The sequence below is a fragment of the Oncorhynchus mykiss genome, chromosome 10 (assembly GCF_013265735.2).
Source record: "Oncorhynchus mykiss isolate Arlee chromosome 10, USDA_OmykA_1.1, whole genome shotgun sequence".
Lineage (NCBI taxonomy): Eukaryota > Metazoa > Chordata > Actinopteri > Salmoniformes > Salmonidae > Oncorhynchus > Oncorhynchus mykiss.
In genome coordinates this window covers 51,452,944-51,592,129 of record NC_048574.1, presented here as the reverse complement: position 1 = coordinate 51,592,129, position 139,186 = coordinate 51,452,944, and the positions used below count along the sequence as shown (strand labels likewise).

Sequence of the window (139,186 nt, the reverse complement as noted above, 5' to 3'; positions counted from 1 at the left end):
AAACACATAGGCCAATAGATAAGTTGTCTATGTTATTGAAGTTTTGGTGATGGTTGAACAACAGCTTGTTTTACTAGCTGTTGATGCTGCAGTTTAGCTCACTAGCTACATACATAAACAACATAAACAACAACACTGAATGGCTCAGAGTGGGAGTGAGAGGTTACGTGATTGACCTCCGGCACGCGCCACATGTATCAATAAATCACTATCAGAAAATGTTTTGTGTGGTAATTATTTATTTACTTACTGTTTTATTCACATGTTTTCAAGTCCTGGTGACAAATCATGCATTCTGATTCTTGCATAGATTGTAATGGAAACATGTGTGTAAAATACTTTTTGACCGTTGTACTGATTATGATGAGCTAAGCTCATTCCAACTATGTATGGAGCCATGTTTGTTGACATACAATACATTCTGGGTTTCACGGAAACAACCAAAGATATAACAAAATGAGGTGAGGGTTCACTCATTTGTGAATGATGGGATGTGAACGATGGTGGACGACACACCCCTTTCAATATGTATACTATTAACAGACCAAACAAATCTTGTCTCCTCTTATCTTTGGTTGATGTGAAAAAACAAACATGGCAGGCAAGCACAAACTACCCATAGTTGGATTACTTTAGTTTTCTGGAAAGTTTTACTCAATTATTTAGATCAATGGTGAGCTCTCCCGTGATGTATTTAATTATAAATAGTAATTGCTATTAGCTAATTTATATTGTAGTTTCTGTCAGCCGAGAGTTATAAAAATATGACCGCTTGTGTTATGTCACTCTTTCCTCACTTAGTGCTAGGACAAATGTAGCCTACATTTTCAGATTTTGATGATTGTGTTACGCTGTAGCTACTTCTGTGAATGTCTGAACATTGCATCCAAAAATAAACTGGTCACATTCTGGAAATAACTTTGTAAGGACTGTGTTTGTGCAAAATATTTCTGTGAAAAAACAGTGTGGCCAGCTCAAATGCTGAATGTTGCTTTAATCGAAACTGGATGTTCTAAATTAGCATTATAATCACACCGGTTTGAGCATAAGCTGAAGGTTCCACTGTAGAATGATCACTCCCATTTTTTGGTACATGTGAAAAGGTTAACCTTGTTCTGTACACTTCACAAACAAAGGGCATGTGGTTTGGTCAGAAGAATGCCCCTTTTCCCACTGGTGTGATTACTCCTCTGAGGGTTTAGAGCTTGAGGTAGTCACCTCATACAAGTGTTTGGGAGTATGGCTAGACAGTACACTGTCCTTCTTCTCTCAGCACATATCAAAGCTGCAGGCTAAGGTTAAATCTAGACTTGGTTTCCTCTATCGTAATCACTCCTCTTTCACCCCAGCTGCCAAATTTACCCTGATTCAGATGACAATTTTACCCATGCTAGATTACGGAGACGTAATTTATAGATAAGGGTGCTCTCGAACGGTTAGATGTTATTTACCATTTGGCCATCAGATTTGTCACCAATGCTCCTTATAGGACACATCACTGCACTCTACACGCCTCTGTAAACTGGTCATCTCTGCATATTTGTCGCAAGACCCACTGGTTGATGCTTATTTATAAATCCCTCTTAGGCCTCACTCCCCCCTATCTGAGATAGCTACTGCAGCCCTCATCCTCCGCATACAACAACCGTTCTGCCAGTCACATTCTGTTAAAGGTCCCCAAAGTACACACATCCCTGGCTCCCTTGTCTTTTCAGTTCGCTGCAGCTAGTGACTGGAACGAGCTGCAACAAACACTCAAACTGGACTGTTTTATCTCCATCTCTTCATTCAAAGACTCAATCATAGATACTCTTACTGACAGTTGTGGGTGCTTCGCGTGATATCTTGTTTTCTCTACCTTCTTGCCCTTTGTGCGGTTGTCCTTGCCGAATAATGTTTGTATCCTGTTTTGTGCTGCTGCCATGTTGTGTTGCTGCCATGCTATGTTGTCTTAGGTCCGTCTTTATGTAGTATTGTGGTGTCTCTTGTCGTGATGTGTGTTTTGTCCTATATTTTAATTGTATTTTAGATTTTTTTCCCCAGCACCCCGTCCCAGCAGGAGGCCTTTTGGTAGGCCGTCATTCTAAATAAGAATTTATTCTTAACCGACTTGCCTAGTTAAATAAAGTTGAAATAAAATTAAATCCAAATAAGAAGATAAATAAGAAAGATATTGACTAAGAAAACGATGAATTCCTAAGAACATTTTAAGGAATTAAATTTAATTCCCATTTTTTTTTTTCCTTTAAGAAGCTTAAGTTTTTTCCGTAAATAGTGTTTTGTGAATCCCGGGCCTAGTGTTCCAGGTGTAACAGGGTTATCATGTTCCTGTTAAATTGACTTTTTCCAAAATTATGTTTTTCATGTTATGAGAGACATCTACTGGTGTTATGTGATACTGCAGTTATGTGGTTACATCCTAGTCTTTGCAAACTCCAGCTAAAATCAATTGAAATCAAATGTATTTACATCAGCTGATATCTCAAAGTGCTGTACAGAAACCCAGCCTAAAACCCCAAACAGCAAGCAATGCAGGTGTAGAAGCAAGGTGGCTAGGAAAAACTCCTAAAAGGCTTTCCATGGTTAACATCTGAAGTGGCCGTACAACCTTTACTGTGATGCAGCGTCCGGAAACATCAGGGCTTTCATACTTTTTGTGCTGGACCTCCAACCCCCCACCTACCATTAACCAATCATGTCAATGCGGAGCTATACGGAGCCCTCTGCATTGTTACGAAATTTGAGAGGCCCACGGCTATGTGGTACGGAGCTTGATTTGGCCTCCGCAATTGCGTCACACATACGAAGCCTCCAACTACATTTTCAGATCTAGTAGAAATTGGCTTTTAGTTTAATTTACCATAGAACCCCACAGTGTATGCATCATAATACCCATAAAACCTAGCAGTCAAACACATAAATGATTCCAATAATTTTTTCACCATTCCCATAGGAGATTTTGGAACCACTTCAAACAAGTTCTGTGTTTCATGTAGGCTTTCCTTGGCGTGACGTTTTGATAATCGTGTAAATCACTCTCGGACAAGATGACCTGTATAAGTATATTCGGCTTTATTTAATCACCTATTCAAAAATGCTAATAAGCATCAAAGTTGACATCATGCAAGAATACAAATCCCTTCAAGATCCTGCATGTTGTCTCTAGCAGACACTAGCTACTAGCTAACTTGATCCAAAACAAAAGATATTGAACATTTTAATTTGTTGCATATTTGATTTATCTAATATTTGGCTTATTTATGCAGTTGGTATTGCACAGAATGCTATTCTAGTAGCAGTCAGATATTTATAATATGCAATGAATACTAGGCTAGGTTTTTGCAAAGAAGCTAGCTTGCAAGTCACAGTAGTTACCTACCTAGATGATAATAGCAACATACCCTTATTTTACCAGATCCCCTTATCCTTCAGCCAGTGGTCTATAACTATATGAACAAGATGAAGTATATTTCAATTGATGGTGTTTTAATGCACTGCTGCATTAAAAGCAATTCACAACTAACTTGTTGACGTTCTGTTGCAGATTCAAAGATTACATCATTGCCGAATGTATCCATAATCATTAATGAATAAGCATATTTATTTGACAAAAATGCACCTAGTCACTCATCAATCAAGTCAAAATCAAACAATTAAATTGTTTTAAATGTATCAAAATAGTAGACAATACGGACATCTGTCTTTCATACATGACATATTTAAACATCTGACTTCAAGTATATATTAAGTTATCTATTCATTAATAACACAAACCTGGGACATCGAAGAGCACCATATGAACTGTTATTACTATCCCGAGAGTGCATCGATTCTTCTGCTTTTCCATTTCAGGAATTAAAAGAGTACAAATAACAAACTTGAAAATAGCAACTGGATGTGTAAATTGGGTTTAATATAAAATACTAGGTTAACTCCAGCAGAATGAAGCACACTTAACAGAATCAAAACAATAAAGCCATGCCTAAGTGCTGCTATATCAACACCATCCTTGTCAATTTAACAGGTCCATGTTGTTGATGTCAATTGTTGGCAACACATTTATTACTGCATTCAGCCTGAACAGCAGAATAATGCTGTCATCCTGCTTACACAGGTGAAAAAAAGGTTGCAAAAACAGTACACAACACTTTTTAACTAGATGTTATCATATTAGGGGAAGAACAAGTGAAGACAGCAGCATAGGGAAAATGGGTAAATGTAGGGTGGGTTTATAGATAAATGCATGATTATCTCATAATTATTTTTAAAATAATGCTATATATATTTTTATTTTTCAGATTTTAAGATGGCGTTCCAAAGTGTCTGAAGTTGAGGGAACATGGGACATAAAAGACATCGTGCTGACCCCAATAGTTGATACAATGTTTCAAGTTCATTGTAGACATGCCATGCGTAGCCAATGTGATTTATAGGATATGCATTTTTTTTATCAGGATATGTTCTACCTGCAGGCTGCAATGTTATTTGTTGGATTTGTAGGCAATGTTTTTATATACAGTAGTTGGCAATGGCAATAGAAGTTACTTTATAGGTTTGTATAATTTTAATTTAGATTTGGATACATTTTTTATAAACCACATAACAATGATTTTGAGAGAGACGTTTGTCACGATCGTCGTAAAGAGGTGACCAAAGCGCAGCGTGGTGTGAATACATAAATTAATGAAGACGAAGAACATTTAACAAACTATACAAAACAACAAACCGAACGTGAAGCTATAATAATACTAGTGCAGACATAGACAATAACCCACGAAATACCCAAAGAAGATGGCTGCCTAAATATGGTTCCCAATCAGAGACAACGATACACACCTGCCTCTAATTGAGAACCAACCATAGACATAAACACCTAGATAGTAAACAATTCCAAAAACGTACAAAACCCCTAGACAGTTCAAAAAACACATACATCACCCATCACCCCTGACCTAACCAAAACAATAAAGAAAACAAAGAATACTCAGGGCAGGACGTGACAACGACGCACATCAAAATATAAATACAAAATGCAATCAGAAAGAAAAACACAGTAATAAGGTACTCAATCAGCTTTCTGAATTGCCCTAGAGGCACCAAATCAATAAGTGTGCGGACATTTTGGAGATTGTTCCACAAGTAAGGTGCAACAAAACTAAAAGCTGATTTACCTAACTTGGTAGAGACCAAAGGAATTTCTGGAGTTAGCCATCCCTGAGACCGGGTGTGGTAACTCGTATCTATAAAGTTTGGTAATGATAGGTGCAGTGAAACTTTTTGTAAAATGACTTTATAAATGAAAACACAGCAATGTTTCAACCTATGTGACATCAAAGGGGGCCAACCAACTTTTTGGCAGAGAATGCAGTGATACAAACATTTTACAAAAATTGTCTCCCGTAATAAAGCGAAGTGCACTATGATAGACTGCATCTAACGGCTTTAATGAAGTGGCAGCTGCGTTAAAATAGATGTCACCATAGTCAAGGACCGATAGGAACATTGACTGAATAATCTGCTTTCTGCCATTTAGCGATAGTCCGGACCTGTTTCTTAGCTTCTTAAATAACTTATCGATATGCCATTTAAAAAAGACAGCTTTTCATATATCCAGCTGCCCAGATATTTGTAAACAGAAACACGATCAATATGGACACCATCCAAAGTACATATGCTTAAATCAGTGTAAATCGGAGGGTACTTGAAGTAGGCTACCAACTCCACACCCACAGACACAAACAAACACTATCAAGAATACCAAGCTTCATCTACAGTTGAAGTCGGAAGTTTACATACACCTTATGCCAAATACATTTAAACTCAGTTTTTCACAATTCCTGACATTTAATTGTCTTAAACATTCTCTGTCTTAGGTCAGTTAGGATCACCACTTTATTTTAAGAATGTGAAATGTCAGAATAATAGTAGAGAATGATTTACTTAGGCTTTTATTTCTTTCATGGGATTTCCAGTGGGTCAGAAGTATGCATACACTCAATTAGTATTTGATAGCATTGCCTTAACTTGTTTAGGATAGGGGGCAGTATTTTCACTTTGGATGAATTGCGTGCTCATAGTGAACTGCATCCTACTCTGTCCTAGATTGCTAATAAATGCATATTATTATTATTATTATTACTATTGGATAGAAAAAACTCTGAAGTTTCTAAAACAGTTTGAATTATGTCTGAGTATAACAGAACTCATAGGGCAGGCAATCTTCCAAACAAGAAGTGAAATTCTGAAAGTTGGGACAACTTTGACGTCATTGCCCCCTCCTTTCCCAACAAGATATGGATCTGGAAGCACTTCCTACGTCTTCCACTAGATGTCCTCATTCAGTAGAGTGGAATGGAGCAATTTCTGTGAACTTTGACCGAATGGGAGGGGAAATAGTCAGTGTCCTGACAGAATGCCATTTTCCTGTGGCATTTCTCTGTGGGTGATACCGCAATTCCATTTGGCTCCAGCTAAAAACGTATGATCCGGTTGGAACGTTATTGGATATATATGATAATAACTTCCTGAAGATTGCTTCTCTACTTAGTTTGACCAGTTTATTCGACCTGGAATATATATTTTGGAAGGTTTCGTGCAAGTTATCTTGGACCAGCATTCAGTTTTTGGGCACGTGAGCTGAAAGGGATAGCAAATGCAGCTACTTGGACACTAGTATTGGACATTATGGAACAAAACAACGATTTATTGTGGAACTAGGACTCCTTGAACTACATTCTGATGAAAGATCATCAAAGGTAAGGGAATATTTATGTTGTAATTTCGTATTTCTGTTGACTCCAACATGGCGGAGAAATACTTTTACGTCTGAGCGCCGTCTCAGATAATTGCAATGCTAGGCTTTTTCCGTAACGTTTTTTAAAAATCTGACAAAGCGGTTGCATTAAGAACCAGTGTATCTTTAATTATATGTAGAACATGTATCTTTAGTCAAAGTTTATGATAAGTATTTCTGTTATCTGGCGTAGCTTTCTATAATTCCTACGGATATTTTGGAGGAATTTCTGAACATGGCGTCAATGTAAACCGAGATTTGTGGATATAAAAATGCATATTATCGAACAAAACATAAATGTACTGTGTAACATGTCATGACTGTCATCTGATGAAGATTTTCAAAAGGTTAGTGATTCATTTTGTCTCTAATCCTGCTTTTGTGATTATCTTTGGCTGGAAAAAATGGCTGCGTTTTTCCTTTGATTTGGTGGTGGTCTAACATAAATATATGTTGTGTTTTCACTGTAAAACATTTTAAAAATCTGACATGATGGGTAGATGAACAAGATGATTTATCTTTCATTTGAGGTATTGGACTTGTTAATGTGTGAAAGTTAAATATTTCTAAAGAATATTTTTGAATTCCCTGCGCCACCTTTTCAGCTGAATGGGGGGGTGGAGTTCCCCTCGGGGAATGCCTTGCCATACAATTTAAACTTGGGTCAAAGGTTTCGGGTAGCCTTCCACAAGCTTCCCATAATAAGTTAGGTGAATTTTGGCCCATTCCTCCTGACAAAGCTGGTATTACTGATTCAGACTTGTAGGCCTCCTTGCTCGCACACGCTTTTTCAGTTCTGCCCAAACATTTTCTATAGGATTGAGATCAGGGCTTTGTGATGGCCACTCCAATACCTTGACTTTGTTTTCCTTAAGCCATTTTGCCACAACTTTGGAAGTATGCTTGGGGTCATTGTCCATTTGGAAGACCCATTTGGGACCAAGCTTTAACTACCTGACTGATGTCTTGTGGCTATATTGAAGCAATGTCTCATCATTTTCCTTTCTCATGAAGCCATCTATTTTGTGAAGTGCACCAGTCCCTCCTGCAGCAAAGCACCCCCACAACATGATGCTGCCACTCTTGTGCTTCATAGTTGGGATGGTGTTCTTCAGCTTGCAAGCATCCCCCTTTTTCCTCCAAACATAACAATGGTCATTATGGCCAAACAGTTCTATTTTTGTTTCATCAGACCAGAGGACATTTCTCCGACCTTTGACCCCATGTGCAATTGCAAACCGTAGTCTGGCTTTTTTATGGCGGTTTTGGAGCAGTGGCTTCTTCCTTGCTGAGCGGCCTTTCAGGTTATGTCCATATAGGACTCGTTTTACTGTGGATATAGATACTTTTGTACCTGTTTCTTCCAGCATTTTCACAAGGCCCTTTGCTGTTGTTCTGGGATTGAGTTGCACTTTTTGCACCAAAGTATGTTCATCTCTAGGAGACAGAACGCGTTTCCTTCCTGAGTGGTATGATGGCTAAGTGGTCCCATGGTGTTTATACTTGCATACTATTGTTTGTACAGATAAACGTGACACCTTCAGGCGTTTGGAAATTGCTCCCAAGGATGAACCAGACTTGTGGAGGTATACAATTATTTTTCTGAGGTCTTGGCTGATTTGATTTTCCCATGATTTCAAGCAAAGAGGCATTGAGTTTGAAGGTAGGCCTTGAAATACATCCACAGGTATACCTCCAATTGACTCATTATGTCAATTAGCCTATCAGAAGCTTCTAAAGCCATGCATAATTTTCTGGAATTTTCCAAGCTGTTTATAAAGGCACAGTCAACTTAGTGTATGTATACTTCTGACCCACTGGAATTGTGATACAGTGAGTTCTAAGTGAAATAATCTGTCTGTAAACAATTGTTGGAACATTTACTTGTGTCGTGCACAAAGTAGATGTCCTAACCGACTTGCCAAAACTATAGTTTGTTAACCTCTAGCGTCGAGCAATCCCGTATCCGGGAGCGTAATCATAGCCTCAAGCTCATTACCATAACGCAACGCTTCCTATTCATGAAAATAAATGAAATAAATATATTCAAACACAAGCTTAGCCTTTTGTTAACAACACTGTCATCTCAGATTTTCAAAATATGCTTTTCAACCAAAGCTCCACAAGCATTTGTGTAAGAGTATTGATAGCCTAGCATAGCATTAAGCCTAGCATTCAGCAGTAAACATTTTCACAAAAAACAAGAAAAGCATTCAAAGAAAATCATTCACCTTTGAAGAACTTCGGATGTTTTCAATGACGAGACTCTTAGTTAAATGGCAAATGTTCATTTTTTCCAAAAAATATTATTTGTGTAGACGAAATAGCTCCGTTTTGTTCATCACGTTTGGCTAAGAAAAAGACCGGAAAATGCAGTCACTTACAACGCCAAACTTTTTTCCAAATTAGCTCCATAATATCGACAAACATGGCAAACGTTGTTTAGATTCAATCCTCAAGGTGTTTTTCACATATCTATTCGATAATCTGTCAGTGGTGGCAGTTGGCTTCTCATCAGAAGCAAACGGAAAAATACTGCAGCTGGAGATTACGCAATAATTGCAACGGAGGACACCAAGCGACCACCTGGTAGATGTAGTCTCTTATGGTCAATCTTCCAATGATATGCCTACAAATACGACACAATGCTGTAGACACCTTGGGGAAAACGTGGAAAACGTAAGCTGACTCCTAGCTCCTTCACAGTCATATAAGGAGTCATTGGCATGAGGCGGTTTCAAAAAATGCGGCACTTCCTGATTGGATTTTTATCTGGGTTTCGCCTGTAACATCAGTTCTGTGGCACTCACAGACAATATCTTTACAGTTTTGGAAACGTCAGTGTTTTCTTTCCAAAGCTGTCAATTATATGCATAGTCGAGCATCCTTTCGTGACAAAATATCTTGTTTAAAACGGGAACGTTTTTCATCCAAAAATTAAAAGAGCGCCCCCTATATCCAACTAACAAGAAATCTGTGGAGTGGTTGAAAAACAAGTTTTAATGACTCCAACCTAACTGTATGTAAACTTCCGACTTCAACTGTATGTTAGCTAGCTAGTTAACTAACAATCTAGACTATTCTGTTTGTTTAGAAAAGCCAACTAAGCTAAAGTCGTTGTGAATTTAGTCATGTAGTCATCTAGACAGGCTAATGTTGTTAGCTAACCATGAGCTAGTTAGCTAGATAACAGGTATTGCATATATGTTTAAAACATGCAGGAAAGGAGGAGCATGAGCAGCTGAGCAGTTAAGCAGTATTGCGGAGTGACACTCCAAAATACAAACATTTTTGATAAATATGTTCTATTGCAATAGGCTGCAATAGGCCTTGCGGTGAAGCGAAGAAAACATTCCAGAAATTTTGCTATAAACAACTTTGAGCTTAACCAAACTGGTGACTGTGGATCCATCAGATGACAGGCTGTGGGATCTGGAATCAGTCATTGACCAACACCACTATTCCAACTGCGACATGGATTGCAGGGATTCCTTACCTCAGACTGGCCGTAAGAACCAAGTCTCTGCCAAACAGCCTGCCAGAAGATTTAGGAACTCCTCCACTGAGACCATTGATTTAGGCAATAAGGCTTGAGGGGTTATGGTATAGGGCTGTTCTTATGCATGATACGCATGAGATAGGCCATATACCACAAACCCCCAGGGTGCCTTATTGCTATTATAAACTGGTTACCAATGTAACAATTTCTTTGTCATACCCATGGTATATGGTCTGATATACCACTGCTTTCAGCTAATCAGCATTCAGGTCTCGAACCCAGTTTATAATTAAATCCCTTTTGCGTGTGTGCATAAGTATAGATACATTCACAGGATAGTTTGAGCGATGAAAGTTGGACAGAGGATCTCAAACTCTGAGCAAGAAACAATTGGACAAACTTAAAGAAACGATTGTTAGCTACTGTCTGGCAATTGTGCCGTTATTATGTGCCAGATGTTAAGACTACAAACAGTTATTAAAGGCCCATTTGTGAGACTGACATATCATTTCAATAGGCATAAGCTACATATTAAAATCTGTTTTTATGATTGTAATTCAACTTTGCCATGTTTTGCTTAGATAGATGCAGGTAGCCTATAGCCCCTGATACGCCTACATTTAAGTGATAATGCCCGAGAAGCCGGTGTTTGGAGAATATATTAGCACAGGTGTTAATACTACAATACAATGGGTTACCAACATATTCAAATAATTATTGACATATTTTAATTAAAAACATTATTTGTATTAATATATTGATACTATTTCATCCTTCCATAAGATATAGTCCCGTCAAAAATCTAGGGTTGCACCCAATCCGGCTGGTCGCTTATTCTATTGGTTTGGTTGCCAGAGATGCGACCCAGTCGTTCAGTCTTTTGTTTTTGTACCTATGGACGTGACCCAGTCATTCGTTCTAAATGTTCCATCGCCATACTGGCTGGCAACGTTCTTATTCCTTGCTTACTAGCTAGCCAACTACGGCTAACTTACAGTTAAGTCAAACAGTACAGACAGAATATCAACAGTAGCTGCATTTGTTTAAAATGTTTTCTGGCTACATTTATTTGGATACATTCATAACAATGATCTAATGAGGCGTGATTTCGCCTGGCATAGAAAATGTGCACTCTCGTTAGCTCCTCTGAACAACAGTGCCCTAACCAACAACACAGCTAACACCATAATTTAAAACTGAAGCTGGAAAGACTGCAAACCAGCTACACTTCATTTCGTTTTACCTTTTTTCAATTGACATTTCTTTGCATATATCCATAAAAATGATGCCAGCTGATTCATGATCTCAACTGGCTGAGAAACGCTGCCTGCCCCTCTCTCTCATCCTAACTCCTGACCTCGACACATTCATTACTATGGGACATTTGGAGATTGAATTTGAATATTGAAACAACATTGCAAATGTAGGAGAGACAGACAGCAAGGATTATGCAAATCTACGTTGTTGAAAACTACACTTTTGTCTAAAAGAAATGACAATGTCTAGATGCTTTTTATATTGGAGATCAAGTTCATGACTTCCCTACCTGGGCTAATGATACAGTGGAACAGTCAGGGGGAACAGAGTAAATAGGCATTTTAACGTTGTAGATTTACCAAGTGATAATTAAGATTTAGCAGGTGGTAACTTGTGGAATAGACACCGGCTGGAATGCGCTTTTAACCAATCAGGAGTGCGTAATGCTGGGGAGCCTGGCGCCTTCAAATGCCCGCAGGGGTGCCCCCTGTAAAATCCCAACGAACTGGTAGAGCTGTAGGATCCTGACGATCCGGCTGAGGCGTGAAAACCTGTCGATCCTGCTGGGCGTGGGAGCCCGATGATCCGGCTGAGGCGTAGCAGCTTGACGAGCCGGCTGGGTGTAAAAACCTGACAATATGGCTGAGGCCTGAAGTAGGATGGGCGTCTCCCGAGCCAACTGGGGCAAGGAAACCTCTCGAGCTGGCTAGGGCATGGAAACCCGACGATCCAGCTAAGGCACCCCCGGTTCCATCGGTGGCAGCCCCCTGACCCGACGTCACCACCAACCGAACCGCCAGCACTCCCCGATGCTTAATTTGATGGCTGCTGCATTATGTAAGGGCCGATGGAGAAGAGAAGCAGGTACGGGGAGTCAACATTTAATCAGAAAGGCAGGTGTTTGTAATGATGGTGGCAGGAGTGTGTAATGCTGGAGAGCCTGGCACTTTCGAGTGCCAGGGGGGAAGAGCGGGAGCAGGTGTGACAAATACAGTGCCTTGCGAAAGTATTCGGCCCCCTTGAACTTTGCGACCTTTTGCCACATTTCAGGCTTCAAACATAAAGATATAAAACTGTATTTTTTTGTGAAGAATCAACAACAAGTGGGACACAATCATGAAGTGGAACAACATTTATTGGATATTTCAAACTTTTTTAACAAATCAAAAACTGAAAAATTGGGCGTGCAAAATTATTCAGCCCCCTTAAGTTAATACTTTGTAGCGCCACCTTTTGCTGCGATTACAGCTGTAAGTCGCTTGGGGTATGTCTCTATCAGTTTTGCACATCGAGAGACTGACATTTTTTCCCATTCCTCCTTGCAAAACAGCTCGAGCTCAGTGAGGTTGGATGGAGAGCATTTGTGAACAGCAGTTTTCAGTTCTTTCCACAGATTCTCGATTGGATTCAGGTCTGGACTTTGACTTGGCCATTCTAACACCTGGATATGTTTATTTTTAAACCATTCCATTGTAGATTTTGCTTTATGTTTTGGATCATTGTCATGTTGGAAGACAAATCTCCGTCCCAGTCTCAGGTCTTTGGCAGACTCCATCAGGTTTTCTTCCAGAATGGTCCTGTATTTGGCTCCATCCATCTTCCCATCAATTTTAACCATCTTCCCTGTCCCTGCTGAAGAAAAGCAGGCCCAAACCATGATGCTGCCACCACCATGTTTCGACAGTGGGGATGGTGTGTTCAGCTGTGTTGCTTTTACGCCAAACATAACGTTTTGCATTGTTGCCAAAAAGTTCAATTTTGGTTTCATCTGACCAGAGCACCTTCTTCCACATGTTTGGTGTGTCTCCCAGGTGGCTTGTGGCAAACTTTAAACAACACTTTTTATGGATATCTTTAAGAAATGGCTTTCTTCTTGCCACTCTTCCATAAAGGCCAGATTTGTGCAATATATGACTTTGTTGTCCTATGGACAGTCTCCCACCTCAGCTGTAGATCTCTGCAGTTCATCCAAAGTGATCATGGGCCTCTTGGCTGCATCTCTGATCAGTCTTCTCCTTGTATGAGCTGAAAGTTTAGAGGGACGGCCAGGTCTTGGTAGATTTGCAGTGGTCTGATACTCCTTCCATTTCAATATTATCGCTTGCACAGTGCTCCTTGGGATGTTTAAAGCTTGGGAAATCTTTTTGTATCCAAATCCGGCTTTAAACTTCTTCACAACAGTATCTCGGACCTGCCTGGTGTGTTCCTTGTTCTTCATGATGCTCTCTGCGCTTTTAACGGACCTCTGAGACTATCACAGTGCAGGTGCATTTATACGGAGACTTGATTACACACAGGTGGATTGTATTTATCATCAGTCATTTAGGTCAACATTGGATCATTCAGAGATCCTCACTGAACTTCTGGAGAGAGTTTGCTGCACTGAAAGTAAAGGGGCTGAATAATTTTGCACGCCCAATTTCTCAGTTTTTGATTTGTTAAAAAAGTTTGAAATATCCAATAAATGTCGTTCCACTTCATGATTGTGTCCCACTTGTTGTTGATTCTTCACAAAAAAATACAGTTTTATCTTTATGTTTGAAGCCTGAAATGTGGCAAAAGGTCGCAAAGTTCAAGGGGGCCGAATACTTTCGCAAGGCACTGTACACCCCTCTGGCCCTCCCCACCACTCACTCACTCAACAACAGCCTGCTTCACTGTCTGATAGTCAGCAGGAGCAGGTCACAGTGAAATATACATATATTTTAAGAGAAATGCCATGGTGGCCGCGGTGCAACTTAGAAGTAGCCCAAAAACTTACAACCAATACATTTTCACCCGCAACAGCGTTTTCAAAGTTGCCCAATACAGGAAAACCGTGAACATGGCAACCTTGCTTGCTATTTGTCAATGAGTTTGCATGGAGAAATATGCCTTGAGGGATGACATCAAAGTTTGCAACAAGATGTGTAGTTCTGTATGATAGTCACATTAGAGACTAATTAGCATTTTGTTTTTGGAGGGTAATTACAGGCATATAATGAATGATAAGTGACTTTGTCTGAGAGAGATTTGCATGGTTATCAAAACGTCACGCCAGGGTATGCCTACACAAAACACAGACCTTACAATTTATGAAGTAGTTTTATCGTCCTGACGGAAAAGTGAATGGGTTGGTTTTTATGGCTATTATGACTCAACCTGTGGTACTCAATAGGATTCGATTTCCTACTTAACTTTATTTAATGGCGACAAGGCGAGAACAAAATGAGGGAAATACTTTTCTTATGAAACACCCTTTCCACCACCATGCTAGAGTGGCCAAATTCGAATCCTGGGTATTGTGTATCAAGTTCATCCGATCAGGTTGAAACTATCAGACTATAAAAACTTGTTATGGCTGCCAGTGAAAATAGAGGGCGCCAAATTCAAACCACCGAAACCTCATAATTACAATTCCTAAAACATACGTGTCTCATACCATTTTAAAGATATCCTCGTTGTTAATCCCACCAAAGTGTCCGATTTCAAATAGGCTTTTCAGCGAAAGCACTACAAGATTGTTAGGTCTCCACCAAACCACAATAAGCACAGCCATTTTCCAACGAAATATAGCATTCACAAAAAGCAGAAATAAAGATAATTCAAAGTTAGTGATTAATTTTATCTTCATGAGATGACACTCATAGGACTTCATGTTACACAATACATGCATGTTTTGTTTGATAACTCAGATTTTTTTATTTAAATATGTACTTACATTGGCGTATTAGATTGACTAGTTCCAAAAACATCAAGTGATTTTGCATAGCCACATCGTTTCAACAGAAATACTCATCATAAATGTAGATGATACACGTGAAATATACACATTAAATTATAGATATACAGTGGAGCAAAAAAGTATTTAGTCAGCCACCAATTGTGCAAGTTCTCCCACTTAAAAAGATGAGGCCTGTAATTTTCATCATAGGTACACTTCAACTATGACAGACAAATTTAGAATTTTTTTCTCTCCAGAAAATAACATTGTAGGATTTTTAATGAATTTATTTGCAAATTATGGTGGAAAATAAGTATTTGGTCAATAACAAAAGTTTATCTCAATACTTTGTTATATACCCTTTGTTGGCAATGACAGAGGTCAAACGTTTTCTGTAAGTCTTCACAAGGTTTTCACACACTGTTGCTGGTATTTTGGCCCATTCCTCCATGCAGATCTCCTCTGGAGCAGTGATGTTTTGGGGCTGTTGCTGGGCAACATGGACTTTCAACTCCCTCCAAAGATTTTCTATGGGGTTGAGATCTGGAGACTGGCTAGGCCACTCCAGGACCTTGAAATGCTTCTTACGAAGCCACTCCTTCGTTGCCCGGGCGGTGTGTTTGGAATCCTTGTCATGCTGAAAGACCCAGCCAGCCAGTCATCTTCAATGCCCTTGCTGGTGGAAGGTTTTCACTCAAAATCTCATGATACATGGCCCCATTCATTCCTTCCTTTACACAGATCAGTCGTCTTGGTCCCTTTTCAGAAAAACAGCCCCAAAGCATGATGTGTCCACCCCCATGCTTCACAGTAGGTATGGTGTTCTTTGGATGCAACTCAGCATTCTTTGTCCTCCAAACACGACGAGTTGAGTTTTTACCAAAAATGTATATTTTGGTTTCATCTGACCATATGACATTCTCCCAATCTTCTTATGGATCATCCCAATGCTCTCTAGCAAACTTCAGATGGGCCTGGACATGTACTGGCTTAAGCAGGGGGACGCGTCTGGCACTGCAGGATTTGAGTCCCTGGCGGCGTAGTGTGTTATTGATGGTAGGCTTTGTTACTTTGGTCCCAGCTCTCTGCAGGTCATTCACTAGGTCCCCCCGTGTGGTTCTGGGATTTTTGCTCACCGTTCTTGTGATCATTTTGACCCCACAGGGTGAGATCTTGCGTGGAGCCCCAGATCGAGGGAGATTATCAGTGGTCTTGTATGTCTTCCATTTCCTAATAATTGCTCCCACAGTTGATTTCTTCAAACCAAGCTGCTTACCTATTGCAGATTCAGTCTTCCCAGCCTGGTGCAGGTGTACAATTTTGCTTCTGGTGTCCTTTGGCAGCTCTTTGGTCTTGGCCATAGTGAAGTTTGGAGTGTGACTGTTTGAGGTTGTGGACAGGTGTCTTTTATACTGATAACAAGTGGAGGACAGAAGAGCCTCTTAAAGAAGAGTTACAGGTCTGTGAGAGCCAGAAATCTTGCTTGTTTGTAGGTGACCAAATACTTATTTTCCACCATAATTTGCAAATAAATTCATTTTTTCTAATTTTGTCTGTCATAGTTGAACTGTACCTATGATGAAAATTACAAGCCTCATCTTTTTAAGATGGAGAACTTGCACAATTGGTTGCTGATTTTTTTGCCCCACTGTACCTCTCCTTAATGCAACCGCTGTGTCAGATTTCAAAAAAAGTTTACGGAAAAAGCAACCCATGCAATAATCTGAGACGGAGCTTAGAACATTAGCCAAATTGCCGCCATGTTGGAGTCAACAGAAACCAGAAAATACATGATAAATGTTTTCTTACCTTTGAACTTCATCAGAATGCAGTCCTGGGAGCCCATTTCCAAAATACATGCTTGATTTGTTCGAAAATGTCCGTTATTTATGTCCAATTAGCTACTTTGGTTAGAGCGTTTGGTAAACAATTCCAAAGTCACAAAGCGCGTCCACTATAACGTGACAAAATGTCCAAAAGTTCCGTAACAGTCAGTAGAAACATGTCAAACGATGTACTGAATCAATCTTTACAATGTTATTTACATATATCTTGAATACCGTTTCAACCGGAGAATTAGAATTACTTCAGATGACTGGTGGAACGCAGATCCTTCCCTGTGAACGCGCATAGTGAATGCATGGTCAACTCGTGGCAGTGGTGACTATTTCCTGTCTCATTCGACCCCCCTTCACATTAGTCATCAGACAAAGTTCTATTGACTGTTGACATCTAGTGGAAGGTGTAGGAAGTGTAAACTCATCCATATCTCGCTGTAATTTCAATGAGAGCCTGTTTGATAATCTGCCACCCCCAGGAAGAAAAAAAAACAGAAAGTGGAATTTCTCAGGTTTTTGCCTGCTATATGAGTACTGTTATACTCACAGACATAATTCAAACAGTTTTAGAAACTTCAGAGTTTTCTATCGAATACTAATATATGCAAATATTAGCAACTATGACTGAGGAGCAGGCCGTTGAATATGGGCACCTCTGTGCACCTTTCATCCAAGCTACTCAATACTGCCCCTGCAGCCATCAGAAGTTAAGAGAAACGCCTACTGCTTTAGCAGCATCGCATTAATGGAAACCAAGCCTGTTCTTAGGGAAGATGTGGTTGTAGCTAGATATGTTTGAGTCACACTGGGGAAAATGTTTAGCATTTTAGCTAACCATAACCTTTTTTCTAACCTTAATTAACATGGCAGGTTAGGAGAATTAGGTTCTTAACCTGCTGCGTATATTCTCCTAGGCATCCAAAAAAAGTCACTTTTACTAAAACTAATTCAAACTAATAACGGTAATATATCTCAAGTCAGGTAAATATAAATCAAAAAGGTACGTACCTAACATTTCATAATTTACATTCATATTTATATATTACACAAACGTACATGGAGCTATATATGTTCTGTCTTTTATACAAATATGTCCAAATCGGCTCTAACACTGGCAGACATGCCCTGAGAACAGACAGCTGCAACCTGACTGGCTGAACGCGATACACAATATCCGGGATTAGCATTTAGCCACTTGAGCATGGTGGTGGAAAATAGTGTTTCATAAGGAAAGTATGCATACTTCCCTGTTTATTTCCACCTTTTTGTCATTAAATAAAGTTAAGGAGGAAATCGTAGCCTCTGCAGCCTGAATGGAGAATGTTTTAGGTTTTTTTCACCTATTGTCCTCTTTAAAATAACCAATCTCAATTCTTTCAAGTGAACTTAAAAAAAATTCAAAAGCAAAAAAACTCAGTTCTCTTTGTATTCACATTGCCATTGCCTTTGAATGAGTACTCTTTTGCCAGTTCAATTCACTTATTTTGTGGAACGAGTCCCCTTTGCATTCACATTGCTATGTTATGCTGTATAAAGGAACCATGATCTTTTTCCAACATTCACTCAATGTACTGTAGATTTTTACAAAGTGCAGGACAAGCCATTCCATCAGAATGTGTTATCGGACAGCTAGATATACCTACTTACATTTTGGAAGCTAATATATTGCATTTAATTAAAATGAGACAATAATTGTAATCAGAAGATACCATTAACATCCACAATCAATAAACAGCTTATGAACCTCTCCTAGCCTATAGATCACATATTGCAAACAAACAAACTAAACTAAAAACTCCCCCATTTCTGTGCATCCTTGACAATCTCTAATCAATATCCAAAATCAGCACATATGTTTTCTGGCGAACCTGCACATCATCATTTTGCTTCTTTTGAGGGGTCTGAGTTCCTTTTGGAGTGTTCACACCACACAAAACATTAAGCAAACTGCACATAGTTCACAAAAGTTGGCTGAAAGGGACCAAGTGTGAAAACACCCTTAGGTATGAACCGGTCTATGAAGGAAATGAATGTATTGCCTCCTGTGAGGGTGTTGGTGAATGGAGAAAGGTAGAGTCAGGCGCAGGACACAGAGGAGTATAGTCTCCTCAAAAATGAAGGCACAATATTCCAACATGGAAAAAACAAAAAGAACAAGAACACGAACCCACATGACAAACAATAATGCACAATGTGGAGAAGGAAGCCAGAGGGTTAAATAAGGAACATAATTAATGTAATAGAACAAAACCAAACGAAAATTAAACATGGATCGGTAGCGACTAGAAAGCCGGTGACGTCGACCGCCGAATGCCACCCCAACAATGAGAGGGACCAACTTCAGCGGAAGTCGTGACAGTACCCCCCCCCCCCCCCCCCCCCCCCCTGTGACGCGCGGCTCCAGCAGTATATGCCGGGGGCCCCCCGATGTCCAGAGGGGGCGGAGGAACCTCCCGCCCCTCAGACTGCTGGAGCAGACCAGCCACCACCGGCCTGAGAGACACATGGAACAGGGGGTTAATACGGTAATCAGGGGGAAAGTGTAATCTATAACAAACCTTGTTCAATCTCCTCAGGACTTTCAATGGCCCCACAAACCGCGGACCCAGCTTCCGGCAGGCCAGGCGAAGGGGCAGATTTCGGGTTGAGAGCCAGACCTGGTATGCACCGGGGCCTCACTGTGGTGGCGGTCGGCACTCGCCTTCTGCCGCCTGATGGCCCGTTGTAGACGCACATGAGCGGCCTCCGAGTGCCGAAACCATTCATCCACCGCAGGAGCCTCGATCTGGCTCTGATGCTACGGTGCCAGGACCGGCTGATAACCTAACACACACTGGAAAGGGGATAGGTTAGTGGAAGAGTGGCGATGGGAGTTTTGGGCCATATTCGACCAGGGGATGAAAACCGACCACTCCCCCGGCCGGTCCTGGCAATTGGACCGCAGAAATCTACCCACATCCTGGTTGACTCTCTCAACCTGCCCGTTACTCTCGGGGTGAAAACCTGATGTGAGGCTGACCGAGGCCCCCAGGCATTCTATAAATGCCCTCCATACTTTAGACGTGAATTGGGGACCTCACGATCAGAAACTAAATCCTCAGGCACCCCGTAGTGCCGGAATACGTGGGTGAACAAGGCCTCCGCAGTCTGCAGAGCCGTATGGAGACCGGGCAAAGGAAGAAGATGGCAGGACTTAGAAAACCGATCCACAACGACCAGAACCGTGGTATTACCCCGTGACGGGGGAAGATCCGTCACGAAGTCCACCGATAGGTGTGACCACGGTTGTTGTGGAACGGGAAGAGGCTGTAATTTCCCTTTGGGCAGGTGTCTAGGTGCCTTGCACTGTGCGCACACTGAGCAGGAGGAAACATAAACCCTCACGTCCTTAGCTAAAGTGGAACGCCAGTACTTCCCAACAAGACAGCGCACTGTCCAACCGATGCCAGGATGACCTGAGGGTGACGTATGGGCCCAACCGATCAAACGATCGCGGACATCAAACGGAAAGTACAGATGCCCAACTGGACACTGTGGGGGAGTGGGATCCGTACGTGACGCCCGCTCGATGTCCACGTCCACCTCCCATGCCACCAGGCAAGAAGCTGGAATTATGGGAGTGCGATCCGCAGACCTCTCCTCCTTGTCGAACATCCGGGACAGTGCATCTGCCTTAACGTTCTGGGAACCTGGTCTGTAGGATAGAGTGAAAACAAAGCGGGTAAAAAACATGGTCCACCTCGCCTGGCGAGGATTCAGTTCTGCCCGAATGTACTCCAGATTGCGGTGGTCAGTCCAAATGAGAAAATGGTGTCTAGCCCCTTCAAGCCAATATATCCACGCCTTCAGAGCCCTGACAACAGCCAACAGCTCCCGGTCCCCCACATCATAGTTTTGCGGGCTGAGACTCTTCGAAAAGAAAGCGCAGGGTAGGAGCTTTAGTGGTGTACCTGAGCGCCGAGATAGCAGCTATCCCAGCCTCGAACGCATCCACCTCAACTATGAACGCTGAGGGATCAGGATAAGCCAGCACGGGAGCCGAGGTAAACAGAGCCTTCAGTTGACTAAATGCCCTGTCCGCCTCAGCTGACAACTGCAGCCGCACTGGTCCCCCCTTCAGCAAGGAGGTAATGGGAGCCGCTACCTGACCGAAACCCCGGATAAACCTCCGGTAGTAGTTGGAAAACTCTAAGAACCACTGCACCTCCTTTACCGTGGTTGGAGTCATGCGGTCATTCTCCATCTCTACCCCTGACAGGGAAAAGCGGTACCCTAGGAAAGAGATGGACTGTTGGAAGAACAGACATTTCTCAGCCTTGACATACAGATCATGCTCCAACACTCGACCAAGCACCTTGCGCACCATAGACACATGTTCGGCTCGTGTAGCGGAGTAGATTAGAATGTCATCTATATACACCACTACACCCTGTCTGTGCAGGTCACTGAAAATCTCATCTACAAAGGATTGCAAGACTGATGGAGCATTCATTAACCCGTACGGCATGACAAGATATTCATAGTGCCCGGATGTGGTGCTAAATGCCGCCCCCCCCCCCCCCTACCCATGCAATGACTCTGTCATACTGGCTATGAGAGGTAGTGGGTAACTGTGTTTTACTGTGATTTAATTCAAACCTCGATAGTCTATACACGGGCGCAAACCTCCATCCTTCTACTTCACAAAAAAAGAAACTCGAGGAGCCAGGTGAAATGGAAGGCTGAATGTATCCCTGTCCCAGAGATTCGGTGACATACAGTGCCTTGCGAAAGTATTCGGCCCCCTTAAACTTTGCGACCTTTTGCCACATTTCAGGCTTCAAACATAAAGATATAAAACTGTATTTTTTTGTGAAGAATCAACAACAAGTGGGACACAATCATGAAGTGGAATGATATTTCAAACTTTTTTAACAAATCAAAAACTGAAAAATTGGGCGTGCAAAATTATTCGTCAGTTGAATGATGTTTCCTCTGACACATTGGTGCAGCTGGCTTCCGGGTTAAGTAGGTGGATGTTAAGGACTGCAGTTTGGCGGGTCATGTTTCAGAGGACGCATGACTCGACCGTCGCCTCTCCCGAGCCTATTGGGGAGTTGCAGCGATGAGACAAGATCGTAATTGGATATCACAAATTTGGGGAGAGAAGAGGGTAAAATACAACTACAACAAAAAATTGATCTGCTTGATCAACATATAATATATATTACCTTTTTTTACTTAAAGATAGACTCATCAATATTCACCTCAAAAGACCAGCTTTACTGAATACTGGACTCGTCATTACCTCATGCGCAGACAACAGTATCCTTGATGGTGCTGATGAGTGCATTCTCTTCACACTGTCGACAATATCTTTGGCTGCACTGCTGCTCACGCTCATCATCCTGCTCACATCTTTCTGTTTGCGTTTGATATGTTTGCGTGTGGTTTTTTTCCATGCTTTTTGAAGCACTGATATTTGTTGAGATTTGTTCTGAGTATCGGTGATGGTGCTGACGAGTGCATCCTCTTGCCTCACATTCTCTGGCACACTGGTGCTCATGATCAAGTCACATTGCTGAGTCTTGTTTGAAAAATGATTTATGATTGCCTGTGATCGTGGTGCCGCTGAGTCTCTACTTTCTCTGAGGTAGGCCTAGCTAATATCTCCCTGTCAGCTGTGTTGGAACCAGCAGCAGCAGCTGCAAACAAGGCTGTGTCCCTGCACTTGACAGGTGAGTGTTGTGAGCCCACTGCTGCTATTCATCTCACTTGCTACCTACATGCACCCTGGGCCAGTGCTGGACTACTTTATGGCAGCTGCCCTCACCCTCCATGGACACTGGTAAGGTGGCTCTACTATGGCCTCAAAGGGGATGGGACATTGGGCTGAATATCAGGGTTGGGATCAATTACATTTCAATTCAGTCAATTCAAGGTAGTCTTGAATCTGAAAACTGAAATTCCATTCTAAGGAAAATTGAAAGTAGAAATGGAATTTCAGTTGACTTCCTAAATTGAAATGTCACCAGTTGACCCCATCCCAGAAGAATATTGTGTAACGTTCATGCAGTGGGCTTTATTGACCCATATAGACCAGCTCTGTGCATCACAGGGGTTTTGCTGACATACTATGTCCAAGGTGACCTGAAGATAAAACTGGTCAAGTCTGGCCTATTCACCACGTCCATGGGGACCGTTGCCTTTTCAGCTACCATGATGTGGGGATCCGCAAGGCCGTTGCTATGCTGTGGGGGATATAGACCATACTGAAGGTACAGACACTGAACAGGGACCATATCATTCAGTGTACATTTTGCCCCATATGCCTGGACAATTTCATCTTTGATATCAGGAACTTAACAAAGTCAGCCTTGTTTGAAAAGGTTATGTTAGTAAGAACTACAAGGTTAATAACCTAAGCCCTTTTGTCACAAACGTATAATGTGGGTTTATATTATACTATTTTATAGTGATCCTTTTTGTTTATAACTTGGACAAGATTTGCATGGTTAAATCTGTTGTATCACATATTATTGTTGTTTTTGTCCACACTTGGAAATGGGACATTTTACCCAATGTTTTGACTATGATGCCTCAAAACTATCCCATGTATAAAAAAAAATACATTGACCAAAGATATATACGCAACATGTTGTTCACATGTTTCATGAGCTGAAATAAAAAATCCCAGATATTTTCCATATACACAAGGCATATTTCTCTCAAATTTTGTGTTCAGATTTGTTTACATCCCTGTTAGTAAGCATTTCTCCCTTGCCAAGATAATTAATCCACCTGACAGGTGTGGCATATCAAGAAGCTGATTAAACAGATCATTATAAAGGTGCACCTTGTGCTGGGGATTAAAAAAGGCCTCTTGACATACAACACAATGCCACAGATGTCTCAAGTTTTGAGGGACTGTAATTTGCATGATGACTGCAAGAATGTTCACCAAAGCTGTTGCCAGAGAATTAAATATTAATTTCTCTTGCCTCCAACATAATTTTAGAGAATTTGGCAGTATGTCCAACCAGCCTCACAACTGCAGACCACGTGTAACCACGCCAGCCCAGGACCACCACATCCAGCTTCTTTACCTGCGGGATCGTCTGAGGGGGGGTGGTGGGTGGGTGCTGAGGAGTATTTCTGTGTTGTAATAAAGCCCTTTTGTGGGGAAAAACCTATTCTGATTGACTGGGCCTGGCTGCCAAGTGCCCTCCAAGGCCAACTCATGGCTGCAACCCTGCCCAGTCATGTGAAATCCATAGATTAGGGCCTAATGAATTTATTTAAATTGACTGATTTCCTTATCTGAACTTTAACTGACAACAATTTCCTAGATTTTACTATGTTGTGTTTATTTTTTTGTTCAGTATAGTTGAAACTACATGAATCATGTTTGCAAAAAATGTGTCCTCTTTTTCATAGCCTTATCCATATACCAAGTGACAGATCAAAATGTACTGGGTGGGGAGGGGCTTGTCTGGGGAACTATGTATGCTTTGTAAGCATTACATGGCAAAGTGGCCAGAAGGTTGTGGATTAGCAGAGGGTAGGGGTCTCCATTATAATAAAAACACTGCTTAATTCTATCATCTTATTTGCAGTCCGAGAAAAAAATAGCCTTTTATAAATACATTTCATGCAATTTCACGTAATTGCAGATGACTGGAGACAAGCAAAATCTTTTTAATACCACCACAGAGCATGACAACAAATGAGTGCATGCTGCAGCACCAGAGACGTTTTGATTTATATACAGGCTATTGTTAAAGAAAGAGGATAATCTAAGTCTGGAACAGTGCTAAGGTTGTCTGTCACCTGTAAAAATTGAGCACAATAGAACCAAGTTACAACATCCAAGATGGCATAGCAGTCTGTTTGTCTTGTCCCATCCCATGTATATATCTTTTCCTTCGTATATATTTTGTATATTTTTTATCTCAATTTCCATCTACGGACTGAACATACTCTCCTGCAACCCGCCTCACCTAATATGGTACGGATCTGCTATTTTTACACTTTAGAACCGGACCCCCATCAGCAGCTAGCCAGCTAACTAGCTACTAGCTAGTAGTCAGTTAGCCACGGCAATCAATCAATCAAATGTATTTATAAAGCCCCTCTTACATAAGCTGATGTCACAAAGTGCTGTACAGAAACCCAGCCTAAAGCTCCAAACAGCAAGCAATGCAGGTGTAGAAGCACGGTGGCTTGGAAAAACTCCCTAGAAAGACCAGAACCTAGGAAGAAACCTAGAGAGGAACCAGGCTATGAGGGGTGTCCAGTCCTCTTCTTGCTGTACCGGGTAGAGATTGTAACAGAACATGGCCAAGATGTTCAAATGTTCAGCAGGGTCAAATAATAATGATCACAGTGGTTGTCGAGGGTGCAACTGGTCAGCTCCTCAGGAGTAAATGGCAATTGGCTTTTCATGGGCAATCATTCAGAGTATCTCTACCACTCCTGCTGTCTCTAGAGAGTTGAAAACAGCAGGTCTGGGAAAGGTAGCACATCCGGTGAACAGGTCAGGGTTCCATAGCCGCAGGCAGAACAGTTTAAACTGGAGCAGCACGGCCAGGTGAACTGGGCACAGCAAGGAGTCATCAGGCCAGGTAGTCCTGAGGCATGGTCCTTGGGCTCAGGTCCTCCGAGAGAGAGAAAGAAAGAGAGAATTAGAGAGAGCATACTTACATTCACACAGGACACCAGATAAGACAGGAGAAATACTCCAGATATAACAGACTGACCCTAGCCCCCCGACACATAAACTACTGCAACATAAGTACTGGAGGCTGAGACAGGAGGGGTCGGGAGACACTGTGGCCCCGTCCGACGATACCCGCGGAAAGGGCCAAACAGGCACGATAAACCCCACCCATTTTGCCAAAGCACAGCCCCCACACCACGAGAGGGATATCTTCAACCACCAACTTACCATCCTGAGACAAGGCCGAGTATAGCCCACAAAGATCTCCGCCACGGCACAACCCAAGGGGGGCGCCAACCAGGACAGGAAGATCAAGTCAGTGACTCAACCCACTCAAGTGACGCACCCCTAGCACCGTTAACTCGGACGTCAGCCAGCCTCATTCTGGTCAATTCCTGCCAGTCCGCACAGCGCAATATCAACCAAGAGCATATCGGACTGCTTTTTCTCTACCACATCTCCGGATTCCAACCGCAAGCTCTGAACCTTTACACCGGATCATCGTAGCTAGCTAGCTGTTATCCGACTGGCTACTCCTGGCTAATGTCTCTGTCCCGAATCAAGCACCAGTTAGCCTGGAGCTAGCCTCGAGCTAGGCCCATCTCCCGGCTAGCTGAAGAGGTCCATCAGCCAATTCTTGGGCTACAATACCTAATTTGCCAATTGGCCTGGACCTTTTTACTGCCAACATGGAGTCCCATGCAGGCTTTCCCTGGCCTGCTAGCTGTCTGAATCACTGTGTCTCCAGCTCGCCTAGCTACTCACTGGACCAGATCACTCGGCTACAAATGCCTCTCCCTAATGTCAATATGCTTGTCTATTGCTGTTTTGGTTAGTGATTATTGTCTTATTTCACTGTAGAGCCTCCAGCCCTCTCAATATGCCTTAGTTAGCCCTTTTGTTCCACCCCCCACACATGCAATGACCTCACCTGGCTTAAATGGTGCCTCTAGAGACAAAACCTCACTCATCGTCACTCAATGCCTAGGTTTACCTCCACTGTATTCACATCCTACCATACCTTTGTCTGTACATTATGCCTTGAATCTATTCTTCCTCGCCCAGAAATCTGCTCCTTTTACTTTCAGTTCCGAATGCACTAGAGGACCAGTTCTTATAGCCTTTAGCAGTACCCTTATCCTACTCCTCTTCTGTTCTTCTGGTGATGTAGAGGTTAACCCAGGCCCTGCAGCCCCTAGCTCCACTCCCATTCCCCAGACGCTCTCATTTGTTGACCTCTGTAACCGCAAAAGCCTTGGTTTCATTAATGTTTTATTCACTGCTTTAGGACACTCCGCCAACCCTGATGTCCTAGCCGGGTCTGAATCATGGCTAAGTAAGGCCACCAAAAATCCTGAAATTTCCAGCCCTAACTATTTTTTTCCACCCCTAACATTTTCTGAACTACCAAAGAGGGCGGAGTTTCAATCTTCAATCTACTGCAGAGTCACCAACCAAGGAGGGCCTACAGCAGCACCTAGATCTTATGCACAGATTCTGTCAGACCTGGGCCCTGACAGTAAATCTCAGTAAGACCAAAATAATGGTGTTCCAAAAAAGGTCCAGTCACCAGGACCACAAATACAAATTCCATCTAGACACTGTTGCCCTAGAGCACACAAAAAACTATACATACCTTGGCCTAAACATCAGCGCCACAGGTAACTTCCACAAAGCTGTGAATGATCTGAGAGACAAGGCAAGAAGGGCATTCTATGCCATCAAAAGAAACATAAATTTCAACATACCAATTAGGATTTGGCTAAAAATACTTGAATCAGTCATAGAGCCCATTGCCCTTTATGGTTGTGAGGTCTGGGGTCCACTCACCAACCAAGACTTCACAAAATGGGACAAACACCAAATTGAGACTCTGCACGCAGAATTCTGCAAAAATATCCTCCGTGTACAACGTAGAACACCAAATAATGCATGCAGAGCAGAATTAGGCCGATACCCACTAATTATCAAAATCCAGAAAAGAGCCGTTAAATTCTACAACCACCTAAAAGGAAGCGATTCACAAACCTTCCATAACAAAGCCATCACCTACAGAGAGATGAACCTGGAGAAGAGTCCCCTAAGCAAGCTGGTCCTGGGGCTCTGTTCACAAACACAAACACACCCTACAGAGCCCCAGGACAACAGCACAATTAGACCCAACCAAATCATGAGAAAACAAAAAGATAATTACTTGACACATTGGAAAGAATTAACAAAAAAACAGAGCAAACTAGAATGCTATTTGGCCCTAAACAGAGAGTACACAGCGGCAGAATACCTGACCACTGTGACTGACCCAAAATTAAGGAAAGCTTTGACTATGTACAGACTCAGTGAGCATAGCCTTGCTATTGAGAAAGGCCGCCGTAGGCAGACATGGCTCTCAAGAGAAGACAGGCTATGTGCTCACTGCCCACAAAATGAGGTGGAAACTGAGCTGCACTTCCTAACCTCCTGCCCAATGTATGACCATATTAGAGAGACATATTTCCCTCAGATTACACAGATCCACAAAGAATTTGAAAACATTTCCAAATTTGAAAAACTCCCATATCTACTGGGTGAAATTCCACAGTGTGCCATCACAGCAGCAAGATTTGTGACCTGTTGCCACGAGAAAAGGGCAACCAGTGAAGAACACACACCATTGTAAATACAACCCATATTTATGCTTATTTATTTTATCTTGTGTCCTTTAACCATTTGTACATTGTTAAAACACTGTATGCTGTAACTGTAAGACACAGCCATGCTCATATATATATATATTACATTTGTAATGTCTTTACTGTTTTGAAACCTCTGTATGTGTAATGTTTACTGTTAATTTTTGTTGTTTTTCACTTTATATATTCACTTTGTATGTTGTCTACCTCACTTGCTTTGGCAATGACACATGTTTCCCATGCCAATAAAGCCCTTGAATTGAAATTGAATTGAATTGTTAGCCTGCAGAGTTCTGTCATACTATCCAGGTCTGTGCCCAAACAATTTGAGCTTCCTCTTTTAAAAATACACCTTTCCAGAAACAAGTCTCTCAACATTGCCACTTGTTATAGACCCCCATTCAGCCCCCAGCTGTAACCTGGACAGCACATGTGAATTTATTGCCCCCCATCTATCTTCAGAGCTTGTATTGTTAGGTGATCATTCCGTCAGTAGAGGATGCCTGGATATTCTTTAAAAGTGCTTTCCTCAAGGCTAGCTTTTTGAAACAGAAATTTGCATCCTGTAGCACTAATTCCAAAATGTTTTGGGACACTGTAAAGTCCATGGAGAATAAGAGCACCTCCCAGCTGCCCACTGCACTGAGGATGGGAAACATTGTCACCACCTATAAATCTTCGATAATCAATTTCTCTACAGCTGGCCATGTTTTCCACCTAGCTACCCCTACCCCGGCCAACTGCACCCCCTTCAGCAACTTGTCCAAGCCTCCCCCCGCCCGCTTTACCTTCACCTAAATCCAGGAAGCTGATGTTCTGAAAGAGCTGCAAAATCTGGATCCCTACAAATCAGCTGGGCTCAACAATCTGGACCCTCTCTTTCTATTATCCACCGAAATTGTTGCAACCCCTATTACTAGCCTATTCAACCTCTCTTTCGTATCATCTGAGATCCCCAAAGATTGGAAAGCTGCCACAGTCATCCCCCTATTCAAAGGGGGAGACACTCTAGACCAAAACTGTTATAGACCTATATCCGTCCTGCCCTGCCTTTCTAAAATCTTTGAAAGCCAAGTTAAAAAACAGATCACAGACCATTTCGAATCCCACTGTACCTTCTCCACTATGCAATCTGGTTTCCGAGCTGGCCATGGGTGCACCTCAGCCATGCTCAAATTTCTAAACGATATCATAACCTCCATCGATAAAATACAGTACTTTGCAGCAGTCTTCATCGACCTGGCCAAGGCTGTCGACTCTGTCAATCACCGCATTCTTATCGACAGACCCAATAGCCTTGGTTTCTCAAATGTCTTCCTCGCCTGGTACACCAACTACTTCTCAGAGTTTAGTGTGTCAAATCGGAGGTCCTGATGTCCGGACCTCTGGCAGTCTCTATGGGAGTGCCACAGGTTCAATTCTCAGGCCGACTCTTTTCTCTGTATATATCAATGATGTCGTACTTGCTGCTGGTGTTTCTCTGATCCACCTCTACGCAGATAACATTCTGTATCCATCTCCAACTGCTTTTAAATGCAAGTAAGACTAAATGCATGCTCTTCAACCGATTGCTGCCCACACCCTCCCGCCCGACTAGCATCACTACTCTGGACAGTTCTGACTTAAAATTTGTGGACAACTACAAATACCTAGGTGTCTGGTTAGATTGTGAACTCTCCTTCCAGACTCATATTAAGCATCTCCAATCCAAAATTAAATCTAGAATCGGCTTCCTATTTCACAACAAAGCCTCCTTCACTCATGCTGTCAAACATACCCCCGTAAAACTGACTATCCTACCGATCCTTGACTTCAGCGATGTAATTTACCAAATAGCCTCCAACACTCTACTTAGACTACATCCAGTTTGCTATCACAGTGCCATCCGTTTTGTCACCAAAGCCCCATATACTACCCACCAGCTCTCGTTGGCTGGCCCTTACCACATATTTGTTGCCAAACCCATTGGCTCCAGGTCATCTGTAAGTCTATGCTAGGTAAAGCCCCACCTTATCTCAGCTCACTGGTAACCATAGCAACACCCACCGGTAGCACGCGCTCCAGCAGGTATATATTACCCCCAAAGCAAACACTTGCTTTGGCTGCCTTTCCTTCCAGTTCTCTGCTACCAATGACTGGAACGAATTGCAAAAATCACTGAAGCTGGAGTCTTAAATCTCCCTCTCTAACTTTAAGCAGCTCACCATTCACTGTACCTGTACACAGCCAATCTGTAAATACTGCACCGAACTACCTCATCCCCATGTTGTTACTTATCATCTTGCTCTTTTGCACCCCAGTACCTCTACTTGTACATCACAATCTGCACATCTATCACTCCAGTGTTAATGCTAAATTGTAATTATTTTGCCTCCATGGCCTATTTATTGCCTTACCTCCCCACTCTTCTACATTTGCACACACTGTACATATAATTTTCTATTGTGTGATTGACTGTACGTTTGTTTGTGTAACTGTGTTGTTGATTTTGTTGCACTGCTTTGCTTTAACTTGGCCAGGTCGCAGTTGTAAATGAGAACTTGTTCTCAACTGGCCTACCTGGTTAAATAAAGGTGAAATAAAAATAAACCAAAAAAGTATCTAATCATCACTGAATTTGAGAAAAAGCCATTTGGTTTTTTTAACACAGCAACTGCATATAATCAGTTAGGCCTATATGCACTTGCAACTTTTGTTCATTTGGGAAAGTATAGTTTTCAAGTTTATTTTATTTAATGATATTGTTGTTAAAAATAGATTTGCGGTGACTGTGATTAGGGCATGGGAATATAAGAGCATCTGCTAGGGTAAATTAACAAACTAGGCATGCATAGCTTGCTGCATGTTCCTCAAACGAAAGACTAACACATTGTGTTTCTAAAACTGAATTCAAAGTCCATGTAGAATGACTGTATAGCCTAATAACGGATTTTTCTTTTCATTATTTAAATCTAAGTAAAAAAAATATTTATTTGTGCATTGGTTTTCAAAGAGTGGTAATAAATGTCCAAGGTTCTACTGTACTACACTGTTTAGCCATCATCTGAATAGCCACAAGGGGGAGTTGTATGCTAGTATATCAGAGATGATCTGAACGTGTAACAGGTTTACACTGTCTTTGCGTGTAGCCTTTAGCCCATACACAGTATATGTCCGGCCATAAATGTTTGACCCACTGACTGAACCGGGGAAAGTGAAGACAACCAGTGCACATTAACTGCCACCGGTCTATTCTCTATGTCCATATTGTTATTTTATTACACAAGTATTTGAACAGGCCAGCATCCTTATAATTGATTAAAAAAATACACAATATATTGGTTTAAATGTCCAGTGAATGTATAGATATAGAACTATTATGCATTTTTCATTATAGTGCCATTAGAGAATAGTTTAATACTAATAGTAGAGGTGTGTGTGTGTGTGTGTGGGATGAAAGCAATGAAACTAATTTGACCCTTGCCCCTGTTAGGTAAGCTGTACAAATAGCCCAAATTAGGTCATAATCACTTCCCACTACAAGATGACTTAGCCTAAAGGTTCAAGTTCAAGCCTAAAAGCACTGCACATACTAGGAAACAACATGCAAAAAGTATCTAAAAATGCTTAAAACTACAAGAATTGCCTGTGAGAAGCAGTCATTTCATTCAATTCAGGAAGTAAACAAAAAAAAGTACTACAGTGAAATAGGACCTATCGCAATGGTTCTCTGCCTCTATACATTGAAATGAACCCCTGACCCTGGTGTGAAGATCAGAAAAGGGACTGTTCTATAACTGTCCCTGTATTCTCATCCCTGAATGATGCTGGCTCTCTTTCCACTCTCTCTCCCCTCCCTGTCCCTTTGTTCCTCAGCAATGGGTTATATACCAGGATTATATAATGCACCGCCTCCATATTGACTGCCAGTAGAGTGTGTAGCTCACTAGCGAGCAGTGTAGTGCCCAACTAGCAAAAAAAGCTTTCTCTATAAAAGGACAGTAGACTTCTGTAGCTAACTGAATTCCACACACAGCATTCTTCACACAGCAGCAGCAGTGTTCTAAGTCAAGCCATGCCACCAGTAAAGCTTGAGGTATCAGGTAAGGTTATTCTCCTCTTTAAAGGTTAATCCTGCATCTTAATCTCTTTATCTATAACCTATAGCCGCATATTACTTTTGTATCCTAGGCTACAGCTGAATATGACTGTTTTTGCCCAGACTACAGCTGTTGGCATATTGGTTGTTTCATAGTCTATATATTACTACATATTATAGCTGCATGTGATTGCTGTTTCCTGGGCTACATATTACTGCATATTATAGCTGCATTTTACGGTTGTTTGCTAGGCTACGTTTTACAGCATATAGCTGCATATTACTGCTTATTATATGTGAATTTTACTGTTGTTTCCTATGCTATTTTACTGCATATTATAGCTGCACGTGACTGTTTCCCTCTGTGTGGGTGTGTATCCTGTCCTTACTAAAAACAGGTGGCAAATACAAATGTTAATCTGGAATAGCCTGTTTGACTGAAAGACAAGACATGTTGGTCATAGAGACTATAACAATGCTGGCTGTAAAGTATGTTTACTTTCTTGTTTGCAATGGAAGCACATTGTGCCTTCCAAAAGTATTTATTTTTCCACATTTTGTTGATTAAATTGGAATTGTGTGTCACTGGCCTACACACAATACTCCACAATGTCAAAGTGGAATTATGTTTTTCTATATTTTTTTGGACAAATTCATTAACAACAAAAAGCTGAAATGTCTTGAGTCAATAAGTATTCAACCACTTTGTTTTGACAAGCCTTAATAACTAGTAAAAAATTGTGATTAACAAGTCATAAGTTGCATGGACTCATTCTGTGTGCAATAATTGTTCTTAACATTATTTCTGAATGACTGCCTCACCACTGTACCCCACACATACAATTATCTGTATGTTCCCTCAGTCGAGCAGTGAATTTCAAACACAGATTCAACCACAAACACCAGGAAGGTGTTCCAATGCCTCGCAAAGAAGGGCACCTCGTGGTAGAAGTGTATGACAAAAAAAATATACCTTGAATATCCCTTTGAGCATGGTGAAGTTATTAAATACACTTTGGATGGTGTATCAAAACACCCAGTCACTACAAAGATACAGGGAACCTTCCTAACTCAGTTGCTGAAAAGGAAGGAAACCATATAGGGATTTCATCATGAGGCCAATGGTGACTTTAAAACAGTTAGAGTTCATTGGCTGTGATAGGAGAAAACTGAGAATGGATCAACAACATTGTAGTTACTCCACAATATTAATAACCTAATTGACAGAGTGAAAAGAAGGAAGCCTGATATATTCCAAAACATGCATCCTGTTTGCAACAAGGCACTAAAATAATACTGCATAAAATGTGGCAAATCAATTGTCCTAAATACAAAGTGTTTTGTTTGGGGCAAATTCAATAGAACACATTCCACTCTCCATATTTTCAAGCACAGTGGTTGCTGCATCATGTTATGGGTACGCTTGTAATCGTTTAGGACTGAGGAGTTTTTCTGGATGAAAAATATAAGGAATGGAACTAAGCACAAGCAAAATCCTAGAGGAAAAACTGGTTCAGTCTGCTTTCCACCAGCCACTGGGAGATGAATTCACCTTTCAGCAGGTCAATAACCTAAAGCACTTGTCCAAATATACACTGGAGTTGCTTACCATGAAGACAGTGAATATACCCGAGTGGCCGAGTTACTGTTTTGACCTCAATCTGCTTTAAAATGGCTGTCTAGCAATTATCAACAACCACCTTGAAAAATATAGTACAATGCTGGTTTGTAAATCTTTTCGAGACTTACCTAGAAAGACCCAGAATTGTAAACGCAGACAAATGTGATTCTAACATGTATTGACTCAGGGATGTGAATACTTATGTAAATTAGATATATCTGTATTTCGTTTTCAATAAATGTGCATGACATTTCTAAAAACCTGTTTTCACTTTGTGATTATGGGGTATATGTGTACATGTGATTATTCATTTTTTTTAAATCTATTTTGAATTCAGGCTGTGATGCAAAAAAAATATGGAATAAGTCAAGGGGTATGAATACCTTCTGAAGGATATGTTGTAAACACTGTCTTCCGGTATGCTTTAATGCAGAAACATCTGTTGATAGAATAGAATATAGGGACAGGTACGTTATAGGAATATTAGAATATCGGAATGGACAGTGGTATTCGAAAACTTGTGTGAGAATTCATTTTTGTGCAAAAATAGTGGTTCTGTGGGTGTCACCAAGTAGGCTGATACTTTATACCCTATTTCATAACTTAGGCGGTAAAGTCCAATATCCGAGTTGGCAGTGTGCTAAGGCAGTGAATAAAACAAACTTAGGGAGGAGGCTTCTAATGACCTCTTATGGATATGGGAGACGCTAGCGTCTCAACTGGCCAATTGCCAGGGAAATGCAGAGCGCCAGATTTAAAAAAATGCTATAAAATTCAAACTTTCATTAAATCACACATGTAAGATACTCAATTAAAGCTACACTCGTTGTAAATCCAGCCAACATGTCAGATTTTTAAAATGCTTTTCGGCGAAAGCATAAGAAGATATTATCTTATAGCCTGCACCCATCTGCACCAGCAGTAAACAAAGGAGCTAGCGTAGCAGGCGCTACACAAAACGCTGGAATAAAATATAAAATATGCATTACCTTTGACGAGCTTCTTTTGTTGGCACTCCAATATGTCCCATAAACATCACAATTGGTTATTTTGTCCGATTAATTCCGTCCATATATATCGAAAATGTCCATTTATAAAGCGCGTTTGATCCAGAAAAAAACAGCTTACAAAAACACAACGTCACTACAAAATATTTCAAAAGTTGCCTATAAACTTTGCCAAAATATTTTAAACTACTTTTGTAATACAACGTTAGGTATTTTTAAATGTTAATAATCGATCACATTGTAGACGGGGCAATCTGTATTCAATACATGAATGAAAAGAAACCAGCTCTGCTTTTCATGTCTTGCGCAACTCACAAAAGCGTCCCCAGTTCCGAGTTGGCCTACTTCTTCAATGCACAAAGGAATAACCTCAACCATATTCCAAAGACTGGCGACATCGTGTGGAAGCGGTAGGAACTGTAAATTGGTTACTATTAAATATCCAATGGTAAAGACAATATAGTGAACAGAGATGGGGGAAGAAAAAAAAACCTGAACAGTTAGTCCTCGGGGATTTGCCTGCTACATAAGTTCTGTTATACTCACAGACATGATTCAAACAGTTTTAGAAACCTCAGTGTTTTCTATCCAAATCTACTAATAATATGTATATCTTATATTCTTGGCATGAGTAGCAGGAAGTTGAAATTGGGCACGCTATTTATCCAAAAGTGAAAATTCTGCCCCCTAGCTTTAACTTAACTTGCAACTATCAAACCCGGATCCGGGAGCGTAATCATAGCCTCAAACTAATTAGCATAACGCAGCGGACATAAATCTTCCTACAAAATCCTCCATTCATGAAAATCACAAATTAAATATATCGAGACACAGCTTAGCCTTTTGTTAATCACACTGTCATCTCAGATTTTCAAAATATGCTTTACAGCCAACGCTAGACAAGCATTTGTGTAAGTTTATCATTGCATAATGCTATGCTAGGCTCTGCTGGCAGCAGGCAACATTTTCACAAAAATAAGAAAAGCAATCAAATTAAATCATTTACCTTTGAAGAACTTCGGATGTTTTCACTCAGGAGACTCCCAGTTAGATAGCAAATGTTCCTATCCTGTTCCTATATTGTTTTACCTTAATTCTGAGTAGAACTACACATTAATTGATTATAATTGTATTAATTCTAATCAATTCCATACAATTATATGTTTTCAGGGTGGAATATTTTAATCATTCAATTAACAGATAAATCCCATTAACATTTTGTCTCTAGAGACACCATTTAAACCAGGTGAGGTCACCACGTGTGAGAGGTGGAACAAAAGGGCAAGCCAAGGCATGTCGTGACGTTGTATTAGTTAATGTGACGACTGTTGCGCATTGAATGATTACAAGTTTCTAATTGCGTGATTAACTGAATCAAGCAATTATTAACGCATTAACCTGGGGGACCATGGGAAAACTAGTTTTTATTGAGTTTCTATTTCCCAAATTAACTCAAAGAATATCAGAATATCGATTTTACAACAGGCGCTAATTAACCTGCAATCTCGTTCTGAACGCCGTATAGTCCGTGAATCTGCACTGCCCCGGGTCTCACCAATGAGTTCGTACCACACCAATCTTAGTTGGATATTTATTTACTAAAAAAGCTAAAATTATGATAAAATATACACATAGACAAAACACATTATAGGCTATTGATTAGAACTTAGTATAACGAGCCAACACACTATGGCGCGTGTTACCCAAAATTGGGATTTCAAGGAGAGAGAGAAAAAAGAAGGTACACGAGACAGATATACATTTGGGTGAATTTGTCAGCTATGCTATTCTGACCCTAGCCTTGCCCCAAACTGCCGCTCTTATGGGTCAGAATATAATGATGTAATTACGTTTGGGGCACCTCTCTGATCGTCCTCCCGATGTCAGTGTCTTTTTGGCTTAGGAGTCTGTTCCCTCACCCTTGCTCTGGAAGGGGTCTTCTGAGGACAGACAACTCTGTAGCTCAGAGCTCACAGCGTTGGAATGAAACAGTGTAGTTACCACGATTCGATGGGAGATGGAGGCTAGGTGGTTCGACTTGAATTCACCCGCTTAGACACAGCTACTCATCCGTAGCTTGGGTAGAAACTTGGGTCACGTAGTTTTCCTGTAAATTCTTTACTCACAGGTTTTATACCCTTGGGTCAGAAGTGGGCGTAACTGCCTTTAGGGCAATTCTCTGGGTGTACCAAGTTATGAGGGCAAGGTCTAGATTTGACTCAAATCCAATTTTAGACAACTAACTTCACATTTTATCTTTCCCAAAACATTCTCTTTGATTTGGATATTTTCCATACAACGTACAATGTATAAACATCAAACATATACTAGGAAAACTCTTCACGTTACAGTGTTTTCGTATTAACGTCATCTATTAACCTTTAATAACAAAACAAAAATGACATTTTCATATTCCATCTATCGTCATGACCACCATTTTGGCTGACGGAAACCATTGTTCCAAAGTCCCTTTATTTCATGTTTAATGTTCTGAGGCTGGTTCTCCATAGTAACAGGACAAAGGAATTTGTCTGTGGCCTGAGATTTACCAGGGGCGTGAGGGGTCATAAAACCCCCACATCTTCAGACCCCTAGATCTCTCCTCCTCTGTTGGGGTTGAGAGATAATATGTGGTCTCCTGTAACCTGACCTGATCAGGACAAGTCATGACAGGCATATTGAGCATGGCTGGAGGCTCTACAGTGAAATAAGACAATAATGACTAACCAAAACAGCAATGGACACGGCATATTGACATTAGGGAGAGGCCTAGCCTATAGAAAGCTGATGGGATCCTCTTAGTTTTAATAGAGTCAATCACTCTGTTTTCTCACACAATTGCAAAGCCTAGAGAAATGTTGTGTAACATGAGCTCATCGGCTCTCATTAAGAGTTTGATTCGATTTTTAATTACATTTGCATTGATGTCAGGGTGATTAGAGGAACAATAGAGTGCTGAGTACCAGACAGTTATCAATTATTGTAGTCTACTAATGACCATCAGCAGCATCAGAGCTTGGAGAAGCCTAATTTACCATGACTAAATGGTCATGTGTAATTTGACAGCCTTCATGACTCGTGACTGCCGGTTTCGTGGTAATGTAGTCACCGTAACAGCCTACCCCTTGATATTGTGCATCTGAAGCAGAGAATAGCTTTACTCGCACATTGTTTACATTGGTCAGCTATATGTTCAATTTAAAAACAATACCAATAGACAATGTTTGAAGCTACATTACTTGTGCTGACGTTAAATTGTTCAGTACATATCCAACCCTTGTAATTTAGGTGGTGAAATGTCTGGAAAGAGGAGATAATGGGATCCTTAACTTAAAACATACAACTGCTATTACCAAGACTATCACAACAATGACATTATCTATGCTAAATGTGTAAAAGAAAGACAATAGTTGGGCTATAAGAAATATTTTTTATTCAATGGGGCTAGGCAAAGCAGAGATGACAACATACTTTTCATTTCACCAATACAACAAAATAGCCTATTATTAAAGTACAGTATGTTTACAATATCAACAATAGTATTTTACAAGTTCGAAATTACATTGTATATATTCATACAGTTTAAGGGGGCACTTTTGTCTTGACACCAAGGTGAATGTAATCTCTACTTAAATGGCACAACAGAACCATTCAGATTGTCCAAAGTACAGCAGATGACAACCATCTCATATAACTGAGGGATGTCTCCTTTCGTATCTGGAACAGGACCGAGTAGAAGTAGAAGCTGATGCAGCATTGCTCATCTTCACAGTGGGAATCCAGTTGACATGGGTGTCTTGATATGAGAAGCACACCTGATGTTAGAATATCACTTCTTCCGGTTACCTATACCAACAGGGCTTTGAAGTCCTTGGTTGTTTTTAATTAATTCAGGTGTTTCATTGTCATATACATATTAAATATATTGTTGGGCAGGAACAACCAATAGTCAACACATCAACTTGTCCTGTCTCATTGATGCCTTTGTCCTATAATGTCATGTCCTTACATTTCCCCCCCTCTTATGAATTTGCGTCCCCCCTTTTCATGGTTATGGCTAGAAGGGATCCAGCTTTTGTAAAATGAACATAATATTTGACATTTCATAGCAGATTGGGAAAATGTAAACAGCAGGATAGGAGAATTAAGTTAAGGGTTAGTTAGGTTAGCTGAAATGCAAAAAAATAACTGTTTACATTAATTTGACAAGCTGGATCCCTTTTAGTCAGGACCCCTTTTCGGCCTAGAGCACATGGTTGCTTTCAAGACAAGGTCACTTTTATTTATCTGTTGTCAGTGTCAGAAGAGTAGGCCTGGACCAACAAAGATTCTGCTAATGTCATATAAAGTGTAGTAGAATTGCATGAAAGGTTAATCAAAGGCCACATTCTTCCCCAAAACTTGAAACTCAGGTGACACATGTTAATAGCTAGACTACAAGCTATCGAGCCAGCTAGCTCATTTTGGGTAATTTAGGGTAGGTGTTAACTCCTGGTTAGCATAACAGTTAAATTAAACTTGAAATCGATCAGACTTGACTTACCAGTGATGAAATAAACGTAGTAAACCCTGTATTGACAGCTGTCTTTGTTCAGGTCTTGACGGGCAAAAAGGTTTCTTAGCTTTTCTGACAGTTCTTGAGTCTTCTCATTGGTGTCACCAATAGTGTTTCATGACATCTGTAAATGTATATTTTTTTCCTGTTTTCTTTCCTGCCTTGTTAGAGCAGCCAAATATGCCACAGAAAATGACCGTGTTGATGAATCAACTAGTTTTAGTCACTGTTATCATGCAGTTTGGGGTAGCCGCTCGGCTGTTGTCAGAATAATTAATGTGGTGGTCTTCCAACATGGCAATAAAACCTTTACAAATAAGAACCAGAAGTTCCAGCTAAAATCTGGATTGGAAACTGTGCTTCACGCGCAGCAATAGATCTCTTCGCGAATGCAGTCTGCTTGAGCAGGTCCATCAACATTCCATATGGCAGTTGGGACAGAGCGCATGGTAAGCTACAAAACAACAAAGCTGAAAAACAACTGTTTCTCAAAATGTATGCAAAATACTTTGAAAATATTTGACTGCTAAGTTGTAGTCCCTGTTCTCCTGCATTCTTGTTTTACTTTTGTAACTAAAGCAGCGGTTTGTTGGGGAGAAGGACGTCAAAGAAATATTTGCTATCTAGTTACTGTAGCTAGCTAATTTGAGCTAGCTAACTAGCTAGCTAATGTTAGCTCTCTGGCTAATCCTCCATGGTACATTCTAACTTTTACCTGTTGTAGGCGTTGGTTACAGCTAGCTAGCTGACATTTTGATTTCTGTTTAGTTAGTGATAGTAAATGTGTGTGTGTGTGAGAGAGAAATGATCACAATAACTTTAGAAAACATTGTCATGTAAACGTTGTTATCCAAGTAGTCTAATTTTTGATATCCTCTTTTTTAAATCAAAAGGCACTCGCACATCTGAGCTATCTTTTTTTGCAGGTGCATGGTAACAGTAGAATAAAGTGAGAAAAAATAAGAAACCCACACACCGATCTTGATAGCATCACTGTTCTTTAATAAGCTTTACATGTCGGCCACACAGCCTTCTTCAGAGATTTTGTGAGCTTTTTAAATTAGCACCATTGTGTGGACATAGTCCCACCACATTGAATCTATATGTTTTTTTTATGACAGTTTACAATTTAAGGTAACAGTAAGTAATTTAGTCTCTCATAGTTGAAGTGTACCTATGATGAAAATTATAGGCCTCTCTCATCTTTTTAAGTGGGAGAACTTGCACAATTGGTGGCTGACTAAATACTTTTTTGCCCCACTGTATGCCCCATAACCATCACAATTGGTCCTTTTGTTCGATTAATTCCGTCCATATATATCCAAAATGTCAATTTATTTGGCGCGTTTGATCCAGAAAAAAACAGCTCCCAAAATGCGCAACGTCAATACAAAATATTTCAAAAGTTGCCTATAAACGTTGCCAAAATATTTCAAACCACTTTTGTAATACAACTTTAGGTATTTTTAAACGTTAATAATCGATCAAATTGAAGAGGGGTCTATCTGTGTTCAATACAGGAAGACAACAAACCAAGCTACTTTTCAAGTCTTGCACATCTCTCAACAGTCTCCTAGATGGCTGTACTTCTTCATTGCACAAATGAATAACCTCAACCAAATTCCAAAGACTGGTGACATCCAGTGGAAGTGGTGGGAACTGAAAACAAGTTCCTAAAAAATATTGTTTGCTAAGGAGAAATCACTGAACAGACAGATACCTAATTTTGTTTAATTCTGAACAGTTAGTCCTCGGGTTTTGCCTGCTACATAAGTTCTGTTATACTCACAGACATGATTCAAAAAGTTTTAGAAGCTTCAGAGTGTTTTCTATCCAAATCTACTAATAATATGCATATCTTATATTCTTGGCATGAGAAGCAGGAAGTTGAAATTGGGCACGCTATTTATCCAAAACTGAAAATGCTGCCCCCTAGCTTTAAGAGGTTAACATGCATGAAACCAAGGCTTTTACGGTTACAGAAGTCAGCAAAAGAGAGCGCCTGGGGAATGGAAGTGGAGCTAGGCACTGCAGGGCCTGGATTAACCTCTACATCACCAGAGGAATAGAGAAGGAGTCGGATAAGGGTACGGCTAAAGTCTACAAGAACTGGTCATCTAGTGCTTTCGGAACAGAGAGTAAAAGGAGCAGGTTTCTTGTTGCGGAAGAATAGATTCAAGGTATAACATACAGACAAGGGCATGGTAGGATGTGAATACAACCTAGGTTAATCTCCACTTTGAATAACAATGAGAGAGGTTGTGTGTCACGAGAATTCACGAAACTCCCTTTTTCACAATTCCTGACATTTAATCCTAGTAAGAATTCCCTGTCTTAGGTCAGTTAGGATCCCCACTTTATTTTAAAAATGTGAAATGTAAGATTAATACTAGAGAAAATGTATTTATTTCAGCTTTTATTTATTTCATCAGATTCCCAGTGGGTCAGAAGTATGCATACACTCAATTAGTATTTTGTAGCATTGCCTTTAAGTTGTTTAACTTGGGTCAAGCATTTCGGGTAGCCTTCCACAAGCTTCCCACAATAAGTTGGGTGAATTTTGGTCAATTCCTCTTGACAGAGCTGGTGTAACTGAGTCAGATTGTCCAAAGTACAGCAGATGACAACCATCTCATATAACTGAGGGATGTCTCCTTTCGTATCTGGAACAGGACCGAGTAGAAGTAGAAGCTGATGCAGCATTGCTCATCTTCACAGTGGGAATCCAGTTGACATGGGTGTCTTGATATGAGAAGCACACCTGATGTTAGAATATCACTTCTTCCGGTTACCTATACCAACAGGGCTTTGAAGTCCTTGGTTGTTTTTAATTAATTCAGGTGTTTCATTGTCATATACATATTAAATATATTGTTGGGCAGGAACAACCAATAGTCAACACATCAACTTGTCCTGTCTCATTGATGCCTTTGTCCTATAATGTCATGTCCTTACATTTCCCCCCCTCTTATGAATTTGCGTCCCCCCTTTTCATGGTTATGGCTAGAAGGGATCCAGCTTTTGTAAAATGAACATAATATTTGACATTTCATAGCAGATTGGGAAAATGTAAACAGCAGGATAGGAGAATTAAGTTAAGGGTTAGTTAGGTTAGCTGAAATGCAAAAAAATAACTGTTTACATTAATTTGACAAGCTGGATCCCTTTTAGTCAGGACCCCTTTTCGGCCTAGAGCACATGGTTGCTTTCAAGACAAGGTCACTTTTATTTATCTGTTGTCAGTGTCAGAAGAGTAGGCCTGGACCAACAAAGATTCTGCTAATGTCATATAAAGTGTAGTAGAATTGCATGAAAGGTTAATCAAAGGCCACATTCTTCCCCAAAACTTGAAACTCAGGTGACACATGTTAATAGCTAGACTACAAGCTATCGAGCCAGCTAGCTCATTTTGGGTAATTTAGGGTAGGTGTTAACTCCTGGTTAGCATAACAGTTAAATTAAACTTGAAATCGATCAGACTTGACTTACCAGTGATGAAATAAACGTAGTAAACCCTGTATTGACAGCTGTCTTTGTTCAGGTCTTGACGGGCAAAAAGGTTTCTTAGCTTTTCTGACAGTTCTTGAGTCTTCTCATTGGTGTCACCAATAGTGTTTCATGACATCTGTAAATGTATATTTTTTTCCTGTTTTCTTTCCTGCCTTGTTAGAGCAGCCAAATATGCCACAGAAAATGACCGTGTTGATGAATCAACTAGTTTTAGTCACTGTTATCATGCAGTTTGGGGTAGCCGCTCGGCTGTTGTCAGAATAATTAATGTGGTGGTCTTCCAACATGGCAATAAAACCTTTACAAATAAGAACCAGAAGTTCCAGCTAAAATCTGGATTGGAAACTGTGCTTCACGCGCAGCAATAGATCTCTTCGCGAATGCAGTCTGCTTGAGCAGGTCCATCAACATTCCATATGGCAGTTGGGACAGAGCGCATGGTAAGCTACAAAACAACAAAGCTGAAAAACAACTGTTTCTCAAAATGTATGCAAAATACTTTGAAAATATTTGACTGCTAAGTTGTAGTCCCTGTTCTCCTGCATTCTTGTTTTACTTTTGTAACTAAAGCAGCGGTTTGTTGGGGAGAAGGACGTCAAAGAAATATTTGCTATCTAGTTACTGTAGCTAGCTAATTTGAGCTAGCTAACTAGCTAGCTAATGTTAGCTCTCTGGCTAATCCTCCATGGTACATTCTAACTTTTACCTGTTGTAGGCGTTGGTTACAGCTAGCTAGCTGACATTTTGATTTCTGTTTAGTTAGTGATAGTAAATGTGTGTGTGTGTGAGAGAGAAATGATCACAATAACTTTAGAAAACATTGTCATGTAAACGTTGTTATCCAAGTAGTCTAATTTTTGATATCCTCTTTTTTAAATCAAAAGGCACTCGCACATCTGAGCTATCTTTTTTTGCAGGTGCATGGTAACAGTAGAATAAAGTGAGAAAAAATAAGAAACCCACACACCGATCTTGATAGCATCACTGTTCTTTAATAAGCTTTACATGTCGGCCACACAGCCTTCTTCAGAGATTTTGTGAGCTTTTTAAATTAGCACCATTGTGTGGACATAGTCCCACCACATTGAATCTATATGTTTTTTTTATGACAGTTTACAATTTAAGGTAACAGTAAGTAATTTAGTCTCTCATAGTTGAAGTGTACCTATGATGAAAATTATAGGCCTCTCTCATCTTTTTAAGTGGGAGAACTTGCACAATTGGTGGCTGACTAAATACTTTTTTGCCCCACTGTATGCCCCATAACCATCACAATTGGTCCTTTTGTTCGATTAATTCCGTCCATATATATCCAAAATGTCAATTTATTTGGCGCGTTTGATCCAGAAAAAAACAGCTCCCAAAATGCGCAACGTCAATACAAAATATTTCAAAAGTTGCCTATAAACGTTGCCAAAATATTTCAAACCACTTTTGTAATACAACTTTAGGTATTTTTAAACGTTAATAATCGATCAAATTGAAGAGGGGTCTATCTGTGTTCAATACAGGAAGACAACAAACCAAGCTACTTTTCAAGTCTTGCACATCTCTCAACAGTCTCCTAGATGGCTGTACTTCTTCATTGCACAAATGAATAACCTCAACCAAATTCCAAAGACTGGTGACATCCAGTGGAAGTGGTGGGAACTGAAAACAAGTTCCTAAAAAATATTGTTTGCTAAGGAGAAATCACTGAACAGACAGATACCTAATTTTGTTTAATTCTGAACAGTTAGTCCTCGGGTTTTGCCTGCTACATAAGTTCTGTTATACTCACAGACATGATTCAAAAAGTTTTAGAAGCTTCAGAGTGTTTTCTATCCAAATCTACTAATAATATGCATATCTTATATTCTTGGCATGAGAAGCAGGAAGTTGAAATTGGGCACGCTATTTATCCAAAACTGAAAATGCTGCCCCCTAGCTTTAAGAGGTTAACATGCATGAAACCAAGGCTTTTACGGTTACAGAAGTCAGCAAAAGAGAGCGCCTGGGGAATGGAAGTGGAGCTAGGCACTGCAGGGCCTGGATTAACCTCTACATCACCAGAGGAATAGAGAAGGAGTCGGATAAGGGTACGGCTAAAGTCTACAAGAACTGGTCATCTAGTGCTTTCGGAACAGAGAGTAAAAGGAGCAGGTTTCTTGTTGCGGAAGAATAGATTCAAGGTATAACATACAGACAAGGGCATGGTAGGATGTGAATACAACCTAGGTTAATCTCCACTTTGAATAACAATGAGAGAGGTTGTGTGTCACGAGAATTCACGAAACTCCCTTTTTCACAATTCCTGACATTTAATCCTAGTAAGAATTCCCTGTCTTAGGTCAGTTAGGATCCCCACTTTATTTTAAAAATGTGAAATGTAAGATTAATACTAGAGAAAATGTATTTATTTCAGCTTTTATTTATTTCATCAGATTCCCAGTGGGTCAGAAGTATGCATACACTCAATTAGTATTTTGTAGCATTGCCTTTAAGTTGTTTAACTTGGGTCAAGCATTTCGGGTAGCCTTCCACAAGCTTCCCACAATAAGTTGGGTGAATTTTGGTCAATTCCTCTTGACAGAGCTGGTGTAACTGAGTCAGGTTTAAAGTATAGGCCTCCTTGCCCGCACACACTTTTTCAGTTCTGCCCACACATTTTCTCTAGGATTGAGGTCAGGGCTTTGTCATGGTCACTCCAATATCATGACTTTGTTGTCCTTAAGCCATTTTTCCGCAACTTTGTAAGTATGCTTGGGATCAATGTCCATTTGTAAGACCCATTTACGACCAAGCTTTAACTTCCTGAATGATGTCTTGAGATGTTGCCTCAATATATCCACATAATTTTGCATCCTCATGATGCCATCTATTTTGTGACGTGCACCAGTCCCTCCTGCAGCAAAGCACCCCCACAACATGATGCTGCCACCCCCATGCTTCACGTATGGGATGGTGTTCTTGGGCTTGCAAACCTCCCTCTTTTTCCTCCAAACAAAACAATGGTCATTATGGCAAAACAATTATATTTTTGTTTCATCAGACCAGAGGGCAGTTCCTCAAAAAGTTGTCCCCATGTGCAGTTGCAACCGTAGTCTGGCTTTTTTTATGGCGGTTTTGGAGCAGTGGCTTCTTCCTTGCTGAGCGGCCTTTCAGGTTATGTTGATTTAGGACTTGTTTTACTGTGGATATAGATACTTTTGTACCTGTTTCCACTAGCATCTTCACAAGTTCATTTGCTGTTGTTTTGGGGTTGATTTGCACTTTTCGCATAAAAGTACGTTAATCTTTAGGAGACAGAACGATTTTCCTTCCTGAGCGGTATGATGGCTGTGTGGTCCCATGGTGTTTATACTTGCGTACTATTGTTTGTACAGATGAACGTCATACCTTCAGGTGTTTGGAAATTGCTCCCAAGGATGAACCAGACTTGTGAAGGTCTACAATTTTTTTCTCTGAAGTCTTGGCTGATTTCTTTTGATTTTCCCATGATGTCAAGCAAAGAGCCACTGAGTTAGAAGGTAGGCCTTGAAATACATCCACAGGTACACCTCCAGTATACTGAAATTATGTCAGTTAGCATATCAGAAGCTTCTAAAGCCATGACATCATTTTCTGGAATTTTCCAAGCTGTTTAAAGCCACAGTCAACTTAGTGTATGTAAACTTCTGAACCACTGGAATTGTGATTCAGTAAATTACAAGTGAAATAATCTGTCTGTAAACAATTGTTAAGAATTACTTGTCATGCACAAAGTTGATGTCCTAACTTGCCAAAACTATAGTTTGTTAACAAGAAATTTGTGTGGTTGAAAAACGAGTTTTATTGACTCCAACCTAAGTATATGTAAACTTCTGACTCAACAATATGGCAGATGTTGAAAACCCATAGCACTTAAGTTTTTTTAATAACAGGTTATGGTCAATAATATCAAAGGCTGTACTGAAATCTAACAGTACAGCTCCCACAATCTTCTTAGTATCAATTTCTTTCAACCAATCATCAGTCATTTGTGTCAGTGTAGTACATGTCGAGTGCCCTTCTCTCTAAGCTTGCTGAAAGTCTGTTGTTAATTTGTTTACAGAGAAGTAGCATTGTATTTGGTCAAACAACATTTTTTTTCCCAACAGTTTGCTAAGAGCTGGCAGCAAGCTTATAGGTCTACTGTTAGAACCAGTAAAGGCCCGCTTTACCACTCTTGGGTAGCAGAAGTACTTTGGCTTCCATCCAGCCCTGAGGACAAAGACTTTCCTCTAGGATCAGATTAAAAATATGACAGGAGTGGATATAAAGTCAGCCACCATCATCAGTAGCTTTCAATTTAAGTTGTCAATGCCAGGAAGTTGGTCATTATTCCACCTCTCCCACACTAACTTCACAAAATTCTTACTTGCACTGCTTTTCTTTCATTATTTGTTTTTTTTATGCATGAATATAATTGCTCACTGTTTGTCTAAGCTTGTCCACTTTGCCAGTGAAATAATCATTAAAATAACTGGCAACATCAAATGTGTTTGTGATGAATAATCCATCTGATTCGATGAAAGATGGAGTTGAATTTGTCTTTCAAACCATAATTTCATTTAATGTACTCCAAAGTTATATCATTGATCTTGGCTTCATAATAAAGTTTCTTCTTCTTTTTGTTGAGTTTAGTCACATCATTTCTCAATTTGCAGTAAGTAAGCCAGTCAGATGTACAGCATGACTTATTAGCCACTCCTTTTGCCCCATCTCTTACAACCATACAGTTTATCAATTCCTCATCAATCCATGGAGCCTTAACAGTTGTATCAGTCAGTTTCTTAACAGTTGCATGTTTATCAATAATTGGAAGAAACAATTTCATAAATTCATCAAGTGCAGTGTCTGGATGCTCCTCATTAATCACATCACACCAACAAATATTTTTAACATCATCCACTTAAGAGTCACAGCAAAATCTTTGGTATGATCTCTTGTACACTATTTAGGCCCAGCTGTTGGAACTTTGGCTTTCCTAGATATAGCCACTATATTGTGATCACTACAACCAATGGGTACGGATACAGCGTTAGAACATTCTACAGCATTAGTAAAGAGGTGATCGATACATGTGGATGATTTTGTTCCTGTATTGTTTGTAAACACCCCGGTAGGTTGATTTAATAACCTGAACCAGATTACAGGCACTGGTTACAGTAAGAAGCTTCCTCTTGAGTGAACAACTTGATGAAAACCAGTCAATATTCAGTTCCCCAAGAAAGTAGACCTCTGTTTACATCCCATACACTATCAAGCATTTCACACATATTATTTAGATACTGACTGTTAGCACTTGGTGGCCTATAGCAACACCCCAAAAGAAAAGGACAAGTTAACCTGCAACCACAACACTTCAATAACACTTGACATAATATCTTCTCTAAGCATTACAGGGATATGGCTCTGAAAATATACAGCAACTCCTCCCCCATAAGCATTTCTGTCTCGTCTATACATGTTATATCATTGTATTGCTACTGATGTATCATCAAATGAATTATATAATTATCAATCTAGTCTCAGAAATGGCTAATATATGAATGCTATCTCATGTTACCAAATGATTGATTTCATGACCCTTATTTCTGTCACGTTCTGACCTTAGTTATTTTGTTATGTCTTTCTTTTAGTATGGTCAGGGCGTGAGTTGGGTGGATTGTCTGTGTTCGTTTTTCTATGTTGTGTTTTGTGTTTGGCCTGGTATGGTTCTCAATCAGAAGCAGGTGTCGTTAGTTGTCTCTGATTGAGAATCATACTTAGGTAGCCTTTTCCCACTTGTGTTTTGTGGGTGATTGTTTCCTGTTTTGTTGTTTGTGTCACCATTCAGGACTGTTTCGGTTTTCATTTCCTTTGTTATTTTTGTATTTTGTCATGTTCAGTGATTATTAAAGTATCATGGACACTTACCATGCTGCGCATTGGTCCGATCCTTGCTACTCCTCAGACGAAGAGGAGGAAATCCGTTACAATTTCTAAGGCTACATATAGTAATATGGGCTATTTTCAGCCCTTTCCTGGGTAGCTTATCAGAGATAGACATGATATTGAAAGAGCAGACAAAGCAAGAGAAAACGGGGTTGAGGCTACGAACCCAAAAGGCTTGGCTCTCTCATCCCTTCCAGGCTTTTGGGTGGGATGGTGGACAATGAGCCTGTCATAGACAATGAGGATGTATGGAATGTCCTCACGCACAGATCAGTTCTTCCCTGTTCTGGCGCACAGCTTCAGGATAGTCCTTGTTGAGGAAGATTCCTCTCAAGTTCTTGGCTCTTTGCAGAACAGCTACCTTGTTTTGAACCTCAGGAACTTGACCACTATCGGCCTGGGCCTTTCACCTGGGCCGGTGGTGGGTTTTCCAGTCCTGTGGGCGCGCTCCATCTCAATCTTCCCGTGGTCCATCTTCAATTTCTCAGAGATCATTTCCCTCACTTTGTCCTCAGACTCTATCCAGATCTCATGTGGAGATTCTGAAATTCCGTCCACAGCCATGTTGTTTCGCCTTGATTGTCCCTCGAGATTGTCTAATTTATCTGTCATTGTTATCATGGATTCACACACAGAACTGATGTCCTCTCTCAATGACTTACAGATTACTGTCATCTTGCCGTTCTCCTGTTTCAACTCGTCGAGCTCACCCTTGGAGAACTGTAAACAGTTATTCAGGTCCTGGACCTCTCTGGCCAGGTATTCCATTATTTTATTAGTAGAATCCATGAGAATTTGGACAAAACACTTGAAACTATTTTCTTGTTGTTGTAGCAACTGCTTATAGGTTTATTTTTGTTTGTTTAAAAGATCCTTCACGTGTGATAGAAAGACACCACTGGCACTGTCCTCAACGGTACTCCCAGCGGCTTTGGTCTTTGTCATGGTAGCTAGCAAAGTATCTTAGGATGTTACTCCTCGCAGTTCCAGACAGGGCAGATCATGGGGAAAAATTAAAAACAACAAACAGCAGGGATCTAGACAGCCACAAACCTGGGACAATCCGCGGTCCCAGCCACATTGGCTAACCATATTGCAGGCAGCGTTCTAGAACACCTCGCTAGCTTGATGTCCAGCTAGCTAGCAGCTAGGCTAGCTGCGACGCCAAAAAGCTCCTCAGACCCGTCCTTGGTCGGCAGGATAACTGGAAAGATACATGCAGTCCCAGCAACTGATGCCAACTGTGTTACGTGATCCAACATAAGAAGCTAGGTAGCTACAAAAAACTTTACCATATTCTTTTAAACAACTAACTTTCCAAATAAAGAAACCCAAGCTCTTCCTTATTCTCCGTACAACAGGAAGTGACTAAATTAATTATAGCAGCAGTGTAGCTGTGAGAGGGATTCTTAAATTCAGCTGTCAAAGCTGGGTCCGATGATAAAACATGCCAGTGTTTCTTGACAGCATCTCCCACTTTTGTGAGTTCAAAGTATATGTGGCGGTGAACATTACAGAGTGTTCTTTAGCTCTAATGGGTCATTTTAGTAGAAGTTCAGCTCATGTTTTCCCAATGCCAAATGAAGAGCTTCATCCACACATTGTGGAAAGTAGCCTATTTTTAGAATCCTATTGCACATCTCTGCTGCTTTTTCTATATTGACCTCTGTGGAGTGTCATATATGGCGCAGTCTGAAAAACTGGCTTCTTGAAGTCCTCTTTTTAATGCTTCAAGGTGGAAGCTGTCCCCCTGTAATTTAGTATTTCTGTGTGTTTCCTTTCTATACAGTGTTGTAAACAGAGTTTCATTTGATTTCTCATTTCACATATCGAGGTAATGAACACTTTTAGAGTCACATTCAATAGTGAATTTGAGATTGGGGTCAATGTCATTGAGTAATGCCCTAAAGTCTGACAGCTCTTCTCCCGTTCCTCCCCATATGCACATTTTTTTGTCAATATATCGATACCACTTCAGGATTTTATTCAAAAATAGATTTTTGTTTTCATTGTTAACAAAACTATAATGTCTTAGCTCTTATTACTTATTTATATAATAAGAAAGATTCCGAATACAAGGAAGTGAACTGGAGCTTCACATTTACTAAAACGAGTTAGTACCAGAATAACATAGATCAACACTGCTCAATTCTTAAAGGGGGCATCAGTAATTGACAGAACATAACAAAAATGTTGTTCAAAAATACCCACATAAAGATTAACATAGCTCGGAGCGAATGTGGAGCCCATCGATGTTCCATTCATTTGGAGGTAGTATTCATCATCAAACCTGAAATAGTTATACGACAAAACATATTCAGCCAGCTCTAAAATCAAGTTTGTTGGTGTGTATTCGTTGGTATCTCTGTCTCTCAAATAGTGAGCTAGGGCTGTGATAAGAGAATTATGTTCTCCAGGTACATAACCCAATTTAATTATATTACTCTAAGTCTGAAACCCAGAGTTTGTAGGAAACTGGTTGAAATGAATCAGGCGGAGACCCAGCTACAATGGTCAAATGTTTATTCACGGGAACGTTCTAAAGTCAAGAATACAAAACAATTCATTTTATACTGACTTCTCACTCCCACACATTCACACAAACATACATACACACAAACATACGCACACACATGTCCTGCTACGCACACACTGTCTGTCTCACTACCCAGCCAACAGAGATGGTGACCTTGTCCTTGAGACGGAATGCTGGTATATAGACTCTTGACATCTAATGTGACCAAAATGCAGTCTTATGTTAATATCGTTATTAGTGAGATTTTGTTTATGAGGTATATAGAGTATTTTACATATGATGGAAATTCTTGCACATGAGATTTAATAAAATAGTCTACGAAGGTTGACAATGGCTCTAGCATTGAGCCTATTCCAGCAACCACTGGTCTACCCCATCACACCACTCTTATTAATCGTTACTCGAATAAAACAATGGGCCTTTATATACTCCCAGTAATTCTAAGCATGTCATTTCTGTGGGTGAATTCTGCAACAATTACTGTATTGTGATGTAGATTTGTTTTTGGCATTGCTTGATCTATTTTAAATGTAAAAATATCTTGTCTATGAAATTTAATTGGTGACTATGGAAACAAATAGAAATGAAATGAACAATGTTTTCAATATTCAACTTTAACCTCTGCAATACTTTTTACAGTACACTCTTTTGCGATCTACAACCTACAGTTGAAGTCGGAAGTTTACATACACTTAGGTTGGACTCAAAACTAGTTTTCCAACCACTCCAAAAATGTTAATGTTAATAACAAACTATAGTTTTGGCAAGTTGGTTAGGACATCTACTTTGTGCATGACACAAGTAATTTTTCCAACAAATGTTTACAGACAGATTATTACATTTATAATTCACTTTATCAAAATTCCAGTGGGTCAGAAGTTTACAAACACTAAGTTGACTGTGCCTTTAAATAATTGTAGACCTCCACAAGTCTGGTTCATCCTTAGGAGCAATTACCAAACACCTGAAGGGGCCACGTTCATCTGTACAAACAATAGTACGCAAGTATAAACACCTTGGGACCACGCAGCCATCATAACGCTCAGGAAAAAGACGTGTTCTGTCTTCTACAGTTGAACGTACTGGTGCGAAAAGTGCAAATCAATCCCATAAAAACAGCAAAGGAACTTGAAGATGCTGGAGGAAACAGGTACAAAAGTATCTATAAAGCGAGTCCTATATCGACATAACCTGAAAGGCCGCTCAGCAAGGAAGAAACCACTGCTCCAAAATGTAATAAAAAGCCAGACGACTGTTTGCAACTGCACATGGGGACAAAGATCGTACTATTTGGAGACATGTCCTCTGGTCTGATGAAACAAAAATAGAACTGTTTGGCCATAATGACCATTGTTATGTTTGGAGGAAAAAGGGGGGGGGGGGGGGCTTGCAAGCCGAAGAAGCAACTCCACAAGCAGTATCATGTTGTGGGGCTGCTTTGCTGCAGGAGGGACTGGTACACTTCACAAAATAGATTGTGTGGATATATCGAAGCAACATGTCAAGACGTCAGTCAGGAAGTTAAATCTTGGTCGCAAATTGGTCTTCCAAATGGACAATGACCCTAAGCATACTTTGTGGCAAAATGGCTTAAAGACAACAAAGTCAAGATATCGGAGTGGCCATCACAAAGCCCTGACCTCAATCCCATAGAAAATGTGAAAAAAACTGAAAACGCGTGTGAGAGCAAGGAGGCCTGCCAACCTGATTCAGTTACACCAGCTCTGTCAGGAGGAATGGGCCAAAATTCACCCAACTTATTGTGGGAAGCTTGTGGAAGGATACCCGAAACGTTTGACTCAAGTTAAACAAATTAAAGCTAATGCTACCAAATACTAATTGAGTATACAGTATGTAAACTTCTGATCCACTGGGAATGTGATGAAAGAACTAAAACCTGAAATAAATCATTCTTTACTATTTTTCTGACATTTCACATTCTTAAAATAAAGTGGGGATCCTAACTGACCTAAGACAGGGATTTTTTACTAGGATTCAATGTCTGGAATTGTGAAAAACTGAGATTAAATGTATTTTGGCTAAGGTGTATGTAAACTTCCTACTTGAACTGTATATACTGACGTGAGCCTACATCTATGTTCCCTCTAAGCTGTTCGGTGTGCGGGCACGCAGTAGTCAGAGACTGCCACACAGCTCCCTGGGACTGCCATGCTGTACACAGAAGAAATATCAGCAAACTAAGAAGCACGAGATTGAACTTCACTCAACATTCTAGAGCTTTCCCTTTTAGTTAACACTATTAACGTTTCCCTTTACTATGGCAATTGTGATTGAATCAACACATTTTTAGTCACTTTTAATGCAACATACTGAAACAAAACAGCTATGGAAGAGATTTTGCTGTAGGCAGTAGAATTCTATTGCGCATGAATCAGCCCATACTCTACAGACCAGTGCGGCATAACCAGTTAGAGCTGCAGTATTTAATTTGATATTTTAATTAACCTTTATTTAACCTTTCTGATCTCCCCATCCCGGATCCGGGATCGTGAATACAGACTCAAGCTCATTACCATAACGCAACGTTAACTATTCATGAAAATCGCAAATGAAATGAAATAAATATGCTAGCTCTCAAGCTTAGCCTTTTGTTAACAACACTGTCATCTCAGATTTTCAAAATATGCTTCTCAACCATTGCAAAACAAGCATTTGTGTAACAGTATTGATGGCTAACGTAGCATTTAGCATTAGCATTCAGCTGGCAACATTTACACAAAAAAACAGAAAAGCATTCAAATAAAATCATTTACCTTTGAAGAACTTCAGATGTTTTCAATGAGGAGACTCTCAGATAGCAAATGTTCAGTTTTTCCTGAAAGATTATTTGTTTAGGACAAATCGCTCCGTTTTCTGCGTCACGTTTAGCTATGAAAAAACCCCTGTATCCAGGATTGTGTAAATCTATCAGCAAGCTCATTAGCATAACACAACGTTAACTATTTATGAAAATCGCAAATGAAATGAAATAAATATGCCATCTCTCAAGCTTAGCCTTTTGTAAACAACACTGTCATCTCAGATTTTCAAAATATGCTTCTCAACCATAGGAAAACAATCATTTGTGTAAAAGTAGCTAGCTAGCGTTAGCATTTCGCGTTAGCATTTAGCGTTAGCATTAGCGTTAGCATCCAGCACGCAACATTAACAAAAACATAAAAGCCTTCAAATAAAATCATTTACCTTTGAAGAACTTCTGATGTTTTCAATGAGGATACTCTCAGTTAGATAGCAGATGCTCAGTTTTTCCAAAAAGATTCCTTGTGTATTAGAAATAGCTCCGTTTTATACATCACATTTGGCTACCAAAAAAAATCCCAAAATTCAGTCCTCAAAACGCGAACTTTTTTCCAAATTAACTCCATAATATCGACTGAAAACATGGCAAACGTTGTTTAGAATCAATCATCAAGGTGTTTTTCACATATCTCTTCATTGATACATCGTTCTTGGACACATGCTTTCTCCCCTGAATCAAATGGTAAAGTAGAAGCAGCTGGCAATTGCGCACCGAATTCGACGCAGGACACCAGGCGGACACTTGGAAAATGTAGTCTCTTATGGTCAATCTTCCAATGATATGCCTACAAATACGTCACAATGCTGCTAAGACCTTGGGCGAACGACAGAAAGTGTAGGCTCATTCGTTGCGCAATCACAGCCATATAAGGAGAGAATGGAAAACAGAGCTTCAGAAATTCTGCTAATTCCTGGGTGATGCATCATCTTGGTTTCGCCTGTAGAATGAGTTCTGGGGCACTTACAGACAAAATCTTTGCAGATTCTGAAACTTCAGAGTGTTTTCTTTCCAAAACTGTCAAGAATATGCATAGTCGAGCATCTTTTCGTGACAAAATATCGCGCTTAAAACGGGAACGTTTTTTATCCAAAAATGAAATAGCGCCCCTAGAGCTCTAACAGGTTACTAGGCAAGTCAGTAAAGAACAAATTCTTATTTACAATGATGTCCTACCCAGGCCAAACCCGAACGACGCTCATGGTCGGTTGTGATACAGCCTGGAATCAAATCAGGGTCTGTAGCGACACCTCTAGCACTGAGATGAAGTGCCTTCGATCGCTGCGCCACTCAGGAGCCCTATATGCAAATAGAACATTTCTATTTATGGATCTGTGCCATTTACTCTGAACAGGACTGTGTTTACAGCTGTGATCGTGAGTAGATGCACTTGTTTTGAGATCAAAGGTGGGGCAACAGTACCAGGCAGCAGGCAGGTTCAGGCAGAGGTCGATAATCCAGAGGGGGGGGCAAAGGTACAGGTCGGCATGGTCAGGGACAGGCAGAGTGGTCAGGTAGGCGGGCTCGAAGTTAGGACAGGCAAGGGTCGAAACCAGGAGGGCGAGAAAAGAGAGACTGGAAAAAGGATCTGAGACACAAAATGCTGGTTGACTTGAACAAACAAGACGAACTGGCAACAGACAAACGGAGAACACAGGTATAAACACACAATTGATAATGGGGAAGATAGCCGACACCTGGAGGGGGGTGGAGACAATCACAAAGACAGGTGAAATAGATCAGGATGTGACAACCTCCTTGTTTGAAGGACAAGTGGATGAACAGGTTAATGGTCAAGCCATGCATGTTTTTTCCCCCAAAGTCTAATGGAATGTAGGCCTACATTTAACTCCACACATTGGCTGCTACTGTAGGCTGAATAGCTATTTCCATGTTATTAAAATGTTATGCATATGCATTTTGTCCATCGTTTTCGATGGTATACCACTCTGTTAGGTCTACATTATGATCAAATAGCCATAGTAGCTTACTTGGCCACTGTTAAAACTAACTTATCTCTTCCTCTTCCTCTCTACTGCCACCACAGCCTACATAACAAACACAGGTACCGGAGGCGGGACAGACAGTTTCCCTGTGATCGTTAACTTTGTGACTGACAGGTGCCTGTCCTGTCAATAGATCACTAGGAGATGCATTTTGTTCATTCTAGCAGGGATGGGCAACACCAGTCCTCGGGGGCCTGAGTGGTGTCACACTTTTTTCTCATCCCTAGCAAACACAGCTGATTAAACTAATTGCATTCTAAACTGAAGATCATGATTAGTTGATTATTGGATTCTGGTGTGTTAGCTGGGGCTGACACCAACCGGGCCCCTAAGGACTGGAGTTGCCAATCCCAGTTCGAGTGGGAGAAGGCCCGGCTAACTTTTTTTCTGACTTAGCAGCCTTAGTAGCCTAATTAATTTGGAAAATTGGAAAAAAATAGGCTATCCGGCTGAAAATGAGTGTGTTAACTGCTGTATAGCAGACAGAAAGCGCTAGTGGAAAACACTCGTTAACACAAATATTAGCGTCTTAGTTCTTATTGTGGGACTCTAAAAACAAGTGTGAAGTTAGCAGCATTAAGCATTCAGCCTATTATAATCATTGAACATGCATATTGGACTGATCAGTCTAAACTAAATATTGTGCTCCCATGAAATGGGGTATCAGCCTACCCAGTGACACCAACAGAACACAACTATGTAGAGTTTACACATATTAGCATCTTAGGTCTTATTAGAGAACTTTAGCTGTGGGAAATCAGCTCACTATACAGCCTATTGCACATGGATATTTGACTGTACAGCCTAAGCTAGAGATTGTGCACCCATGAAATGGGGTGTCAGCCAACTCAGTAATGCCCATAGAACACAACTGTGAAGAGTTTTCTCTAATATTAGCTTCATAGCACTTATTGTGGGACTTTGAAACTGTTCTGAAATGAGTCACATTCAGCTCATAAGTCTGTCTACAGTCTACTCAGTGACATCCACATATTGCAATTCTGAAGAGTTTACACAAATATTAGCATTGTAGCTCATAATAGGGAACTTTAACTATGGGAAATCACCTCACTATAGACCTATTGCGTGTATTGACATTCATATTGCAATGTAGAACCTTACCTATGTATCTTGGGTCCATGAAATGGAGTATCAGCCTACTGTTCATGCAGGAACCAATGGGGTGCTTGGGGGGATTCAGGCAGGTACCAATGTGAGGCTCGAGGGAGGGGGGGGGGGGTATTCAAGAGGAACAAATAAGAGATCAATCTCAGTCATTTAAGTTTTTTGCAAGGCAAACATAAGGCCCCAAAAGGATTTGTGAAAGTATTTTGTGGTGGTGATTTTTCTGGTGGTAAGACTATGCATCTGCTTGGTGTATAAACAGTTCACTGTCAATGAGGCCTTGTGTGGAGAACTAAGATGTATTTACTGAGCTTAATCAGAGCAAAAATCTCTTGCCAAGTCTAAACAGTCTTCATAATTTAATTTTATAATCTAGCAATAAAGCACGAGGCAATGTGGTATATGGCCAATATACCACAGCTAAGGGCTGTTCTTATGCATGACGGTTTGGTTTGTGTGTCGTGGGACTCACAGCATCCTAGAGGTTCAAGAGACACACAAATAAAAGTATCTATCATTTTTTTGCAGATGCGACCATCACACCGTCTAGTGATGCCAAGCCAAAGGAGCTCAATAAGTGTAACCAGCTAGAGCTGAAGGGTCTGGAGTCTATCGCCCCTCTGGTGCGGTCCGTGGAGGAGACCCCAGAGCCCATCGCCACAGAGGTGTGTGGGACCATCCCAACCTGGATCCGAGGCAGCCTCCTCCGCAATGGCCCAGGGAAGTTTGAGTTCGGAAACCAACAGTGAGTCACACCTTTAGCCACATTTTTTGGAACAACTTGCAGCCTTTAGACCAGTAGAATAAAACAAAAAATAAGTATAAGTAGGCTACACATTGGCATAACAAGGATGGGTTTCAGAGACATACATCAACACATATCCTTTTTAGCAGTTCACCACCAAACTATTTTACATTTAACAAAAAAAATATGAGGACGTTAGGCTGTTTCCAGACCTGTTTGTGCTGTCTTGCCAACTCCTGTAGTGCTATGGACAACAACCATAGGAGTTGGCAAGACAATACAAACAGATCTAGAACCACGCTATACGGATGGATGCATGATAAATCCACTTCCACTTTATTCATGACTAATCTAATCTGTCTTCCCTGTCCTATTCTATCCACTAACCTTGAACCTATCCCTAACCTTTAACCCATAAGAGTCTAAGCCATGTCTAGGGGGGCGGCTACTAAGCTATATTGAATTGTTTTATGACGGTCGTACCAGGATCATTTAGCTATTTGATTTTGAATTTTAAGATCCCTTGAAGACCCCCTGTTATTAGCCTACATGAATAACACATTGAATAACACATTCACTACATGGAACAACAGATTGTTCCCCCTAAAAATCTAAAGGAAGATTGTTCTGAAGTGTCTGCACTATATCTGAGAGATGTTTTTTTATTTTTTATTTACCGAAACCCTTTTTTTTTCACTAAACAGACTCCATATATCCTTCCATAAATTTTGGGGATAGGTAATTGGGGACCTTCAGACAAGTCTTGAAGCCTGTGTGCATTCTAAAGCAAAACAACCGACATGTTCGTGAGCGTCTCACCATATATTCGTTTGTAGTCCAAACAGTTCGGACACTATAGACAGACGTTGGTAGATCAGCTGTACCGATTTCAGACTTGTCCCACATCAGACGAAGTGTAGATCAAAACAGAGAACACCATAATGTTCATAAGAGTCTCATCTTTCCATATAGGTGTCATATTAGTTTGTAGGCTAAACAATTCGGATGCTACAAACGATTTTGTGAGAACCCAGTTTGGTCTGACAAACACTGATCTAGAGATGTCACCTCTCTATTTTATTTAACTTTTATTTAACTAAGCAGACGTGGTGGATTGAGACGCATCCAATGCAAAAAAACAGATGTCTCTAGCTTAAATTGACAGACTTTCATGGGGATATTTTTATTATGCTAATTAGATTTACTCAGGGGCGCAGACATCAATCTTAGGGGGTTTTAACACTTTCCCTTGCCCTTACCTATCCCCACTGTCCTTTATTCTTCAGCTACAACCACTGGTTTGATGGGATGGCCATGCTGCACCAGTTTAAGATTGAGGATGGCAAGGTGACCTATAGGAGTCGCTTCCTGCAGAGTGATGCTTACAAGAAGAACAGCGAGAGGAACCGCATCATGGTGTCAGAGTTTGGCACAGTGGCCATGCCCGACCCCTGCAAGAACTTCTTCCTGCGTTTCCTCTCTCGCTTCGAGATGATAGGTGAGTCACAGTCACAGAGAGTGGAGAGGGGGTGGATATAAACCAGTCAGCTATACACATTTTATTTTGAGCAACACTTTACACTTGCAATTACACCTAGTAACTTTAATTAATACGGTAACAGCATTGTCATTATACATTTCATCATAGTTTTGCAGTTGCATAGTAGTTGACCGGTTGCTGATTTCCTCAAAAATTCTTGCTTTTAGACAGAGACATAACTTACTCAGTGTGTTGTTGTACCATTCAGTGTCTATGTCTTCACTCCTAAAGTAAATGTAGGCTATGCATGCATTGCAGCTTAGGGTTATGTCAGGGTCAATGTACAATAACAAGTACAGGATGCACATACTATGTCTAAAATGAGTTAACTCCACACCAGACTTCAGAAACTAGGCCATGTGGATCATGCAGATATTACGGATACTGTCTAGCCTTCCCTCTGAAGCAGATACTTTTATTTAGTCAAATAGACAGTTGGCAACTCATCCCTTACAGGATTAATGGACACATTGTTAAACAAACATTACAATGATTCTTACAATTATTAATCTAGTTTTCTGCGCAGTACGCACCGCATATTAAGAAATTAAAATATCAATAAATAATAGTAGATAAGGTTATCCAAGCAATAACAATTACCCCCAAGCAGCAAAAATAAATAAACACTGATGAATAATTACAAATAAATGAAACGGAAGAAGGCATTTAAACCCAGTTGGGCCTAAAGAGAGGTTTGAAGTGGGAAAGATAGGCCTACCTACATGAAAACAATCTATACATACGTGCTCTTTTATGTCTGGAGTTAAAAATGACATGACAGATAGAACACAGTGTATATCTACTGAACCTGATCAAATCAGGTTTCCTTTATATTAAGAATATAAATGTCTCTCCATTTTATTTGACCTGCACTTGTATGCCGATGATACTGTTGTATATGCCTTCGCCCCCATGGTTGACCAGGCTCTATCTGAACTACAGAAATTCTTCCTTCATTGTATTGAAGAATAACATTATTGACCAGGCCTCTTCGCGCTCTTCGAGGTCTAAAAGACCCGAAGGAAGCCCCCGAGGACGAACGCGAGGTCGACCGCGAGGACGACCGCGAGGACGAAAACGATGAAGCCTCCGAGGACGAATGCGAGGTCGACCGCGAGGACGACCGCGAGGACGAACGCGATGAAGCCTCCGAGGACGAACGCGAGGACCAATGCGATGAAGCCTCCGACGCGAGGATGAACGCGAGGAAGAGACTGCCTCGGCTCGAGCCCAAAGGGAAACGACACTGCTGCTGTCGAAAAACGGCAAAATCAAATGGTTGCGAATGCAAATGCGATCTGCCACGCCGGGCCGGATGAGACTCCGGGCCCCACGGCCTACGCCGTGTCGCGCGCCCGCGACATCGCGTCCACCTTCCACCTGTTTGTCACACCGGAGATAGAAAGGATAATTGTGGGCATGACGAATCTGCACGTGGCGAGAAAATCAGGCGACGACGGCTGGCGAGCCATGGTAGCCTCCGACCTGTGCGCCTACGTAGGGCTGCTGATCCTAGCGGGCGTCTACAGGTCCCGAGGCGAAGCCGCGGCCAGCCTGTGGGACGCGGAGAGCGGAAGGACCGTGTTCCGAGCCACCATGCCACTCAAGGTCTTTCACAGGTACTCGAGGCTGCTGCAATTCGAAGACCGCCGGTCGAGACCCGCGAGGTTCACCACGGACAAACTCACAGCCATACGAGAGGTCTGGGACCTGTGGCAGGAGCGGCTGCCGGCCCTCTACAACCCGGGGCCCGAGGTGACGGTGGACGTGTGTGTGTATGTGTGTGTGTGTGTGTGTGTGCGTGTGTGCGTGTGTGCGTGTGTGTGCGTGCGTGCGGAGAGAGCTAGTATATGTATAACGTAGCACTCATTGGCCCCAACGAGCCGATTATGACACCAATCTCTTCTCCCCTTGCCAAAGGCCGCTGTCCTTTCCGTCAGTACATCCCCAGCAAGCCGGCGAAATACGGCATCAAGTCGTGGGTGGTCTGCGACGCAATGTCCAGCTACAATTGGAAAATGCAAGGTGCAAGGCGTCCGGCGGATGCCCCGAGAAGAACCAGGGGATGTGCGTCGTCCTCAATCTGACAACGGGACTGAGCGGTCGCAACGTCACGTGTGACAATTTCTTTACCTCCTACGAACTGGGACAGCGGCTCCTCGAGAGGTACCTCACCGTGGTGGGCACCGTGAGAAAGAACAAGGCCGAGCTCCCGCCGGCGCTGCTCGAGTCAAAGGGCAGACAGGTCCTGTCCTCCAGGTTTGCCTTCACGCCCACTGCCACTCTAGTGTCCTACCTGGCAAAGAAAAACAAGAACATTCGCCAGCACAGCCCAGTGCGGAGCCTCCGGCTATGATCGGTGATCTGGTTCGTCAGGCGATGATCTGCGGCCCGGTTCCTCCAGTGAAGGTTCATGTACCAGGGCCACCAGGGGGGTGGGGGGGTACTCCAGACCTGAACCCAATAGAAAATCTTTGGAGGGAGCTGAAAGTCTGTATTGCCCAGCGACAGCCCCGAAACCTGAAGGATCTGGAGAAGGTCTGTATGGAGGAGTGGGCCAAAATCCCTGCTGCAGTGTGTGCAAACATGGTCAAGAACTACAGGAAACATATGATCTCTTTAATTGCAAACAAAGGTTTCTGTACCAAATATTAAGTTCTGCTTTTCTGATGTATCAAATACTTATGTTATGCAATAAAATGCTAATTAATTACTTAAAGATCATACAATGTGATTTTCTGGATTTGCAAAATCGGCAGTGTATCAAATACTTGCTCTCCCCACTGTATAAGTTTTCCTTTTTCGTTTGGATTTTGTGGGTAGTTTTTTTCTGTTTAGTGTCTGCACCTGACAGGACTGTTTCGGTTTTCCCTGTTTGAGTGTTTTGAGTAATACATTTATCGTAAACACTTACCACACTGCGCTTTGGTCCACTCATTCTGACATGAGCCGTGACAGATGTCTTCACTATCATTCTACAATGTAGATAATAGTAAAATTAAAGAAAAACCCTTGAATGAGTAGGTGTGTCCAAACTTTTGACGTGTACTGTATATATATAGAAACAGACAGACAGAGACAGACAGACAGACAGACAGACAGACAGACAGACAGACAGACAGACAGATAAATATATATACACATAAACTCAGCAAAAAAAGAAACGTTCCTTTTTCAGGACCCTGTCTTTAAAGGAGAATTAGTTTTTAAAAAAAAACTTCACATATCTTCATTGTAAATGGTTTAAACACTGTTTCCCATGCTTGTTCAATGAAGCATAAACAATTAATGAACATGCACCTGTGGAACGGTCTTTAAGACACTAACAGCTTACATACAGTAGGCAATTAAGGTCACAGTTATGAAAAATACTGACTCTGAAAAACGGCAAAAGAAAGATGACCAGGGTCCCTGCTCACCACGTGTAACAACACCTGCACACGATCGGTACATCCGAACATCACACCTGCGGGACAGGTACAGGTTGGCAACAACAAATGCCCGAGTTACATCAGGAACGCACAATCCCTCCATCAGTGCTCAGACTGTCCACAATAGGCTGAGAGTGCCTGGACTGAGGGCTTGTAAGCCTGTAGTAACGCAGGTCCTCACCAGACATCACCGGCAATAACGTCGCCTATGGGCACAAACCCACCGTCGCTGGAACAGACAGGACTGGCAAAACGTGCTCTTCACTGACAAGTCGTGGTTTTGTCTCACGAGGGGTGATGGTCAGATTCGGGTTTATTGTCGAAGGAATGAGCATTACACCAAGGCCTGTACTCTGGAACATGGTCTGGGGTGGTGAGTCACAGCCTCATCGGACTGAGCTCATTGTCATTGCAGGCAATCTCAACGCTGTGCATTATAGGGAAGACATCCTCCTCCCTCATGTGGTACCCTTTCAGTGGGCTAATCCTGACATAACCCTCCAGCATGACAATGCCACCAGGCACATTGCTCATTTTGTGCATGATTTCTCGCAAGACAGGAATGTCAGTCTTCTGCCATTGCCAGCGAAGAGCCCGGATTTCAATCCCATTGAGCATGTCTGGGACCTGTAGGATCGGAGGGTGAGGGCTAGGGCCATTCCCCCCAGAAATGTCCGGGAACTTGCAGGTGCCTTGGTGGGGTAACATCTCAAAGCAAGAACTGGCAAATCTGGTGTAGTCCATGAGTAGGAGATGCACTGAGGTACTTAATGCAGCTGGTGGCCACACGAGATACTGACTGTTCCTTTTGATTTTGACCTCCCCTTTGTTCAGGGACACATTATTCCATTTCAGTTGGCCACATGTCTGTGGAACTTGTTCAGTTTATGTCTCAGTTGTTGAATCTTGATATGTTCATACAAATATTTACACATGTCACGTTTGCCGAAAATAAATGCAGTTGACAGTGAGAAGACGTTTCTTTATTTACAGTTGAAGTCGGAAGTTTACATACACTTAGGTTGGAGTTAATAAAATTTGTTTTTCAACCACTCCACACATTCCTTATTAACAAACTATAGTTTTGGCAAGTCAGTTAGGACATCTACTTTGTGTATGACACAAGTAATTTTTCCAACAATTGTTTACAGACAGATCATTTAACTTATATTTAACACTGTATCATAACTCCAGTCCCTCAGAAGTTTACATACACTAAGTTGACTGTGCCTTTAAACAGCTTGAAAAATTCCAGAAAATAATGTCATGGCTTTAGAAGCTTCTGATAGGCTTATTGACATCATTTGAGTCAATTAAAGGTGTACCTGTGGATGTATTTCAAGGCCTAACTTCAAACTCAGTGCCTCTGCTTGACATCATGGGAAAATCAAAAGAAATCAGCCAAGACTTCAGAAAAAAAGTTGTAGACCTCTACAAGTCATTCTTGGGAGCAATTTCCAAACACCTGAAGGTACCACATTTATCTGTACAAACAACAGTACGCAAGTATAAACACCATTGGACAGCGTCATATCGCTCAGGAAGGAGACACTTTCTGTCTGCTAGAGATGAACGTACTGTGGTGCGAAAAATGCAAATCAATCCCAGAACAACAGCAAAGGACCTTGTGAAGAGGAGGAAACATGTACAGAAGTATCTATATGCACAGTAAAACGAGTCCTATATTGACCTAACCTGAAAGACCTTCAGCAAGGAAGAAGCCACTGCTCCAAAACCACCATAAAAAAGCCAGACTACGGTTTGAAACTGCACATGGGGACAAAGATCGTACTTTTTGCAGAAATGTCCTCTGGTCTGATGAAACAAAAATAGAACTGCTTGGACATCATGACCATCGTTATGTTTGGAGGAAAAAAGGGGATGTCAGATATATGTGTATAGGTGGCAGGGAAGTCAGGCGCAGGAGAGTCAAACTGAGTGTAAAATGGAGTCTTTTAATAAATGTCCAAAGTAACATACTCCATTCCATAACACTAAATGGAAAAAATGAATATAAACAAATATGGGTACGAAGACCCGTCGCGCACCTATACAAACAACACTACACTGACAATAAACAATCTCTGACAAAGACATGAGGGGAAACAGAGGGTTAAATACACAACAGGTAATGAATGGGATTGAAAACAGGTGTGTGGGAAGACAAGACAAAATCAATGGAAAATGAAAATGGATCAATGATGGCTAGAAGACCGGTGAGGTCGAACGCCGAGCACAGCCCGAACAAGGAGAGGCAAGTCGTGACGCGCGGCTCCAGCTGCGTCGACACCGGCCTCGGGGACGACACGGAGGGCGAGGTGCAGGGCGATCCGGATGGAGACGGTGGAATTCTGATAACATGGAAGGATCTAACACGTCCTCCACCGGAACCCAGCATCTCTCCTCCGGCCCGTAACCCTCCCAGTCCACGAGGTACTGAAGGCCCCTCGCCCGACGTCTCGAATCCAAAATGGATCGAACAGAGTACGCCGGGTCCCCCTCGATGTCTAGAGGAGGCGGAGGAACATCACGCACTTCAGCCTCCTGGAGCGGGCCAGCCACCACCAGCCTGAGGAGAGACACATGGAACGAGGGGTTAATACGGTAATTAGTGGGCAGTTGTAACCTATAACATACCTCGTTCACTCTCCTCAGGACTTTAAACGGCCCCACAAACCGCGGACCCAGCTTCTGGCAGAGCAGGCGGAGGGGCAGGTTTCGGGTCGAGAGCCAGACACTGTCCCCTGGTGCGAACACTGGGGCCTCACTGCGGCGACGGTCTGCGCCAATTTTCTTGCGCCTTATGGCACGCTGAAGGTGGACGTGGGCTGCCTCCCAGGTTTCCTCAGCGTGCCGAAACCAATTGTCCACCGCAGGAGCCTCGGTCTGGCTCTGATGCCAAGGAGCCAGAACCGGCTGATACTCCTTTTCAATGTGTATTAGGGTAAGGTTAGTGGAGTGACGTAGCGAGTTCTGAGCCATCTCTGCCCAGGGCACGAACTTCGCCCACTCCCCCGGCCGATCCTGGCAATAAGACCGCAGAAACATACCCACATCCTGGTTAACTCTCTCCACCTGCCCATTACTCTCGGGGTGAAAACCTGAGGTAAGACTAACCGAGATCCCCAGACGCTTCATGAACGCCTTCCAGACCCTTGATGTGAACTGGGGACCCCGATCAGACACTATATCCTCAGGCACCCCATAGTGCCGGAAAACGTGTGTAAACAGGGCCTCTGCAGTTTGTAAGGCCGTAGGGAGACCGGGCAAAGGGAGGAGACGACAGGACTTCGAAAACCGATCCACAACGACCAGGATCGTGGTGTAACCCTGTGAAGGTGGAAGATCCGTCAAAAAATCCACCGACAGGTGCGACCACGGTCGTTGAGGAACGGGTAGAAGTTGTAGCTTACCTCTGGGCAGGTGTCTAGGAGCCTTGCACTGGGCGCACACCGAGCAGGAAGAAACATAAATCCTCACGTCCTTAGCTAAAGTGGGCCACCAGTACCTCCCATCAAGGCAGCGCATTGTCCGACCTATCCCAGGATGACCAGAGGAGGGTGACGTGTGAGCCCAATAGATCAATCGGTCGCGGACAGCAGTCGGAACGTACAGACGACCAGCTGGACACTCAGGGGGAGAGGGCTCTGCACGTGACGCCCGCTCAATGTCCGCGTCCAGCTCCCACACTACAGGCGCCACCAGACACGAAGCTGGGAGTATGGGAGTGGGATCCATGGATCGCTCCTCTGTGTCATACAGCCGAGACAATGCGTCTGCCTTAACGTTCTGGGAGCCTGGTCTGTAAGAAAGAGTAAACCCAAAACGAGTGAAAAACATGGCCCACCTTGCCTGGCGAGGATTCAGTCTCTTCGCCTGCCGGATGTACTCCAGATTGCGGTGATCAGTCCAGATGAGAAAAGGGTGTTTAGCCCCCTCAAGCCAATGCCTCCACACCTTCAAGGCTTCTACGACAGCTAACAGCTCTCGGCTTCCCACATCATAGTTTCGCTCCGCCGGGCTGAGCTTCTTCGAAAAGAAGGCACAGGGGCGAAGCTTCAGTGGCGTACCCGAACGCTGAGAAAGCACTGCTCCTATCCCAGCTTCGGATGCGTCCACCTCCACTATGAATGGCAAAGAGGGATCCGGATGAGCCAACACAGGCACCGAGGTAAACAGAGTCTTCAGGTGCCCAAAAGCCCTGTTCGCCTCAGCCGACCACCGGGCCCCCCTTTAGCAGTGAGGTAATGGGAGCGGCCACCTGACCAAAACCCCGGATAAACTTCCGGTAGTAATTGGCAAACCCCAAAAAACGCTGCACCTCCTTTACCGTGGTTGGAGTCGGCCAATTACGCACGGCTGTAATGCGGTCGCTCTCCATCTCCACTCCTGAAGTGGAAATCCGATGCCCTAGGAAGGAGATGGATTGTTGGAAGAACAAGCATTTCTCAGCCTTGACATATAGATCATGCTCCAACAGGCGACCAAGCACCCTGCGCACCAGGGACACATGCTCGGCACGTGTAGCGGAGTATATCAGAATATTATCGATATACACCACTACACCCTGCCCGTGCAGGTCCCTGAAGATCTCATCTACAAATGATTGGAAAACTGATGGAGCATTCATCAAATGGCATGACAAGGTACTCATAATGACCTGAGGTGGTGCTAAATGCTGTCTTCCACTCATCACCCTTCCTAATACGCACCAGATTGTACGCACTCCTGAGATCCAATTTTGTGAAAAAACGTAGCCCGTGCATTAACTCAATAACCGTATTGATCAGAAGTAGCGGGTAACTATATTTCACTGTGATTTTATTTAGACCTCGATAATCAATGCACGGGCGTAAACCGCCATCCTTTTTTTTCACAAAAAAGAAACTCGAAGAGACGGGTGAAATGGATGGCTGAATGAACCCCTGATGCAGGGATTCAGAGACATAGTCTCCATAGCCTCCGTCTCCGCTTTTGACAGGGGATACACGTGACTCTTGGGATATGCAGCGTCTACCAGGAGATCTATCGCACAATCCCCCCGTCAATGGGGTGGTAATTGAGTCGCCTTCTTTTTACAGAAGGCGAGAGCGAAATCGGCATATTCGGGGGGAATGCGCACGGTGGAGACCTGGTCAGGACTTTCCACCGTAGTAGCACCAACGGAAACCCCTAAACACCTACCTGAGCACTCTCACGACCACCCCGTGAGAGCCCTCTGTGGCCAAGAAACAGTGGGGTTATGGCAAGCTAACCAGGTTAGGCCTAGCACCACAGAATACGCAGGAGAATCAATAAGGAAAATACTAATCTTCTCCTTGTGACCCTCCTGCGTTATCATACACAAAGGTGCGGTTACCTCCCTGATAAACCCTGACCCTAATGGTCGACTATCTAAGGCATGAATAGGGAAAGGCATATCCACAGAAACAATAGGGATCCCTAAACTATGAGCTAAACTTTTATTAATGAAATTCCCAGCCGCACCTGAATCTACTAGCGCCTAATAATGGGAATATGCAGGGAAAAATCAGGAAAAGAGACAGAGACAAACATTAGTGCAACAGAGGGCTCTGGATGAGAATGGTGCCTACTCACCTGGGGTGATGCCAGAATGCCCTGCCTGCCTTCTCTATTCCCAGAGGAACCAACCCGGCACCGACCAGCAGTGTGCCCTCTGCGACCATGAATGGTGCTCGAGCGGGAACACCCTCCGGTCTCCCTGCTTACCATCCCTCCCAATTCCATAGGTTCGGGAGAGAGGGTGCGGGAGGATGGAACAACCAGACCCCGATCTAGACGTCCACGAGTAGCCAGCATGTTGTCCAGCCTGATGGACATGTCCACCAGCTGGTCGAAGGTGAGGGTGGTGTCTCTACAGGCCAGCTCCCGACGGACGTCCTCGGGTAGACTACAACGGTAATGGTTGATCAGGGCCCTGTCGCTCCATCCAGCGCCGGCAGCTAAGGTCCTAAACTCCAAAGCAAACTCCTGTGCACTCCTCGTCTCCTGCCTCAGATGATAGAGGAGCTCACCAGGTGCTTTGCCTTCGGGTTGATGGTCGAATACTATCCGGAATTGGCGGGTGAACTCCTCATAATGGTCCAACGCCGCATCCTCCCTTCTACACACAGCGCTGGCCCATTCCAGGGCTTTCCCGGTGAGGCATGAGACGAGGGCGTAACTCTTCTCACGGTGAGATGGTACTGGGGAGACCGTGGCCAGATACAAGTTCAGCTTAAGGAGGAAACCCTGGCAGCCGGCAGTATCTCCGTTGTATCCCGTGGGTAGGGATAAATGGATCTTTGGTTCCGGAGGGGAAAAAACGTTCAAGGGAGATTCCGGTTGTGGTGGTGGTGGCGCTGGAGAAACTCCCTGTCTCTCCCAGCGATCAAAATTCTGGACAATGCGATACATAACGGAGCTTAAACAGTCAATCTCCTCTGCTTGTTCCCGAACGCGTTCCTCCACCTCCATGAGCGTAGTGTCCTCTCCTGCTGACTTCATATATAAGGGTCAGAGATTTTGTCAGATATACAGTGCCTTGCGAAAGTATTCGGCCCCCTTGAACTTTGCGACCTTTTGCCACATTTCAGGCTTCAAACATAAAGATATAAAACTGTATTTTTTTGTGAAGAATCAACAACAAGTGGGACACAATCATGAAGTGGAACGACATTTATTGGATATTTCAAACTGTTTTAACAAATCAAAAACTGAAAAATTGGACGTGCAAAATTATTCAGCCCCCTTAAGTTAATACTTTGTAGCACCACCTTTTGCTGCGATTACAGCTGTAAGTCGCTTGGGGTATGTCTCTATCAGTTTTGCACATCGAGAGACTGAAATTCTTTCCCATTCCTCCTTGCAAAACAGCTCGAGCTCAGTGAGGTTGGATGGAGAGCATTTGTGAACAGCAGTTTTCAGTTCTTTCCACAGATTCTCGATTGACTTCAGGTCTGGACTTTGACTTGGCCATTCTAACACCTGGATATGTTTATTTTTGAACCATTCCATTGTAGATTTTGCTTTATGTTTTGGATCATTGTCTTGTTGGAAGACAAATCTCCGTCCCAGTCTCAGGTCTTTTGCAGACTCCATCAGGTTTTCTTCCAGAATGGTCCTGTATTTGGCTCCATCCATCTTCCCATCAATTTTAACCATCTTCCCTGTCCCTGCTGAAGAAAAGCAGGCCCAAACCATGATGCTGCCACCACCATGTTTGACAGTGGGGATGGTGTGTTCAGCATGTGTTGCTTTTACACCAAACATAACGTTTTGCATTGTTGCCAAAAAGTTCAATTTTGGTTTCATCTGACCAGAGCACCTTCTTCCACATGTTTGGTGTGTCTCCCAGGTGGCTTGTGGCAAACTTTAAACAACACTTTTTATGGATATCTTTAAGAAATGGCTTTCTTCTTGCCACTCTTCCATAAAGGCCAGATTTGTGCAATATACGACTGATTGTTGTCCTATGGACAGAGTCTCCCACCTCAGCTGTAGATCTCTGCAGTTCATCCAGAGTGATCATGGGCCTCTTGGCTGCATCTCTGATCAGTCTTCTCCTTGTATGAGCTGAAAGTTTAGAGGGACGGCCAGGTCTTGGTAGATTTGCAGTGGTCTGATACTCCTTCCATTTCAATATTATCGCTTGCACAGTGCTCCTTGGGATGTTTAAAGCTTGGGAAATCTTTTTGTATCCAAATCCGACTTTAAACTTCTTCACAACAGTATCTCGGACCTGCCTGGTGTGTTCCTTGTTCTTCATGATGCTCTCTGCGCTTTTAACGGACCTCTGAGACTATCACAGTGCAGGTGCATTTATACGGAGACTTGATTACACACAGGTGGATTGTATTTATCATCATTAGTCATTTAGGTCAACATTGGATCATTCAGAGATCCTCACTGAACTTCTGGAGAGAGTTTGCTGCACTGAAAGTAAAGGGGCTGAATAATTTTGCACGCCCAATTTTTCAGTTTTTGATTTGTTAAAAAAGTTTGAAATATCCAATAAATGTAGTTCCACTTCATGATTGTGTCCCACTTGTTGTTGATTCTTCACAAAAAATACAGTTTTATATCTTTATGTTTGAAGCCTGAAATGTGGCAAAAGGTCGCAAAGTTCAAGGGGGCCGAATACTTTCGCAAGGCACTGTATGTGTATAGGTGGCAGGGAAGTCAGGCGCAGGAGAGTCAAACTGAGTCTTTTAACCTCTAGCACTTAGCCATCCCGGATCCGGGATCGTGAATACAGCCTCAAGCTCATTACCATAACGCAACGTTAACTATTCATGAAACTGCTGTTCACAAATGCTCTCCATCCAACCTCACTGAGCTCGAGCTGTTTTGCAAGGAGGAATGTGAAAAAATTTCAGTCTCTCGATGTGCAAAACTGATAGAGACATACCCCAAGCGGCTTACAGCTGTAATCGCAGCAAAAGGTGGCGCTACAAAGTATTAACTTAAGGGGGCTGAATAATTTTGCACGCCCAATTTTTCAGTTTTTGATTTGTTAAAAAAGTTTGAAATATCCAATAAATGTCGTTCCACTTCATGATTGTGTCCCACTTGTTGTTGATTCTTCACAAAAAAATACAGTTTTATATCTTCATGTTTGAAGCCTGAAATGTGGCAAAAGGTCGCAAAGTTCAAGGGGGCCGAATACTTTCGCAAGGCACTGTACATACATACATTCATATATATACATACATATCTTTAAAAAAAATCCTTTATTATTTTCCACCCTCCCCTAATTGGACTAAACTAATGACCAACCACACTTAGGCTTCTACTTCCATCTTATACATACCATATATATTTTACAGACACAATCCATTTTACAATAGTTATATTTTGTTTGTTTTTAGTCTTGTCCTTCCTCTATCCTCAACCTCTCTAATCTATTTCCAATGCCCATCTAGTTTGACATATATTTGCTATATATTTAAAACTGGGTTGTTTCACAAAATTTCTGAACCTATATACATTTTACGGACACAGTATATTATACATGAGTAATCTTGTCGTTATTAGTACCACCCTTCAGCTCCATTCAACCCCTCCCATCTATCTCTTAACACCGTCCATTTTGGATTTCTATTTGCCATGTATTTTAAATGTGCTGTGATGTTTCACAAAAGATCTGAACCTTTCTATTCTCATAGTTTCTACAGATTGTAATTAAAGATAAACATTTTTGCTAAAATTGTTATTATTGATCGGTTGACTATGACTTTTCAAATCAACCAGTAGTGCTACAGTATCTGCAGAGTTATCTCCAAGCAAATGTTGCAATTCTTCAGCCATTCCTGGAACTGTGACCAAAAACAAGCCACATCAAATCAAATGTTTTTGGTCACATACACATGGTTAGTAGACGTTAATGCGAGTGTAGCAACATGCTTGTGCTTCTAGTTCCGACCATGCAGTAATATCTAACAAGTAATCTAACAATTTCACAACAACTACCTTATACACACAAGTGTAAAGGAGTGAATAAGAATATGTACATATAAATATATGGATGATATATGGATGAGCGATGGCCGAACGGCATAGGCAAGATGCAGTAGATGGTATAGAGTACAGTATATACATATGAGATGAGTAAATGTAGGGTATGTAAACATTATATAAAGTGGCATTGCTTAAAGTGACTACATTTAATACATTTATTACATCCACATTTTTATTATTAAAGTGGATAGATATTTGAGTCAGTATGTTGGCAGCAGCCACTCAATGTTAGTAATGGCTGTTTAACAGTCTGATGGCCTTGAGATAGAAGCTGTTTTTCAGTCTCTCAGTCCCAGCTTTGATGCACCTATACTGACCTCGCCTTGAACAGGCAGTGACTCGGGTGGATGTTGTCCTTGATGATCCTTTTGGCCTTCCTGTGACATTGGGTGGTGTAGGTGTCGTGGAGGGCAGGTAGTTTGCCCCCAGTGATGAGTTGTGCAGACCTCACTACCCTCTGGTGAGCCTTGTGGTTGTGGGCGGAGCAGTTGCTGTATCAGGCGGTGATACAGCCCGACAGGATGCTGTCGATTGTGCATCTGTAAAAGTGTGTGAGTGTTTTTGGTGACAAGCCAAATTTCTTCAGCCTGAGTTTGAAGAGGCGCTGTTGTGCCATCTTCACCATGCTGTCTGTGTGGGTGGACCATTTCAGTTTGCCCGTAATGTGTACGTCGAGGAACTTAAAACTTTATACCTTCTCCACTACAGTCCCGTCGATGTGGATAGGGGGGTGCTCCCTCTGCTGTTTCCTGAAGTCCACGATAATCTCCTTTGTTTTGTTAATGTTGAGTGTGAGGTTTCTTGACACCACACTCCGAGGGCCCTCACCTCCTCCCTGTAGGCCGTCTCGTCGTTGATGGTAATCAAGCCTATCACTGTAGTGTCGTCTGCAAACTTGATGATTGAGCTGGAGGCGTGCATGGCCACGCAGTCATGGGTGAACAGGGAGTACAGGAGAGTGCTGAGAACGCACCCTTTTGGTGCCCCAGTGTTGTTGATTATCGGGGTGGAGATGTTGTTTCCTACCCTACCCACCTGGTGGCGGCCAGCCAGAAAGAGGTCCAGTACCCAGTTGCACAGGGTGGGGTCGAGAACCAGGGTCTAGAGCTTAATGACGTGTTTGGAGGGGACTATGGTGTTAAATGCTGAGCTGTAGTCGATGAACAGCATTCTTACATAGGTATTCCTTGTCCAGATGGGTTAGGGAAGTGTGCAGTGTGATTGCGATTGCGTCGTCTGTGGACCTATTGGGGCAGTACGCAAATTGGAGTGAGTCTAGGGTGTCAGGTAGGGTGGAGGTGATATTATCCTTGGCTAGTCTCTCAAAGTACTTCATGATGACGGAAGTGAGTGCTATGGGGCAATAGTTGTTTAGCTCAGTTATCTTAGCTTTCTTGGGAACAGGAATGGTGGTCCTCTTGAAGCATGTGAGAACAGCCGACTGGGATAGGGATTGATTGAATATGTCCGTAAACACACTAGCCAGTTGGTCTGCGCATGCTCTGAGGAGGCGGCTAGGGATGCCGTCTGGGCCAGCATCCTTGCGATGGTTAACATGTTTAAATATTTTACTCACGTTGGCTGCGGTGAAGGAGAGTCCGTAGGTTTTGGTAGCGGGCCGTGTCGGTGGCACTGTATTGTCCTCAAAGCGAGCAAAGAAGTTGTTTAGTATATCTGGGAGCAAGACTTCGGGATCCGCAACGGGGCTGGTTTGGACAGTACTAAAATGAATGATCTAACGACTCTGTCTTTTTGCAGCAAGAACCACGCTATAGATGGGAAGGTTGTATCCCTCATATATATACCATTCTATTGTTTGCAAGAATTTTGAATAATAATTTACATTGACTTCTCAGTTTTGAATCCGGCGTTGTTTTGCGCATCAGTTCATAAACCATGTGCCATGTAATCGGTACATCGAAATTATCTTCCCAACTATTTTGCAATCTGTATGTCACAGCTGTAGATTTTTTTTATCCTTAAATGAAACTGGTATACTCTTTTATATATCACAATTTTCTTTAACCAATTTTGGTCTTTAATGCAGGGCCGAAAGACATTACTTTTTCCACTTTCCTCTTTCATTTTTGCGGTAATGTTAGTTGGTTGTGATTTTGGGTAGAACAAACATTTCCATATATTTTTGTTAGCTGCCTGTTTGACATAACTCCAATGGTCCTATTTATGACATAATTTACAAAGATTATACCTTTTTTTTAATCTGTCAGTATATTTGAGTTTATCCACAATATTTGTTGTTCTGTTTTTTCTGTTGGGTTAAACTGTAATTGCAAACTACTTTCTATGACTTGTTTTAAAAATAGTGATATTTTGGAGATTATTTCATTTTCAAATAACCAAAAGTGAGATGTTGCAAACTGAATAAAGGGAAAAAGGCCATTCTGAACATGGGGTGAGACATTCTTACGCATTTTCTAGAGAACCAGTTAGGATATAAGTATAACCTTTGTATGACTGACACCTTTAGTGAGAAGTCTAATCAAATCAAATCATCAAATCAAATTTTATTTGTCACATACACATGGTTAGCAGATGTTAATGCGAGTGTAGCGAAATGCTTGTGCTTCTAGTTCCGACAATGCAGTAATAACCAACAAGTAATCTAACCAACAATTCCAAAACTACTGTCTTATACACAGTGTAAGGGGATAAAGAATATGTACATAAAGATATATGAATTCATTAGGCCCTAATGCTTTAATATTTAATAATTTCTTTCCATCCGAATTCATGTTCATTATATAAATAGGCCAATGTCATTTTGTCTAGCTTGCCATTCCAAGTCTAATGGAATATTTTTGCTCATGTAATTTAAAAAAACAGGTTGCTAGATGTAGGCAAGACCAAATAGGTAAACTGGGTAATGACTAAAGAGTTCATCAGGGGGATTTGTCCACAATTAGAGAGGTATTTTCTGTAGCAAGATCTTATCTATTTTTGTTAACTTTCTATAAAAAATGTATTGGTGAGATCATTTATTTATTTCGGGATATGTATACCGAATATGTCCACATCACCGTCAGACCATTTTTTTGGTAAACAACACAGTAATGTTTTTTTTTGTCATCCAATACGTAATATTGTGTCATCTATCATAATTTTGTTGTAATCCAGAGAGATTAGAAAAGTATCTAGATCCTGTATGAGGTTTTGGAGCGATTACATTTTTTACATCAGTGTACAATAACACCTTTGCTTTTAAGCCCTGGATTTCTAACCCCTTGATATTATTGTTGGATCTGATTTTAACAGCTATCAAACTAGCTGTTTCCATTAATGTGTCCAGTGATTTTTTTTAATGATGTTCGTAACCTGTTTGTCAGCGATTGGGTGCAGAGATGTAGCGGAGCCAGGCGCAGGACAAAGGCTTGAGCAACACAACTGAGTTTACTCACAAAAATTCAAGCAATATTCCAAATAGGAAAATACATACAAACTAACACCTACAACAACCACTAAGACACCAACAATCACGGACAGAACAGAAATGTATGCCAGAGGGTTAAATAAGGAACATGATATGGGAATTGAAACCAGGTGTGTGTAATACAGACCAAACAAAACGAAAATGAAACATGGATCGGTGGTGACGGGAAAGCCGGTGATGTCGACCGCCGAACACCACCCGAACAAGGAGAGGGGCCGACTTCGGCGGAAGTCGCGACACTGTTTCATCAAATTGAGCATTAATAAATTGGCGACAGCCTGTTTACCCTTCCACCTATCCGTTTACTTTCTCAGGAGCCTGGGAACACCAGCATAGATAGAATCCTGTAATTGGCAAATATTTGCCATATTATAGTAATTAACATGTGACAACGTATCGCCACGGTCCGTTCCATGGTGAAACTTAGACTCCTGTAGATCTGAAATAATTTGATGGTGAAACTTGCCAGCCAACCGGAAAAAGGAAGACGAAGCAATTCAAGCATTCTTGAAAGTCAGGACAATCCTTGTCTTGCAAATAAACATAATTTTTATAGTTGAAAATTTTTATTTTGCAAGCAGTAGACATTTCGATTTCAATGTGGAGTGGGGCATTATTGTTATGCGGACACGTCACATGCCCCTGCGTACCTTCAAAATGAGTCGGAAATCATAATTTAGTCAAAATACAGTTTCCATCATTTGTCACAATATAGAAAGATTGACAAAAGAAAAATCGACCCATGTTGAACGGATACAAATGTTGTTTAGAGAATATTCTTTAAATAATTTATTCTATACTGAACAAAAATATAAAAGCAACATGCAACATTTCAACGATTTTACTGAGTTACAGTTCATATAAGGACACAAATCAATTAAAATGAATTCATTAGGCCCTAATCTATGGATTTTACCTGACTGGGCAGGGGTGCAGCCAAAAGCACACACTTGGGAGCCAGGCCCAGTCAATCAGAATAAGTTCTACCCCACTAAAGGGCTTTATTACAGACATAAATACTCCTCACTTTCATCAGCTGTCCGGGTGGCTGGTTTCAGACGATCCCGCAGGTGAAAAAGCTGGATATGGAGGTCCTGGGCTGGCATGGTTACACGTGGTCTGCGATTGTGAGGCCAGTTGGACCTAAATTATCTCAAACAACGTTGGAGGTGACTTATGGTAGAGAAGTTATCTGGCAACAGCTCTGGTGGACATTCCTGCAGTGAGCATGCCAATTGCACTCTCCCTCAAAACTTGAAACATCTGTGGCATTGTGTTGTGTGACAAAATTGCACATTTTAAATTGGCCTTTTATTGTCCACAGCACAAGGTGCACCTGTGTAATGATCATACTGTTTAATCAGCTTCTTAATATGCCACACCTGTCAGGTGAATGTATTATCTTGGCAAAGGATAAATGCTCACTAACAGGGATGTAAACAAATCTGTGCATAACATTTTTGAGAAATAAGCTATTTGTACATATGGAACCTTTCTGGGATATTTTATTTCAGCTCATGAAACATGGGACCAGCACTTTACATGTTGCGTTTATTTTTGTTCAGTATATATCTGCCATTTCCATTACACATGTCGCAATTATATTTTCTGTGACATTGCATTGAATAAACCTGGAGCAATGTAAAGCTGCCTATTGTCAATGTTGCAGTGCTATTTCATGGTGTAATCTCAAAATTATCCCTGTGGAGATGGTGGAGTCAGTTCCAGTGTGGTTTCTAGATTCTGCTGATCTTTTCTCTTTAACAGTGAGGAATGTGACAAAGAAAGGACTTTATTCAAGATCTGGTTTTTATAAGACTATTTCAGAGAGAGTAAACCCAATGCAATGAGGTGTTCCTCTCTTCAAACTGTAACTCAAGCTGGTCTGCTGCCTGGGAAACTGGTTTGAGGCCTCAGGGGCTTGGCTACAGTCGAAGGTTATGTAACATTTAAACAGGGGGATTGGAGGGAAGAAGAAGGGAGGCTTTTCCTCTTCTCAAGGGTTGGCAAGCCGCAACAGGGCTCTTTGCAAGCAGCACATCTTTGCAAGAACTTTAACTATTTGCCAGAAATATGACTGTTTGCAAGCAACTTTAATCTTTAATTGGCCATGCAAGCCATGCACAGGCTATAGTCATTTACCAAGGTTTAAAAAGAGTTTGTCCAAAAATCGAATAAGTTATTCACTCATTCCTTTTGTGCACATCTAAATCAGAAAAGTGAAAATGAAGAAATATCAACAGCAACAAGATGCAATTGCCCCCATCAAAATAGAATAATCAATTTCTACATTTTATTTCTGTTTTCTCCCTGCAGAGGCAACGGACAACGCCAGTGTTAGTTTTGTAAAGTACAAGGGAGACTGTTTTGTCAGCACTGAGACCAACTACATGTACAGGGTGGACCCAGAGAGCCTGGAGACACAGAATAAGGTACAGTGATGACATAATAATAGGAGATAAGAGACAGCCAAAGAAAACAACAAGCTCAGTGAGCTTACAATCATACCCTTGCACAAATGTACTGACTTACGTAAATGATGCCCTGTTTGAAATATATATTGATTATAGTGAGTGCCCAGACACCTGACCTGACATATATTGGTAACAGCTGTGTACTTTATCTGACCTGTTCTTCTACTACAGGTGGATTGGACAAAGTTTATTGCTGTGAATATGGCCACTGCGCATCCCCACACTGAACCAGACGGCACTACGTACAACATGGGCAACTCATATGGCAGAAAAGGTCAGTCTACATAGAAGCTCCACTGGGCCCACATGCTCCTAAGTTGAAAAATGTAGGAGCACAAACAAATGTAGGAGCACAATGAAAAATATGAATCATATTAAATGGTAAGAATTACCAGCAATTACAAATTATAGGGTTAAGGAGCACCATGAAATTGTATTTTTGAGATTGATATGTAGCCTACATCTGGCCTATATATCATACATATATATATCATATATATAGGGAGAGCTTCTCCCTTTTCCTTTCTTTCTTTTCTCTGTTACTGATAAAACTGGCTTCTAGCAAACAGTTGTGGCCAATTTGCCACAAGCTCATATTTTCACATGCAAATTAGTTAAATGAGGCTAACTTTGGCGGTAATTTTGCGGCAACTTGTCAACTTCTGGCAAACAATTCTGGGAAACACAGCAAGAAAACACATCGGCCAATAGGTAATAATATTGGTGGCGGTTAAACAAAAAAACGTGTTTTACTAGATGAAGAAAACAGCAAGAAAAGACTAACAACTTATGAATATGCATAACCCATATTCATTCATAACCCTCTTCACATGTACCAACTGTCACGCCCTGACCGTAGATTGCTTTGTATGTTTCTAATTTTGTTTGGTCAGGGTGTGATTTGGGTGGGCATTCTATGTTTGTATGCCTAGGTTTTTGTATTTCTATGTTTCGGCTGGGTATGGTTCTCAATCAGGAACAGCTGTCTTTCGTTGTCTCTGATTGGGAATCATACTTAGGTAGCCTGTGTTGCCATCTTAGTTTGTGGGTAGTTAATTTATGTTTAGTGTTATTCACCTTGCAGGACTGTTTCGGGTTTCCTTTTTGTTGTTTTGTTTATTCAGTGTTCAGTGCAATTATTAAAGATGACCCTGCTGCATTTTGGTCCGATGATTCCTCTTCTTCCGATGAAATCCGATGAAACAAACCGATGAAACAAACGGGTGTGATCATTCTACAGTGGTCCCTGCAGTGTACACTCAAACCGGTGTGATTTATTTTAGAACGTCCAGTTTCGATTAATGCAACAGACAGCATTTGAGCTGGCCACACTGTTTTTTCACATAAACATTTGGCACAAACACAGTCCTTACAAAGTTATGCCCTGAATGTGAAGTGTTAATTTTCAGATGCAATGTTCAGACATTCACAGAAGTAACTACAGCATAACACAATCATCCAAACCGGAAAATGTAGGCTGTGTTTGTCCTACCACCTACTGAGGAAAAATTGATGTAACACAAGCGATCATATTTACTCTCGGCTGACACAAACTACAATATGAACTAGCTAACAACAATTAGTATTTAAAATCACATCACGAGTGAGCTCACCATTGATCAAAATAATTCAGTTAAACACTTTCTAGAAATCGAAAGCTATCCGAAGATGGGAAGTTTGTGCTTGCCGCCATGTTTGTTTTTTCACTTCAACCAAAGATAATAAGAGGAGACAAGATTAGTTTGGTCTGTTTGCAGTATGCATGTTGAAGGGGGTGTGTTGCCTACCTTCATTCCCATCCCATCATTCACTTCCAGAAGTATACTCTGAACCCTCCCTCACCACATTTTGTTATAAAATCTTTGTGCGACAAACGTTTACGTGAAACCCAGAATGCATTGTATGTCAACAAACATGGCTCCACACATAGCTGGTATTAGCTTAGCTCATCAGTGCAACATTCAAAAAAATATTTGACATTACAATCTATGCAAGAATCAGAATGCATGATTCATAACCAGGACTTGAAAACATATGAATAAAACAGGAAAACAATAAATAATTACCACAGAAAGAATTTTCTGATAGCGATTTATTAATAGAAGTGCGTGCCAGAAGACAATCACCTAACCTGACTCCCACTCTGAGCCATTCAGAGCTGTTGTTAATGTAAGGTTGAAGTCGGAAGTTTACACTTAGATTGGAGAAATTAAAACTTGTTTTTAAACCACTTCACAAAAATCTTGTTAACAGACTATAGTTTTTGCAAGTCGGTTACGACATCTACTTTGTGCATGACACACGTCATTTTTCCAACAATTGTTTACAGACAGATTATTTCACTTAATACTGTATTACAATCTCAGTTGGTCAAAAGTTTACATACACTAAGTTGACTATGCTTTTAAACAGCTTGGAAAATTCCAGAAAATGATGTCAGAAGCTTCTAAAGCCATGACAGGCTTATTGACATCATTTGAGTCAATTGGAGGTGTACCTGTGGATGTATTTCAAGGCCTATCTTCAAACGCAGTGCCTCTTTGCTTGACATCATGGGAAAATCAAAAGAAATCAGCCAAGACCTCAGAAAAAAATTGTAGACCTCCACAAGTCTGGTTCATGCTTGGGAGCAATTTCCAAATGCCTGAAGGTACCACGTTTATCTGTTCATCTATACAAACAATAGTACACAAGTATAAACACCCTGGCACCACGCAGCTGTCACACCGCTCAGGAAGGAGACACATTCTGTCTACTAGAGATGAATGCACTTTGGTGCCAAAAGTGCAAACCAATCCCAGAACAACAGCAAATAACCTTGTGAAGATACTGGAGGAAAAGGGTACAAAAGGTATTTATATCCACGGTAAAATTTGTCCTATATCGACTTAAAAGGTCGCTCTGCGAGGAAGAAGCCACTGCTCCAAAACTGCCATAAAAAAGCCAGACTACGGTTTACAACTGCACATGGGGACAAAGATTGTACTTTTTGCAGAAATGTCCTCTGGTCTGATGAAACAAAAATATAATTGTTTGGTCTTAATGACCATCGCTATGTTTGGAGTAAAAAAGTGGAGGCGTGCAAGCCGAAGAACACCATCCCAACCGTGAAGCACGGGAGTGGCAGCATCATGTTGGGTCTTGGGTCTTCCAAATGGACCATGACCCCAAGCATACTTCCCAAGTTGTGGTAAAATGGCTTATGGACAACAAAGTCAAGGTATTGAAGTGGCCATCACAATGCCCTGACCTCAATCCCATAGAAAATGTGTGGGCAGAACTGAAAATGTGTGTGCGAGCAAGGAGGCCAACAGACCTGACTCAGTTACACCAGCTCTGTCAGGAGGAATGGGCCGAAATTCACCCAACTTATTGTCAGAAGCTTTTGGAAGGCTTACCAAATTGTTTGACCCAAGTTAAACAATTTAAAGACAATGCTACCAAATACTAATTGAGTGTATCTAAACTTCTGACCCACTGGGAATGTGATGAAATAAAAGCTGAAATAAATCATTATCATCATATTATTATATTATTCTGACATTTCACATTCTTAAAATAAAGTGGTGTTCCTAACTGACCTGAAACAGTGAATTTTTACTAGGATTAAATGTCAGGAATTGTTAAAAACGGAGTTTAAATGTATTTGGCTAAGGTGTATGTAAACTTCCGACTAAAACTGTATAGCTCTTCTTCACATTTGGCTGAGAAATCGCCCGGAAATTTCAGTCACGAAAACACTGAAAAATATAAAAAATTAGCTCCATAATATCGACAGAAACATGGCAAACGTTGTTTATAATCAATCCTCAAGGTGTTTTTCAAATATCTATTCGATAATATATCCACCGGGACAATTCGTTTTTCAGTAGGACCGATTGGAATAATGGCTACCTCTATATTTTACGCGAGAATCTCTCTGGGAGCATCAGGTGACCACTTGCGCAATGTAGCCGCTTAGGGGTATTCTTCAACATAAATGCATAAAACTACGGGGAATACGGAAAAAAAGTAATCTGGTTGATAGCCCATTCACTGCTCAATAGCGACGCATTGGAACGCAGTGCTTTCAAAACATGAGGCACTTCCGGATTGGATTTTTCTCAGGCTTTCGCCTGCAACATCAGTTCTGTTATACTCACAGACAATATTTTTACAGTTTCGGATACTTTAGAGTGTTTTCTATCCTAAACTGTCAATTATATGCATATTCTAGCATCTTGCCCTGACAAAATATCCCGTTTACTACGGGCATGTTATTTTTCCAAAAATGAAAATACTGCCCCCTAGTCATAAGCATCTCCAATCCAAAATTACATCTAGAATTGGCTCCCTATATTGCAGCAAAGTATCCTTCACTCATGCTGCCAAACATGCCCTCGTAAAACTGACCATCCTACCGATCCTGACTTCGGTGGTGTCATCTATAAAATAGCCTCCTACTCTACTCAACAAACTGGATGCAGTCTATCACAGTGCCATCTGTTTTGTCACCAAAGCCCCATACACTACCCACCATTGCGACCTGTACGCTCTCGTTGGTTGGCCCTCGCTTCATACTATTCGCCAAACCCACTGGCTCCAGGTTATCTACAAGTCTCTGCTAGGTAAAGCCCCGCCTTATCTCAGCTCACTGGTCACCATAGCAGCACCCACTCGTAGCACGCGCTCCAGCAGCAATATCTCACTGGTCACCCCCAAAGCCAATTCCTCCTTTGGTCGTCTTTCCTTACAGTTCTCTGCTGCCAATGACTGGAACGAACTGGAAAGTTCTCTGAAGCTGGAGACTCATATCTCCCTCGCTAGCTTTAAGCACCAGCTGTCAGAGCCTATTTATTGCCTTAACTCTACTTATCTTACCTCATTTGCACTCACTGCATATAGACATTCTGTTCTCTTTTGTTCTACTGTATTACTGACTATGTTTTGTTTATTCCATGTGTAACTCTGTATTGTTGTATGTGTCGAATTGCTATGCTTTATATTGGCCAGGTCGCAGTTGCAAATGACAACTTGGTCTCAACTAGCCTACCTGGTTAAATAAGGTGAAATAAAAATTTAAGGTAAACAAATTTGCATCCATCCTCCTCTACTTCACAAGTCTGACTAAATCTGCCACTGTCAGAAACTATTGAAACCCAGTACAGTAACACTAGTGTAGTACCCCGTATTATCGGCATATTCAACAGCGCTTAAGAAATACATTACCTTCAACAGTGTTACCTGGTGATCAAGCAATCAATGTTTTGTGATTATTGGTGTCGTAAAAATGTTAGCTAACGGGTTAGCAATTAGTATGTTTGACATTTCAGTGGAACTACTATTACTATCAGCTCTTTGATAAGCGGTTCAGCAAAAAATATACGTCCCGTATTGTCGGCATACTTTCCCCAGTTTTGGGCCACCTTACTATTTTGTTCAATTACAAGGTATATCCATTTAATTGTGTTCAAAACAGAGACACCACCCTCGTATCCGAAGTGTTTACTAGACAGTTGACTAGTTGGCTAGCCTTCCAATATCAAAAAATACATGCCTGTCAACTTTTCATTGCGTAGCCCGGTACGCCATCCTGTAGACAATTAAAAATGGTTCTTCACCAACATCATCTTCAGTGTTGTAACCAAATAATGTCTCATTATTTGTTTTACAGATTAATCTTATGTCTTGAGAAAGTAAACAAAATTTTAATACTAACATATGAGTATGAATAATTTAGGTAAAAAGTTGGATTTGAAATTATGTGTAGTCTATCGCACATTCAAATTTGACAATATACAGCGTGTCTCACAACATGTGTACAGTGCCTTGCGAAAGTATTCGGCCCCCTTGAACTTTGCGACCTTTTGCCACATTTCAGGCTTCAAACATAAAGATATAAAACTGTATTTGTTTGTGAAGAATCAACAACAAATGGGACACAATCATGAAGTGGAACGACATTTATTGGATATTTCAAACTTTTTTAACAAATCAAAAACTGAAAAATTGGGCGTGCAAAATTATTCAGCCCCCTTAAGTTAATACTTTGTAGCGCCACCATTTGCTGCGATTACAGCTGTAAGTCGCTTGGGGTATGTCTCTATCAGTTTTGCACATCGAGAGACTGAAATTTTTTCCCATTCCTCCTTGCAAAACAGCTCGAGCTCAGTGAGGTTGGATGGAGAGCATTTGTGAACAGCAGTTTTCAGTTCTTTCCACAGATTCTCGATTGGATTCAGGTCTGGACTTTGACTTGGCCATTCTGACACCTGGATATGTTTATTTTTGAACCATTCCATTGTAGATTTTGCTTTATGTTTTGGATCATTGTCTTGTTGGAAGACAAATCTCTGTCGCAGACTCAATCCGGTTTTCTTCCAGAATGGTCCTGTATTTGGCTCCATCCATCTTCCCATCAATTTTAACCATCTTCCCTGTCCCTGCTGAAGAAAAGCAGCCCCAAACCATGATGCTGCCAACACCATGTTTGACAGTGGGGATGGTGTGTTCAGCTGTGTTGCTTTTACGCCAAACATAACGTTTTGAATTGTTGCCAAAAAGTTCAATTTTGGTTTCATCTGACCAGAGCACCTTCTTCCACATGTTTGGTGTGTCTCCCAGGTGGCTTGTGGCAAACTTTAAACAACACTTTTTGTGGATATCTTTAAGAAATGGCTTTCTTCTTGCCACTCTTCCATAAAGGCCAGATTTGTGCAATATACGACTGATTTTTGTCCTATGGACAGAGTCTCCCACCTCAGCTGTCGATCTCTGCAGTTCATCCAAAGTGATCATGGGCCTCTTGGCTGCATCTCTGATCAGTCTTCTCCTTGTATGATCTGAAAGTTTAGAGGGACGGCCAGGTCTTGGTAGATTTGCAGTGGTCTGATACTCCTTCCATTTCAATATTATCGCTTGCACAGTGCTCCTTGGGATGTTTAAAGCTTGGGAAATCTTTTTGTATCCAAATCCGGCTTTAAACTTCTTCACAACAGTATCTCGGACCTGCCTGGTGTGTTCCTTGTTCTTCATGATGCTCTCTGCGCTTTTAACGGACCTCTGAGACTATCACAGTGCAGGTGCATTTATACGGAGACTTGATTACACACAGGTGGATTGTATTTATCATCATTAGTCATTTAGGTCAACATTGGATCATTCAGAGATCCTCACTGAACTTCTGGAGAGAGTTTGCTGCACTGAAAGTAAAGGGGCTGAATAATTTTGCACGCCCAATTTTTCATTTTTTGATTTGTTAAAAAAGTTTGAAATATCCAATAAATGTCGTTCCACTTCATGATTGTGTCCCACTTGTTGTTGATTCTTCACAAAAAAATACAGTTTTATATCTTTATGTTTGAAGCCTGAAATGTGGCAAAAGGTCGCAAAGTTCAAGGGGGCCGAATACTTTCGCAAGGCACTGTATGTATATATATATCTATAACTTTTTTGAAAACTCTCATAACCTAATTTAATTTACATAAATGCAATGAAAATCGGTGTTCAGCTATTTTAGAAGGGTGTTTTTAGTCGCAAAACGTACTGGTATTTTCCAGTCCAATTAAATGTTGAGCTCGAGGTGATTTAATCCTCCAACCGTTAGAGAGTGTCCGAAGTTAGGGGTGTCCGATGTTGGGGGAAAATTTGCTAACTCAATCAATCACCATGCAAGCATGATATAAGCCTGACAAATTAACCCAGATAGAGAATAAGTCAATACTAGCTAATGTGACTTATCTAGCCAGCTAACATTAGCTAACGAGTGAAACAGTGTCTGACAGTCCAGACAAAGTGTCAGACTTAGCTAGCGAAGTAGCTAGATAGCTAACTTTAGCTAGCCACACTTACAGACACTGACATAGTTAGCTAGATAGCTAGTAAACATCAACAAAACATTTACATTTAGTTATATTCCGTGACAACTCTTCAGTAGACTAGCGTTGTGACCTTGGTCGTGAAGCTAACGTTAGTGTAACCGGTGCTGTGTTGTGTGTGATTGATTGAGACTATAGACGTGGATTTTGGAGATTAGGTTGTTTTAATGAATCAGAAGTCTCTCTCTGCATCCTAAAGAAAAGACAAAACATTTGTAGAGCACAAATATGTTCTGCCAATTGTCGCCTCTTTCTATAACATAGACGCACAATACAAAGGACTGGGATCAGTCGAGGAACTAGACATTGTCCCCACATACAATACCTTAGCTAGCTAGTAACCACATTTGAATTCAGAATTCTCCTCTATATGTAGGAGGTTCCTTCACATCTGATTCAATGATGAACTTCATTTTACTGAGGTCTACATATTGTGATGATCCTGCTAACTCTGAGTGATGATCTTCTCTGTAATTACTGGTGGCTCATGAGTGCTGGACCTGCCACTTTTATATTTCTTCCCTAATGGAGCTCCCTATTTCCTGGGCTAGCTGAGTGACCAGCTCAGCTAAACCATCGTCAAGGGCTTTGATTAAGACTATATGAAGGGCTTTCATCAGATTTGTTTGTGGAGCAAAACATGGGGTGGACCTACAGTGGTTCCTCCTTTAAAAGTTTGAGTTTACACCGCGGGACTCAGAGGTACCCAGCGTCATGGCTTCATTGCTCCAGACCACCACAGGGGGAGGTAAAGCACCCATTATGCATTTGGGTGCCAAGGTTTTTATATGACAAATAATATTGAATGAATTTGACGCGGAGCCACCCCTACCTGGTGACTTTCTTCAGCAAATATGGCTGACAAAACATTACGGGGAGGCAAATGTAAGTAGTTATAATGTCATAATGAGTCAAGCAGAAAATGTACAATTGAGAGGAATCTGTTAGTTAACGTAGAGACAAACGATTGTGCATATTTTTGTGTCATTAAGTTAATTTATGAAAATCGCTATTTCAAAGTTTTTTTTCTGTCGTATCCAATACCAGGTGTATCAAACTCCATTGTGTGAATGATGCTGTCTGCATGTATGTATTAAAATTGTAGAATTCAACAGTGTTTACAACTCCTGCTCCTGGTACATCAAGGATTACACATTGTAACTATGCAATAGACTAGAAACATGATTTTGTGATTCATATATAAAGAATAAAAAATAGTACATCCTGCAAGCACGCCCACAAGCGTGCTGAATGACTCATGGAAGAGAGCGAGGAATGAGATGGGACTAACAATCCAGGCTATTTGCTCTGAGACCGGTCTTGAGATGTTGCTTCAATATATGCAATATATAGCCACATCATTTTTCTTTCTCGTTATTCCATCTATTTTGTAAAGTGCACCAGTCCCTCCTGCAGAAAAGCACTCCCACAATATGATGCTGCCAACCACGTGCTTCACGTTTGTGATGGTGTTCTTGGGTTTGCAAGCATTCCCCTTTTTTCTCAAAACATAAATATGGTCATTATGACCAAACAGTTCTATTTTTGTTTCATCAGACCAGAGGACATTTCTCCAAAAGGAATGATATTTGTCCCCATGTTCAGTTGCAAACTGTAGTCTGCCTTTTTTTTATGGCGGTTTTGGAGTAGTTGCTTCTTCCTTGCTGAAGGCCTTTCAGGTTATGTCGATATAAGACTTGTTTGACTGTAGATATAGATACTTTTGTACCTGTTTCCTCCAGCCTGTTCACAAGGTCCTTTGCTGTTATTCTGGGATTGATTTGCACATCTCTAGGAGACAAAACTTCCTCTCCTTCCTGAGCGGTATGATGGCTGCATGGTCCCATGGTGTTTATTCTTGCGTACTATTGTTTGTACAGATGAACGTGGTACATTCAGGAGTTTGGAAATTTCTCCCAAGAATGAACCAGACTTATGGAGGTCTACAGTTTTTTTTCTGAGATCTTGGCTGATTTCTTTTGATTTTCCGATGATGTCAAGCAAAGAGGCACTGAGTTTGAAGGTAGGCCTTGAAATACATCCACAGGTACACCTCCACTTGGCTCAAATGATGTCAATTGGCCTATCAGAAGCTTCTAAAGGCATGACATCATTTTCTGTAATTTTCCAAGCTGTTTAAAGGCACAGTCAACTTAGTGTATGTAAACTTCTGACCCACTAGAATTGTGATACAGTGAATTTTAAGTGAAATAATCTCTGTAAACAATTGTTGGAAAAAATACTTGTGTCATGCAAAGTAGATGTCCTAACCGACTTGCCAAAACTATAGTTTGTTGACAAGAAATGTGTGGAGTGGAAAAATTATTTTTAATGACTCCAACCTAAGTGTATGTCAACTTCAGACTTGAACTGTACATACACATCCATAATAACTATCAATAATGACATTTAAATTAAACTAAATCAGCCTGCTTTTCTAACAACATTCTAATCAGATCCCTATACAGGCTCAGAAGGATCCTGTGAGGGTGGGACATTTTCTGGCGACAGTTGTCCTTGCAGTGCTTCTGCCATGTCTTGTAGTTTTGGAGGCCCAATAACTTCTTGGCTGCAGATATAATGATGTGCAGCTTCTTGGACTTCTTGGACACTTCTGTAATGCAAAAAAATCCACCTTCTTTGCAATAAATGTGTCCAGATCTTCTTCAGCACTGTGGCCTCTTTCTCCTTCAACTCAAGTCTCTTCATCGCCTCCAACTCTCTTCACCGCCTGATGTGTTCACCGGAAACGGCTTCTGGTAAACCTGGTGGCAGTAAATGTTGTTGCCACAGGTTTGCTACAGATACAAATAGAATCTTGAGAGAATTGTCTGCCAGAAAAAGATCACTGGTGAACTGTTTGCAACTAGAGGGAATAAATATTATAGTTGCAAAAGGTTTGCCGCAGATTCACGAGTAGTGGCAAGTTGGGAAGTTGTGGGAAGATTCCAGCAACAAATACATTTTTGTGAAGGAGCTACTAAATGTTGTTTGATTTTTTTCTAGTTGCACTGGTGCTCCCAAATAAAAATTCCAGGTAGCACAGCAAAATATTTAGGAGCATATGCAACCAAAATGGTAGCACTGTAGAGCCGTGATTGGTTTTTCATCAAGCTCAATGTAAGGGGCACTTCACCACTTCTTAACTTTGACAACCTAGGAGGTCATTTTCTTAGAACCTTTTATTCCAAATGTAGAAAATTACTGTTTCCACGTATGTAGACACTGGTATGGTGCAGGAGACATAAAATGTTGAAGTGTCCCTTTAATGAACATATTGTATTATACATACGGCACCTTAAACCTCATATTGCACCTTAAACCTCAGTGTGACGAGACAGAATTAAGTGTGGATTTAAACCGGTAAGATATATTTTACAAGCTTTATTTACGCTTTGCCTATCTCAAATGGGTGAGGGGGTAACGATCTTCCTCAAACATACCAAGCTGTCATGACAACCCCATAGACAACAGTGGTTTTTGTGTTGAACAATGAGCACACTGGGTCTTAATTTCCGACAGCATATTATTTACTGTAATCTCTGTGAGATACTTATATACAAGTATTTCTTGTTTAAATACAAGTGTGTGTTTTACGTGACTGACACAATATCACAGGGTGACAGGTTGTGTGGAAAGTGTTCCTGTGAGTTTAGGTGATTATTTATTGCATACACCAGTGTTGTGACACAGTATTACAACACTGTGAGAGGTTGTGTACTAACTATGTCCCTGTCATTTTAGGTGCCTTGTATAACATAATCAAAGTGCCCCCTATGAAGAACAACCCTGAGGAAACCCTGGAGGGGGCTAAAGTGCTGTGCTCTATTGTCCCTGCAGACAAGGCCAGGCCCTCCTACTACCACAGCTTCGGTAAACCTATCAAACACTTGCAATACCTATGCAATTAGAGCCAAAACAAAATCATGTCTGTGTCCCAAATAGCACCCATGTCCCGTTATAGTGCACTTATGTTGACAAGAGCTGGTCAGAAGTAGTGCACTATATAAGGTATAGGTTGCAATTCGGGATGCAACCATTACTTACTGTCACTGTACGTCTCTATCATATCCGTATGATACATATCCATGTGCCCATATGATACATATCCATGTACCCTGACATTAGTGTCTCATTTTAACTTGTGAGGGGGGGGTGATGCTTAGAATTTTAGGATCCCGTTCAAAATAAAATAAAATATATTTAAAAAAATAGAAATGCATTGAATAATACCTTCATAAATGGCAAAATGGACAGTCAAAAAATGTAAAATAAGAAACAAGGTTTTGAAGTGTCTGTCCTAAATCTAGGAGATGCAAAATAAAACTTTGTAAATATATGTATATATTTTTTGACACTTATTTAACCCCTCTTTTGGGGAAGACACAAAACTACCTTTATGCTCCACTTCAGATGAGTTCCGTGACACTTATGGGGGTCGTAGTGCAAGAAGAAGAAAACCATCATGTTCATGAGAATCTCCCCTTTCCACAGTGGGTTCCCATTAGTTTGTAGCCCAAATGGTCCAAACGTTTGCAAACAGAAGTTGGCACATCGACGGTACCGACTTCAGACATGCCCCCTGACACTTGTGTTCATGAGAGTCTCCTTTCCATAGAGTAGTCATAATAGGTTCTAGGTCAAACCGATCGGACGCTACAGAAGTTTTCAGAATACTGATTTTCGGGGTGTCTCATGGTCTGACAAACACTGCTGTAGCTCAGCAGCCTTTCACTGGAAGTGCAAGTTTGGCGGATGTGGTGGATTGAGATGCATCCACTGCAATAACAAAAAATACAGTACCAATCAAAAATTTGGAATTTTCTACTCATATCTACTAACCACTTGTTTGGTTACTACATGATTCCATATGTGGTATGTTATAGTTTGGATGACTTCACTATTATCTTAGAATGTGGAAAATAGTAAAAAATTAAGAAAAACCTTGGTGTGTTCAAATTTTTGACTGGTATTGTATCTCTCGTTTAAACTGACAGATTTTGATGGGGATTTATTTTGTTATGTAATTTAGATTGACATATCGACTCTAGGGGGGCCCTTAACACTTTGACCTGTATGATCACATATTTGTGATCATTGTTGTGTGGTCCCTGCAGTGTACCATCACAAATATGTGATTGGAACTGCAGCAACAGAACTTATGACGCAAAAAACGCGACTTAACACCATTGTTGTCTGAACAGCATTTACATTTTTTTTGTACTGATTTAAAATAAAGGTCTTAACCTTTATTACGCAGTTTTGTGAACTTCATCACCCAAGCATTACACGGAACACATCCACAGCCATGTTTGTTTATGTTTGACAAGTGAAAAACGTTCTAATCCCAGAATGCCATTTACTATAATGCCGCATTCAAAACAACTGAGAACTCAGATTTTTTTTGCTCCAACTGGGAATAATTGATTTGAGTGGTCAACCAACTCGTAATTCCAACTCTGGAAATCAGACCTCTTTATAGAGCTCCGACTTTCCGACCTGAAGATCACTGATGTCATGATTTTACCATCTATTTTTCAGAATTCCCAGTTGTGTTGAACGCGGCATAAGAGGCAAATAAACAAAGTCAAATATGGCTGAGCCCATTGCCCAAAAAATATCAACTTACTTTGGTCACTTTCAGCAGCTGCATGTGAATGTTACAGTGTATACTAGAACCGGAGCACATGACTTGACAAGTTGTTTACAGTTTAAAATGTTACCGCCTCACAGATCATCGCACAAATACAAGCCCACTGCCTAGCCTAACCGTAGGGAGACCAGGGTTGCCAGATTTGGGTGAAAACATTTTATGGGTGTTTGTGGAGGGGTTAATTTCATTTGTGGGGAGGGGGGGTTCAAGTGCACGGGGGTGGAAATGGGGGGAGGTATCGTGGGGGGATATGATGGAGGAAATATTAATATGATGGGGAATTTATCAATAAATGGGGGGTCTGGAAAGGGGGTCTGAACTGGCAGCCCATGGTAATCATAGTTATGAAAAATATAACTCTTGATAGACACTGATAGCCATTGATTACAGAGATAATATCCGATTTCAAAAGGAAATGCCTCTGAAGAGGAGATACGATATATATTTTGTCATTCTGATGACGAATCTGGGTATGAGAGTGAGTCGGATCAATCAGATAGTGACAAGGAATATTTGCCCCCCCAACCTTCTGGACTATGAGCGTGAGATGTCTGAGGAAAATGGTGTCCACCTCTACCTTGCATGCAATAAGCATCCCTCACCTCCCCATGATGCTGGTGCTGCTGCCAATCTTATAGGCTGTGAGGGAGAAGAGGTTGAAGTTAAAGAGGATGGTCCCTGCTACTAGAGATCCTGGTGGAGAGTGTGGTGCAGGAAACCAACAGTTTACCCATTATCATCTAACAGAAAAACCCAAGGCTCTCTTCAAATGAATCAAATTCAGAATGCCTTTAGCCTATTAAATATGCATATTTGTTTGCAGGTATTCTCATGAACTGAAAGAGAAGACAGCCCCTAGTGTAGAAGGATTACACTACTATCAGTGTAATGTATACCTTCCTGGGCACAGTGCTGCTGATGGGGCTAATGAAAAAAGGCTCTGTGAGGGACTAATGAACCTCTGACCCCATGCTGCAGACCCATTTTTTTCCAACCTTTATCTACCAGGACCACTTCCTTGTCTTGCTGAGTGTGCTCCACTTTGAGAACAATAACACTGCCAACCTTGCTGACCCCCATCACAAAATTAGGAACGTCCTGGGCAGGTTCACCAGGGCATTTAGAAGAGTGTTTGTGCCTCACAGTCCATTGATTAGTCTCTCATGGCTTGGAAAGAAAGACTTTCATTACGCCAATAAATCCCATCAAAGCCCCACAGATTTGGAGTCAAGTTCTTTGTTTTATGTGACCGTCAGATGGGATATGAACAGGACCTGATCATCTACAACTGCACCACCACAGATAAGCCATTTTGAGGGTCTTGGCATATCTGGATCAGCGGTGATCGCCATGCTGCAGCCTTCCTCAGAAAAGGGCACACTGTTTTTGTGGACAACTTGTACAGCAGCCCTACACTTTTACAGTACCTTTTGAGGGAGTACACAGGGAGGGGCCTGTGGCACAGTGAGATCCAACAGGAAGGGGATTCCACTATTCAAAAAGAATTGAGCAAGGGGGAGGTGACTTTCCAAATGAACGGGGAGATGATGGCAGTGAAAGGGCATGACAAACACGATGTCCATGTTCTGTCCACTGTGCAGACCTCCAAAATGTCGAACACAGGAAAACTGAACTATGTCACCTGAGTGAGGAAAATTAAGCCAGACTGTGTCTTGGAGTACAACAAGAAGATGGGAGCAATTGACAAAGTGGACATGCAGAAGTGTTTTGTTGAGTGTGCCAGAACATACCTGTGCCAGAATCTATTTTTCCACCTAATAGACATAGCCCTACTCAACAGCTACATTGTCCACTGGCAGGTCACAGAACAGGTGATTTCATAGCAGCTGTACAGGATAAACCTGATGCGGCAGCTCCTTGAGGACCACCACACTCCTCGTTGTCTGTCTGCTGGGGGCCGGCCTGCCTCTGACAATCCTCTACGCCTCATTGAACACCACTTTCCTAGCGATGTCCCTCAGACCACCCTGCAAGGAAAAAGTACAAGGAGGCATTGCAAGGTCTGTCTAACATCAACCCGATGACAGAACAAAGGAAGTTGAGCAAGTACATGTCTGAGCTATGTGACACAGCAGTTCCTTGCTTTGACGAGTACCACACCCTGAAGCACTACTAAGTGGAAAGTAGGCTTATAGTGGCTGATCAATTGTTGATTTATGCTGATATTTAAAAAAATTTCATTGGAAAATGTATTGCAATGTATGACTTGAGGTGTTTGACAGGGAGGATTGGGGAAATGTTCCCCAAAAAATAGATGTTTGTTTACCATTTACATATGTTTGTTTACCTGAACTGAAATATTTTGTTTGACTCCTGGGTTCTATTTCTGAAATAAAACAGAACAGCAAAAGAATGCAATCAACAATTGTAAAATGTGTTGAAATGTATGACTTTATGCATTTGATGTGTAGTGGGTGAGAAATGGAGAAATGTTCTTTAAAAAAAGACAAAAAAAAGATAGAAAAGTAACATATGGGTGTTTACTTTGTTTGACTCCTGGGCTCCATTTCTGAAATAAGACAGAAAATGAAAAGTACGTAACCAACTTTTGTTATTCTTTGATTTGTAATGCATTCTCGCAATTATGTTTTATCATTTTGCCAAATACAACAACCTTTAACCTAACCCGTAGACTACTGTAGCCTAAAGAGAATGATTTGAGTTGTTACATTACATCGAGTTGTCCTAGAAATATACTTTATAGTTAGTAATACTTGAAGTTTGTACAAATGTAACCACGTTTTCGAAGGAGAGTGATAACTGGTCCACCCACGTAACATTCAGCCCCAAAATGGCGCCAAAGCATAGACCTAGATAATCCTGTGGGGATTGGGGGTGGCAGGGTAGCCTAGTGGTTAGAGCGGTGGACTAGCAACCGGAAGGTTGCGAGTTCAAACCCCCGAGCTGACAACCCAGTTAACTCAGTTAGGCCGTTATTGTAAATAAGAATTTGTTCTTAACTGACTTGCCTAGTAAAATAAAGGTACAAAAAAAAAATATATATATATTGTTTAATATATCACAACATCGCTTCCCTCATGCAAAGGTCTCTGCATACAATATAGCTGATTACATGCATGTACCATTCAATCTGATCACCCGCACAAACTATTTCACTTTGTTGTTTACATGACTTTGTCCACCACCCTGTTCTCATTATCCTCCGCCTCGACCAGGCTAAATACTCACCCATAATACTCATCGCATTTGATGAAAAATATATTCCTTGCTTGGTGACAAGGCATGTCCAGTGGTGATAATACGTTGACATGGTTACGAAATACAGCCACTGCTGTAGACTAGTTTTTCCAGGGGAGAATAAATGAAATACAATTTTTTTTAATTCAAATGTTTTTAGGATCCCAGCGTTTCCCAGCCTTAACCATGGTCGGCATATGTAATATATGCTCATACCCTGCTCTCACTTTGTTTGTTCGCCACTATTGTATCAAATACACCAGATTTAGCGCCTCGGGCTTCCCGCCCTATCTCACATGCGCAGCCCCTCAGACAGGCTAATACTAGAGCCTCTTTCAGATGATAATACATGTAATATAGATGATAATAATTTTAAACTAGGTGGTTCGAGCCCTAAATGCTGATTGTCTGACAGCCATGGTATATCAGACCGTACACCACGGGTATGACTTAACATTTATTTGTACTGCTCTAATTACGTTGGTAACCAGTTTATAATAGTAATAAGACATCTTTGGGGTTTGTGGTATTTTGGCCAATTAACCACGGCTAAGGGCTGTGTCCAGGCACTCCGTAATGTGTTGTGCCTAAGAACAGCCCTTAGCCGTGGTATATTGGACATATACCACACCCCATTGTGCCTTATTGCTTAATTATACAATTATCAATAATACTATACAGTAGATACTCGCTGCTACTACTATAGGAAGAAAGTTTTATTAAGCCTCATATGAAGTAGACATTGTGGTGTCGATACAATGAGGAGTGTAGAGAATAGTGTCAAAATGCAACAATCTAATTCTAGAACAGCAGCATAGAATTATGGAAATGCGTGCAAAAATAACTCACGATGTAAGGCCCGTTATTAATATTTAGAACTTAAGCGTTAAAAGGTTAACTCTCCCTGTACCCATGTACACACAATCTCACAAATCACTACACAACCATATCTCAGCAATGACAATCATTGTGAAAATGCCTTGTGTGTTTACAGGTATATGTACTTTATCTCGTCCTCTCTTTCTGAAGCAAAACAAATTAAATCTATGAAAGTCAATTCAGGAAGTGATTTGAATAGAAAAATGGATAAACCTTCAATTCAAATTGATCCCAACCCTGATAAAAACAATGTATGTGACAAAACTTTTCCCTTTTTCCTGTAGCAATGTCGGAGAACTATGTCGTGTTCATAGAGCAGCCTATCAAGATGGACCTAATGAAGATTGTCACAGCTAAACTGAGGGGAAAGGGAATCAGTGAGGGGGTCTACTGGGACCCCAAACAAGATACTGTCTTTCACCTGGTAGACAAACACACGGGACAGGTGAGAGGTGGACAGGACAAGGCTTTTAAAGGCCTTTATGATGCAAATAAATAACTAACGTGGTTCTATTACGAAGCCCTGAAGCCCAAAGCAACAAAAAAATACAAATGTAGAGTTTGAATTCTCTCGTTTGAGCATCTTAGTATCTCGTTTGAAACGACATAGTATCTCATTTGAACGACTTAGTTAAAAAAAAGCCTACAAATAATTTCACAATTCCTAAGTCGGTTCAACTACTTATCACATTTGAACTACTTAATTGTTCTTTTGTCTAATTAGGCCTCATTCGTTATGCAGCTTGTCAGACTGTGCAAAGTTGCTGCAACCATTCATTTACTGATTCCATCCATTTGATATGATTATTTATTGTGTTTTTTGATAGCCTAAAGCAGGGCTGCTTTTGAATGCCAGAGCATGTAAGTGGGTGAGTGTGGAGTGAGGAGCAGAGCATAAATCGAGCATTTAAAAAAAAATTGTCTGCCTTCTCTCCCGCTCCACTTTTGCTCTAGTAAAGTTCATCTATAAGCTCTGGTCGTGCTCTGCCTAGCTATTTTCCTTTCCGTTCCTCACTATTCTTTTTCTTACTGTGACCCCACCCACAGTAGCATATATCTAGTTTATATTCTACTTTCTAAAAGTAGGATATGTAGTTTCAATTTTGAAGGACTTCAAATGTATTAACAGATATTTCAGGTTGGCAATTCATAGGCTACTTTTTTTAATTATTGGAATAAAAACAATATAAATAAATGTAATTAAGCTAAAATATCAGAAACAAATCAGTATTAGGCAGTATTAGCTTATTTTCATAAATAAAAGTGAATAAATATTCTCAAACTGCAGCGGTCAAATGAATTGCGCACCCCCGTGTGTGGATTCTATTTCTCCACATGAAATCATATTTCCTACAGCGTTTTTTACAATTTGATTGGAGAAAGAAAAACAAAAAAAGATACATTTTACAGTAGCCCATCTAAAACATAACATAATACATTTCATGTCCTTCATAATAGAAACTATCCTAATGTTACAGTGCCTTGCGAAAGTATTCGGCCCCCTTGAACTTTGCGACCTTTTGCCACATTTCAGGCTTCAAACATAAAGATATAAAACTGTATTTTTTTGTGAAGAATCAACAACAAGTGGGACACAATCATGAAGTGGAACGAAAAATTATTCAGCCCCTTTACTTTCAGTGCAGCAAACTCTCTCCAGAAGTTCAGTGAGGATCTCTGAATGATCCAATGTTGACCTAAATGACTAATGATGATAAATACAATCCACCTGTGTGTAATCAAGTGTCCGTATGAATGCACCTGCACTGTGATAGTCTCAGAGGTCCGTTAAAAGCGCAGAGAGCATCATGAAGAACCAGGAACACACCAGGCAGGTCCGAGATACTGTTGTGAAGAAGTTTAAAGCCGGATTTGGATACAAAAAGATTTCCCAAGCTTTAAACATCCCAAGGAGCACTGTGCAAGCGATAATATTGAAATGGAAGGAGTATCAGACCATTGCAAATCTACCAAGACCTGGCCGTCCCTCTAAACTTTCAGCTCATACAAGGAGAAGACTGATCAGAGATGCAGCCAAGAGGCCCATGATCACTCTGGATGAACTGCAGAGATCAACAGCTGAGGTGGGAGACTCTGTCCATAGGACAACAATCAGTCGTATATTGCACAAATCTGGCCTTTATGGAAGAGTGGCAAGAAGAAAGCCATTTCTTAAAGATATCCATAAAAAGTGTTGTTTAAAGTTTGCCACAAGCCACCTAGGAGACACACCAAACATGTGGAAGAAGGTGCTCTGGTCAGATGAAACCAAAATTGAACTTTTTGGCAACAATGCAAAACGTTATGTTTGGCGTAAAAGCAACAAAGCTGAACACACCATCCCCACTGTCAAACATGGTGGTGGCAGCATCATGGTTTGGGCCTGCTTTTCTTCAGCAGGGACAGGGAAGATGGTTAAAATTGATGGGAAGATGGATGGAGCCAAGTATAGGACCATTCTGGAAGAAAACCTGATGGAGTCTGCAAAAGACCTGAGACTGGGACAGAGATTTGTCTTCCAACAAGACAATGATCCAAAACATAAAGCAAAATCTACAATGGAATGGTTCAAAAATAAACATATCCAGGTGTTAGAATAGCCAAGTCAAAGTCCAGACCTGAATCCAATCGAGAATCTGTGGAAAGAACTGAAAACTGCTGTTCACAAATGCTCTCCATCCAACCTCACTGAGCTCGAGCTGTTTTGCAAGGAGGAATGGGAAAAAATTTCAGTCTCTCGATGTGCAAAACTGATAGAGACATACCCCAAGCGACTTACAGCTGTAATCGCAGCAAAAGGTGGCGCTACAAAGTATTAACTTAAGGGGGCTGAATAATTTTGCACGCCCAATTTTTCCGTTTTTGATTTGTTAAAAAAGTTTGAAATATCCAATAAATGTCGTTCCACTTCATTATTGTGTCCCACTTGTTGTTGATTCTTCACAAAAAAATACAGTTTTATATCTTTATGTTTGCAGCCTGAAATGTGGCAAAAGATCGCAAAGTTCAAGGGGGCCGAATACTTTCGCAAGGCACTGTAGAAAGTAGAATATCAACAAGATATACACTAGGCAATTGTGGGTGGGGTCACATTAATTAAAAGTACAGTGATAAAGGAAATAAAAAATGCTTGGCAGAGCATGCCCAGAGCTTGTGGCTGAGCAGCACCGGAGTGAAATTGGAGCAGGAGAGAAGGCTGACACCATTTTTAAATCTGCTTGAATTATGCTCTGCTCGTCTCTACACACTTGTCCACTTGCATGCTCTGGTGTTCAAAAGCAGCCCTGCTTTAGGTTATCAAAGAACTGTCAATGAATAATCATTTCAATGGATGGAATCAGTGAATGAATGGCTGCATCAACAATTACACGTTCTAGCTGCATAACAAATTAGGCCTAATTAGACAAAGGAACGATTACAGTACTGTGAAAAAGTATTTTCTCCCTTTCTAATTTTCTCTTCTTTTGCATATTTTTGAAAATGAATGTCATCGGTTCTTCAACCAAAACCTGATATTAGATTAAGGAAACCTGAGTGAACAAATAACACAACATACTTCTTTAATTTATTTCATAAAAAAAAGTTATGCAACACCCAATGCCCCTATTTGAAAAATAATTCCCCCCTTACACTCAATCATACTACCACCACCATGCTTGACCGTTGTTGTAAGGTTCTTACTGTGGAGTGTAGTGTTTGGTTTTTGCCAGGCATAATGGGACCCATGACATCCAAAAAGTTATACTTTTGTCTCATCTGTCCATAGAACATTATTCCAAGAGTCTGGATGATCATCCAGGTGCATCCTGGCAAACTTTGGTAAACTTTTTGGATGAGATCGGTCCCATTATGTATGGCGAAAACCAAACAAGAATCTCATACCAACGGTCAAGCATGGTGTGATGGTTTGGGGATGCTTTGCTGCCTCAGGACCTGGACAACTTGCCTTAATAAAAGGAATCATGAATTCAGCTCTGTATCAGATCATTCTACAGGAGAATGGCAGGCCATTCATCTGTGAGCTGAAGCACAGCTGGATGATGCAGCAATCAAGACACAATCAAGTCGACATGAAAATGGTTAAAAAGCAACTAATTTTGGAATGGCCCAGTCATTAGTCCAGACCTAATACCAATTCGATGTGGCAGTACTTGAAATGAGCAGTTCGTGCTTGAAAACACACACATGCCACTGAGTTAAAGGAGTTCCGCATGCAAGAGTGGAATTTCTCCACAGCGTTGTGAGAGACTGATCTCTTGTAGGGGTGGCAGGTAGCCTCTTGGTTAGAGCATTGGACTAGCAACCAAAAGGCTGCTAGATCGAGTCTCTGAGCTGACAAGGTAAAAATCTGCTGTTCTGTCCCTGAACAAGGCAGTTAACACACTGTTCCCAGGCCGTCATTGTAAATAAGAAATTGTTCTTAACTGACTTGCCTGGTTAAATAAAATAAAATAAAAATCTACAACTACATTCCAACTAAAGGTGGCACAACCAGTTATTGAGTGTAAGGGGCAATTACTTATTCACACAGGGCAATTGGGTGTTGCATAAAAAAAGCATCCATTCTTTTTTGTTGTTATTTGTAAACTCAGGTTCCCATTATCTAATATATGGTTTTGGTTGAAGATCTGATAACATTCAGTATCAAGCACATGCAAAAATAGAGAAAATCAGAAAGAGAGCAAATACTTTTTCGAAGCACTGTAAGTCGCTCAAACAAGATAATAAGTAATTCAAACAACTTAGTATCTAGTTTGATTGACTGGTTTGAACGACTTGAACGACATTTGAACAACTTTGAATGACATTTGTATTTGTACTAAGTAGTTCAAATGAGATACTAAGTCATTTGAATGAGACACTAAGTCGTTCAAACAAGATACAAGGACGTTCAAACAAGATAATTCCAAGAGTCTGCATTTATTGCGTCACTGTATGGGAAGTACAAAAGCGCTAATCTTTGATACTGTATCATAACTTGTCTAATCTATTATAAAAGTAGCACATATAGCAGTCATGTTCACTAGTGAGTAATAGTAACTAAGCTACTTACTAAATTGCTAAATGACCAGTAAATTATCTATTTATTTTATCAAACTTTGTCCCATGTTCTATTATCTCCTCTAGACCAACTCAGTGAAGTAATTTGTCTTGCTTTCTCTCCTCTGTCTCCACCAGACCAGCTCAGTAATGTTTGTCCCTCTTTCCTCTGTCTCATCTAGACCAGCTCAGTAAAGTTCCACACCAAGGCTCTGTCAGTGTTCCACCAGATCAATGCTTATGAGGAGGACGGCTTCCTGATGCTGGACATGTGTTGCTCTGATAATGGAGAGGCAATCAACAACTACCTCATCCAGAACCTACGCAAGTCAGGGGAGGCTCTCGATCAGGTCAGCATGGAAATACAGTGTCTTAAGAAAGTATTCACATCCCTTGACTTTTTCCACATTTTACAGCCTGAATTTAAAATGTATTAAATTGAGATCTTTTGTTACAATACCCCATAATGTCAAAGTGGATTTAATTTTATATATATTTTTTTTTTTTACAAATTAATTAAAAATGTAAAGGTGAAATGTCTTCAGTCAACAAGTATTCAACCCCTTTGTTATGGCAAGCATAAAAAGTTGGAGTAAAGTCACAAAATAATATGAATGGACTGTGCAAGAAGGGCACCTATTGTGTAACGGGTGCGTATCTGGTGGCAGGGAAGTCAGAACTGGGTAATAACCGGAGCAGTTTAATATACAAAACCAACGGCATCCAGAATAACAAAATATGGGTACAAAACCCGTCGCACACCAGTCACAATGTGCACAAGCACTTGCAACAAAGGGCACCTATTGGTAGATGGGAAGGGCACCTATTGGTAGATGGGAAGGGCACCTATTGGTAGATGGGTAAACATGTAAAACATGTAACGTAAAAAAAGCATACATTGAATATCCCTTTGAACGTGATGAAATTATTAATTGCACTTTAGATGGAGTATCAAGTATAAATACACCCATCACTACAAATATACAGGCGTCCTTCCTAACTCAGTTTCTGGAGAGAAAGGAAACAGCTCAGGGATACCACAAGGTCAATGGTGACTTTAAAACAGAGTGTAATGGATGTGATAGGAGAAAACTGAGGATAGATCAACAACATTGTAGATACTCCACAATACTAACCTAATTGACAGAGTGAAAGTAAGGAATCCTGTAAAGCAGGTATTCCCAAACTGGGGTACTGGGGTACCCTCAATGCCATCGGGGGTACGCCAAATAAAAATGTGATTACATTTTACACATTTTCCAACAGTACATTTATATTTTCCAACAGGGAAAAATGTGGGTGAAGTTTTTTCTCTCGCCTGAGTAGCCTCATTTCACTGGCAAAAATAATATTAAACCATCTAGTGTAGCTGACCATATAAGACGTTCCCTGGATGCCCAGCGAAATAACAACACAATGTCAAATTGTCACAATTGTCTAAATGAGCGGACCAAGGCGCAGCGTACATAGAGTTCCACATCTTTATTTAAATGAAACTCACAAAAAAAACAATAAATAGCAAACAAAACGTGACGTCTGGAGTGCTCACAGGCACTACACAAAAACAAGATCCCACAAACAACAGGTGGGAAAAAAGGCTGCCTAAATATAATCCCCAATCAGAGACAACGAAAGACTCTGATTGGGAACCATACCAGGCCAAAATAGAAATACAAAAAACTAGAGTACCCACCCTTAGCCTAGTCAAATAATTAACATCCAATCACATGAACCATTACGCTCTCGCAGAAAATCTTCACTCTTGCGCAGACATTTTGAAACGAAACATGACCATTTGAAAAATAAGCCACGGTAGTTTTTTGAGCGAGAATAAAGAAAACTTTTGTGTAGTAAGACACGTGTAAAAGCAACAGATACCATTAATACGTGTCTTATATGGTGAGCTACCGAGTGGCTAGGACAGGCAAGCCCCATACTGTTGTGGAGGACTTAATTCTTCCTGCTGCTGCGAATATGGCTGGGACAATGCTGGGGGAGAACGCCGCAAAAAAACTATACAGACAATGCCTTCATGAAACAACACTGTTTCACGACGCATTATTGACATGGCAGGAGATGTTTTGAATCAATTACTGCTTTGCATACAAGCCAGTGAATTATATGCTTTACAGCTGGATGAGTCAACAGCTCCTGGTATATATCCATTACGTTTATGGGGGGTCCATTCAGGAAGACATCCTCTTCTGGAAACCAGGACATCATGAGAGGATATTTTTAAAGTACTGGACAGCTTTGTGACATCAAATGGACTTTGGTGGTCAAGATATGTTGGTATCTGTACTGATGGTGCAAAAGCCATGACAGGGAGACATAGTGGACGGGTAACGCACGTGCAAGCAGTTGCTCCCGAAGCCACTTGGGTACACTACAGCATCTTCAGAGAGGCTGTTGCTGCCAAGGGAATGCCTGACAGCTTGAAAGACATTTTGGGGAGACTACAGTGAAAATGGTTACCTTTGGTAAAGCAAGGCCCCAGTACTCGTGTATTTTCTGCATTATGCAATGATACTGGCAGTGACCATGTAACGCTTTTACAACATACAAAAGTGCGCTGGTTATCAAGTGGCAAAGTATTGACACATTTTTTAAAATTGAGAGACAAGCTTAAAGTTTTCTGACCATAATTTTCACTTGTCTGACCGCTTGCATGATGACGAGTTTCTCACACGACTGGTCTAGCTGGGTGATGTTTTTTCTCACCTGAATGATCTGAATCTAGGATTACAGGGACTCTCTACAACTATATTCAATGTGCGGGACACAATTGAGGCTATGATTAAGAAGTTGGAGCTCTTTTCTGTCTGCATTAACAAGGAAAACACAGGTCTTTCCATCATTGTATGATTTTTGTGTGAACTCAATCTTACGGACAATGTCAAATGTGATATAGCGAAGCACCTGAATGAGCTGGGTGCATAATTGCGCCGGTACTTTCCCGAAACGGATGACACAAACAACTTGTTATCCCTTTCATGCCCTGCCTCCAGTCCACTTACCGATATCTGAACAAGAGAGCCTCATCGAAATTGCAACAAGCGGTTCTGTGAAAATTGAATTTAATCAGAAGCCACAGCCAGATTTCTGGATAGGTCTGCGCTCAGAGCTGTTAAGACACTGATGCCCTTTGCAACCACATACCTATTTGAGACTGGATTCTTGGCCCTCACTAGCATGAAAACTAAATACAGGCACAGACTGTGTGTGGAAATTGATTTCAGACTGAGACTCTCTCCAAAACAACCCATCCTTTTTGCTAAAGGTGCTAAAGTAATAGTGCAAAACGACAAACTTTTTGTCATGAATACAAGGTGTTATGTTAGGGGGAATCCAATAAAACACATTACTGAGTACCACTCTTGTCAAGGCTTTCTTCCTCCTCTTCTGAAGAGGAGAAGTAATAATAATGTAATTTAATTCGAATGAATACAAAAAGAAAACCGAAACAGTCCCGAATAGTGCAAACACTGAAACGGAAAATAATCACCCACGAAACACAGGTGGGAAAAGGCTACCTAAGTATGATTCTCAATCAGAGACAACTAACGACACCTGCCTCTGATTGAGAACCATACCAGGCCAAACACAAAAACACCACATAGAAAAAAGAACATAGACAACCCACCCAACTCACGCCCTGACCATACTAAAACAAAGACATAACAAAATAACTAAGGTGACAACTCTCCATATTTTCAAGCATAGTGGTGGCTGCATCATGTTATGGATATGCTTGTAATCAGTGGTGGTTCTAGCTTATCTGGCTCCCTGGGCAAAACCCCCTTCAGCGCCCCCTCCTCAAAAAAAACTTAAATTTTTTTCAGACATTTGGAACAATGCAAATAAATAATCATAACATTTAAAACTATATAAATATACAAATATATACAAAAATAAGACTCAAAAATATAAAAAATGAGTAACAAAGACAAATAGATACAAATTGTAATTTATAAATACAAATAAAACATTGAAACAAATTATTACACTATTACCCCATTGCTAACAAAAACACAAATAATACTAAATTGCACAAATCCTATCACACAATACACAAATAGAATAACACATTTATAAAGAAGTGTTGAAGAACTATTGTACACTGAAGATAAATATCAAACTCAACATGCAACAATTTTAAAGATTTTACTGAGTTACAGTTTATAAAAGGACATCAGTCATTTTAAATTAATTCATTAGGCCCTAATCTATGGATTTAACATGACTGGGAATACAGATATGCATCCATTGGTCACAGACACCTTAAAAAAGGGTAAAGGGAGCGGATCAGAAAACCAGTCAGTATCTGGTGTGACCACCATTTGCCTCATGCAGCGCAATACATATCTTTTTCATGGAGTTGATCAGGCTGTTGATTGTGACCTGTGGAATGTTGTCCCACTCCTCTTCAATGGCTGTGCGAAGTTGCTGGATATTGTTTGGAACTGGAACAAGCTGTCAAACATGTCAATACAAAGCATTCCAAACGTGCTCAATGGGTGACATGTCTGGTGAATATCCAGGCAATGGAAGAGCTGGGACATTTTCAGCTTCCAGGAATTGTGTACTGATCCTTGCGACTTGAGGCAGTGTATTATCATGCTGAAACATGAGGTGATGGGGGCGGATGAATGGCACGACAATGAGCCTCGGCATCTCGTCACGTATCTCTGTGCAATCACATTTCCATCGATAAAATGCAATTGTGTTTGTTATCCGTAGCTTATGCCTGCCCATACCATAACACCACAGCCCCCATGGGGCACCGTGTTCACAACGGTTCTCCGATGGAGACAGCCGAAGAACCCTTTTAGGTTCTAGATAGCATCTTTTTTCCAAAGCGGGTACACACACCAACGCATGCATGCACAAACACATGCAAACACACACAACACACAGAAACCTAAACACAGAAACTCAAAACACACCCATTGTCACCGCACATTTATACTGTGACATTGTGATGTTTTGATGTTCACGTGCGCTGTATTTGTTCCACAGGTCTACAACACCATGTACAGAGCGTTCCCCCGGCGCTTTGTTCTGCCCCTCAATGTGACCAACGACACACCGACAGGTGTGAACCTCAACACACGTCCCGCCAGCTCTGCCACTTCTTTCAAAACAGCTAAAGATAAGGTATGCTGGAAATGTGCAAGTTTCTGTTATCTAATATGCGTTGATGTTAGTGCTAGTTTGGTATTTTAGAAATGTGCATGTTTCTGTTATCTGTATGTGTTGTTGTTAGTGCTAGTTTGGTATTTTAGAAATGTGCAAGTTTCTGGTATCTGTATGTGTTGTTGTTAGTGCTAGTTTGGTATTTTAGAAATGTGCAAGTTTCTGGTATCTGTATGTGTTGTTGTTAGTGCTAGTTTGGTATTTTAGAAATGTGCATGTTTCTGTTATCTGTATGTGTTGTTGTTAGTGCTAGTTTGGTATTTTAGAAATTTGCAAGTTTCTGGTATCTGTATGTGTTGTTGTTAGTGCTAGTTTGGTATTTTAGAAATGTGCATGTTTCTTTTATCTGTATGTGTTGTTGTTAGTGTTAGTTTGGTATTTTAGAAATGTACATGTTTCTGTTATCTGTATGTGTTGTTGTTAGTGCTAGTTTGGTATTTTAGAAATGTGCATGTTTCTGTACTCTGATTGTGTCCTTGTTTTTCTGTGTTCTTTGTGTTTGAAAGATATGGCCAGGGGGGATGAGTTATCACCTTTTGTTCATGTATGAGAAAGATCAGGTTAGGGCGGAGTTACTGTACTTAACTGCCAACGTATTTTTCTTATTTTTGTATATGTTTTCGACCTTCTCAAGTGTGACAACAAAATAAGTGTTTGTGGAGAGTTCCAGTGTACTTGTTATCGTACTGTCGTGATTGTAGGTCAACCTATCTACATGCTCTGGAACCTTTCCCCTGCCAAGTCTGGTTGTTGATGACAGTTTCTTGCAACATGATAGTGGTTCTCAACATTACAGTTATAAGTTTGGACTTATTCCAAGTACTATAGCTCCATAACATATATGACCTACAGACAAACAAACAAATATATACAGTGCCTTGCGAAAGTATTCTGCCCCCTTGAACTTTGCGACCTTTTGCCACATTTCAGGCTTCAAACATAAAGATATAAAACTGTATTTTTTTTTGAAGAATCAACAACAAGTGGGACACAATCATGAAGTGGAACGACATTTATTGGATATTTCAAACTTTTTTAACAAATCAAAAACTGAAAAATTGGGCATGCAAAATTATTCAGCCCCTTTACTTTCAGTGCAGCAAACTCTCTCCAGAAGTTCAGTGAGGATCTCTGAATGATCCAATGTTGACCTAAATGACTAATGATGATAAATACAATCCACCTGTGTGTAATCAAGTCTCCGTATAAATGCACCTGCACTGTGATAGTCTCAGAGGTCCGTTAAAAGCGCAGAAAGCATCATGTAGAACAAGGAACACACCAGGCAGGTCCGAGATACTGTTGTGAAGAAGTTTAAAGCCGGATTTGGATACAAAAAGATTTCCCAAGCTTTAAACATCCCAAGGAGCACTGTTTAAGCGATAATATTGAAATGGAAGGAGTATCAGACCATTGCAAATCTACCAAGACCTGGCCGTCCCTCTAAACTTTCAGCTCATACAAGGAGAAAACTGATCAGAGATGCAGCCAAGAGGCCCATGATCACTCTGGATGAACTGCAGAGATCTACAGCTGAGGTGGGAGACTCTGTCCATAGGACAACAATCAGTCGTATATTGCACAAATCTGGCCTTTATGGAAGAGTGGCAAGAAGAAAGCCATTTCTTAAAGATATCCATAAAAAGTGTTGTTTAAAGTTTGCCACAAGCCACCTGGGAGACACACCAAACATGTGGAAGAAGGTGCTCTGGTCAGATGAAACCAAAATTGAGCTTTTTGGCAACAATGCAAAACGTTATGTTTGGCGTAAAAGCAACACAGCTGAACACACCATCCCCACTGTCAAACATGGTGGTGGCAGCATCATGGTTTGGGCCTGCTTTTCTTCAGCAGGGACAGGGAAGATGGTTAAAATTGATGGGAAGATGGATGGAGCCAAATACAGGACCATTCTGGAAGAAAACCTGATGGAGTCTGCAAAAGACCTGAGACGGGGACGGAGATTTGTCTTCCAACAAGACAATGACCCAAAACATAAAGCAAAATCTACAATGGAATGGTTCAAAAATAAACATATCCAGGTGTTAGAATGGCCAAGTCAAAGTCCAGACCTGAATCCAATCGAGAATCTGTGGAAAGAACTGAAAACTGCTGTTCACAAATGCTCTCCATCCAACCTCACTGAGCTCGAGCTGTTTTGCAAGGAGGAATGGGAAAAAATGTCAGTCTCTCGATGTGCAAAACTGATAGAGACATACCCCAAGCGACTTACAGCTGTAATCGCAGCAAAAGGTGGCGCTACAAAGTATTAACTTAAGGGGGCTGAATAATTTTGCACGCCCAATTTTTCAGTTTTTGATTTATTAAAAAAGTTTGAAATATCCAATAAATGTCGTTCCACTTCATGATTGTGTCCCACTTGTTGTTGATTCTTCACAAAAAAATACAGTTTTATATCTTTATGTTTGAAGCCTGAAATGTGGCAAAAGGTCGCAAAGTTCAAGGGGGCCGAATACTTTCGCAAGGCACTGTACATATGAGATGAGTAATGTAGGGTATGTAAACATTATATTAGGTGGCATTGTTTAGAGTGGCTAGTGATACATTTTTTACATCAATTTTTCAATATTAAAGTGGCTGGAGTTGAGTCAGTATGTTGGAAGCAGCCACTCAATGTTAGTGGTGGCTGTTTAACAGTCTGATGGCCTTGAGATAGAAGCTGTTTTACAGTCTCTCGGTCCCTGCTTTGGTGCACCTATACTGACCTTGCCTTCTGGATAATAGCGGTGTGAACAGGCAGGGGCTCGGGTGGTTGTTGTCCTTGATGATCTTTATGGCCTTCCTGTGACATCGGGTAGTGTAGGTGTCCTGGAGGGCAGGTAGTTTGCACACGGTGATGCGTTGTGCAGACTTCACTACCCTCTGGAGAGCCTTAAGGTTGTGGGTGGAGCAGTTGCCGTATCAGCCGGTGATACAGCCCGAAAGGATGCTCTCGATTGTGCATCTGTAAAAGTTTGTGAGTGTTTTTGGTGACAAGCCACATTTCTTCAGCCTCCTGAGGTTGAAGAGGCGCTGCTGCGCCTTCTTCACAATGCTGTCTGTGTGGGTGGAACAATTCAGTTTGTCCGTGATGTGTACGTCGAGGAACTTAAAACTTACTACCCTCTCCACTACTGTCCTGTCGATGTGGATAGGGGGGTGCTCCCTCTGCTGTTTCCTGAAGTCCACGATCATCTCCTTTGTTTTGTTGACGTTGAGTGAGAGGTTATTTTCCTGACACCACACTCCGAGGGCCCTCACCTCCTCCCTGTAGGCCGTCTCGTCGATGTTGGTAATCAGACCTACCACTGTTGTGTCGTCTGCAAACTTGATGATTGAGTTGGAGGCGTGCATGGTCACGCAGTCGTGGATGAACAGGGAGTACATGAGAGGGCTCCGAACGCACCCTTGTAGGGCCCCAGTGTTGAGGATCAGCGGGGTGGAGATGTTGTTACCTACCCTCACCACCTGGGGGCGGCCCGTCAGGAAGTCCAGTACCCGGTTGCACAGGGCGGGATCGAGACCCAGGGTCTCGAGCTTGATGACGAGTTTGGAGTGTACTATGGTGTTAAATGCTGAGCTGTAGTCGATGAACAGCATTCTCACATAGGTATTCCTCTTGTCCAGATGGGTTAGGGCAGTTTGCAGTGTGGTTGCGTCATCTGTGGACCTATTAGGGCGGTAAGCAAATTGGAGTGAGTCTAGGGTGTCAGGTGATATGCTCCTTGACTAGTCTCAAAGCACTTCATGATGACGGAAGTGAGTGCTACGGGTCGTTTAACTCAGTTACCTTAGCTTTCATGGGAACAGGAACAATGATGGCCCTCTTGAAGCATCTGGGAACAGCAGACTGGGATAAGGTTTGATTGAATATGTCCGTAAACACACCAGCCAGCTCGTCTGCGCATGCTCTGAGGACGCGGCTGGGGATGCCGTCTGGGCCTGCAGCCTTGCGAGGGTTAACACGTTTAAATGTTTTACTTACAACTGCTGCAGTGAAGGAGAGTCCGCAGGTTTTGGTAGCGGGCCGTGTCAGTGGCACTGTATTGTCCTCAAAGCGAGCAAAGAAGTTGTTTAGTCTGTCTGGGAGCAAGACATCCTGGTCCGCGACGGGGCTGGTTTTCTTTTTGTAATCCGTGATTGACTGTAGAACATGCCACATACCTTGTGTCTGAGCCGTTGAATTGCGAATATACTGACGCTTAGCTTGTTTGATTGCCTTACGGAGGGAATAGCACACGTCAATTTAAACACCTAATTTTCTTTCAAATTATTAGTACATGTAAACAGCTTAATTGGCATTCCAGTGCAAACATTAGGAAACATTGTGCAAACATTAGGAACACCTGCTCTTTTCATGACAGACTGTCCAGGTGAATGCTATGATCCCTTATGGATGTCACCTGTTAAATCCACTTCAATCAGTGTGGATGAAGGGGAGGAGACAAATTAAAGAAGGGGTTTTAAAGCCTTGAGACATGGATTGTGTATGTGTGCCATTCAGAGAGTGAGTGGGCAAGACAAAATATTGTGCTTTTGAATAGGGTATGGTAGCAGGTGCCAAGCCTACTGGTTTATGTGTGTCAAGAACTGCAATGCTCTTGGGTTTTTCAAGCTCAACAGTTTCCCATTTGTATCTACATTGGTCCACCACCCAAAGGACATCCAGCCAACTTGCCACAAATTTGGGAAGTTTTCCATGCCCCAAAGAATTGAGGTGGTTGTGGTCAAAAGGGGGTCCAACTCAATATTAGGAAGGTGTTCCTAATGTTTGTAAATGCAGTTTATAATCCATAGATGGCAGTTCCCTTTCAAGTCAAGACTTGCAGCCATTGCTAGTGTACAGTCAAATTGCCAGGGTTAGAGTTTCCAAAACCCTTCTATGGATTATATGTCTATGGCCACAACACAACAAGCTGTTCCACAGATAGAAGGAGCAATAGGGAAAAAATGGTGGTTGCGCATTGCACATCAAAGACTGCATTAATGATAAGCATTAAAATAAAGACGAAACATCTAAAAGCTTATCACACCATAGCTTGCTGAATTTTCAAAAATACGGCACTGACTCACCCATGGATTAATTGTCTCAATGAAGAGTCCTGCGTTCGACTAGCCATGTGTGACATGCATGCACAGTTACACGCCTGCTAGAGTTAGTGGCAGGCGGGCGAGCAATATCCACTGTCGTAACGCGGATGAAGCCTGACCTGGAATGTGAAGCTAACTGAAGTGGTCTAGCTTTACAAAAGCCTCAGTAGATCTAGCTTGCTCGTAGTACACAACTCTGGCGACTGAGACACACACGGTTTAAACCCCCTGTTCTCCTTTAAGACCCCTTGTTCAAAGTCACTGAGTGCACTCAAAAAAATCTATATTAAACTGATTATGGCAGCCGGCAGATAATACAATAGTAATGTAAACACCTTACTCTGCTTATCTTAATCAGTGTAAGGTCAAAGTCAAAGTAAGTGTACACTGATTAAAACATCTGGTTTTCTGAGCAATCTTTCAAATTATTTGGACATGTAAACACCTTAATGGGCGTTCCAGTGATGTATTTTGATCTGATAATTTACTCAAGTGTTTCCTTTATTACCATTACAGTACATGTACACTTCTGTGGGAACTGTAAATAGCCACTCAATCACTGATGAAGATGCTTGTGTTGAAAAGTGTCAGCATTCTTTAAATCATTGAAGGGGATTAAAGTGTCCAGCTTTTACCTTTAATCAGCTCTTGTTCAGCTTCGTCTCTTTGCGTCCTGGTCAGGTGGTGTGCCAGTTTGAGGATCTCCATGGAGAGGACCTTTATGAGTACGGAGGCCTGGAGTTCCCCCAGATCAACTACAGCAAGTTCAACACGCGGCCCTATCGCTACTTCTACGGCTGTGGCTTTAGGCACCTGGTGGGAGACTCACTCCTCAAGATTGACCTGGAGGGAAAGAAAGTCAAGGTGAGTTTTGTAACAAATGTAATGCTACTCTGTCACAGCGAGAGTTTATTTTGGACAAATTCAGGTATGTTTATCCCCAATTTTGTTCTGTTCACTTCTGTTTAAGAAAGTTTTTCAACAGCATTGGCGGAATGAATACACCTCTGATCACCGGCAAACGCAGTTCAGTTTCATAGCAGCCACTTTGTATACATTATGCGCCCTCCTCCTTTCACCTCTTCCCTTCACTTTTGGAGTTCAATGCACAACTCATCAGCTATAAATGACCAGGCAAAAAAAAAATCCAAGCCAAACTCCTACGTACAGCCTACATCGTTGTTACCATATTAGCTAAAGTAACGTCATAGTCAGCATAGCTAATAGAACTAACGAGTTAGTAAACCCACTACAATCATGCTGTAACGTTAGTGTACAATAAGTAAGCAGTTACACTGCCGGGCCCCGGTGACAATAATTAGGAAAATGAAAAGCTTACCTTAACTTGGAATAGTTTGTGTTGTGTTGGATAATCATAGCCAGCTAGCTCACATAGTATCCCTCTGTTTGAGCAGGGTGTTTCAGTAAAACAGCTAATTTTCTTTCAAATAATTAGTACATGTAAACAGCTTAATTGGCGTTCAGGTGGTGTATTTGATCTGCATATCTGCCCGCGCCAGTAGCGCAAGCCTCCTACTTATGTATATGTCCAAACTTTATATGTCCGAACTCAGAATAAAATATGCTTTGCAAAAATAGCATAGTCGCTGTGACAGAAAGTTTATTTTGATTGGTGATTTTCTGCATTTAAGTCCCATCAGGTGGCCTGTTTTCAGAAGTGAGCATGTAAACAGGGCTATTATGGAAATTGTTCTTCTTGCAAAGCATGTAAACATTTTCAACAAACTATTATACTAATCTGACTATCCAAAATAATAATATTATTATGTGCATGTAACTGTACTCACTGAGTGACCAAACATTAGGAACACCTGCTCTTTTCATGACAGACTGTCCAGGTGAATGCTATGATCCCTTATTGATGTTACCTGTTGAATCCAGTTCAATCAGTGTGGATGAAGGGGAGGAGACAAATTAAAGAAGGATTTTTAAGCCTTGAGACATGGATTGTGTTTGTGTGCCATTCAGAGAGTGAATGGGCAAGACAACATATTGTGCTTTTGAACAGGGTATGGTAGCAGGTGCCAAGCGTACTGGTTTGTGTCTGTCAAGAACTGCAATGCTGCTGGGTTTTGTCAGAGTAGTACAGTAAGTAAGCTGCCGGGCCACGGTGACAATAAATTTGTCAAACGAAAAGCTTAACTTGACTTGGAATAGTTTGTGTTGGATAATCATAGCCAGCTAGCAAACATAGCATCCCTCTGTTTGAGCAGGGTGTTTCAGTAAGCAAAACTAGCTAGCTGCATTTGCTAGCTAAGTGAAACTGAAAACAAATACTCTATTTCTTTGCTTCTTCATTTAGGAAGAAATTATTTTCTTAAACAGTTTCTTTCTCTCAGTTTGAGTCAACTACTCACCACATTTGATGCACTGCAGTGCTAGCTAGCTGTAGCTTATGCTTTTGGTACTAGATTAATTCTCTGATCCTTTGATTGGGTGGACAACATGTCAGTTCATGCTGCAAGAGCTCTGATAGGCTGGAGGACGTCTTCCGGAAGTTGTCATAATTACTGTAAGTCTATGGAAGGGGGTGAGAACCATGAGCCTCCCAGGTTTTGTATTGAATGTACCCAGAGGAGGAAAGAAGCTGTCTGTCCTCCGGCTACACCATGGTGCTATCCTACAGTGCTGTTGTGGCTACTGTAGTCCTTCATCGCAAAATAGTGTGATTGTATTTAGTATAGTTTTATCTAAAAAACATGTTTTACATGTTTTACAATTTTGATTTTTTATGAAATATACTGAGGATGGTCCTCCCGTTCCTCCTCTAAGGAGCCTCCACTGCATTGAAGCTGGGTCGGAATATCTTCCTGCCCATCTTGTAGACTGGTGTTGGGAGGACCACTGGCAGAAGTCTTAAAGCGATGTCACCTTGTGTATCTGGAGAGAAGAATGTTAAGTGAATGACTTGATTGTTTCAGTCAAAACATTAATTGGCATCTGAGGCTCCAGCACGGTCATTTCAAACTATACCTGCACTTTAAAGAGAAGATCTTGGGCTTGCTTCTCTCAGTTTTGTCCTTGAAGACCATGATCCAGTTATCAGTGAGTTTCCCCAAGCAGTCCGGGTTTGAAATGTAAAAGTCCTGAACAATCTGTAGTAAAGCAGACAAACAATTAAATATTTAACAATAAAAAACATAATTTGACAAAAACAATAGACAATAGACTTAGCATTTACCAACATTAATGACATCACACTTGCTCAGATCCACATGTTCCCACCGTATCCACACACAATCATTTTCCAATTTTTTTTAGAGACTGCCCCATGACTTCAAATTGTGTTATGTTGTACCAGACAAACAAGTACTTTTACTTTGCAGTTAGTCAATGGTTTTGCTAACACCTAACTCTTGAAGTCCTTCTGACTTACAGTGCCTTCGGAAAGTATTAAGATCTCTTGACTTTTTCCACATTTTGTTATGTTACAGCCTTATTCTAAAATTGATTAAATCGTTTTTTTCCCCCTCAATCTACACACAATACCCCATAATGACATAGCAAAAACTGATTTTTAGAAATGTTTGCAAAAGTATAACAAATTAAAAACTGATAATTTACATAAGTCTTCAGACCCTTTACTCAGTACTTTGTTGAAGCACCTTTGGCAGCGATTACAGCATCGAGTCTTCTTGGGTATGACACTACAAGCTTGGCACACTTGTATTTGGGGAGTTTCTCCCATTCTTTTCAGCAGATCCTCTCAAGCTCTGTCAGGTTGGATGGGGAGCACAGCTATTGTCAGGTCTCCAGAGATGTTCGATCGGGTTCAAGTCCAGCCACTGGCTGGGCCACTCAAGGACTCTTAGAGACTTGTCTCGAAGCCACTCCTGCATTGTATTGGCTGTGTGCTTAGGGTTGTTGTCCTGTTGGAAGGTGAACCTTAGCCCCAGTCTGAGGTCCTGAGTGCTCTGGAACAGGTTTTCATAAGGGATCTCTCTGTACTTTGCTCTGTTCATCTTTCCCTCAATCCTTACTAGTTTCCCAGTCCCTGCCATTGAAAAACATCCCCACAAAATGATTCTGCCACCACCATGCTTCACGGTAGGGATGGTGCCAGGTTTGCTCCAGACGTGACGCTTGGCATTCAGGCCAAGGAGTTCAATCTTGGTTTAATCAGATCAGAGAATCTTGTTTTTCCATGGTCTGCAAGTCCGTTAGGTGCCTTTGGGCAAACTCCAAGCAGGCTGTCATGTGCCTTTTACTGAGACGTGGCTTCCGTCTGGCAACTAACATACAGGCCTGATTGGTGGAGTGCTGCAGAGATGGTTGTCCTTCTGGAAGGCTCTCCCATCCCCACAGATGAACTCGGGAGCTCTTTCAGAGTGACCATCGGGTTCTTGGTCACCTCCTTGACCAAGGCCCTTCTCCCCCAATTGCTCAGTTTGACTGGGCAGCCAGCTCTAGGAAGAATCTTGGTCATTCTAAAATTCTTCCATTGAAGAATGATGGAGGAAACTGTGTTCTTTGAGACTTTAAATGCTGCAGACATTTTATGGTACCCTTCTGCAGTTCTGTGCCTCAACACAATCCTGTCTCGGAGCTCTACGGACAATTCCTTCGACCTCATGGTTTGGGTATTGCTCTGACATTGTTGAATTTATTATGGATTTATTATGGATAAATGAATAAACAATATCCCCATTTTAAATAGAATTGTATCTAGGTAAACTTATACTCTGTATGTTTAATAGACAATATGAGTTCATAAGAAGAAATTGTGTGACAGGAGAAAGGAGTAATAAAATGTTAAAGAACACCATTCCAATTGGGCAGGAACAAATGGGTTGTGGACTGTGTAAACACATAAGGTCGTTAGCCTATGGTTGACCCAACCTGAAACTTAGCTCTGGGGTTTTTAGATTAGGCAGTGAGTGCATTCCTAGGGTTTCTGTTAATTACAACTGTCAGTTCAGTGGTGATCGATAATGTAGAGGGATCAAAAGTTATCTGGGAGTGTGTTAGTAAGTTAGAATGAACTTTTCACCTTACTTTGTCCTGTCGAGAGGAGGGGGTTCGGTTAAGGCAGTGAAATGACGTCATGATCTGTTTATAAACTCATGGATGTGTTTAAGTGATAGCGCGCTCCGAGAATAAATTCTATTACCTATTATTTAAAGACTGGTCTGCGTCTATTTTATGCAAACAAGAAATCTTACAAATTCTCATAAAATAGATGAAGGGCTTTCAATTGATGAAAGCACATCGGCATAATTAAATTATACTAACAGACATGCACTGTCAACTCAGGGACCTTATATAGACAGGTGTGTGCCTTTCCAAATCATATCAAATCAATTGAATTTACCAGGTGGATTTACAGGTGGACTCCAATCAAGTTGTAGAAATCACACTGTCTGTGTGGGTGGACCATTTCAGTTTATCCAGCATGTGTACACCACGAAACTTAACTTTCTACCTTCTCTACTGCTGTCCCATCGGTGTTGATAGGGGGGCTGCTTCCTCTGCTGTTTCCTGAAGTCCACGATCATCTCCTTTGTTTTGTTGATGTTGAGATTGAGGTTATTTTCCTCACACCACACTCCAAGGGCCCTCACCTCCTCCCTGTAGACCGTCTCGTCGTTGTTGGTAATCAAGCCACCACTGTAGTGTCGTCTGCAAACTTGATGATTGAGTTGGAAGTGTGCATGGCCACGCAGTCATAGGTGAACAATTCAGGAGAGGGCTGAGAACGCACCCTTGTGGGGGCCCCAGTGTTGAGGATCAGCGGGGTGGAGATGTTGTTTCCTACCCTCACCGCCTGGGGGCGTCCCGTCAGAAAGTCCAGGACCCAGTTGCACAGGGCAGGGTCGAGACCCGGGGTTTCGAGCTTAATGACAAATCTGGAGGGTACTATGGGGTTAAATGCGGAGCTGTTTCAATAACCGCATCATCATTTGCTGTAACTTTTTCTACAAACAACTGCTGTTTTTCACCACTACCCCAACAAGTTAGACAAAAAGTTAGAGGGAATAAAATCTTCCCCTACTTCTCTGCTTTTCAAATCCGATTAGGAATAACGTTTACCAATCAGTAGATAGAGCTGTTTAAGTAACCCATCAACTGCTCTCTTTCTAGCTGCAGTTAGTCATGTCAGAAGCTCGGATATTAATTATTTACCAACAACAGCTGCAAATTCTAATACAACTACATAATGTTTTGAAGTTGACTTTCCTTGCTTTGTCTAACAACACTATCATGTAAGTTCTGTGGGTCAGTGTGCAGTATTTATTTAGTATTTAAGCATAAATGTACTGTATGTTAGCAAACATCTGGCCCACATCTGGCCTGATTCAAGTATTCCAGATCGAAAACTGCTGGCCCGGGTCTGGCTGCTGGATCAGGCCTGAGTCAGGTAGTAATATTTCTTAAATGTAGGTAGTAATATTGCAGCTATCAACTGAACCATGAGCAACAAAAGACATGACATTTTCTAATTTTAAACTTTTATTTAAATAGATTTAATTGATTTTGTGTCTGTGTCATCCCTCAACAGTGGAATGGATGTATCCAAATAAGTGTCATTAGAAAACAGATTAAACAAATACAAATGCTGCAACTTTGATATTCTTCAGTGCATCCGGAAAGTATTCAGACCTCTTGACTTTTTACACATTTTGTTACGTTACAGCCTTATTCTATAATGTATTTTTAAAAATGTTTTCTTCATTTACCTACATTTTGCAAATTTAGATTAAAAAAACTAACAGATGCCTTAGGTATTCAGACCCTTTGCTATGAGGCTCGAAATTAAGCTCGGGTGCATCCTTTTTCCATTGATCATCATTGAGATGTTTGTAAAACTTGATTGAAGTCTTCCTGTGGTAAAATCAAATGATTGGACATTATTTAGAAAGGCACAAACCTGTCTCTATAAGGTCCCACAGTTGACAGTGCAAGTCAGAGCAAAACCAAGCCACGAGGTCGAAGGAATTGTCCTTAGAGTTCCCGAGACAGGATTGTGTCGAGGCACAGATTTTTGGAAAGGGTACCACAAAATGTCTGCAGAATTGAAGGTCCCCAAGAACCCAGCCGTCTCCCCAAGTACACAGTTTGAAACCACCAATACTCTTCCTAGAGCTGGCCGCCCGGCCAAACTGAGCAATTGGGGGAGAAGAGCCTCGGTCAGGGAGGTGACCAAAATCAGATGGTCACTCTGACAAAGCTCCTCTATGGAGATGGGAGAGCCTTCCAGAAGGACAATCAATTCTGCAGCACTCCACCAATCAGGTCTTTATGGTAAAGTGGCCAGACGGAAGCCACTCCTCAGTAAAAGGCACATGACAGCCTGCTTGGAGTTTGCCAAAAGGCACCGAAAGACTGTCAAACCATCAAAAACTAGATTCTATGGTCTGATTGAACTCTTTGGCCTGAATACCAAGCGTTACGTCTGGAGGAAACCTGGAACCATCCCTACGGTGAAGCATGGTGGTGGCAGCATCATGGTGTGGGAATATTTTTCAGCGGCAGGGACTGGGAGACTAGTCAGGATCAAGGCAAAGATTAACGGAGCAAAGTACACGAAAACCTGCTCCAGAGCGCTCAGGACCTCAGACCGGGGCAAAGGTTCACCTTCCAACAGGACAATGACCCTAAGCACACAGCCAAGACAGGAGTGGCTTCGGAACAAGTCTCTGAATGTCATTGAGTGGCCCAGCTAGTGCCCAGACTTGAACATGATCAAACAGCTACAGAGAGACCTGACACTACCCATCCAACCTGATAGAGTTTGAGAGGATCTGCATTCATGAATGGTTGAAATTCCCCAAATTCAGGTGTGCTATGCTTGTAATGTTATACTCAAGGCTGTAATTGCTGCCAAAGAACTGCAACAAAGTACTGAGTAAAGGGTCTGAATAGTTGCGTAAATGTGATATATAAAACAACTGAAATATAAACATTTGCAAAAATTCCCAAAAAACGGTTATTGCTTTGTCATTATTGGATATTGTCTGTTGATTGATGATAAAAATTAAAAGGGTATACATTTTAGAATAAGGCTGTAATGTAACAAAATGTGGAAGAAGTCAAGGTGTCTGAATACTTTCCGAATGCACTGTATCTGCAGAGTTGACTTGTCTGTATCAGCCACAGATGGCTAGCTAGCAAGCAAGGGATAAGAACATTGCCAGGCTGCATAGCAATCAAACAAATAAAATGAACAATAAGTCCACTTCTCTAGCAACTTAACTGATAGAACTAACAACCATGTGAGAGTGGAAGGATGAAATGGTATCAATTTGTTTCTCTTGACAGCACCTTTTGAATAACAGAAAAAAATACCAAAATAAGTTGTTGCAACAATCATTCAGATTTTGACACCACACAAAAAGCATAGGAATCACAATCCAGACCTCAAATGGGAAGCACATCAACATGTCACAATAACCAGAGGTTTTCAATTTCAGCATGGAGTCAAACAGATCAAAATAGATAAATATGTGCCTGTTGTAGCACCACCATGTGGTCAATCTAAATCTGCTTGCATATGTTGAGTCTTGACAGGGTTAAGAACATGTTTACCACACAAATGTCTGTCTGATTTATATGTATTTATGTGCCAGACCATGCCCACATTAATGTTTATTGGTCAGTTGTTTGACATACTAGTCTGGAAAATGTTGCATTGAAAGACATTTATCCATAGATGCCGTATATCAGGGTTTAATCCAGATCGGCCCTGTGGCTCCGGAGGAGATGTCATTTAAGTGTTTTTCAGGAATTCAAATTGGCAGAAAATACATCATGGCATTCTTTGTGGGTCCTTGAGGCAAATTTCCTTGTGCGAAGAGGGAACTATGCACAGAATTTCACTATTCTAGGTCAGGCATGGGCATCACTGGGCCGCAAAGGCCTGGGATCAATTTCCCTGGGAATATAACTATTTTCTGTGATCTTTTGTCAGGCTATGTCATACAATTATTATTCCTAATTCTATGGCCAGGCCACTGTCTCTCTCACACCAGACTCTCATCTCGTGCCACTGCCCAGTATTCATGGATACAGATCTCAGAAAATAAACATGTAGTCCATGCTATTCAGCATCATTTGGATGTCCCTACCCCATTGTTAAAATAGTTAAGGTTAGGTAAGGGATTTGGTTATGTGTAAGAGTTAAGGTTAGGGTTATCGTTTAGGGTAGGGATGTCCCAAGGATCCGTGTTAGCACTGACCATTAACATATAGGAGTTATGGATGCAAGGACTTATAGTTTGAACCATGTTTTGAGTCTATACAGTGTTTTCAGTTAAACAGGCCTATATTTGGTTCTGATGGGGAAGAACAGTTAAACTAAGCTCGGCAAGAATGTATAACTTATTTTCTTCAAGAATCAATGGCCTAGTGAAAGTCTACACACCCTTAAACAGTTTTCACATTTGAGATTGACTCCTTTACTGTCCGGCCACACCAGCTCAGGTTCAGGGTGCCAGCCTTCAGATTCACATTTTGAGAATTTGGCGCACAGTGGTGGAAGGAGACAGTCCATCAGAGAGGCTGAGGTTGGAGAGACAGAATCTGCTCGTAGAGGGGAAAACAAGAAGACATACAATACCGGTCAGTTTTTAGAACAGCTACTCATTCAAGGGTTTTTCTTTTTTTTTTACTATTTTCTACATTGTAAATAAATTCATTTATATTTGAGATTTGTCAAATAGACACCCTTTAACTTGATGACAGCTTTGCACACTCTTGGCATTATCTCAACCAGCTTCATGAGGAATGCATTTTAATTAACAGGTGTGCCTTCTTAAAAGTTAATTTGTGGAATTTCTTTCCTTCTTAATGGGTTTGAGCCAATCAGTTGTTTTGACAGGGTAGGGAGAGTATATAGAAGATAGCCCTATTTGGTAAAAGACCAAGTCCATATTATTGCAAGAACAGCTCAAATAAGGAAAGATAAACGAAAGTCCATCATTACTTTAAGACATGAAGGTCAGTCAATATGGAACATTTCAAGAACTATGAAAGTTTCTTCAAGTTTAGTCACAAAAACCATCAAGCGCTATGATGAAACTGGCTCACATGAGGACCGCCACAGGAATGGAAGACATAGTAGACACATAGTCACATAGTTCAGCTGTTCAGACGAGACTGTGTGAATCAGGCCTTCATGGTCGAATTGCTGCAAAGAAACCACTACCAAAGGACAACAATAATAAGAGACTTGCTTGGGCCAAGAAACATGAGCAATAGACATTATACCGGTGGAAATTTGTCCGTTGTTCTGGAGTCCAAATTTGAGATTTTTGGTTCCAACCGCCATGCCTTTGTGAGATGCAGTATGCGTGAACGGATGATCTCTGCATGTGTATTTCACACTGTAAAGCATGCGATACGCCATCCCATCTGGTTTGTGCTTAGTGGGACGATAATTTGTTTTTCAACTGGACAATGACCTAACACGCCTCCAGGCTGTGTAAGGGCTATTTTACCAAGAAGGAGAGTGATGGAGTGCTGCTTCAGATGACCTGGCCTCTACAATCCCCCGATCTCAACCAAATTCAGATGGTTTGGAATGAGTCGGACCGCAGAGTGAAGGAAAAGCAGCCAACAAGTGCTCAGAATATGTGGGAACTCCTTCAAGACGGTTGGAAAAGCATTCCAGGTGAAACTGGTTGAGAGAATGCCAAGAGTGTGCAAAGCTGTCCTCAATGCAAAGGATGGCTGTTTGAAGAATCTCAAATATAAAACATATTTTGATTTGTTTAACACTTTTTGGGTTACTACATGATTCCATATGTGTTATTTCATAGTTTTGAAACCTTCACAATTATTTTACAATGTAGAAAACATAAAGAAAAACCCTTGACTGAGTAGGTGTTCTAAAACTTTTGACAGTTAGTGTATATTGTAGAGCACATCAGTTTACATTGGGTTTAAGTGAAGACTGTGGTTACTGGAAACTAATCATTCAACCTGGGGGTGGCAGGTAGCCTAGTGGTTAGAGTGTTAGACTTGTAACCGAAAGGTTGCAAGATTGAATCACCGAGCTGAAAAGGAGAAAATCTGTCATTCTGCCCCTGAACAAGGCAGTTAACCCACCATTTCTAGGCTGTCATTGAAAATAAGAATTTGTTCTAAACTGACTTGCCTAGTTAAATAAAGGTAAAATAAAAAACTATAGAATGTTTTACGTTATTATTAGTGGAAAGTTAAAATGTATTTTAAATCAGAATGGATGGACTGTAATTGTTGTTCAACAAATAATGTTAGTATGAGTGATAACTGTTGTCACAGATAAGTTTCTGTCTGTGAACAGTAAATATTTAGGACACGGTGGTGGAAGGTGGATACAGTCCGTCAGAGGCTGAGGGTGGGGATAGTCTGCTGGCAAGAAGACTAACAAGAAGACGTATTGTAGAGCGCATTGCTTTACATGGGGTTCAAGTAAGGAATGGGATCAGCTGGAAACTAATCATTCAACCTATAGAATGTTGTTTTACATTACATTTATCTTTTTTTATAGATTTGCTTTTCAATGAAAGAAGACTGGAGGTGATTGACCCATTGACTGTATAGGGTCAACCATGAATAGTTTCGCAAAACTAACTACATCCAAATAATGCAGGTAGCTAACGTTACACAGTACCACCGGGACCATATGTAAGAAAAAAATGCTTCCATAGTACACATGAAATGAAATAAACCGTCATCATCGCATCTTGGAGCACTTTTTGCCATCTCCACTTGAGACCTTTTGGGGGTCGCGTGAGTCCTTTGTGACTACTGGACATAGCTAGCTAACGTTAGCTAGATAGCATAGCTAACTGTGACTGTTAGCTAGCTAACTTTGCTAACTGGGTGCTTTCTTGCCTAGTCTTAGCTAACAAAAAACACTAGATTAGCTACCTAATATCACATAGGATAGAAACTAAACATATTAGCTAGCTACCTCTGCTCTAACAGTTAGCTGAGATAGCTAGCTACCATTAATGTTAGCTGACATTAATGGAGAAACTTTGACAACAACCATGACCAGTCCAGAAATTAAGCTACCTAGAATATCACAAACTAATTAGTGACTGACGAAATACACTATTACCAATACAATAGCTACAATGACCTTTTTCTGGTATCTCCTCCTGCTGGCCTCGACTGTTATTAACCAACTGACTGACTCTGACAATAACCGTTGGAAAATCAGTCCAGCGTGAGCTGCAAAGCAGATGGCTCGAGCAGCAGAGGCTACTGCTGCTGGATCATGTGTTTTTGGTATTTTCAGAGGTAATGCTAGTTCCCTATTAAGGATACTTCAGAAAGCATTGATGTTGTCAATTGACGATACATGTACTTTATGCTGCTATTTGTAATGTTGAAAATTACAATCACAGATTTATAAAACAGACAGGACATAGTAGCCTATTTTTGACTTGATGTGTGATCTCAATCTTGACATAGACTTCGTCTATGTTTAGGTTCAGCAAAAATGTGGCATGCATCCTTGTGTTATGACAAAGAAATACTATGACAAAGTTACACCGTTGGTCATGCAATTCATATTTTATCCGCTTTAGATGCATTGTTTTATTTTCCTCTGACTTCTCAGAACGTGCAGGCAGCACATAGCCACACACACAGCCACTGTCAACATTTTCGCTTTTATCCAAAGCGACAGTATACATGCATTCAGTTTCTGTTCGTGGTCCCGGAAATCGAACCCAATCATGACCTTCAATTATGAACTTTCGAGCACCATGGTTTTTTCCCTTGCCTGTCGTTATTTATTTGGCTATTTTAATAGGCAACAGTCAAAATTTGTAACAGTTTAATAGGCTATTGCATTAATTCAACATTCATGGTTGTAGGCTGCATCACTCCTTCAGCCAGGATTTGCCGTGGGACAAAAATTATTAGATTTAGTGTGAGTGGGGTTCCCCAAAAAATCAGTAGTCAAATCTAGTTCATTTTTAGCATAGATTCTCTAGGGTCCTTCTCCTTCTCCTAATTGTTTTATTCTTTCATCACCTGCAGAATAAAAACATATGGTCCTACTTCTGAAAAAGTTAATCGGTCAGATATGCTGGGGTGGACTCGGCCCGAGTACCATTAGCCAGAACCCAGAGTAATATGATTCTGCCGGACTTGGGAAGAGCTCGGCCCGTATCAAGCCCCCCCGAGTCCGAGTCGATTACGAGTCCTCGGAGTCTCAAAAGGAATAGGCCCGAACCCAGCGTGTCGACTGGGATGTTTCTCACACTTGAATTTAGCCATAAGGGAGCAGTGTTGCCAAGGCTACTGTTGCTTAGCAACGCTTGACTCAAAGGAGATAAGATGTGTTCGAATATCCATACTAACATATTGTATACTACATACTTAATGAGTATATACTAGTAGTTCATTTTAGTATACTGTAAACGAACGTATCATTTCAGTTGAGCATACTAGCGCTACGCCTGTAGTTAGTATGAGTATTTGAACACAGCTAATGTCTTCCTAGCTTCCTAAATTCCCATGATTTGTGAATCTGTTTCTAACTGAACAACAATCGGCAAGATTTTGATTGCTTCCCCGGTCTGGGTGACCTAGAATGATAAAGAGAATATTTATAATGCTCACTAGGTTTGTCCGCCTTCTCAGGATCATGCTCCGTGCTTTAAATAACTCAACTGGCTAGTTTGCCTGTCTCTAAAGAAGAGGGCAGGCTGTACCCCACTGATTGGATGAAGCAGATTAGGAATGGCTTCTACCAATAAAAAGTTACAACTGTTAGTCAGAGTTTAGAATGACAAAAAATGGTTAGCTAATGTATTCTAACAGCTCTGTGTCATCATTGGGCAGCCCAAACGGAGCCTTTGCTAAGGGTATTCACAGACGAAAAGAGAGCCAAATTATGACAAGGGTGAAGAGGGACCACAATTACTGACCACAACCACACAGCTGAACCACACAAATTCAGACCACAAGCACACAACTACTGACCACAAGCACACAACTACTGACCACAAGCACACAACTACTGACCACAAGAACACAACTACTGACTACAACCACACAACTACTGAAAAAAACTACTGATCACAATTATTGACTTAACCACACAACTACCGACCATTCAACTACTGACCACAACCACACAACTTCTGACCACAGATTAAATCTCCATTACTACTGGCCACCACAACTACTGACCACAACCACCTGGCCACAACTACTGACCACAACCATACAACTTCTGACCACACAACTACTGAACCACAACAACTGACCGCTACTGACCACAACCACACAACTTCTGACTACATTCACAAAACTGCTGAAAACATCTAGTGACCACAACCACACAACTTCTGACCACACAACTGCTGACAACACATCGAATCACCATAACTACTGACCGCCACAACTACTGACCACTAAACCACTGACAACAACTACTGACCACTGCTGAAGATAACTACAGACCACAAATACTAACCACAACTACTGATCACAACCACACAACTACTGCTCTGGTCTGCCCAAGCTCTGGTTCAGCTCAGGTACTGGATGTAGCTAGCTACATTAGCTCTGGCACACACTAGCTCTGGTCTAGCTCTGGTCTGTGCTATAAATTATAACTACTCAAATGTGCATAAGATTTGCATATAATAGCAACAATGATTTATCATTTCAAACTTTCACAGATTCATGCTATCCTAACTTCAAATTCTTTAAAACTTTGATAAACTCTAGTATAACTATATCAATCAAATGTATTTATAAAGCCATTTTTACATCAGCAGATGTCACAAAGTGTTTATACAGAAACCCAGCCTAAAACCCCAAACAGCAAGCAATGCAGATGTAGAAGCATGTGGCTAGGAAATACACCCTACAAAGGCAAGAACCTAGGAAGAAACCTAGAGAGGAATGAGGCTCTGAGGGGTGGACAGTCCTTTTCTGGCTGTGCCTGGTGGAGATTATATATTTGCATAAATTAGAATCATATTTCTCACCAACAGTTATTCTTGAACAGTTCAACCTAGATACACCAAACTAAATTTCACATGTTTAAAGCTATCCTAAATTCTAATTCCTTAACTTGTATTCATTCTAAGCCATTGGGGAAGGGAGGTGGAGTGCTGACATATCTGACATATGGAATTGTCTGACATATGGAATTGTTTTAAGATAGCTAAATGATCCAGTATGACTATTTGATTTAGAATTTTAAGACCCCTTAAGGTAACCCAAAAAAATACATAATTTGAAAGAATATTGATGTTGGCCTTTACTACTAAAACCTATAGAAGTGCATCGAATAACACATTCATGAATGGCAAAAAGGATATTAAAAAATAAATCATAAGAAACAAAGATTTGAAGTGTCTGTCCTAAATTAAGGAAATATTTTTAAAAACTCAGGAAATATATACATACACTACCATTAAAAAGTTTGTCGTCACTTGTTTTCCATGAAAGCATACGTGAAATTAGTTGCAGAATGAATAGGAAATATAGTCAAGACTTTGACAAGGTTATAAATAATTATTTTTAATTGAAATAACAATTGCGTCCTTCAAACTTTGCTTTCATCAAAGAATCCTCAATTTGCAGCAATTATAGCTTGCAGACCTTTGGCATTCTAGTTCAAATCAAATCAAATGTATTTATGAAGCCCTTCTTACATCAGTTGATGTCACAAAGTGCTGTACAGAAACCCAGCCTAAAACCCCAAACAGCAAGCAATGCAGGTGTAGAAGCATTGTGGCTAGGAAAAACTCCCTAGAAAGGCCAGAACCTAGGAAGAAACCAAGAGAGGAACCAGGCTATGAAGCCAGTCCTCTTCTGGCTGTGCCGGGTGGAGATTATAACAGAACATGGCCAAGATGTTCAAATGTTCATAGATGACCAGCAGGGTCAAATAATAATAATCACAGTGGTTGTTGAGGGTGCAACAGGTCAGGAGATAAATGTCAGTTGGCTTTTCATAGCCGATTATTCAGAGTATCTCAACTGCGCCTGCTGTCTCTGGAGAGTTGAAAACTGCAGGTCTGGGACAGGTAGCACGTCTGGTGAACAGGTCAGGGTTCCATAGCCGCAGGCAGAACGGTTGAAACTGGAACAGCAGCACGGCCAGGTTGACTGGGGACAGCAAGGAGTCATTAAGCCAGGTAGTCCTGAGGCATGGTCCTTGTGCTTAGGTCCTCTGAGAGAGAGAGAGAGAAGAAAGAAAGAAAGAAAGAATTAGAGAGAGCGTACTTAAATTCACACAGGACACCGGATAAGACAGGAGAAATACTCCAAATATAACAGACTGACCCTAGCCCCCCAACACAAACTACTGCAGCATAAATACTGGAGGCTGAGACAGGAGGGGTCAGGAGACACCATGGCCCCATCCGACGATACCCCCGGACAGGGCCAAACAGGCAGGATATAACCCCACCCACTTTGCCAAAGCACAGCCCCCACACCACTAGAGGGATATATCCAACCACCAATTTACCATCCTGAGACAAGGCCGAGTATAGCCCACAAAGAACTCATGTCTGGGGGGCACCAACCCAGACATGAAGATCAGGTCAGTGACTCAACCCACTCAAGTGACGCACCCCTCCTAGGGACGGCATGGAAGAGCACCAGTAAGCCAGTGACTCCACCCCTGTAATAGGGTTAGAGGCAGAGAATCCCAGTGGAAAGAGGGGAACCAGCCAGGCAGAGAAAGCAAGGGCGGTTCGTTGCTCCAGTGCCTTTCCGTTCACCTTTACACTCCTGGGCCAGACTACACTCAATCATAGGACCTACTAAAGAGATGAGTCTTCAATAAAGACTTAAAGGTTGAGACCGAGTTTGCGTCTCTCAAATGGGTAGGCAGAACAATCTATAAAAATGGAGCTCTATAGGAGAAAAGCCCTGCCTCCAGCTCTTTGCTTAGAAATTCTAGGGACAGTAAGGAGGCCTGTGTCTTGTGACCGTAGTGTACGTGTAGCATACCTGCCTACTCATCTCTTCAGTACAATTTGTTGTCAATTTGTTGAGGTTATCTGAAGAGATTTCACCCCATGCTTCCTGAAGCACCTCCTACAAGTTGGATTGGCTTGATGGGCACTTCTTACATACCATACGTCAAGCTGCTCCCACAACAGCTCAATAGGGTTGAGATCCGGTGTCTGTGCTGACCACTCTATTATAGACAGAATACCAGCTGACTGCTTCTTCCCTAAATTGTTATTGCATAGTTTGGAGCTATGCTTTGGGTCATTGTCCTTTTGTAGGAGGAAATTGGCTCCAATTAAGCGCCAAAGGGCATGGCGTTGCAAAATGGAGTGATAGACTTCTTTCTTCAAGATCCCGTTTACCCTGTACAAATCTCCTACTTTAACACCACCAAAGCACCCCCAGACCATCACATTCCCTCCACCATACTTGACAGAGGGCATTAAGCACTCCTACGGCATCTTTTCATTTTTTCTGCAACTCATGAATGATCTTCTTTGTGATCTGAACACTTCAAACTTAGATTCGTCTGTCCATAAACACTGTTTTCCAATCTTCGTCTGTCCAGTGTCTCTGTTGTTTTGCCCATCATAATCTTTTCTTTTTATTGGCCAGTCTGAGCTATGGCTTTTTCTTTGCAACTTTACCTAGAAGGCCAGCAACCCGGAGTCGCCTCTTCACTGTTGACGTTGAGACGGGTGTTTTGCAGGTACTATTTACTGAAGCTGCCAGTTTAGGACTTGAGGCGTCTGTATATCAAACTAGACACACTAATGTACTTGTCCTCTTGCTCAGTTGTGCACCGGGGCCTCCCACTCCTCTTTCTATTCTGGTTAAAGCCAGTTTGCGCTGCTCTGTGAAGGGAGTAGTACACAGCGTACACAATTTCTCGCAAGGAATAGCCTTCATTTCTCAGAACAAGAATAGACTGACGAGTTTCAGAAGGAAGTTTTTTTTTCTGTACATTTTGAGCCTGTAATCGAACCCACAAATGCTGATTCTCCAGATACTCAGCTAGTATAAAGAAGGCCAGTTTTATTGCCTCTTTAATCAGAACAACAGTTTTCAGCTGTGCTAACATAATTGCAAAAGGGTTTTCTAATGATCAATTAGCCTTTTAAAATTATAAACTTGGATTAGCTAACACAACGTGCCATTGGAACACAGGAGTGATGGTTGCTGATAATGGGCCTCTGTATGCCTATGTAGACATACCATGAAGAATCAGCCGCTTCCAGCTACAATAGTCATTGACAACACTAATAATGTCTACACTGTATTTCTGATCAATTTCATGTTATTTTAATGGACACAAAATGTGCTTTTCTTTCAAAACAAGCACCCCAAAGTGACCCCAAACTTTTGAACAGTAGTGTACACAGTACCAGTCAAAAGTTTGGACACTCATTCAATGATTTTTCTTTAACTTTTACTATTTTCTACATTGTAGAATATAGTGAAGCCATCAAAACTATGAAATAACAATGGGCCCTTTACTTGTTCTGTATTAGCAGACCGATATAGCAGTATATAGAAATCAATGCGTGTGAGTGTGTAAAGAAGGTCAAATACTTGTCTCACGGCTAGTGTGTGAGAGTTGGCAGTACTGCTTTCTGAAATCAGTTGATGATAGAACTTAGACACGTTGTAAATGCAACAAGTACTAATATTGTATCATATACTAGCATTCACAGCTTTTCAAGAAAACAAATCTGAGACATTTATGGTATGTTTACATGTGGTAAAAAGTGTATAAAAACCTATATAAACTGATTTATTATTATTATTTTTTTAGGTTGATTATAATTCTAATGCCTTACTTTTTTTTGTACTTTTTTCCCCCTGCATAAGTAAAAGCAGGAAATGCATCACATATGCTTTACTGCCATACATTCCAATTAGATTCATTTTGGGATTTCTCTCTGACCAAGATTGCTGCCATTTTATCCTCATTATTGAACTTTGAGGGTTTATGACCAATCCCCTCTTGTAATTTTAATTTGATCTCTAAGGTTTAAGCATTGTTGTGGACTTAGAACATCCAATTTGGTTTTGTTCCTATTTTAAAAAAATGGTGATTACGAGAGTGAAAATCTGAAAAATATCTCAAACCTAGAAAAACAAAACCGACAAAAAGTAATTTGGCAAAAAAAAAATATGTGATTGTGCCTTATGTATTCCTCTCTGGGAAGACTGAGATTATCGTTGCATGTCATGATAAACCTTAAACACAGACCAAAGAGCCCAACTCCCCCGTTCCCCGGGACACTATTTTCTCTGTCTATTGTGTTTTGGGAAGTTAGGAGTAATGAGACTAATAAAATATATATTATGTACTTGTTGTTCTCTGAAGAAAAAAAATGTTATCTTTCACTTTTCAAAGATTGACCATGTTTACCTTTTGGGGTCCCAGTTTGCATCTCTGCTCTCTCTCTGTTTCAAGGTGTGGTACCAGAAGGGTTTGTTTCCCTCAGAGCCTGTTTTCGTTCCCTCGCCGGACGCCGTGGAGGAGGACGATGGGGTCATCCTGTCCGTGGTGGTCACGCCCACTGAGGTAAAGGTCATGGGTCATTATATCGCACACATGACTAGCGAAATTATAAAATATGATCTTACAGAGTTAGGCTTTCACAAGGAAATTCCGAGAAGCAGATTGTAATTTTGGTGTGCATAGAATGGAGTCATGAGTGCATTCTGATGTGTGGTCTGTAGCAAATTTTCCTCACACTAAAACAAACAGGCTGTTCTGTTCAGGACAACCCAGGGTATAACATCATGTCATCTTGTAACTGTACATGATAGGTAGTGATCATAAACGTTACATAAGTTTTATGATATGGAAATGTGAAGTGCGCATTTGGACCCATGCTTGTATCATCAAATATGTGTTTATTATAATCCTCAAGATCTTATCTTTCAAAATGCACAGAGTTCTTGTAATTTACAGCATTTTACTCACTCAGACAACAAAATTCAGGCCAACCGATATGGGATTTTAAGGAGGCAAAAGTCACATATTACCCATATATCTACCGATTTAAATTACTTTTTTAAGAAATGGAATGAAACACAAACCCTCTTTATTACACAATGTGCTCCAAATTTATTAACTAAATATTCTAATTTAAATGTAAGAATATTTTATTTGTGGTTTACATGATAACCACCAAAAAGCAACTATAGTGCCTTCAGGTCCTTGAACTTTTCCACATTTTGTTGTGTTACAGCGGGAGAGGTTGTGTACAATACCCCATAATACCCCCTACATACAATACCCCATAATGTTGTAGTGCAATTCTGTTTTTAGAAATGTTTTACAAACAAATTAACAATGAAAAGCTGAAATGTCTTGAGTCAGTAAGTATTCAACCCCTTTGTGACGGCAAGCCTAAATAAGTTCAGGAGTAAAAATGTGCTTAAGTCAAATAATAGGTTGCATGGACTCACACTGTGTGCACTTATAGTGTTTAACATGATTTTTGAATGACTACCTCATCTTTGTGTCCTACACATACAATTATCTGTAAGGTCCGTCAGTCGAGCAGTGAATTGCAAACACAGATTTCACCCACAAAGACCAGGGAGATTTGGCAATGCCTCGCAGAGAATGGCACCTAATAGTAGATGGATAAAATTAAAAAAGCGGACATTGAATATCCCTTTGAGCATGGTGAAGTTATTAATTACACTTTGGAGGGTCTAACAATACACCCAGTCACTCCAAAGATACAGGTGTCCTTCCTAACTCCGTTGCTGGAGAGGAATGAAACCGCTCAGGGATTTCACCATGAAACCAATGTTGACTTAAAAACAGAGTTTAATGGCTGTGATAGGAGAAAATTAGGATGGATCAACAACATTGTAGCAGTTACTTCACAATACCAACCTAAATGGCACAGTGAAAAGGAGGAAGCCTGTATAGAATACAAATATATTTGCAATAAGGAACTAAAGTAAAACCGCAAAAAAAATGTGACAAAGAAAATAAATTAATGTCCTGAATAGACAGTGTTATGTTTGGGGCAAATCCAACACCACACGTCACTGAGTACCACTCTTCATATTTTCAATCAAAGTGGTGGCTGCATCATGTTATGGGAATGATTATCATCAACAAGGACTAGAGAGTTTTTCAGGATAAAAATAAAAGGATTAGAGCCACGCACAGACAAATTCCTAGAGAATATTCCGGGAGACAAATTCACCTTTCAGCAGGACCATAACCATACATTGGAGTGCCTTACCAAGATGACATTGAATGTTCCTGAGTGGCCTAGTCACAATATTGACTTATTTTGGCTTGTAAATCTAACCAACTTGACAGAGCTTGATGAATAAAAAATAAAAAATGTAATTATTGTACAATCCAGGTGTGCAAAGCTCTAGAGACTTGCCGATAAAGACTCACAGTTGTAATCGCTGCCAAAGCTGATTCTAACATTAATTGACTCGGGTTGTGAATATATATGTAAATTAGATGTCTTTATTTAATATAATACATTTTCAAAAATGTCTAACAAAACATGTTTTCACTTTGTCATTATGGGGTATTGTGTGTAGATGAGTGAGATCTATTCAATCGATTTTGAATTGAAGCTGTAACAATACAATGTGGAAAAATAATTAACTTTATATAAAAATACAAAACACTTGTTCAGTTTACCTTCTTAGACACATTTTTAAGTTGTACCTATTTTTGGCAGTGGATAGGAATGCAAAAGTGTTTATGCTGAAGCACCACAAGCACACAATTAAACAAGAAGGGCTGAATGAATTAAACTTTGTCTCAAAGTGAATCTGAAACTGCGCCAAATTAAAACAATGCAGTAGCATGCAGTTCCTAATATCACCACTAGACCACTACTGTGCGTCACAACAGTCAAAGGTCATGTAAAGAAACACTTTATGGCAACTGTTTTAGAGTATTGATAGAGGTTAATCTAGAATGTTCTACAGTGTTGTTGTAGATTAATCTGGAAGCTTCTATCTCTCTGTGCAGGATAAGAGTACATTCCTCCTGGTTCTGAATGCAAAGACATGGGAGGAGCTGGGGAGAGCCGAGGTGCCTGTCAATATTCCCTACGGTTTCCATGGTACCTTCAACCCCACTGCCTAGATCAGCATTACTGACCTAACAATCACCCAAGCCTTCCTCCCTCCCTCCCTCAGATTATTTTGTGACCAATAGAAATTAATGGTAAATAATGTAGTGTTTCATGATGGAGTCACTTTTATTGTAAATCAGAATATAATATGTTTCTAATCACTTCTACGTTACATGTTAAAATGTGGATGCTACCATGATTACAGATAATCCTGAATAAATTGTGAATAATGATGAGTGAGAAAGTTAGATGCAGAAATAGCATACCCCCCCCCCCCCCCCCCCCAAAAAAAAATATAACCTCCTCTGTTTTTGTAATGGTGAGAGTCTTTTGTGTGTCTTTTGTGTGTCTGTAACTTTCTCACTTGTCATTATTTACGAATCATTCAGGATTTTCCATTTTCACGGTAGCATCCACAATAATGTACAATGGAAGTGTTTAGCAGCATTCTATTGTTATTTCCAATAAAAGTGACTCCAAAATGACCATACATTATTTACCATTCAAGTCAAGGGGTCTGAATACGCTGTATACACACATTTTAAATATACATTTTACACACATGGTACTTTTTTATAGAGCAATCACATATTAATAATAATAATAATACATTACCAAACACAAGCTCTTTAATCACACATGAATTTTGAACCTTTATCATCGCATATTATCCACAGATTGTAAGCTAAAGATGAAAACCTTTCCTATGTTAATACTTATATTATTGATTGATTGACAATGGCCTTCCTAATTGCCCAACACTGCTCTTTGTAAGGTTAATGTTAAGTCAATGTTGCTACTGTACATAGGGGCAATACCATAATAAATGATCTCTTCGCAGAAAAATCTACAGTGCTGAGATTGTTGTATGCCCTAAATATATAGCATGAAATTGGTGGCAAGAATTTTGTATAATAATTTTAATTGAAAAAGTCAGTCTTGAATCAAATTTAGTTTTTTGTATCAGTTCATATAACATGTTTCATGGAATCGGTACATCGAAAATCTCTTCCCATTTATTTTGCAACCTCTATGGCGCAGGGTCAACATTTTTGCCCTCAAATGAAGCTGGTATATTTTTCTATTTATGCCAATCATTTTCTGCCAATTTTGTATCTTTAGTATATGGCAGACAAACAAGTTCCAAACATTCCCCCTCTTCCCTTTGCCCTTGGTAATGCTGCAATCAATTGGTTGTAACTTTGCATTGAGCAGACATTCCCATATATTTTTGATAGTGGAGTTAAGTAACATATGCAGCTATCTCTATTCATAATATCAATAATACATATAATACCATTTTAAAACATTTTTTCCATAAAGAATGTTTTTTTTAATTAATCAGTATTTGAGTTTAACCATAATATTTGTTCTGTCTTTTCTGGAGGTAAAATTGAAATTGTAACCAGCTTTGTATGGCTTGTTTATGAAAGGGCACACTTTAAACAAAGTTTCATTTTCAATTAGTCGGAAATGAGAAGTTGTAATCTGTATAAAGGCAATTTTTGAACAAAGGATTAACCTTTCTTAATAATCTACTGGAAAACCATTTTGGTTTTAAGTGTAATCTATGTATGAGTGAAGCTTTTAGTGAGAGGTTTAATGCTTTAATATTTAATATGTTTAGCCCCCTAAACACATTAATTATTTTGTCTGGTTTAGCTTTCCAAATTAAGTGAATTATTTGTTGCTCATATGATTTAAAAAATACAAGTCGCCTGGAGTAGGCAATGCCATTAGTAAGTAAACTGTGATAGAACCAAAGAGTTAATAAATGTGATTTATGGTTGCAGAATCTTATCTATTTTTGCAAACTTTCTATTGAAATTGGTTGTGGTAAGTTAATTTATATTTTTTGAGATATGAATACCAAATATGTCTACTTCACCTTCCGCCCATTTTATCGGCAAACTACAAGGTAGTGTAAAAACTGACTTTTAACGATCCAATACGTAATCTGGTACACTTTTCATAATTAAGTTTTAGTCCAGAGAGGCTAGAAAAGTGATCAAGATCTTCAATGAGACTGTGCAGGGATCCAGATTGCAGACCTAAGAGAACTTGAGTCATCGGCATACCCCTTGATGTTCTTGTAGGATCAGATTTTAATAGCTAGCATTTCGATGGCCATAATGAATATATATGGAGACAATGGACAGGCTTTTACTCCTCTTAAAAGCTCAATACTTTCTAAGTAACCATTGCAGTACATAACTTTAACCCTATGTACAGTGCCTTGCGAAAGTATTCGGCCCCCTTGAACTTTGCGACCTTTGCCACATTTCAGGCTTCAAACATAAAGATATAAAACGGTATTTTTTTGTGAAGAATCAACAACAAGTGGGACACAATCATGAAGTGGAACGACATTTATTGGATATTTCAAACTTTTTTAACAAATCAAAAACTGAAAAATTGGGCGTGCAAAATTAAAAGCGCAGAGAGCATCATGAAGAACAAAGAACACACCAGGCAGGTCCGAGATACTGTTGTGAAGAAGTTTAAAGACGGATTTGGATACAAAAAGATTTCCCAAGCTTTAAACATCCCAAGGAGCACTGTGCAAGCGATAATATTGAAATGGAGGGAGTATCAGACCACTGCAAATCTACCAAGACCTGGCCGTCCCTCTAAACTTTCAGCTCATACAAGGAGAAGAAAACTGCTGTTCACAAATGCTCTCCATCCAACCTCACTGAGCTCGAGCTGTTTTGCAAGGAGGAATGGGAAAAAAATTCAGTCTCTCGATGTGCAAAACTGATAGAGACATACCCCAAGCGACTTACAGCTGTAATCGCAGCAAAAGGTGGCGCTACAAAGTATTAACTTAAGGGGGCTGAATAATTTTGCACGCCCAATTTTTCAGTTTTTGATTTGTTAAAAAAGTTTGAAATATCCAATAAATGTCATTCCACTTCATGATTGTGTCCCACTTGTTGTTGATTCTTCACAAAAGAATACAGTTTTATATCTTTATGTTTGAAGCCTGAAATGTGGCAAAAGGTCGCAAAGTTCAAGGGGGCCGAATACTTTCGCAAGGCACTGTATATGAGATTCACCGAAATTAAAGTAATCCAGGCATTTATATGTAAATTCTAATTGTACTTTATCAAACTCCTTTTTGAAATGAGAGAGACTGTAAGTGTGTCCATTCACTACAACAAATATCCATGTTCAAGTAACTTCAATTGTTATAGATCAGAATACATCATGCAATTTAGTTTCAAAAAGTTCATAAAACATTCAACAGTTAAGTATTTACAACTTAAGAAGACCTTATGGGTGGTGATGTCACTTTATTACTTTAAGTATTGAACACTGAAATACTTGGGTTACTCAAATGGTTCTAGGCAACTGGTTTCCACATAAAATAATTGTTAGCAGAACTAATTACTTTATACAGTGCAGAATCTGATGCCTTAGTTTACATTAAGTTACACATGCATATCCACTAACAATCTTTTGTATTTTTTGTCAATTTTATACAAATTGTTTTACTATGTTCCTGTGGTACATTTCTAATAAAAAGTGATACTATAAAAGTTTCTAATTTGTTTTCTGACCTTTATCAGTCATTGATATTATTGATATATAAATTGAATTAAATGTAGTTGATAGTAAAGCCACCAGAGGCCTGGGGTGGTCTAGCCGCTCTACCGGTCTAAGCTGCTTCCTCTAGAACGCTATGTACCACTGAGAGTCTTAGAGCATGATTTGAAATCTGACCAAGGGTCTTTCAACACACTCTTCTTGTCTCTCCTGTCTCTCTCTATCCAATCCAATAAACATACAAACTCTGTTTTCAGTCATCCTATGGTCCTACCTTGAGTTCCAGTGGGTGTATTGTTGTACAGTGTTTTCTGCCAATCAACCTACATGCATGCCTATGTAAATTAAAGTAAGCATATTTCTTCTAGGATTCTCAGGTATTATGAAAAGCCTTGAGGGAGTGTTAGTGGTCCAGGTGTAACAGGGTTACAAGTTGTGACTTTCTCCAAAATGATTTGTTTTTCATGTTACTCATGTGGTATGAGTGATCTCTACTGGCATAATGTGGTACTGCAGTTCGGTGGTTGCAAAGACCAGGATGTCATCTCCAGATAAAAGGCTCTGCATGATCAATCCAATGTCTGAAGTGGCCGTACAGAATTTACTGCGAAAAGGCCTCCGCAGACATCAGGGCTTTCATACGAAGCCTCCTACCACATTTTTGGATCAAGCATAAATTGGCTTTTAATTTAATTTACCTTAGAACCCCACAGTGGATGCATCATAATACACATAAAACCTAGCAGTCAAACATGTAAATGGTCCCAATTAATTTTCATACATTTTTCTCATAGGGGATATTAAAACCACTTCAAACAAGGTGTGTGTTTAATGTTTGTTTTTCCTTGGCGTTATATTTTGATAACTGTTAATCTCTCTCGGACAAGGAGACTTTTATCAATATATTCGGCTCTACAGTGGCTTGCGAAAGTATTCATCCCCTTGACATTTTTATATTTTGTTGCCTTACAACCTGGAATTAAAATTTATTTTGGGGGGGGTTTGTATATTTGATTTACACAACATGCCTACCACTTTTAAGATGCAAAATATTTTTTATTGTGAAACAAACAAAAATAAGACAAAAAAACAGAAAACTTGTGAGTGCATAACTATTCACCCCCCCTCAAAGTCAATACTTTGTAGAGCAACCTTTTGCAGCAATTACAGCTGCATGTCTCTTGGGGTATGTCTATATAAGCTTGACACATCGAGCCACTGGGATTTTTGCCCATTATTCAAGGCAAAATTGCTCCAGCTCCTTCAAGTTGGATTGGTTCCGCTGGTGTACAGCAAGTCATACCACATATTCTCAATTGGATTGAGGTCTGGGCTTTGACTAGGCCATTCCAAGAAATGTAAATGTTTCACTCGATTGTTGCTTTTGCAGTATGCTCAGGGTCATTATCCTGCTGGAAGGTGAACATCCGTCCCACTCTCAAATCTCTGGAAGACTGAAACAGATTTCCCTCGAGTTTCCCTGTATTCGGCGCCGTCCATCATTCATTCTATTCTGACCAGTTTCCCAGTCCCTGCCGATGAAAAACATCCCCACAGCATGATGGTGCCACCACCATGCTTCACAGTGGGGATGGTGCTCTCGGGGTGATGGGAGGTGTTGGGTTTGCACCAGACATAGCGTTTTCCTTGATGGCCAAAAAGCTACATTTTAGTCTCATCTGCACTTTCACCCCATTTGTTTGGGGAGTCTCCCACATGCCTTTTGGCTAACACCAAACGTGTTTGCTTATTTTTTTCTTTAAGCAATGGCTTTTTTTCGGCCTCTCTTCCGTAAAGCCCAGCTCTGTGGAGTGTACGGCTTAAAGTGGTCCTATGGACAGATACTC

At 40.9% G+C, this 139,186-nt stretch overlaps 1 protein-coding gene across 2 annotated transcripts; it reads left to right on the top strand.

Annotated features, from left to right (window-relative positions):
• Nucleotides 1-32,227: 32,227 nt before the first annotated feature.
• On the top strand, nucleotides 32,228-135,034 carry LOC110534238 (beta,beta-carotene 9',10'-oxygenase). Of its 2 annotated transcripts, XM_021618973.2 has the most exons (12): nucleotides 32,292-32,539; nucleotides 58,179-58,395; nucleotides 59,682-59,893; nucleotides 78,650-78,765; nucleotides 78,979-79,081; nucleotides 90,408-90,536; nucleotides 96,699-96,859; nucleotides 101,637-101,804; nucleotides 106,474-106,611; nucleotides 112,423-112,605; nucleotides 131,129-131,239; nucleotides 133,685-135,034. In XM_021618973.2, the coding sequence occupies exons 1-12, from the start codon at nucleotides 32,512-32,514 to the stop codon at nucleotides 133,799-133,801; spliced, it is 1,683 nt and encodes a 560-aa protein (XP_021474648.1). In that variant the 5' UTR covers nucleotides 32,292-32,511; the 3' UTR covers nucleotides 133,802-135,034. The 2 variants fall into 2 exon arrangements, with proteins under 2 accessions (XP_021474649.1, XP_021474648.1); XM_021618974.2 differs by lacking the exon at nucleotides 90,408-90,536 and having other exon boundaries at nucleotides 32,228-32,539.
• The last annotated feature ends 4,152 nt before the right edge of the window (nucleotides 135,035-139,186 follow it).

Bases quoted from the DNA above. Each gene is read 5' to 3' on its own strand.
- LOC110534238 (XM_021618973.2), top strand. From the start codon at position 32,512: ATGCCACCAGTAAAGCTTGAGGTATCAG. The intron at 58,396-59,681 runs GTGAGTCACACC...TTTATTCTTCAG, and splicing joins TTTGAGTTCGGAAACCAACA to CTACAACCACTGGTTTGATG. The intron at 79,082-90,407 runs GTCAGTCTACAT...CTGTCATTTTAG, and splicing joins CAACTCATATGGCAGAAAAG to GTGCCTTGTATAACATAATC.